The 144,179-nt window shown below is 44.3% G+C and overlaps 1 protein-coding gene, 1 long non-coding RNA gene and 2 pseudogenes across 2 annotated transcripts; 1 reads left to right on the top strand and 3 right to left on the bottom strand.

Annotated features, from left to right (window-relative positions):
• The first annotated feature begins 12,061 nt into the window (after positions 1 to 12,061).
• LOC140723481 (uncharacterized) lies at positions 12,062 to 39,277 on the top strand (annotated as a pseudogene).
• A 12,519-nt stretch (positions 39,278 to 51,796) lies between these two features.
• LOC140723480 (uncharacterized) lies at positions 51,797 to 66,906 on the bottom strand (annotated as a pseudogene).
• Positions 66,907 to 70,878: 3,972 nt separating this feature from the next.
• LOC140723498 (uncharacterized) lies at positions 70,879 to 96,410 on the bottom strand. The gene is made up of 2 exons (XM_073038064.1): positions 94,528 to 96,410; positions 70,879 to 73,431 (listed from the first exon to the last, which is right to left on the bottom strand). Exons 1-2 carry the CDS (start codon positions 96,408 to 96,410, stop codon positions 72,156 to 72,158), a joined length of 3,159 nt encoding a protein of 1,052 aa, XP_072894165.1. The 3' UTR covers positions 70,879 to 72,155.
• A 153-nt stretch (positions 96,411 to 96,563) lies between these two features.
• LOC140723462 (uncharacterized) lies at positions 96,564 to 111,187 on the bottom strand. The gene is made up of 4 exons (XR_012097903.1): positions 111,119 to 111,187; positions 106,576 to 106,602; positions 105,543 to 105,691; positions 96,564 to 96,804 (listed from the first exon to the last, which is right to left on the bottom strand). It is a non-coding gene; the product is annotated as an uncharacterized lncRNA (long non-coding RNA).
• Positions 111,188 to 144,179: the final 32,992 nt, after the last annotated feature.

The following is a 144,179-nucleotide window of genomic DNA, read 5'->3' as shown; positions in this document are numbered from 1 at the left end:
TTTAGCAGCTTAATACGCACGTTATCTTCTTCCCTCAGTTACTTTCTCAAGTCCAACTTTCCAAATGTTCTGCTAACTCAATAACATATTAAATATTGTTACTAGCATTGTTATGCATTAAAACCAACGTTGTAGAATGTTTTCTGTTTTTTTTCCCCTGTCTCTGGGAGTAAACGCGACAGCAGCGGTGGAGGATCGGGTCTGTAACGCAGGGTATTTGTTTTCTACCTCACGCTGCATACTTGCCGGCATCTGTGTTTTCGGCTGACTCCGGGAACAGCGCAGACAGTGACGGTTTGCGCCAATAACGTTAATGTTGATGTGTCATATCGTGAAAAATTTATCACCGGCACAAAGTAACAGTGAATCATCTTAAGGATGCTTGATCACAGAGAAACAACAAGGGAGTGCTGACTTTATTGTTCAATAAAAGTTTCTATCATTTGCACCGGAGCAGAGTCTCCACTCGCAGGGTTAGAGTGGAATCAGCGCTGAGGACTCACCCACAGGATTACACACTACTACCTGCTGAGATAACGTCCGGTAATTACACCGGAGCAGAGTCTCCACTCGCAGGGTCAGAGTGGAATCAGCGCTGTGGACTCACCCACAGGATTACACACTACTACCTGCTCAGATAACGTCCAGTCATTACACCGGAGCAGAGTCTCCACTCGCAGGGTTAGAGTGGAATCAGCGCTGAGGACTCACCCACAGGATTACACACTACTACCTGCTCAGATAACGTCCTGTCATTACACCGGAGCAGAGTCTCCACTCGCAAGGTTAGAGTGGAATCAGCGCTGAGGACTCTCCCACAGGATTACACACTACTACCTGCTCAGATAACGTCCTGTCATTACACCGGAGCAGAGTCTCCACTCGCAGGGTTAGAGTGGAATCAGCGCTGAGGACTCACCCACAGGATTACACACTACTACCTGCTCAGATAACGTCCTGTCATTACACCGGAGCAGAGTCTCCACTCGCAGGGTTAGAGTGGAATCAGAGCTGAGGACTCACCCACAGGATTACACACTACTACCTGCTCAGATAACGTCCTGTCATTACACCGGAGCAGAGTCTCCACTCGCAAGGTTAGAGTGGAATCAGCGCTGAGGACTCACCCACAGGATTACACACTACTACCTGCTAAGATAACGTCCTGTCATTACACCGGAGCAGAGTCTCCACTCGCAGGGTTAGAGTGGAATCAACGCTGAGGACTCACCCACAGGATTACACACTACTACCTGCTCAGATAACGTCCTGTCATTACACCGGAGCAGAGTCTCCACTCGCAGGGTTAGAGTGGAATCAGCGCTGAGGACTCACCCACAGGATTACACACTACTACCTGCTCAGATAACGTCCTGTCATTACACCGGAGCAGAGTCTCCACTCGCAGGGTTAGAGTGGAATCAGCGCTGAGGACTCACCCACAGGATTACACACTACTACCTGCTCAGATAACGACCTGTCATTTCACCGGGGCAGAGTCTCCACTCGCAGGGTTAGAGTGGAATCAGAGCTGAGGACTCACCCACAGGATTACACACTACTACCTGCTCAGATAACGTCCTGTCATTACACCGGAGCAGAGTCTCCACTCGTAGGGTTAGAGTGGAATCAGCGCTGAGGACTCACCCACAGGATTACACACTACTACCTGCTCAGATAACGTCCTGTCATTACACCGGAGCAGAGTCTCCACTCGCAAGGTTAGAGTGGAATCAGCGCTGAGGACTCACCCACAGGATTACACACTACTACCTGCTCAGATAACGTCCTGTCATTACACCGGAGCAGAGTCTCCACTCGCAAGGTTAGAGTGGAATCAGCGCTGAGGACTCACCCACAGGATTACACACTACTACCTGCTCAGATAACGTCCTGTCATTACACCGGAGCAGAGTCTCCACTCGCAGGGTTAGAGTGGAATCAGCGCTGAGGACTCACCCACAGGATTACACACTACTACCTGCTCAGATAACGTCCTGTCATTACACCGGAGCAGAGTCTCCACTCGCAGGGTTAGAGTGGAATCAGCGCTGAAGACTCACCCACAGGATTACACACTACTACCTGCTCAGATAACGTCCTGTCATTACACCGGAGCAGAGTCTCCACTGGCAGGGTTAGAGTGGAATCAGCGCTGAGGACTCACCCACAGGATTACACACTACTACCTGCTCAGATAACGTCCTGTCATTACACCGGAGCAGAGTCTCCACTCGCAGGGTTAGAGTGGAATCAGCGCTGAGGAACACCCGCAGGATTACACACTAATACCTGCTCAGATAACGTCCTGTCATTACACCGGAGCAGAGTCTCCACTCGCAGGGTTAGAGTGGAATCAGCGCTGAGGACTCACCCACAGGATTACACACTACTACCTGCTCAGGTAACGTCCTGTCATTACACCGGAGCAGAGTCTCCACTCGCAGGGTTAGAGTGGAATCAGCGCTGAGGAACACCCACAAGATTACACACTACTACCTGCTCAGATAACGTCCTTTCATTACACCGGAGCAGAGTCTCCACTCGCAGGGTTAGAGTGGAATCAGCGCTGAGGACTCACCCACAGGATTACACACTACTACCTGCTCAGATAACGTCCTGTCATTACACCGGAGCAGAGTCTCCACTCGCAAGGTTAGAGTGGAATCAGCGCTGAGGACTCACCCACAGGATTACACACTACTACCTGCTAAGATAACGTCCTGTCATTACACCGGAGCAGAGTCTCCACTCGCAGGGTTAGAGTGGAATCAACGCTGAGGACTCACCCACAGGATTACACACTACTACCTGCTCAGATAACGTCCTGTCATTACACCGGAGCAGAGTCTCCACTCGCAGGGTTAGAGTGGAATCAGCGCTGAGGACTCACCCACAGGATTACACACTACTACCTGCTCAGATAACGTCCTGTCATTACACCGGAGCAGAGTCTCCACTCGCAGGGTTAGAGTGGAATCAGCGCTGAGGACTCACCCACAGGATTACACACTACTACCTGCTCAGATAACGTCCTGTCATTTCACCGGGGCAGAGTCTCCACTCGCAGGGTTAGAGTGGAATCAGAGCTGAGGACTCACCCACAGGATTACACACTACTACCTGCTCAGATAACGTCCTGTCATTACACCGGAGCAGAGTCTCCACTCGTAGGGTTAGAGTGGAATCAGCGCTGAGGACTCAACCACAGGATTACACACTACTACCTGCTCAGATAACGTCCTGTCATTACACCGGAGCAGAGTCTCCACTCGCAAGGTTAGAGTGGAATCAGCGCTGAGGACTCACCCACAGGATTACACACTACTACCTGCTCAGATAACGTCCTGTCATTACACCGGAGCAGAGTCTCCACTCGCAAGGTTAGAGTGGAATCAGCGCTGAGGACTCACCCACAGGATTACACACTACTACCTGCTCAGATAACGTCCTGTCATTACACCGGAGCAGAGTCTCCACTCGCAGGGTTAGAGTGGAATCAGCGCTGAGGACTCACCCACAGGATTACACACTACTACCTGCTCAGATAACGTCCTGTCATTACACCGGAGCAGAGTCTCCACTCGCAGGGTTAGAGTGGAATCAGCGCTGAAGACTCACCCACAGGATTACACACTACTACCTGCTCAGATAACGTCCTGTCATTACACCGGAGCAGAGTCTCCACTGGCAGGGTTAGAGTGGAATCAGCGCTGAGGACTCACCCACAGGATTACACACTACTACCTGCTCAGATAACGTCCTGTCATTACACCGGAGCAGAGTCTCCACTCGCAGGGTTAGAGTGGAATCAGCGCTGAGGAACACCCGCAGGATTACACACTAATACCTGCTCAGATAACGTCCTGTCATTACACCGGAGCAGAGTCTCCACTCGCAGGGTTAGAGTGGAATCAGCGCTGAGGACTCACCCACAGGATTACACACTACTACCTGCTCAGGTAACGTCCTGTCATTACACCGGAGCAGAGTCTCCACTCGCAGGGTTAGAGTGGAATCAGCGCTGAGGAACACCCACAAGATTACACACTACTACCTGCTCAGATAACGTCCTTTCATTACACCGGAGCAGAGTCTCCACTCGCAGGGTTAGAGTGGAATCAGCGCTGAGGACTCACCCACAGGATTACACACTACTACCTGCTCAGATAACGTCCTGTCATTACACCGGAGCAGAGTCTCCACTCGCAGGGTTAGAGTGGAATCAGCGCTGAGGACTCACCCACAGGATTACACACTACTACCTGCTCAGATAACGTCCTGTCATTACACCGGAGCAGAGTCTCCACTCGCAGGGTTAGAGTGGAATCAGCGCTGAGGACTCACCCACAGGATTACACACTACTACCTGCTCAGATAACGTCCTGTCATTACACCGGAGCAGAGTCTCCACTCGCAGGGTTAGAGTGGAATCAGCGCTGAGGAACACCCACAAGATTACACACTACTACCTGCTCAGATAACGTCCTTTCATTACACCGGAGCAGAGTCTCCACTCGCAGGGTTAGAGTGGAATCAGCGCTGAGGACTCACCCACAGGATTACACACTACTACCTGCTCAGATAACGTCCTGTCATTACACCGGAGCAGAGTCTCCACTCGCAGGGTTAGAGTGGAATCAACGCTGAGGAGTCACCCACAGGATTACACACTACTACCTGCTCAGATAGCGTCCTGTCATTACACCGGAGCAGAGTCTCCACTCGCAGGGTTAGAGTGGAGTCAGCGCTGAGGACTCACCCACAGGATTACACACTACTACCTGCTCAGATAACGTCCTGTCATTACACCGGAGCAGAGTCTCCACTCGCAGGGTTAGAGTGGAATCAGCGCTGAGGAGTCACCCACAGTATTACACACTACTACCTGCTCAGATAACGTCCTGTCATTACACCGGAGCAGAGTCTCCACTCGCAGGGTCAGAGTGGAATCAGCGCTGTGGACTCACCCACAGGATTACACACTACTACCTGCTCAGATAACGTCCAGTCATTACACCGGAGCAGAGTCTCCACTCGCAGGGTTAGAGTGGAATCAGCGCTGAGGACTCACCCACAGGATTACACACTACTACCTGCTCAGATAACGTCCTGTCATTACACCGGAGCAGAGTCTCCACTCGCAAGGTTAGAGTGGAATCAGCGCTGAGGACTCTCCCACAGGATTACACATTACTACCTGCTCAGATAACGTCCTGTCATTACACCGGAGCAGAGTCTCCACTCGCAGGGTTAGAGTGGAATCAGCGCTGAGGACTCACCCACAGGATTACACACTACTACCTGCTCAGATAACGTCCTGTCATTACACCGGAGCAGAGTCTCCACTCGCAGGGTTAGAGTGGAATCAGAGCTGAGGACTCACCCACAGGATTACACACTACTACCTGCTCAGATAACGTCCTGTCATTACACCGGAGCAGAGTCTCCACTCGCAAGGTTAGAGTGGAATCAGCGCTGAGGACTCACCCACAGGATTACACACTACTACCTGCTCAGATAACGTCCTGTCATTACACCGGAGCAGAGTCTCCACTCGCAAGGTTAGAGTGGAATCAGCGCTGAGGACTCACCCACAGGATTACACACTACTACCTGCTAAGATAACGTCCTGTCATTACACCGGAGCAGAGTCTCCACTCGCAGGGTTAGAGTGGAATCAACGCTGAGGACTCACCCACAGGATTACACACTACTACCTGCTCAGATAACGTCCTGTCATTACACCGGAGCAGAGTCTCCACTCGCAGGGTTAGAGTGGAATCAGCGCTGAGGACTCACCCACAGGATTACACACTACTACCTGCTCAGATAACGTCCTGTCATTACACCGGAGCAGAGTCTCCACTCGCAGGGTTAGAGTGGAATCAGCGCTGAGGACTCACCCACAGGACTACACACTACTACCTGCTCAGATAACGTCCTGTCATTTCACCGGGGCAGTGTCTCCACTCGCAGGGTTAGAGTGGAATCAGAGCTGAGGACTCACCCACAGGATTACACACTACTACCTGCTCAGATAACGTCCTGTCATTACACCGGAGCAGAGTCTCCACTCGTAGGGTTAGAGTGGAATCAGCGCTGAGGAACACCCGCAGGATTACACACTAATACCTGCTCAGATAACGTCCTGTCATTACACCGGAGCAGAGTCTCCACTCGCAGGGTTAGAGTGGAATCAGCGCTGAGGACTCACCCACAGGATTACACACTACTACCTGCTCAGGTAACGTCCTGTCATTACACCGGAGCAGAGTCTCCACTCGCAGGGTTAGAGTGGAATCAGCGCTGAGGAACACCCACAAGATTACACACTACTACCTGCTCAGATAACGTCCTTTCATTACACCGGAGCAGAGTCTCCACTCGCAGGGTTAGAGTGGAATCAGCGCTGAGGACTCACCCACAGGATTACACACTACTACCTGCTCAGATAACGTCCTGTCATTACACCGGAGCAGAGTCTCCACTCGCAGGGTTAGAGTGGAATCAGCGCTGAGGACTCACCCACAGGATTACACACTACTACCTGCTCAGATAACGTCCTGTCATTACACCGGAGCAGAGTCTCCACTCGCAGGGTTAGTGTGGAATCAGCGCTGAGGACTCACCCACAGGATTACACACTACTACCTGCTCAGATAACGTCCTGTCATTACACCGGAGCAGAGTCTCCACTCGCAGGGTTAGAGTGGAATCAGCGCTGAGGAACACCCACAAGATTACACACTACTACCTGCTCAGATAACGTCCTTTCATTACACCGGAGCAGAGTCTCCACTCGCAGGGTTAGAGTGGAATCAGCGCTGAGGACTCACCCACAGGATTACACACTACTACCTGCTCAGATAACGTCCTGTCATTACACCGGAGCAGAGTCTCCACTCGCAGGGTTAGAGTGGAATCAACGCTGAGGAGTCACCCACAGGATTACACACTACTACCTGCTCAGATAGCGTCCTGTCATTACACCGGAGCAGAGTCTCCACTCGCAGGGTTAGAGTGGAGTCAGCGCTGAGGACTCACCCACAGGATTACACACTACTACCTGCTCAGATAACGTCCTGTCATTACACCGGAGCAGAGTCTCCACTCGCAGGGTTAGAGTGGAATCAGCGCTGAGGAGTCACCCACAGTATTACACACTACTACCTGCTCAGATAACGTCCTGTCATTACACCGGAGCAGAGTCTCCACTCGCAGGGTCAGAGTGGAATCAGCGCTGTGGACTCACCCACAGGATTACACACTACTACCTGCTCAGATAACGTCCAGTCATTACACCGGAGCAGAGTCTCCACTCGCAGGGTTAGAGTGGAATCAGCGCTGAGGACTCACCCACAGGATTACACACTACTACCTGCTCAGATAACGTCCTGTCATTACACCGGAGCAGAGTCTCCACTCGCAAGGTTAGAGTGGAATCAGCGCTGAGGACTCTCCCACAGGATTACACACTACTACCTGCTCAGATAACGTCCTGTCATTACACCGGAGCAGAGTCTCCACTCGCAGGGTTAGAGTGGAATCAGCGCTGAGGACTCACCCACAGGATTACACACTACTACCTGCTCAGATAACGTCCTGTCATTACACCGGAGCAGAGTCTCCACTCGCAGGGTTAGAGTGGAATCAGAGCTGAGGACTCACCCACAGGATTACACACTACTACCTGCTCAGATAACGTCCTGTCATTACACCGGAGCAGAGTCTCCACTCGCAAGGTTAGAGTGGAATCAACGCTGAGGACTCACCCACAGGATTACACACTACTACCTGCTCAGATAACGTCCTGTCATTACACCGGAGCAGAGTCTCCACTCGCAGGGTTAGAGTGGAATCAGCGCTGAGGACTCACCCACAGGATTACACACTACTACCTGCTCAGATAACGTCCTGTCATTACACCGGAGCAGAGTCTCCACTCGCAGGGTTAGAGTGGAATCAGCGCTGAGGACTCACCCACAGGATTACACACTACTACCTGCTCAGATAACGTCCTGTCATTACACCGGAGCAGAGTCTCCACTCGCAAGGTTAGAGTGGAATCAGCGCTGAGGACTCACCCACAGGATTACACACTACTACCTGCTAAGATAACGTCCTGTCATTACACCGGAGCAGAGTCTCCACTCGCAGGGTTAGAGTGGAATCAACGCTGAGGACTCACCCACAGGATTACACACTACTACCTGCTCAGATAACGTCCTGTCATTACACCGGAGCAGAGTCTCCACTCGCAGGGTTAGAGTGGAATCAGCGCTGAGGACTCACCCACAGGATTACACACTACTACCTGCTCAGATAACGTCCTGTCATTACACCGGAGCAGAGTCTCCACTCGCAGGGTTAGAGTGGAATCAGCGCTGAGGACTCACCCACAGGATTACACACTACTACCTGCTCAGATAACGTCCTGTCATTTCACCGGGGCAGTGTCTCCACTCGCAGGGTTAGAGTGGAATCAGAGCTGAGGACTCACCCACAGGATTACACACTACTACCTGCTCAGATAACGTCCTGTCATTACACCGGAGCAGAGTCTCCACTCGTAGGGTTAGAGTGGAATCAGCGCTGAGGACTCACCCACAGGATTACACACTACTACCTGCTCAGATAACGTCCTGTCATTACACCGGAGCAGAGTCTCCACTCGCAAGGTTAGAGTGGAATCAGCGCTGAGGACTCACCCACAGGATTACACACTACTACCTGCTCAGATAACGTCCTGTCATTACACCGGAGCAGAGTCTCCACTCGCAAGGTTAGAGTGGAATCAGCGCTGAGGACTCACCCACAGGATTACACACTACTACCTGCTCAGATAACGTCCTGTCATTACACCGGAGCAGAGTCTCCACTCGCAGGGTTAGAGTGGAATCAGCGCTGAGGACTCACCCACAGGATTACACACTACTACCTGCTCAGATAACGTCCTGTCATTACACCGGAGCAGAGTCTCCACTCGCAGGGTTAGAGTGGAATCAGCGCTGAAGACTCACCCACAGGATTACACACTACTACCTGCTCAGATAACGTCCTGTCATTACACCGGAGCAGAGTCTCCACTGGCAGGGTTAGAGTGGAATCAGCGCTGAGGACTCACCCACAGGATTACACACTACTACCTGCTCAGATAACGTCCTGTCATTACACCGGAGCAGAGTCTCCACTCGCAGGGTTAGAGTGGAATCAGCGCTGAGGAACACCCGCAGGATTACACACTAATACCTGCTCAGATAACGTCCTGTCATTACACCGGAGCAGAGTCTCCACTCGCAGGGTTAGAGTGGAATCAGCGCTGAGGACTCACCCACAGGATTACACACTACTACCTGCTCAGGTAACGTCCTGTCATTACACCGGAGCAGAGTCTCCACTCGCAGGGTTAGAGTGGAATCAGCGCTGAGGAACACCCACAAGATTACACACTACTACCTGCTCAGATAACGTCCTTTCATTACACCGGAGCAGAGTCTCCACTCGCAGGGTTAGAGTGGAATCAGCGCTGAGGACTCACCCACAGGATTACACACTACTACCTGCTCAGATAACGTCCTGTCATTACACCGGAGCAGAGTCTCCACTCGCAGGGTTAGAGTGGAATCAGCGCTGAGGACTCAACCACAGGATTACACACTACTACCTGCTCAGATAACGTCCTGTCATTACACCGGAGCAGAGTCTCCACTCGCAGGGTTAGAGTGGAATCAGCGCTGAGGACTCACCCACAGGATTACACACTACTACCTGCTCAGATAACGTCCTGTCATTACACCGGAGCAGAGTCTCCACTCGCAGGGTTAGAGTGGAATCAGCGCTGAGGAACACCCACAAGATTACACACTACAACCTGCTCAGATAACGTCCTTTCATTACACCGGAGCAGAGTCTCCACTCGCAGGGTTAGAGTGGAATCAGCGCTGAGGACTCACCCACAGGATTACACACTACTACCTGCTCAGATAACGTCCTGTCATTACACCGGAGCAGAGTCTCCACTCGCAGGGTTAGAGTGGAATCAGCGCTGAGGACTCACCCACAGGATTACACACTACTACCTGCTCAGATAACGTCCTGTCATTACACCGGAGCAGAGTCTCCACTCGCAGGGTTAGAGTGGAATCAGCGCTGAGGAACACCCACAAGATTACACACTACTACCTGCTCAGATAACGTCCTTTCATTATTCCGGAGCAGAGTCTCCACTCGCAGGGTTAGAGTGGAATCAGCGCTGAGGACTCACCCACAGGATTACACACTACTACCTGCTCAGATAACGTCCTGTCATTACACCGGAGCAGAGTCTCCACTCGCAGGGTTAGAGTGGAATCAACGCTGAGGAGTCACCCACAGGATTACACACTACTACCTGCTCAGATAGCGTCCTGTCATTACACCGGAGCAGAGTCTCCACTCGCAGGGTTAGAGTGGAGTCAGCGCTGAGGACTCACCCACAGGATTACACACTACTACCTGCTCAGATAACGTCCTGTCATTACACCGGAGCAGAGTCTCCACTCGCAGGGTTAGAGTGGAATCAGCGCTGAGGAGTCACCCACAGTATTACACACTACTACCTGCTCAGATAACGTCCTGTCATTACACCGGAGCAGAGTCTCCACTCGCAGGGTTAGAGTGGAATCAGCGCTGAGGACTCACCCACAGGATTACACACTACTACCTGCTCAGATAACGTCCTGTCATTACACCGGAGCAGAGTCTCCACTCGCAGGGTTAGAGTGGAATCAGCGCTGAGGACTCACCCACAGGATTACACACTACTACCTGCTCAGATAACGTCCTGTCATTACACCGGAGCAGAGTCTCCACTCGCAGGGTTAGAGTGGAATCAGCGCTGAGGACTCACCCACAGGATTACACACTACTACCTGCTCAGATAACGTCCTGTCATTACACCGGAGCAGAGTCTCCACTCGCAGGGTTAGAGTGGAATCAGCGCTGAGGACTCACCCACAGGATTACACACTACTACCTGCTCAGATAACGTCCTGTCATTACACCGGAGCAGAGTCTCCACTCGCAGGGTTAGAGTGGAATCAGCGCTGAGGACTCACCCACAGGATTACACACTACTACCTGCTCAGATAACGTCCTGTCATTACACCGGAGCAGAGTCTCCACTCGCAGGGTTAGAGTGGAATCAGCGCTGAGGACTCACCCACAGGATTACACACTACTACCTGCTCAGATAACGTCCTGTCATTACACCGGAGCAGAGTCTCCACTCGCAGGGTTAGAGTGGAATCAGCGCTGAGGACTCACCCACAGGATTACACACTACTACCTGCTCAGATAACGTCCTGTCATTACACCGGAGCAGAGTCTCCACTCGCAGGGTTAGAGTGGAATCAGCGCTGAGGACTCACCCACAGGATTACACACTACTACCTGCTCAGATAACGTCCTGTCATTACACCGGAGCAGAGTCTCCACTCGCAGGGTTAGAGTGGAATCAGCGCTGAGGACTCACCCACAGGATTACACACTACTACCTGCTCAGATAACGTCCTGTCATTACACCGGAGCAGAGTCTCCACTCGCAGGGTTAGAGTGGAATCAGCGCTGAGGACTCACCCACAGGAGTACACACTACTACCTGCTCAGATAACGTCCTGTCATTACACCGAGTAGTTTGACAACATCGTACTTGGTGTTGCGGTCCCAGCATCGGCCGTCCCTAGAGGCTTCATGACAGGTGCTGCGTTTGGATCTATGAACAGCAGAGAAATAATTGTCAATTAGTGGTAATTGATGTCAGTCACTGCTATTGGTAACATTATTGGTAACAGATTATTCTATAAAAGAATGTCATTCCGTGCTTCGACCGCATTTAGGAGAGAAACATCAAGACGCAGTGGAATTTCAACGTCAGATCTTTGAAGCATTTTACCCGGCAGACACAGGAGAAATTCGATCAATGGGTTTTGTTCTATCTGTTTGACTTCATTTAACCGCGCCGTCTTTTATGAAAATGAGAAGTTTGGAAAATTTAGAGCAGAATTTCGATTTCTAGAGAATGCAACAAGAGAGGACTATTTGTTACACAGTAATTGTGATTGTCGGCATCCCTGGTAAGTACATTTCGGTTACTTGTCGGAAGGCAGCGACCTCACGCCGCTCTCAGCTACTGCTGATGTTGCTTTAACCCCTGTTTATTAAAATGTCCACACTGTAGTCTTCTTTACGAGGTGACCTTTTGTTTCTCACTCACCTTCCATGTCAGAATCGTTGCGCAGTCGGCCCGCTTTCAAACAGAGTAGTTCATAAATGACCCGATTCCTTGAAACAATCAGCAGAGCTAGAGCTGCTCTCTGATCACCTGATATGTCAGCAGTTCCTTTCAGATCCTCAAAAGTCCCTAAACTGCCGTCTCGTTCCCCTCAGTCTCCTGCCCTGTTGATATTTTAACCTGGTTCATGCGGACTTGTCACTGGAACTGCCTGCAGTCTTCTCATTTGTGACGTGAGACTTCGAACTGTACTGAAACAACACAAACAATCCACGTCCATCAAAACCTCCTATCATTAGCAGAATTCATTTCTTATAAATCCTTCACGTGAGCAATTGATTAAGTTTTTAAGTTACAGCAAATGGCATCGGTATCAACTTGTGAAATTCTGTTCCCCTTTCTTGTTTGGGTTCACGGTTTGTGGGCATCGCCGTCAATTCTGATATTATAACCGACTCTAAAAATTCCCAGATCAGAGGATTAATTTGGCAATCCACATGATTCGTAAATCTACATCACATAAAGTCCAGGAAAGGCGATTATTCCCCATCCCGAAAGGACGTCTGTGAACAATTGAGGTTTTGCATTAATTTGGTGAGGTCGTGTGCTTCTCACTGAGGCCGGCGTTTGTTTAAGGAAGGGCGAAATGACTCGTCTGATGATCGAAATTCAAATATGTGGTCGGATTCTGTTTCGCATCCTGCGATAAATGATGCGCCGCTCCAGCTGTGGCTCAGAGACTCTCGTCTCTTCACAAACTCGCACTCACGAGCCTCCAACCGTCGAGCGCCCAATTGCAAAGTTACCAATTTTAATTCAAAAACTTTCCTCCCTCTTTCTGAAAAGCAAGCTCTGCTCCTCCCCTTCCATTTCTCCTGCCTCTGTTGAAATAAGTCAAACTGTATTCTCCGATCTTTGACAATTCCCAGTTTCTCCCCATTGACAGGTTCTTATCTGTGTTCCCTGCTGTCAGCATTGTTCCCTCCGAGGTGCGCGGTGCGCAGCCGGGCTGCAGCTGAAATGCTCCCGCGAACACCGTGCACTTGGAGATTTATTTTAGATAACGATAATATAATATTGAAGTTATGCCAATATATTTTGAAATCTTTGTTTATATAATCACGGAATGCCTTGAAATTAATTGTGTTAATAAATATAATCTACATAATTTCTAATCTATAACCGCATCAGAACCTTTACTTTGCAGCGTTTTGGAGCTTCACTTTATCAGTATTTCAAGCTAAAGCACTGTTACAAATGGCAACAATAAACACCGATCTGAATTCGGTAGCGCACGCGTAGAGTCAGAGTCACAGACAGGCACAGCACAGAACAGACCATTCGGGCTATCTAGTCCACGCCAAAATAATTTAAACTGCAGTGGGACCATAGCCCACCATATCCCCTGTCCCTATCCAAACATCGCTTAAAGAGTTTTTCCTCACGTTCCTTTAAACGTTCTATCTTTCACCCTCATGACGTCTGGTTGTAGTCCCACCTAGCCTCAGTGGAAAGAAAAAGCCTGCGTACACTTACCCTACCTATGCCCCTCATAACTGTGTATAGATCGATCAAATCTCCTCTCACTGCTCTGCGTTCTGAGGAATAAAGTCCAAACCCATTTGATCTTTTTTTTTCGAGGTCCTCCAGTACCACTAATATCTTTGTAAATTTTCTCTGTACTCTTTCAACGTTGCTGGCATCTTTCCTGTAGGTAGCTGACTAATACTGCGCACAATATTGTAAATTCGGCCTCTTATACATTTCATCGTAACATCCCATCTCTTATACTCAGTACATTGATTCATGGAAGCCAATGTGCCTGCAGCTATTTTTACGGCCATCTCTACCTGTGACAACACTGTCAACGAATCATTTACCTGTATCTCCAGATCACTTTGTTCTACCACACTCCTCACTGCCCTACCGTTCACTGTGTGAGACCGATCCTGATTGGTCCTACCGAAGTGCAACATCTCGCTCTTTTCCTCATTAACTTCCATCTGCTGTTTACCAGCACATTTTAAACTGATCCAGATCCCTCCGCAAGTAATGATAGCCTTCCTCGCTGTCAATTACACTCCAATCCTGGTACCGTTCGCAACTTTGCTGATCCAGTTAACCACATTATCATCCAGATTATTGATATACATGACAAACAGCAACGGACCCAACACCGATCCCTGTGGTTCCCCACTAGTCACAGTCCTCCAGCCGGAAAGCAACCAGCCTCTGAATTCTCCCTCAAAGCCAAGATTCAATATCTAAGATAATAGATACCTTAGATAGTAAGATACCTTACTATCTTATAAGGTAGTATAAGATACTATCTCATCTCAATGCCGAGACACTGACCCTTCTTGACCGAACTCCCATGCGGGATCTTGCCAAATGCATTTCTAAAGCCCATGTAGACAATACGCACTGCCTTGCCCTCATGAACTTTTCTGCCAGCTTCCTCAAGAAAAATAAGTAGATAAAATTATATAGACATGGTCTACCACGCAGGAGGCCACACTGACTATTCCTGTTCTGTCCATCTTTATCCAAATACTTATATATCTGGTCACTCAGAAAAGGTTTCAAAAACTTTCACACATCTGATATCAGACTCACCGGGCGATAGTACACTTACTTACAGCATGTCTTAAACAGCTGACCACCACTGGCAATCCTCCAATCCTCTGGTGCCTCTCCTGCGCTAAGGAATAACATTTTGTTTTTTCTATTGAGCCTCTCAGTTGTTCTGCCAGTCTGATGGCGTTTAGTGTTGTGAACTGTGGTTTGTTTAAAAAAAAGAACATAGAAAGCGGCACTCAAGGTCCTGGTTCAGAATCTGACCCTGCAATCCCTTAATAACTGGGCCTTTCGGATAGAGACACAGGTGAGCGTAGCTCGGGTTGATGAGGAATCTGTCCCGGCGCTTCCTCCAAAGAATCTCCGGCGGCTGCATTGCTGGTGCTGCCCTTATATAACTCTTCGTCCACACAGTAATAACACTACATTTCTCCTTGAAAATGCCACACGTGGAGTTTTAGAGGCTCTGCTATAGGAAAGGCAGACGTACGCTGAAAGGAGTGCAAACAGTATTTACAAAGATGCCGCAGGGGCTCTAAGGCCTGAGTCACAGGGAGAGGTTCAGCCGAGTCGCATTTCATTGCTTAAGGCAGATGATTGGTGGATGACTTTATAGATGCGCATACAACCATGATGATGAACGGATACAGTCAATGGTACAGTCAGTTTTCTCCATGGGGTTGGGGAATCATGAACTAAACAGGTAGGTATACTTCCAGACGGCAGCGATGTAGTTGGATCCCGAGGGTTATTTTTTTAAACAAAAGTTGGTCTGTGCATTGAACATTCTTGCAGAGGAAGTTGGTGATACAGGGTCGTTGACAATATTTAAGATACTTGGACAGTTGATGAATGTGGAAGATTTAGAGGGATATGATACAAACGCGGACAAACAGGACCAGCTCAGATGGCCATTAGATCCGCATGGTGATGGGACCGGGTTCTGTACTCTATCATTCCTGGACTTAACCATGAACGTGAAGAGATTAACGTGAACATGTGTTACTGTAAAGAGCTTTATGCTGCAGTCATGTGTTCAAACAAACCGCATAAACACGGGTACATTTGTATTTCCTCTGTAACAGTGCATTGGAGATGAATGATGGATGTTATTTCAAGCGAACAAAAGATGTTTATATTTTTTGCATAAAATGCGCATTTTTATTCTTTTTTTGGTCTTTTGTATGTCTCTGCAGTTAACCTTCTGGCGATCATCATTCTCAGCCGAGGAAACTGCGGTCTCTCCAAATGCATCACGCGGTACCTGATGGCGATGGCTGCGGCGGATCTAATGGTGGTGATTATCGAGGTCCTGTTCTACCAGATTGTTCAAGAATACGGACTTTACAGAATCCTGCGTAGTGCTCCGTTCTGCCTTGTCCACTATACACTGTGTCACGTGGTCGTTGACTGTTCCGTGTGGTTTACTGTCGCTTTCACTTTCGATCGCTTTGTGGCAATTTGCATGACTAAATTTAAAACAAAATACTGCATCACCAAAACTGCGAATTTGGTGATTATCGTGGTATCTATTGGGATCTGTTTAAAAAACATCCCATTTTATTTCCTCTACATGGAAAAAACAACGTTGTACGTGACGGGTAACTGGATCTGTTCCGATAGACCCGCACTTCCTTTCATCAAAGGGTTTGAGGGGTTTTATTGGGTGGACCGTCTGCTGAATCCGCTACTTCCTTTCTTCCTCATTTTGACCCTCAATGCTCTGACCGTCAGACAGATACTGGCGACTAGCAGAGTCCGCAGGGGGCTGAAGGGACGGGGAAATTGCGGGAAACAGCGAGATCCGGAGATGGAGAGTCGGAGACAATCCATCATTCTGCTCTTCAGCCTGTCGGCGAGTTTCCTTCTCTGTTGGGCGACAACCACTCTGGTCTTCATTCTCATGCGATGCCTCTACACCGACCTGGAAACGTCTATCCGGCTTTTCCAGGCACAGTTTTGGGGTTCTGTGATTCAGAATTTCAGCAGATGCACGAATACATTTATCTACGGAGTGACCCAGACAAAATTCAGAGAGCAGTTGAAAGTTTTTCTGTTCTCCCCGACAATTTTATTTTTGAAATGTTTCAGAAGTCTGCACCGCTCATTTGGAGGTGGCAAATAACTTTACAATTTCGAAAATAAATCCATGCCTGCTCTGTAAGCATATTAATGAACTCTTAAAAAGTTGCTGTTTCCAGCTGTTCTGCCTTTCCGTTATTTCAGAAAAAAATATCTGTTATAGATTAGAGTGGTTATTTCCCTTCTCTAAAATGTAGTTTACCTTGCACATTATATCACCCTCATATCCGGGATTGAATACACACAGATCCATTGTCGGTGTCTGTTATCTAAAACTTCGGAGTGATCTGGCCTAGTCTGCCGATCCCGACTTCAATTCTCTTTCTTGCTTTTTCGGAGTTTTCCCTTAAATTTCCTGTTTGCCGACTATACCAGCATATTGCTGGGAGATTTAGTACTTTGTCTCTATGCGGTTGAAGCTTTATAGTTTCAGCAATCGACAAAGCCCACAGCACGGAGGAGATCTGATTTCGCTTCGGCCCAACTTGTCTGCAATTTGACAACACATCGGAACACGTTTCTTATTGGCATGCGTTACTCCAACTATTCCTGAAGGGGGCAGTCACGGGTCATTTATTGTGATGAAGCTGCCTGGTTTTCATCTTAGATACTATCTTCAGTCGGACTAATGTGTGCCCGGCAATTTTGCTTCAGAAAGGTCAATCACAGTATTAATTTTTATTATTTTTGTTGTTTTCATATCTTGACAGTCAAACGATAAATTTGCAACATAATTGCTGAGAGCGTTTGCTATCAGTAATACGGGTGATTTGGAGAGAGGAGTTAGATTATCCTTGGAAGACGGGAGTTTGTGATGAAATCTGCCAGGATGATATAGAAGTTTTGAAGGGCAGTCAAACACTAAGAATGTTGGTTTTCAGTTATATGAAAGATTTGCAGAAGGTACTTAAATTATCCTTAGATGAGAGAAGGTGTGGGGAGTCTGCCAGGATGATTGAGAACTTGTAAGGCAGAGTCAGAGTAGGTTTAAGGACTCTGGATGGTCGGTACGGGAAGAATACAGTGAATGTGTCTCGAAGAATCCAACCGAGAATCAAAACACATTCCACACAGAGGATGGAGATGCGGGGAAGGGGCTCAATTTGCATTCACTGGGACAATTGCGATATATTAGAACAAGGTTGTTTTAAAAAAAATCGCTTCTTAGTATTCCGGGAGAACCCTTCAGTGAAGCAGAAGATGCGTAAGCTAATGCATCGGGGCAGTTACTGACTTCCAAAAGCTGTTGGATAATCGGGTTGCCATGGAGATTTGATATCGTGCAATAACGGGGAGCGCGACTCTGCAGAATCAAGCCCTGAAATGTTGCTGCTTCTCCGGACCGGTGAAGGATTCACACTGGACTTCCTCAGATGTCAGTAGCATTTCCAAATTTTTATAATCACTAATGGAGAGCAGGAAAACTTTGGGAGAACATAACCGTGATATAGAGGGAGGTTAATGGGAAATATAGCAGGTGAAATAAAATACTGAAGACCGTGACACCCGATAATAAAACACGCCTCTTGCGCGACACTCTCACACTGACTACGCGTGTCTCCAGGTAGCTACAGATACTGACCTTCGGAATCTCTCAGCCCCCACAGACACCACAACTCCTCCTCTAACCTCCTCCAATCACCCAGCGCCTTCCGGACGAGCTGTACCCACATCCCTCCACCAGAGACCGTTCCCCCTCACCTCGCCTGCTCATTAAACACACCTCCCAATAAACACACGTCTCCCCCAATAACCTGTCCGAATGAGCCCGGTCCTCCTACACAGAAACCCCCCGAGTCCATTCCATCAGCACAGGTCCTTCGCATTGATATTACCGACACCCACCCCACACGTTTTACACACATCCAAAGACCACACACCACCTCACTGAACCCTCCCTCTGAATCTTCTTCTTCGCCACCGACACCCGGCAATGTCTCTGATCCTCCCCATCAGCTTGTGCCAGTGGGTGTTCCACTCTCAGACTAATGGGCAGGCTGAGAGGCCGGACCCGGACCTGGAGCGAGCCCTTCTCTGCCTTCTGTCTGGGAATCTGCCCTCTTGGAGTGACCATTTAATCCGGGCCGAGTCCGCCCACAATACCCGTCAGCATTCACCGCTGGGTCTGAACCCATTCGAATGTCAAATTGAGATTCTGCCCGCTCAGTCTCCTGATCAGGAATTAGATGTCGGTATCCCCTCCGTCGACTAATTTGTTCAAAGGTGTCTCAAGGACAAAGACTCGGAAAGGAAGTTCAGCCGGGCTGCAGGCCAAGGCCAACAGACACAGGCGGCTTGGCCCCTCTTTCAATATTGACAAGCGGGTCTCTGTTCAAGTAAAGATCGCCCACTCAAACTGGAATGGCGGAAACTAGCCCCTCGCTTTATCCGTCTCTCTAAAGTCATGAGGGAAACTGCCCCGACAACATACACATCACATCTTCCCCGTTCTCTAAAAATTCATCCCGCCTTACATGTATCGGTATTTAAACTTGTACGTTGTCCCTACTTGGCCACGAATCGGAAGCCACACATGCCTCTCCCTCCGCCCCTCACCACTGGGGATCATTTCACTAGTATGGGAGGGATGTGGTCCGGAGGAACCATGGATATTTTGGATCCTGTCCTTTATTCAGAATTCCAAAGGACATTCCGGACACTACTGGGCCGTCAGATGCCATCCATGGTGGGACGGGATTTGTCGCACCCTCGGGTCGGCGGTAGAGTATTCTCACATCTCTGTTTTTCCCTTTGCTGTTTTTGTAATCCTCTGCTTAGTTGCTGCCTGAATGGCAGAGTTCCTCCACCATTTTGTGTGTGTGCGTCTCTGTATTTCCATCAACTGCAGAATCTTTTGTGTTTTATATCTGCCTTTGTAAGAGGATTGAACGTTGGCATTAGATACACTTTGATATTGAGTATATTGTGTATGGGAGCCGCTTTCTGCGTTAAAGCAGCTGCTGAGTTTTCCATATACACAAAAAAAAACTGAGGTTTGGACATGGAACTGGCGCTTGCAGAAACTTTTAATGGCACCGTGATTACCCGTAATGCTCAGCATTAAAAATTTCGCCTGCGCTGAAGCATCGATCATATGCGCAGGCGTGAAGGTTGTGACGGTGGAGAATTTTACGCATGCGCGCAGTTCACAAAAGGCCTGGGAGCACGGCTGCTGGATCGGACGCAGGTAAGCGTTTATCTGCGGACGACTATCCTAAACACCGACTGAGGGGCAACTGCTGTGAGCATCCCACACCGTACCCCGCAATCCCGGGACAGCCCTGCCCACCTCCCTTTCTCTCAGCCCTACGATCCGTACGCGGGCCCCTGGGAGCTTCCGACTGATGAGGGAATGGGAATCGATGGATCTCTCAGACAGAGCTGAACTCCAGCTATCTAAATGCAAGGATTAGGAACTCGGAGAAAGGGAACAAAATCTTTTACATCACCAGTTGAGAAAATCACCTTTGTTTCACTTTCACAAACTCTGCAGATGCTAGAAATCCAAGCAACACACACAAAATGCTGGAGGAATTCAGCATTAGTACTCTTTTCCATTGATGCTGCCTGGCCTGCTGAGTTCCTCCAGCATTTTGTGTGTGTTACTTGTTCTACCTCCTTTTGTTCTGGACCTTTCTACCCGTGACGACATGTTTTGACCCATTCTCTCCGGGAAGATAATGACATCAAAAACCTTGGTCCTGGGCAACAAGTAGCTTTCACATAACAAACGTACCAGAGCCTGTTGGTCCTTTCGCTGTGGTACCGTTTCCTGGATGGTAGCAGCAGGAACAGTTTGTGGTTGAGGTGAAATGGGTCCCCAATATCCTTTGGGCATATTTACACACCTGTCTCTGTAAGTTGATTGAATAGTGGGAAGTTCACATCTGCAGATGTGCTGGGCTGTCGGCACCACTCTCTACAGGTTCTTTAATTAAAGGTAGTACAGTTCCCATACCAGGCAGTGATGCAGCCAGTCAGGGTGCTCTCAATTGTGTTCCTGTAGAAAGTTCTTGGTATTTGGGGCCCCATCCCAAACTTCTTCAGCCGTCTGAGGTGAAAGAGGTGCTGTTGTGCTTTTTTCACAACACAGTTGGTACGTACACATGAGGAAATCTGCAGATGCTGGAAATTCAAGCAACACACACAAAATGCCGGTGGAACACAGCAGGCCAGGTAGCATCTATAGGAAGAAGCACTGTCGACGTTTCTGGCCGAGACCCTTCGTCAGGGCACCATTTGATGTCCTCGGTGGTGTTTATGCCAAGGAACTTAAAGCTCCTCACCTTCTTAACCACAGATTGATTAATAGATAGATAGATACTTTATTCATCCCCATGGGGAAATTCAACCTTTTTTCCAATGTCCCATACACTTGTTGTAGCAAAAACTAATTACATACAATACTTAACTCAGTAAAAATATGATATGCATATAAATCACTATCTCAAAAAGCGTTAATAATAGCTTTTAAAAAAAAGTTCTTAAGTCCTGGCGGTTGAATTGTAAAGCCTAATGGCATTGGGGAGTATTGACCTCTTCATCCTGTCTGAGGAGCATTGCATCGATAGTAACCTGTCGCTGAAGCTGCTTCTCTGTCTCTGGATGGTGCTATGTAGAGGATGTTCAGAGTTTTCCATAATTGACCGTAGCCTACTCAGCACCCTTCGCTCAGCTACCGATGTTAAACTCTCCAGTACTTTGCCCACGACAGAGCCCGCCTTCCTTACCAGCTTATTAAGACGTGAGCCGTCCCCCTTCTTAATGCTTCCTCCCCAACACGCCACCACAAAGAAGAGGGCGCTCTCCACAACTGACCTATAGAACATCTTCAGCATCTCACTACAGACATTGAATGACGCCAACCTTCTAAGGAAGTACAGTCGACTCTGTGCCTTCCTGCACAAGGCATCTGTGTTGGCAGTCCAGTCTAGCTTCTCGTCTAACTGTACTCCCAGATACTTGTAGGTCTTAACCTGCTCCACACATTCTCCGTTAATGATCACTGGCTCCATATGAGGCCTAGATCTCCTAAAGTCCACCACCATCTCCTTGGTCTTGGTGATATTGAGACGCAGGTAGTTTGAGTTGCACCATATCACAAAGTCCTGTATCAGTTTCCTATACTCCTCCTCCTGTCCATTCCTGACACACCCCACTATGGCCCTGTCATCAGCGAACTTCTGCACATGGCAGGACTCCGAGTTATATTGGAAGTCTGATGTGTACAGCGTGAACAGGACCGGAGAGAGTACGGTTCCCTGCGGCGCTCCTGTGCTGCTGACCACCGTGTCACTAGGGGTTAGCCTGTCTCCATTCCTCCTGTAGTCCACAATCAGCTCCTTTATGTCTGTGACAATGAGGGAGAGGTTGTTTTCTTGACACCAGTCAGATGTTCAGATCATAGATAGATTCAGCAGTTAGATGGTTGAGCATGGTGCGATGAATGTGTTGAGCTGTGTATATCACAATGCAAGAAGCATCGGAGGAAAGCCAGATGAGCTCAGGACAGGGAATTATGACATTGGAGCCATTATTGGGACTTGTTTACACCCAACAGTCTGAGGGATTTAGAGGAACAAAGTTTTAGGTAGATTGTAGACCATGTCAATAAACTAGGTTGATTCAGTAAATGATTTTAACTTTACATATATTGGCTGGGACTCCCATACTGTAAAAGGACTAGATGGGGTAAAGTTTGTCAAAAGTGCCCTTAATCAGTACGTAAAATTCCCAACGTAGAACTGTGCAATAAGCTGTTAGGAAATGATCCAAGGCTCGTGACAGACTTTAGTGATCATAATGCCATGAGTTTCAAAATAAAGATGGAAAAAGAGAGGTCTGGACCACAGGTTCAGATTCTAAATTGAAGAAAGGTTAATTTTGATGGTATGAGAAAGGATCTAACAAGTGTGGTTTGGGACAGGCTGTTCCCTGGCAATAGAGTACTTGTAAGTGGGAGGCCTTCAGAAGTGAAATTTTGAGGGTGTAGAGTTTGTATGTGCCTGCCAAAATAAAAGTTGAGTGATAATTGGTGCAGGGAACCTTGGTTTTCAAGAGATATCGAGGCCCCAGATATTTTGTTCCTCTAAATCCCTCAGACTGTTAGGTGCTACCAAGACCCATTAATGACTACAATATCAGGATTCCACGCACTGAGCTCATCTCAGTTTTTTTAGTTGTCTGCCGTTGGTTGCTAAAAGTTTTTGCTCTATTATGTGCCCTCTATGTTGGCTTTATGTTGGCTTTGGCTTCTCATTTTAGCCACGGTTGTGTCCTCCTGTCTTTTTAATATTTCCACTTCTGTGGAATCATTCAGCTCCCGAATTGCTCCCAGAAACTCCAGCCATTGTTGCTGCATTGTCACTCCTACCTTTCCCTTCCAAACAAGTTTGGCCAGCTTCTCTGTCATAGAAACATGGAGAGGTTCAGTATGGAAATGGGCTATTTGGCCCATTTAGTCAATGCTGAAAAAAACATTTAAGCTGTCTAATGCAACTACCTGCACTGGGACAATCGCCCTGCATACCCCTACCATCCAGGCTCCCATCCAAACTTCTTTTAAATGGTAAAACCGAGCTCATATTCACCACTTGTGCTGGCATCTCATTCCACACTCTCACAACCATTTCAGTGAAGAGCTTTTCCACATGTTCCCATTAAATTTTCACCTTCCCCACTTACCCATGACCTCTGGTTGTCATCCCACCGAACCTCAGTGGAAAAAGCTGCTTGCATTTAACCTATCTATACTCTCATAATTTTCTATACTTCTAACAAATCTCCAATCCAATGTATAATTTCCTTCTTTATGTTTAGAGCCTTTTTTAGGTGTATAAGATGATGAGAGGCATTGATCTTGTGGATAGCCAGAGGTTTTTTCTCAGGGTTGAAATGGCTAACACAAGGGGGCATAGTTTTAAGGTGCTTGGAAATAGATACTGAGGGATGTCAGGGGTAATATTTTTGCACAAAGTGGTGCGTGCGTGGAATGCACTGTCAGCAGCGGTGGTCCAGGCAGATACAATGGGGTCTTTTAACAGCCTCTTAGATAGGTACATGGAGCTTAGAAAAACAGAGGGCTGTGTGCTAGGGAAATTCTAGGCAGTTACTAGAGTAGGTTACATGGTTGGCACAACATTTTAGGCTGAATGGCCTGGAATATGCTGTAGATTTCTATCTTCTATTTTGAACAGTGAAGTAACTACTCTTCTTTAATCTGTACAGGTCCACGATTTTAATGCCACTTTTCCACACTCCCATAGACTCTATGTCCATCTCCTGAGTAAACAGAGATGGAAAAATATTTAAGAATTAAGATTCCCCCATCTGCTTTGGTTCCACACGTGGGTTGCCATTCCGGTCTTCCAGAGGACCAACTTTGTGCGTTGCAATCCCTTTGCTCTTAATCTATCACTAGAATCTCAGAGAATTATCCTTCATCTTTTCTGTGAGGGCAACCTTATTCCTTCTTTTAGCCATACTGGTTTATTTCTTATGTGTTCTCTTGCATTTCTTATACTCCATAAGATTCTGCCTGCCTCTCCCTTTGCCATAAAGCAGACTGTCCCAATCCACAGTTGCCAGAACCTAGTATATTAATTCCAGGTGTTGATCCATACCCTGAACAAATCCTCCTTTCCTACAATGCTCGTTGTATTGAAATATACAGGGCTCAGCATATTCACTGCATCATGCTCAAATTTTTCATTCCTGACTTTGAGGACTGAACAACAACTATCTCCACAAACACTCCACTCTCTGTTCAGTTATTCAGGCTGCCATTCCCCCTGCAACTTTCTTTTAACCCCCCCCCCCCTTACCCCCACCTCCCAGCATGCAGCTCTATCACCCCTTTGGCTTTCCTCTCCCAGATCAATAAAAAGGAGGTGCGTACCAGGTACAGGCAGATAGGAACAAATGGGGTCCTTATGAAATACAGGAAATTCAAGTGAACACTTATGAAAGAAATAAAAGAAGGCATGAGGTTGCCCCTGCAGACAAGGTGAAGGAGAATCCTTAGGGATTCTGCAGATATGTTAAGAGCAAAAAAGATTACAAGGGAAAAAATTAGTCCTCTGCAAGATCAGAATGGTAATCCATATGAGGAAACAAAATAGATGGGGAGGTCAAGGCAGTGGATGTTGTCTACATGGACGTTAGCAAGGCATTTGACAAAGTCTCATATGGGAGGTTGGTCAAGTAGGTTCAGTCACTCAGCATTCAAGATGAGATAGTAAATTGGATGATCAAACCTTGGCAACTCAAGTAATCTCATTTGAAATGTTGTCCTACACCCATTGATGTATTTTGTAAATCTTTTTACAGGTTAAAAATGAGATGGAATTTGTCTCCAGGGATCTCAAACACGGCATGCCAGTTTTGCTGTCTCTGTCTAGAAGTCTAAAAAGTGGAGCAAGGGATTCAATCGACCATCCTTCCTGCACAGACTGTGGGGAGGGAATCACTCGGGCATTTGACCAACTGGCATGCCCGTCATTTTACACAGGAAAAAGGCCATTCACCTGCTCAGTCAGTGGGAATGGATTCAATTGGTCATCTCATCGGAAGTTAAGTTCACACTGGGCAAGGCCATTCACCTGCTCTGTGTGTGAGAAATGATTCAGTCAGTCTTCCCACCTGTGGACACTCCAGTCAGTTCACACCGGGCAGAGGCTATCATCTGCTGAATTTCTGGGAAAGAATGCACTCAGTCATCTGACCTAATCGCACAGCAGTGAGTTCACACTGGGGAAAAGCCGTTCACTTGCTCAATCTGTGGGAAAGGATTCACTCGGTCATCCAATCTGCAGAGTCATCAGCGAATTCACACTTGAGAGAGGCCATTCAGCTGCTCAGTCTGCAGGAAGTTATTCACTCATTCATCTCACCCACAGAGTCACCAGCGAGTTCACACTGGGGAGAAGCCGTTCACATGCTCAGTCTGTGGGAAGGGACTCACACAGTCATCCACACTACAGAGTCATCAGTGAGTTCACACTGGAGAGAGGTCTTCACCTGCTCAGAGTGTGGGAAGGGATTCCCTCGGTCATCCCAATTACTGGCACACCAGTCAGTTCACACGGGGGAAAAGCATTTCACCTGCTCAGAATGTGGGAAAGGATTCATTGAGTCATCCACCCTACAGATACACCAGCGAGTTCACGCTGGGGAGAAGCCATTCACCTGTTCAGAATGTGGGAAGGGATTCTCACTGGCATCCCACCTACAGAGACACTAATCAGTTCACACTGGGGAGAGGCCATTCCTCTGCTCAGAGTGTGGGAAGGGATTCACTAAATCATCGCATCTGAAGGTACATCAGCAAGTTCATGCCTGAAACAGGCCGTTCACCTGCGCAGACTGTGGGAAGACATTCACTCAGTCATCCCATCTACAGAGACATCAGCAAGTACACACTGCAGAGAGCCCATTCACCTGCTCAGAATGTGGGAAAGGATTCACTCCGTCACCCCAATTACTGGCACACCAGTCAGTTCACATTGGGGTGTGGCCGTTGTTATGATTCCCTAGGTTTTTTTTTTGCCGTGAACTGTCATTTTAAGAGAGAGAGATTAAGAAGGTGAATCAGTCTGCCTTGCAGCTTGTTTACATCGCTCGCAGCTTGTTTAGTTTTAACCGAGGACACAGACACTCAGAGATAGACGGAGACGAAGAAGGAAAAATGGAAAGATCAGAACAAGAGAACTGGTGGCCAAGGGTCACTGATCGCAACTTTCCTATTCCCACAAGGGTGGGTTAATTATCGATTCAGCGTACTCAAATGTGTGGTTGTCACCTCGTTTGATCGGTAGGAGTGGATCTGATTTGGGGTATCCTATGAAGACCACTGATGTATTAACCCTTGGCTGGGTGTGGTGTGGTAATTTGCTTGAAGACAATACCCCTTGTGACAAGTCACTTTCCGTGATAATTCATATGTGGATTTGGAATGATGACGGATAAAATTTACAGCAACTGTTGTCTTGTTTCACCAGCATGAAACCTGTGGAATTCGACATAATTGCCTTCTCTCAACATTTACGCTGGATTACAAATATCTCTCTCATCACCTATTCCATGGTTGAACTGAACTTTCATACTTTGCCATCTCAAGACTCCAAGTCTTGTTTCCCCCGAGCTCAATAATTTTGGAGTTATATTTGCACATATATATACACACAACAATGTTAACTTTTGTTTATCTTGCTTGTTACTATATTATAAGTAGATTCAAATACTCATAGTTTTAACTTCAAAAACAGACTCCAGGTGTAGTCTATTGCTGCTGGTTCATTTCTAAAGCATTAAGATTCATAACAAAATTGGGCCTGCGTCCCAGATATTAACAGTTTTGGGGGCATTGTCATTAATCATCGATTTCATTGAGGAAGTCCCTTTGATTTATTTGTGTGTGGAAAATCAGTAGCAATGGATGTTGATAGATGTCAGGAAGTGCCAACCTCTGAGGCATTAGAGGATGCCAAATGGACTGAGTTGTTGAGTCTTGCTAGAAGGTTAAAACTTGCTAAGTTGAAATCGACAATAAGGAGGGCACAGATGCAGAGGATAATAGCTGAACATTATGTATCTGAGGGTGTGTTTAAAGTGGAGGAGTTGGAGGTGTTTCCTGAAAGTAAACCTCATGGGCTTGTGCTCCAGTACAAGTGAGAAAAATTAAAGATGGGGCTGCGGAAGGCAGAGGCAGTTTGAGGCTAGGGAGGCAGAAAAAAAGGGAGGAAGCAGAAAGTCAGAGGCTGTTTGAGCTTGAAAAGATAGAGAGATTGCAGCAAAGGGGTCTGGCCTTAGACTCTAGTGATAAGTTTAAGGCCAGTCAGGAAGTTAAATTGTCCCTCCATTTGACGAAGCAGAGGTAGATATATACTTTCAGCATTTTGAGAAGGTTGCTCAAAGTTTAAAGTGGCCAAAGGAGGGTTGGCCTTTTCGCTTACAAAGTGTAATTAAGGGGAAGGCTCAGCAAGCCTATCCTGCTTTGACAGTTGATGAAGCAGCTGATTATGACCTTGTGAAACAGTCTGTGCTCAAAGCTTACGAGTTGGTCCCAGAATCATACAGGCAAAAGTTTGGAAATTTGAGGGAATCTGTGAAACAGACTTATATGGAACTTGCTTATGAGAAGTTTGTTGTGTTTTGACTGCCGGTGCACATATAAAAATATAAATGATGATTGTAACAGCCTGAAAGTGTTGCTTTTAATTGAAGAATTCAAAAGGTGCATTCCTGATGACATAAAGAGATATTTAGATGAAAAGGATGCTGCCACTTTGCAGGGTTCTGCTAGATTAGCAGATGAGTTGTTTTTACTCATAAGGTTAAGATTATCCTGAATAAGAGCTTCCAAAAGAGTAGCAGGGATCACCAGGGTAAACCAGACATTAAAGCTGGGACTTGTGACAAGAGTAAGGATGAAGGGAAGCAGTTGAAGGAGAATTATTTTGGTCTCATTTGTTACTATTGTAAGAAAGCTGGTTATATGATGGATATTTGTTCCATCCTGAAGAGGAAAAAGGAAAAGGAGACAGTCCCAAATGCCTGTGTTCAGTATGTTGAAGCACCTGTCAACCCACAGGGTTCTGAACATTCTGTTTCAGGCTCAGTTAAGGTCTGAGAGGTCTGACCGTGTTAAGAAGGGATTCGATCATTTTATGTCAGATGTGTTTGTATTAGTAAAGGAAGCGTCAACCCCGGTACCAGTGAAAACTCTTTAAGTTCCTGGGGCTTCTCAGTCACTTATATCAGACAGCGTTCTAAAGTTTGATGATGAGACTAACACTGGTGAGGTAAATCTTATTAAAGGCATTGGGGGCGACATGATTTCCGTGCCATTGCACAAGGTAACTTTACTGTCGGGGTTGGTTTCGGGATCTGTTGAGATCGGATTGTGCTCCAGTTTACCAGAGGAAGATGTTATTTTGCTGTTAGTGAATGACCAGGCAGATGGTAAAGTTGTTCCTGCTGTGCAGTTAACAAGTAACCCAACTACTGACGACCAACTGATGGATTTTAACATTTATCCTTCCTGCGCAGGAACTCGAAGTATGGCTAAAATGTCTGCCGATGCTGACGAGTTTATAGCAGAACAGAACCGAGACCCTGAGATTGAAGCTTTAAAAGAAACAGCTCTCTCAGATGATGAGATTAAGAAAGTGCCAGATAGGTATTATCTCAAGGATGGAGTGTTAATGCAGAAGTAGAAGCCACCTACTATACCAGTGAGTAAGGAATGGGCAATTGTTCACCAAGTTGTAGTTCCTAAAGTTTCTAGGACTGAAATTTTAACTTTGGCCCACGGTATGCCTTTTGGTGGCCATTTTGGAGTAAATAAAACTGTAAACAGGATTATGAAATAATTCTACTGGCCTAATCTGAGGAAAGATGTGACCTTTTGCAGAACCTGTCATATTGGTCAAGTTGTGGGTAAACCTAATCAGGTCACCCCAGTGGCCCCACTGCAGTCTATATATAACTGCATTTGTTGAATCATTTTCAAAATTTATAGTGGATTGTGTTGGCCCATTGCCAAAGACTAAAGCTGTCCATCAGTATCTGCTAACTATTATGTGTACTGCATCCAGATTCCCAGAGGCAATACCTCTCAGAAATATTAAAGCTAAAACTGTGGCGAAGGCTCTTACCAAGTTTTTTTTACTTTATCTGGTTTGCCTAAAGAAATCCAGTCTGATCAAGGAAGCAATGTTACATCTGGATTATTCCAGCAGGTAGTTTATGAACTGGGAGCTAAACAAATTACATCGTCTGCGTACTATCCAGAATTGCAATGGGTTCTAGAAAGATTTCATTCTACCCTCAAAACAATGATTAAGACATAATGTGTTCCACACTGTCTCTCTCTCTCACTCCATGACTTATAAAGGCTTGAAAAATACATCATCGGACGCACGCACGCACATGCCAAAAAAAGACATACTGTGTTGAAAATGGAAAAGACTGAGATGAAGGAATATATTTGCTTTTGTTCGCAGTAAGAGAGTTGGTACAGGAATCACTGGGCTTTAGTCCATTTGAATTTGTATTTGGTCATAGAGTGAGGGGAGCTTTGACCTTGTTAAAGGAACAGTGAATTGATGGGGATGTGCATGTTAACTTGTTAGACTAAGTTTTGAAGTTCAACAATGAACTACTCCAGGCCTGTAGTCTAGCGAGACAAAACTTAAAGATTTCTCAAAACAAACTGAAGTGTTGGTTTGATAAGTGGGATTGCGAAAGAAAATACCAGGTGGTGGATAAGGTGCTTACCTTATCTCCAATGTTGACAAATCCACTTCAGGCAAAACTCAATCGACCGGAAGAAATAGTCTCTCAAATTAATAATGCGAATTATGTTATCAAAACACCCGACCGATGTAAACTAACACAGGTGGTACAGATAAATATAATAAAGCCTTATTTTGACAAGCAGGCACCATCTGTGTGTGTTGTTGTCAAAACATATGAATCTGGCAACCCTGAGAATGAAACAATTGACTTGTCCGAGACTTTTCACAAGCCAAACATTGTCCCAGTTAGGCTAATGAACTCGGTTGCTCCAGAAAACTTTGATAACAGGTTGGCTCACCTGCAGCCAAAACAGCAACAACAGCCGAAGGAATTAATTCTGCAGTTTAAAGATTTATTTCCCGATGTTCCCAAGCAAACCACGGTCGTAATACATGATGTAGATATTGGTTAAACCGATTAAACAACACCCATATCGCATGAACGTAGAAAAGTGTAAATTGGCTGAGCAAGAATTTGAAAATATGCTGAAAAATTGTATTATTAGTCCTTCAGCATCAGATTGGAGTCACCCCCCGTTATTGTGCCCAGACCTGATGGTAGTATTAGATTTTGCACTGGTTATAGGAAGGCAAATGCAGTAACAAAAACAGATGCCTATCCTATCCCTAGGATGGATGATTGCATCAATAACGTTGGAAAAGCTGAATTTCTTACAAAGTTTGATCTGTTTACAGGGTATTGGTGTGTTCCATTGACGGACAGAGGTAGCATAAATTCTGCATTTATGATACCATCTGGGTTGTATGAATATAATGTCTTGCTGTTTGGGAATGAAAACTGGTCCAGGAACATTCTGGAGAATGAATGATTCTGTAATTCGAGGGTTGGAACACACAGATGCCTATATTGATGACTTAGTCACGGGGAGTGACACTTGGGACGAGCATATCTCTGCAGTAGAAAAACTGTTTGACAGGTTTTCCCAGGCCAGCCTTACAGTTAACTTAGCTAAGAGTGAATTTGGCCATGCCACTGTGACCTGTCTTGGCTATGTTGTAGGTCAATGCAAGTTGGCTCCTTTTCGGGAAAAATTCCAGGCAATTTCTTGAATTCCTATTCTGACTGTTAAGAAGGCTCTTAGAAGGTTTCTGGGAATGGATGGATATTACCGTAAGTACTGTAAGAACTTTGCTGCTATCGCTCTTCCTCTGACTAATCTCCTGAAGAAGGGTGAAAAGTTTGTTTGGACCGAGCCTTGTCAGGAGGCATTTGAAAGATTTTAAGTTATTATGTGAGATTAGGCCAATCAATGGAGTGCTGTCAGCAAATTTAATTAGCAGATTGGAGCTGTGGGTGGCAACACAAATCATGTGTGCACAGAAAGTAAAGGAGAGGGCCAAATAGACAACTCTGTGGGTTATGTGTCCTGAGGGTCAGAGAGACAGAGGAGGTGGAGCCCACTCTTACCACCTGCCGGCGATCTGACAGGAAGTCCAGGATCCAGCTACACAAGACAGAATGAAGGCCGAGGTCTCTGAGCTCCTTGTCGATACTTCATGCCTTTGTATGGCTACTGCTCTGCCCATGACTGCAAGGAACATGCAGAGAACTTTGGAGAGCAGAGAACATCAGAGAAACAAGCCGCCACTCCATGGACTCTTCCTACACTTCCCCTCCCTCGGAAAAGCAGGCCATGTACACAAAGAACCTCATAACCTGGATATTCTTGCTGCAAACCCGCTCCCACATTGGCGGAGAGATACAAAAGCCTTAAAGTGCGTAACACCAGGCTGAAGGACGGGTTTCTGTCTGCAGTTATAAGCCAAATGAATGATAAAATGGACTCAAACTCACAATGTATATCGACATGACCCTGCACTATATGTCTATCTGCACTGCACTTTCCCTGCAGCCTAATGCTTTGTTACAGTTATTGTTTTCTTGTATATCAGCTCAATGTACTGTTGTAATGTATCGATCTCTGTGGATGGTATGCCAGGCAAGATTCTCACTGTAGCTCAGTACGTGATAAGAATAAACAAATTCCCCATTTTAATTGTGTGGAAATATTAGACAGACTGAGCTTCTGCTCTGGAACCACAGAAGGAAACTGAACTGTTGTCATTTCTGTGGAAAGCAAATATATGGAAAATGCTTCAATCTCTCATTACGATCTGCAGTAACTGGGATCAGGTGACCGGTGGTGGGTCTCCCATATCAGTATCAGAATCAGGTTTAATAGCACCGGCATATGCCATGAAATACGTCGTCTCTGCGGGAGCAGTAGAACCTAATTCTTAACAAAAGATTTTAACAATTGTGATTTAAAATAAGTGTATATATATAGTACAAAAATAGAAAAAATAAAAATGTAATAAACTATTTTAATTGTGTAAATGTAATAAAGTATTTTAATTGTGTGGATCTATTTGACTGACTGGGTTGTTGCTTTGGAAATTCTGAAGTGAAGCTGAATTAAACTTTACACATTTATGAGAAGCTCAGATAAATACAGAAGGCTAAATTCTCACATAAGTGGGCCAGCCACCCAAAAACATCGGCTGCACTTCAGCACGTCGAAACAGTGAATGAAACATGCAGAAAATATTGCACGAAAAAAAAACATCGTCCACCCACAACGAGAGGACGTGACTGATCCGGATCTCACTGCCTTGTCTGAAGGGGCAAAAGGTGAAGCTACACGTACACGTAGAGCAGTGACCCACAGATACTGCAGATCTGCAGAAAAACGTGAACAGGAAACGGGATCAGGTGACGGGTGGAAGGACTCCAACCTGAACCGGTGACTCTGCTCCTCTCCCCACACACACTGCCCGACCCATCCGCCGCATTCCCCAATTTATTCCATATTTATACCAGATACATGTCTACTTTTCCACACCATATCTGCACCGATCACTTTTCCTCCACCCCCAGGTCATAGAGTCACGGGCTCGATTCCCATCCCAGTCCGAAACATAATTCAAGCCCAAACAGGAAGTGTTCACGTTTCATTTAAATCGGTTCTGTGTTTATAAACACTAATTTGTATTCAAATTCCTCCGGCTTCAGTGGACAGGAACACTGAAACATCAAGTGAGAAACAGCAGGAGGTGGCCATTCTGCCCATCTAACAATCAACAAGATGGCGGCTGCTCTCCCATCTCAGCCACGTTTCTGTCCGATCCTCATTTCCTCGATCCTTTCGGTCTCAACACATCTGCCGGACTCTTTTCTACCTGAGAACGATCACTGAGTCTTCACCGCTCTCTGTGGAGGGGATTTACAGATATTCACCACCCTCGGAATGGAGACATCCAATCATCTCAGTCCCGGACCATCCACCCACTTTTTCAGAAACTGGGATCCCTGGATCAAACGGTAATGATGTGCATTTCAATGTGTTCTCCTCTCAGTCCTCGATTCTCTAAATGACATTTAGAGTTATCACATTTGATCTTTCTTCAAGTTATGACCCCACCACTCCAGGGATCAGTCAGGTGAATCTTCATTACACTCTCTATAACAAATACTCTCTAACCTCTTTGTTCATCCTCTATGGAATTAATTTCCATCTTCTGCAGCCCCGTGTTGCCCCAACCACTCACCTCCCACCCCTGTCACTATTTTCGCCTTCCACCTACCCCCTCACCTGGATCCACCTCTCAATCCCCAGCTCTTGCCCCATCCCCACCCCTCACCCTTTTTCTCTGACTATTTCCCGTCCACTCTCAGTCCAGAGGGAGGGTCTCGCCCCGAAATGTTGACCGTCTATTTCCCTCCACAGATGCTGCCCGACCCACTGCGTTCCTCCGGCAATTTGTTCTTTGGTCTGTATAACCCGTGTTAGTATGGGGAGCGGGAATTTACACCATATTGCAGGGATAGGGTTTGTGTTAATGGACTTTTCGGTGAGACAACAACATTAATCACGGGTTTCCTCACTGAATCCAGTGTTGTGAGATGTAAAGTCCCCTGCTATGTGTCCGGCTGTGCCGTGTTGATGGTGGAGTGGGCAGCGTGGTGTTTGGCTCGATTCGGGTCACAACAACAAAATTGCCAGCGGGGTCCACACACAGTGTATTAGTCAACAGAAAACCTCTTGTCACTGCAGGCTTTGTCTCCTGGTAAACTCAACACCCTGGCAGTGTGACCCATAGATGCCCCTTCCTCTCAGAGTCAGGGAATCATTCTGTCAGCTGATCGACGAGAGGATATTATATTTATTGGTCATTAAAGTTCACCCAGATTCGTTTGGACGGATTTGATGTGGAGTTCGGGGTGTCACAGTGAAAGGACCGGACGGCCGAACTCTCCCCGTTGTCCAATCGTCCTTCCCGGTGAGGCGACACTTCACCTGTCAAGCTTCTGCAGTCGCCCATTGTGTCCGCTGCTCCCGATGCGGCCGCCTCGACGCTGGTGACACGGGCTCCTCCTCAGTTTTGCCGGGTAGGAATGTTTTTTAACGGGAGTCGATATTTTTCTTCCCTTTTGTGCGGGAGGGGTGGGTTTTGGGGGTTGATGATCGGGAGGCCGTCATTTTTGATGCGGGGGGTGGGGAGGGAGTTTCATTTTTTTTCTCTCTGAACGACTTTCCTGTTTTCTTTGTTTCGTGGTTCTCTGGAGAAGAAAAAAAAACAGCGTTGTTTATGGATACCTGCTTTGATAATAAATTAACCTTTGAACTATCCGATCCGAGCAGGACTTACTTAGTTTGTCACTCAGACAGGAACAGTCTGTGAATGCTCCCACCCAGTTCACCGATTCCCCTCACACCACAGATATATCTGTCCAGATACTCCCCACACAAGACAGGCTGGAGCCAAAAATATTTACTACATGACAGACCCTAAAGACAAATTACAAAATAGTCATAATGGCTTACACACAGAGAACAGACTGACGCTGTCCTATCTCTACACATGAGTGCACAAGGAGATAAGCATCCTGAAACCCTAGCTAGCGACCCTGAAGAAGAAATATGGCTCAGCACGGCTTAGCACATTATTAGATCATCAGAAGTTTCTTTCAGAGAAACAGGCTGCTATTTTTAATGTAGTGTTAACCCTTTTGCATACTTTATCATTCCCTCCTTTAGATCATTCATGATTAACAAAGTAGTAACTTTTTACGGAGAAAGAAACCAAGTAGAGTATTAATTTCTCAATGGGTAAAAACGGCATATATCAGTAATTATAACAATGATATGTACAACCATTTGGACATAATGCAATATCATGCCCCACATATTACCGACAGGTCTTCGAAGATCACCATTTCGACCCTTCGGTGAACCCGTGTAAATCCTGCCCTACTCTGCTGATGCTGTCAGTCTCCTTGGCAGTGTGGTTGGAGAGGGATGTAACGTTAGTAACCTCATCAGGGATATAGGTGCAGCATTCTGTGTCAATAATAGCACAGGTTCCCCCTTACTCAGATGGGATGAAATCTAAAGCCGTACGATTCTGTACGACTGTTTGCCAGATTGCAATCATTTCAGTGGATATTTCTGTTACTTGGGCCTGTGTTTCTGTCAGGGCCCCTGCAGTATTGTGGCCAGCTCCTCAAGTGCTTGTAGCTAAATTGATTATCTCTCGTGAATTCCTGGCTACTCCATAGGAGAGAAAAGCGATCATCCAAAATCGCTCAGTCTCTGTTATTCCTCTCGGCTGCTGGGCACCTGCGGTTCTCGCCAGGATGCATGTTTCCCAGTACAGGAAATTCAGTTTGGTGGGGGCCTGCGATACCATCCCTCAAAACACCGACAGCCACAGTCATCTCTGACTGGACCACAGTTCCTCACTCTCTTCCCCAGGTGTTACTTGAGGAAGCCCAGGCTGAGAGCTCCTCACTCTGGTTGAGCAGGATTACAGACATTGGAATCATAGTTTTACCCAGCAGGTCCCTAGTTCTACCTGTTTGGCAAGGTGTGACAGAGAGACAGAAAGGTGTTAACATGGAGGCCCCCAGAAAGACATAAACACAAACACCTCTGTTACATTTCCGTAACGGTTTAAATGAACCAGCAGCAATAGACCACACCTGGAGTGTGCTTTTGATGTTAAAACCACAGTCTTTATTCGCATCTACTTATAATATTACAAATTAAGCAAAATAATCAAAAGCTAAAAGTGTTATGAGGACACATATGTGTAAATATAACTCCCAAACCACTGAGCTCAGGGAATACCAAGCTTAAAGTCTTGAGATGGGAAAGTATGAAATTCAGTTCATCCACGGAATCAATGACGAGAGAGAGATATTTGTAATCCAAGGTGAATGTCAAGAGAAGGCAATTACGTTGAATTCCACAAATTCCACAGTGGTAAAACAGGATAACAGTCGCTGTAGGTCTTATCCGTCGTTGTTCTAAATCCACATACGAATTATCTCCAAAAGTAGCTTATCACAGGAGTACTATCTTCAGAAGGAACTACCACCCAGGCAACGGTTAACACACAGGTTTATTCCGCAGGGTACTCCCAATCCAGACCCAACACACAAAGTATTACTGACAGTGATTTCCACAGAATATCCCTTCTCACAAGTGTTTACCACATAACACACCCGAATCCAGCTAAGGGTTAACAAAAGTGGTAGCCACGGGATACTCCAACAAAATCCCCAGATGGATTATACGAATCATCACCAACAGTGATTGGTCACAGGGGTACCTCTTCAAGTGAATTACCACACCCAGTCAAGGGTTAGCACAAGTGGTCCTCACAGGATACTCCCAAACCAACAGATCCACTCCAATGGATCAAACAAAGCGACAATCACACATTCGGTATACGCTGGATCAATAATCAACTCACCCTGTGGGCATAGGAGAGTCCAAACAGTGGCCTTTGGCCTCTAGGAACCTTTGTTTCGAACTTTCCATCTTCTTTCTTTCTCTCTGGCTGACTGTGTTTGTGACTGTCCTTGCTTAAATAAAACAAACTGTGATCTATGTAAACACAAGCTGCAAGCAAATGTAAACACGCTGCATCGTCAAATAGTTCCGACCCTCTCTCTCTCTCTCAGTAAGAATCAAACAGGGGCCGGGAAAGCCAGGCTTGTATACACAGGAATTTAGAAGGAGAATTTAGAATTTAGTATTTTCTCCGTGTGTCGCTTTTTTAGTTATCTTCTGTTGCTCTTTAAAAGTTTCCAAATCCTCTGGCTTCCCACTCATCTTTGCTATGTTACACATCTTCTCTTTTATTTTTATACTGTCCTTGACTTCCCTTGTCATCCACGGTCGCCCCCTACTCCCCTTAGCTGGCTTTTACCACAGAGATTGGGTGCGACTACAACCAGAGGCCATGGGGTAAGGGTGAAAGGTGAAATGTTAAGGTGAACATGGGAGGAAACTTCTTTACACAGACAGTCATCCGGGTGTGGAATGAGCAGCCAGCACAAGTGGTGCATGCGAGCATGTTTTCAATATTTAAGAGGTTCGTGTAGGTACCTGGACGGTATGGGTGTGGGAGTGGGCAGTTTAATTAGTTCAGCACAAACCAGATGGCCCAAATGGCCTGTTTCTATATTGTAATTTTCCACAAGAACCTGAAGTAATACTAATATTTAATCTGTCTTTTTAACAGCTGTGCAGACCAACCATTCACCTCGGCAGGGATTTTTTATATTGCGTTAAAATTGTGGAACTTTAAGTTAATAATACGTGACAGAAAATCCCAGAGCACGTCAAGAAAGACAATTTGCATGAGAGTGTTTCAGTTACTGTGGGGCCAGGTACCCATGCAGCTCAGCAGGAACTGGGAATAATAGCAATGGAGAGAGTCAAACTGAGCCAGGGTACAAATTGGTGATGGCAGAAATGCCCCATTGTTATAGAAACAGGAAGAGAATCGGAGAATTGATGGTCATTCCAGATACCAGCACTCTGCCCAGTCACGAGATGATTTTTCTGTCCAACTTGTGTTGAACCACATTGTAACAGTGAGGAACAGCCAGATCAAAACTTGGCGACTCAAGCAATCTCATCTGAAATGCTGTCCTACAGCCATTGATGGACTTTGTAAATCATTTCACAGGTTAAAACGAGAAGGAATTTGTCTCCAGGAATATCAAACACACCACGCCAGTTTTGCTGTCCCTGTCCAGATATTTAAGAAGTGGAGCAAAGCATTCAATCGACTATCCTTCCTACTCAGACTGTGGGGAGGGATTTATTCGATCATCTGACCAACTGGCAACCCGTCAGTTTACAAAGAAGAAAGGCCGTTCACCTGGTCAGACAGTGGGAATAGATACACTCGGTCATCTCAACTGAAGGTACATCAGCAAGTTCACACTGTGCAAGGCCATTCACCTGTTCTGCGTGTGAGAAAGGATTCAATTGGTCTTCCCACCTGCGGACACACCGGTCAGTTCACACCGGGCAGAGGTTCACTGGTGATCTGCTGAATTTGTGGGAAAGGATTCACTCAATCATCCGACGTAATGGCACACCAGCGAGTTCACACTGGGGAGAAGCCCTTCGTTTGTTCAGAATGTGGGAAGCGATTCACTCGATCTTCCACCCTACAGATACATCAGCGAGTTCACACTGGGGAGAAGCCATTCACTTGCTCAATCTGTGGGAAGGGATTCATTCAGTCATCCCACCTACAGAGTCATCAGCGAGTTCACACCGGGGAGAAGCCATTCACCTGCTTAATCTGTGGGAAGGGATTCAGTCAGTCATCCAACCTACAGAGTCATCAGCGAATACACACTGGGGAGAAGCCATTCACCTGCTCAGTCTGTGGGAAGGAATTCAGTCATTCATTCAGCCTACAGAGACATCAGCGAGTTCACACTGGGGAGAAGCCATTCACCTGCTCAGTCTGTGGGAAGGAATTCAGTCATCCATTCAACCTACAGAGACATCAGCGAGTTCACACTGGGGAGAAGCCATTCACCTGCTCAGTCTGTGGGAAGGGATTCACTCGGTCATCCAACCTCCAGAGTCACCAGCGAGTTCACACTGGGGAGAGGCCGTTCACCTGCTCAGAATGAGGGAAGCGATTCACTCGGTCATCCCAACTACTGACACATCAGTCAGTTCACAACGGGGCGTGGCCGTTGTTATGAATCCCTAGATTTCGTTTGCTGTGGACTGTCATTTTAAGAGAGAAAAATTAAAAAGTTAAATCAGTCTGACTTGCAGCTTCTTTACATCGCGTGCAGGTTGTTTAGTTTTAACCGAGGACACAGACACTCAGTCAGACGGAGACAAAGGAGGAAAAATGGAAAATTCAAAACAAGGGAACTAGTGGCCAAGGGTCACTGATTTCAACTTTGCTGTGCCCATTAGGGTGGGTTAATTATCGATTCAGCGTACTCAAATGTGTGGTTGTCACCTCGTTTGATCCGTAGGAGTGGATCTGATTTGGGGTATCCTGTGAAGACCACTCATGTGTTAACCCTTTCTGGGTGTGATGGGGTAATTCACTTGAAGACGATACCCCTTGTGACAAGTCACTTTCCGTGGTAATTCGTATGTGGATTTGGAATGATGACGGATAAAATCTACAGTAACTGTTGTCTCGTTTTACCACCATGAAACCTGTGCAATTCGACATAATTGCCTTCTCTCAACATTTACGCTGGATTACAAATATCTCTCTCATCACCTATTCCATGGTTGAACTGAACATTCATACTTTGCCATCTCAAGACGCCAAGCCTTGTTTCAACAGAAATCAATAGTCTGGGAGTTATATTTGCACACATATATACACATAACACATTTGTTTATCTTGTTTAAGTTACTATATTATAAGTAGATTCTAATAAAGATGGTTTTAACATTAAAAACAGACTCCAAGTGTAGCCTATTGCTGGTGTTCGTTTCTAAAGCGTTACAATTCATAACAAAATTTGGGCCAGCGTCTGGGATATGAACAGATTTGGGAGCGCAGTCGTTAATTATCGATTTCATTGGGGAAATTCCTTTTGATTTATTTGTGTGTGAAAAATCAGTAGCAATGGATATGGATAGATGTCTCGAAGTGCCTGGCATTGGACGTCGCCAGAAGGATTGAGTTGTTATGTATTGCTAAAGGGTTAAAACTTGCTAAGGGGAAATCGACAATGTGGTGGGCACAGATGCAGAGTGTAATAGCTGAACATTATATATCTGAGGGTGTATTTAAAGTGCAGGAGTTGGAGGTGTTCCTGAAAGTAAACCTCGTGAGCTTGAGGTCCAGTACAAGTGAGAAAAATTAAATGAGGAGGCTGCGGAAAGGCAGAGGCACTTTGAGGCTGGAGAGGCAGAAAAACAGTGAGGAAGCAGAAAGGCAGAGGCTGTTCGAGCTGGAAAAGAAGAGAGAGATTACAGCAAAGGGGTCTAGCGTTAGACTCTAGTGATAAGTTTAAGGCCAGTCGGGAAGTTAAACTGGTACCTCCATTTGACGAAGCAGAGGTTGATAAATTGTTTCAGCATTTTGAGAAAGTTGCTCAGAGTTTAAAGTGGCCAGCAGAGGGTTGGCTTATTCTCTTACAAAGTGTAATTAAGGGGAAGGCTCAGCAAGCGTATTCTGCTTTGACAGTTGATGAAGCAGCTGATTATGACAGTGAAACAGGCTGTGCTCAAAACTTACGAGTTTTTCCCAGAATCATACAGGCAAAAGATTAGAAATTTGAGGATGTCTGCGAACCAAACTTGTAGGATCTTGCTTATGATAAGTTTTTGTGTTTTGACCGCTGGTGCACATATAAAAATATAACTGATGATTTTAACAGCTTGTAAGAGTTGGTTTTAATTGAAGAATTCAGAGGGTGCGTGCCTGATGACATAAAGAGATATTTAGATGAAAAGGATGCTGCCACTTTGCAGGGGTCTGCTGGATTAACAGATGAGTTTGCGTTAACTCAGAAGGTTAAGTTTATCCCGAATAAGAGCTTCCAAAAGAGTAGCAGGGATCACCAGTGCAATCCAGAGATTAAAGCTGGGACTAGTAACAAGAGTAAGGATAAAGGGAAGCAGTTGAAGGAGAAATATTCTGGTCTTGCTGGTTACTATTGTAAGAAAGCTGGTTTATGATGGCTAATTGTTGCCTCCTGGGGAAGAAAAAGGAAAAGGTGGCAGTCCCGAATGCCTGTGATCAGTCTGTTGAAGCACCAGTAAACCCACAGGGTTCTGAACATTCTGTTGAGGCTCAGATAGGAAAAAAGAAAAGGAGGCAGTCCCGAATGCCTGTGATCAGTCTGTTGAAGCACCAGTAAACCCACAGGGTTCTGAACATTCTGTTGAGGCTCAGATAGGAAAAAAGAAAAGGAGGCAGTCCCGAATGCCTGTGATCAGTCTGTTGAAGCACCAGTAAACCCACAGGGTTCTGAACATTCTGTTGAGGCTCAGATAGGAAAAAAGAAAAGGAAGCAGTCCCGAATGCCTGTGATCAGTCTGTTGAAGCACCAGTAAACCCACAGGGTCCTGAACATTCTGTTGAGCCTCAGGTAAGGAAAAAGGAAAAGGAGGCAGTCCCGAATGCCTGTGATCAGGCTGTTGACGCACCTGTAAACCCACAGGGTACTGAACATTCTGTTGAGGCTCAGATAGGAGAAAGGAAAAGGAGGCAGTCCCGAATGCCTGTGTTCAGTCTGTTGAAGCACCAGTAAACCCACAGGGTTCTGAACATTCTGCTTGAGGCTCAGATAGGAAAAAGGAAAAGGAGGCAGTCCCGAATACCTGTGTTCAGTGTGTTGAAGCACCAGTAAACCCACAGGGTTCTGAACATTCTGTTGAGCCTCGGGTAAGGAAAAAGGAAAAGGAGGCAGTCCCGAATGCCTGTGTTCAGTATGTTGAAGCACCAGTAAATCCACAGGGTTCTGAACATTCTGTTTGAGGCTCAGATAGGAAAAAAGAAAAGGAGGCAGTCCCGAATGCCTGTGTTCAGTCTGTTGAAGCACCAGTAAACCCACAGGGTTCTGAACATTCTGTTGAGGCTCCGATAAGGAAAAAGGAAAAGGAGGCAGTCCCGAATGCCTGTGATCAGGCTGTTGACGCACCTGTAAACCCACAGGGTTCTGAACAATCTGTTTGAGGCTCAGATAGGAAAAAGGAAAAGGAGGCAGTCCCGAATGCCTGTGATCAGTCTGTTGAAGCTCCTGTAAACCCACAGGGTTCTGAACATTCTGTTGAGGCTCAGATAAGCATTTGAGGGGTCTGACCCAGTTAAGAAGAGATTCGATCATTTTACGTCAGATGGGATTGTATTATTAAAGGAAAGGTCAACCCCGGTACCACTGAAAACTGTTTGAGATACAGGGGCTTCTCAGTCACTTATATGAGACAGCATTCCAAAGTTTGGCGATGAGACTGAAAATCTTATTAAAGGCATTGGGGGCGGTGTGGTTTCTGTTCCATTGTACAAGGTAACTTTACAGTCAGGGTTGGTTTCGGGACCTGTTAATATCGGATTGTGCTCCAGTTTACCGGTGGAAAATGTTACTTTGCTGTTAGGGAATGACCTGGCAGATGGTAAAGTTGTTCCTGCAGTACAGTTGACAACTAACCCAACCACTGACGACCCACAGATGGATTTTGACATTTATCCTTCCTGCCAAGTAACTCGAAGTATGGTTAAAAAGTCTGCCGACACAGACGGTTCTGTGCAGCATGACTGACACCCATGATAGCCAAAATCGGGATTCAGGTTATGATGACTTGTCAGGAACTTTTCTGCCTTCATTGTTTCAACAGGATTCAGGTAGTAAGTGAAGAGAAAGATTTATCCCTGTCTAGGAAGGAGTTTATAGCAGAACAGAACCGAGACCGTGAGACTGAAGCTTTAAAAGAAACAGATCTCTCAGATGATGAGATTAAGAAAATGCCAGTAGGGTATTATCTCAAGGATGGAGTGATAATGAGGAAGTGGAGGCCACCTGCGATACCAGAGAGTGAGGAATGGACAATTGTTCACCAAGTTGTAGTTCCTAAAGTTTATAGGACTTAAATTTGAACTTTGGCCCACAGTATGCCCTTAGGTGGCCATTTTCGAGTGAATATAACTAAACAGATTTATGAAATAATTTTACTGGCTTAATTTCAGGAAAGATGTGACCTTTTGCAAACCTGTCACACTTGTCCATTTGTGGGTAAACCCCACCAGGTCACCCCAGTGGCCCCATTGTAGTCTATACCTGCATTCAGTGAACCCTTTTCTAAAGTTATAGTGGATTGTGTTGGCCCATCGCCAAAGCCTAACGCTAGCCATCAGTAACTACAAAGTATTATGTATACTGCATCCAGATTCCCAGAGGCAATACCTCTCAGAAATATTAAAGCTAAAACTGTAGCGAAAGTTCTTACCAAGTTGTTTTTTTTCCACTTTTTCTGGATTGCCTAAAGAAATCCAGTCTGATCAAGAAAGTAATTTTACACCTGGATTATTTCAGTAGGTATTTTATGAACTAGGAGCTTAACAAATAACATCATCTGCGTACCATCTGGAATCACAAGGGCTGTAGAAAGTCAAAACAATGATTAAGTCATACTGCGTTGAAAATGGAAAAGACTGGGATGAAGGAATATATATATTTATTTTTGTACTCAGTAAGAGAGTCAGTACAGGATCACTGGGCTTTAGTTCACTTGAACTATTTGGTTGTCGACTTAGGGAACCTTTGACCTTGTTAAAGGAACAGTAGATTGATGGGGATGTACATGTTAACTTGTTAGACTATGTTTTGAAGTTCAATAAAAACTACACCAAACGTGTAGTCTAGTGAGACAAAACTTAAAGATTTCTCAAAAAAAAATGAAGTGTTGGTTTGATAAGCGGGCTTGCGAAAGAAAATACCAGGTGGGGGATATCTTATCTTATCTCCAATGTTGACGAATCCACTCCAGGTGAAACTCAATGGACCGTATGAAATAGGCTCTCAAATTAACGTTGTAAATTATGTTATTAAAACACCCGACTGACGTAAACTAACACAGGTTGTACACAGAAATATGATAAAGCCTTATTTTGACAAACAGGCACCATCTGTGAGTGTTGCTGTCAAAACATATGAATCTGGTAACCCTGTGAATAAAACAATTGACTCGTCTGAGAATTTTCACAAGCCAAACGTGGCCCCAGTTAGGCTAATGAACTCGGTTGTTCTGGAAAAAAAATGATAACAAGCTGGGGCATTTGCAGCCAGAGCAACAACAGCTGAAGGAATTAATTCTGAAGTTTAAAGATGTATTTCCTGATGTTCCCAAGGAAACCACAGTCGTAGTACATGATGTAGATATTGGTCAAGCCAAACCGATTAAACAACACCAATATCGTATGAAAGTAGAAAAGAGTAAATTGGCTGAGCAAGAATTTGAAAATATGCTGGAAAATGGTATTATTAGTCCTGCAGCATCAGATTGGAGTCACCCCCCGTTATTGTGCCCAGACCTGATGGCAGTATTAGATTTTGCACTGGTTATAGGAAGGTAAATGCAGCAACAAAAAGAGATGCCTATCCTATCCCTAGGGTGGATGATTGTATCGATAAAGCTGGAAAAGCTAAATTTCCAACAAAGATTGATCTGTTGAAAGGGTTTTGGTGTGTTCCATTGATGGACAGAGGTAGAGAAATTTCTGCGTTTGTGATACCTTCTGGGTTGTATGAATACAATGTTTTGCCGTTTGGAATGGAAAAATTGTCCAGGATCATTCCAGAGAACGTTTGATTCTGTAATTCGAGGGTTAGAACACACAGGTGCCTATATTGATGACTTAGTCACAGGGAGTGACATTTGGGAAGAGCATATCTCTGCAGTAGAGAAGCTGTTTGACAGGCTTTCCCAGGCCAGCCTTACATTGAGCTAAGAGTGAATTTTGCCATGCCACTGTGACTTATCTTGGCTATGTTGTAGGTCAAAGCAAGTTGGCTCCTGTTCAGGCAAAAGTCCAGGCAATTTCTGAAGTTCCTATTCCGACTGGTAAGAAGGCTCTTAGAAGGTTTCTGGGAATGGTTGGATAAAGTTCAGCAAGAACTTTACTGATATCTCTCTTCCTCTGACTAATGTCCTGAAGAGGGGTCAAAAGTTTATTTGTACCGAGCCTTGTCAGGAGGCATTTGATCGATTGAAAGCCATTTTTATGTCATTAACCTGTGCTCAGGGCACCTGACTTTACAAAGCCATTTTCTGTAGCTGTGGATGCCAGTGATGAAGCTGCCGGGGCAGTGTTATTACAGAAAGATGATGATGATGTTGAACAGCCTGTAGCTTACTTGTCGAGAAAATTCAATGAGCATCAAAGAAATTATTCCACCTTAGCCAGCTCACTTTTGACATTTAAGAAAAACTTGGACAGATATATGGATGAGAGGGGCTTGGAAGGATATGGCCCAGGTGCAGGTGAGTGGGACTAGGCAGAAAACTAGTTCGGCACAGCCAAGAAGGGCCAAAAGGCCTGTTTCTGTGCTGTAATGTTCTATGGTTCTTAGAGAAAGAGTTGTTGTAACTCATCTTGGCCTTGCGGCATTTTGATGTTGATGTTTGTCCTGAGAAGAAACCTCTTGTAGTTTATACTGATCATAATCTGTTGGTGTTTTTGATTAAGGTAAAGGGCAAAACCAGATGATTGTTAAACTAGTGTCTGATTTTGCAAGAATATGGCATTGTGATAACGCATATGAAAAGCACGGACAATATCATTGCCGATTGTCTTTCCAGATGGAAGCTTACAGTTTTAATAGTGAAGCAGAATCTGGTATTTGCATACGATTCTGCAATGTGTTACATGATAACCATACATGCATTATTTTACATACTGTAGCTTGCAGTTAAAATTTTTCTCTTTTAGTTCAGAAATAAATTTCCTTTGTGGGGGGCGAAGTGTTATGTATCTCTCGGTATCGTTTGCTGTGGACTGTCACTTTAAGAGAGTGCCTGAGTGAGGTGGGGACTAACAATGACTCAGCCGCTGACTTTCTCAGCTCACTTTTGATTTTTACAGAGAGAGAGAGCTCAAGGAGGCGGGACTGACTGACTTGCAGCTTGTTTACATTACTCGCAGTTTGTTTCGTTTTAAGCGAGGACACAGACACTCACAGTCAGAAGGACGCAAAGAAAGAGAACAAAAGGATTTGGACAAGGAAGCTAGTGGCCAAGGGTCACTGTTTGGAACTCTCCTGTGCCCACAAGGGTGGTTTGATTATCGATCCAGTGCACATCGAATGTGCGCCTGTCACCACGAATAATCCACAGGAGTGGATTTTGTTTGGGGAATCCTGTGGTGACCACTTATGTGTTAAACCTTGCCTGGGTATGTGGTGTGGCGATTCACTTGAAGACGATATCCCTGTGAGAAACACGAGGAAATCTGAAATTCAAACAACAACACACACAAAATGCTGGTGGAACACAGCAGGCCAGGCAGCATGTATAGGGAGAAGCGCTGTCGACGTTTCGGGCCGCGACCCTTCTTCAGGACTAACCGAAAGTTAAGATAGTAAGAGATTTTAAAGTAGTGGGGGTAGGGGAATTGCGAAATGATAGGAGAAGACTGGAGGGGGTGGGATGAAGCTAAGAGCTGGAAAGGTGATTGCCGAAAGTGATACAGAGCTGGAGAAGGGAAAGGATCATGGGACGGGAGGATTCGGGAGAAAGAAAGTGGGGGGGGGGGGGGGGGGGTAGATGGAGAACAGGTAAACAACTAAACGTGTCACAGATGGGGTAATAAGAGGAGGAGGGACATTAACAGAAAGACATTTAATTACACGCCCCATTCCCATTCTGATATGTTTATCCATGGCCTCCTCTATTGTCAAAATGAATCCAAACTCAGGTTGGAGGAACAATACCTTATGATCGGTTGGGTAGCCTCCAACACGATGGCATGAACATTGACCTCTAACTTCCGTTAATGCCGCTCTTTCCCTTCTTACCCCATCCCTGACATATTTAGTTTTTTGCCTGTTCTCCATCTCCCTCTGGTGTCCCCCCCCCCCACCTTCTTTCTTACTCCTGAGGCCTCCTGTCCCATGATCCTTACCCTTCTCCAGCTCTGTATCACTTTCGCCAATCACCTTTCCAGCTCTTAGCTTCATCCCACCCCCTCCGGTCTTCTCCTATCATTTCGCATTTCCCACTCCCCCCACGACTTTCAAATCTCTTACTATTTTCCCTTTAGGTTAGTCCTGACGAAGGGTCTCGGCCCGAAACTTCGACAGCGCTTCTCCCTATAGATGCTGTCTGGCCTGCTGTGTTCCAACAGCATTTTCTGTGTGTTGTTGATCCCTGTGACAAGTCACTTTCGGTGATAATTTGTATGTGGATTTGGAACGCTGACGGATAAAATCTACGGCGACTGTTCTCTCATTTTACCACCGTGGAACCTATGGAATTCAACGTAATTGTCTTCTCTCTGTATTTGCCCTGGATTACAAATATCTCTCTCCCATCCCTTATTCCGTGAATGAACTACACTTTCATACTTTACCATCTCAAGACTCTAAGCCTTGCTCCCCCCCCCCCCACCCACCACCAAGCTCAATAGTTTGGGAGTTATATTTACACATGCATATACACACATATCTTGCTTAAGTTACTATATTGTAAGTAGATACTAATGAAGATAGTGGTTTTAACATCAAAAACGTGCTAGTCAGAGCAGAAATAGGAGGATATTTCAGATGAATACGTGGCTTGAAAAATGGTGCAAGGGGGAGGGATTCAAATTTTTGGGGCATTGGAACCTGTTCTGGGGGAGGTGGGACCAGTATGTCTGCGCCTGGGCTGGACTGGAACCAATGTCCTAGGGGAGCGTTTGCTACTGCTGTTCAGGAGGATTTAAACTAACGTTGCAGGGGGATGGGAACAGGTGCAGAGAGACAGAGGTGTGTAAAATGAGGGTAGAAGCAAAAAGTAGTAAGGTGAAAAGTAAAAATGGCAGGCAGGCAAATCCGGGGCAAAAAGCAACAAGAGCCACTTTTCAACATAATTGTATAAGGGCTAAGAGTGTTGTGAAAACAAGCCTGAAGGCTTTGTGTGTCAATGTGAGGAGCATTCGTAACAAGGTGGGTGAATTGAATGTGCAGATATTTATTAATGAATACTATATAGTTGAGATCATAGAGACATGGTTCCAGGGTGACCAAGGATGGGAGGTCAACATCCAGGGATATTCAATATTCAGGAGGGATAGACAGGAAAGAAAAGGAGGTGGGTTAGCATTGCTGGTTAGAGAGGAGATTAACGCAATAGAAAGGAAGGACATTGGCCTGGAGGATGTGGAATCGATATGGGTAGAGCTGCATAACACTAAGGGGCAGAAAACGCTGGTGAGAACTGTCTACAGGCCACCTAACAGTAGTGGTGAGGTTGGGGATGGCATTAAACAAGAAATTAGAAATGCGTGCAATAAACGAACAGTAGTTATAATGGGTGACTTCAATCAACATATAGATTGGGTGAACCAAATTGGTAAGGGTGCCGAGGAAGAAGATTTCTTGGAATTTATGCGGGATGGTTTTCTGAACTAACATATCGAGGAACCAACTAGAGAGCAGGCCATTCTAGATTGGGTATTGAGCAATGAGGAAGGGTTAGTTAGAATTTTGTCGTGCGAGGCCCCTTGGGTAAGAGTGACCATAATATGGTGGAATTCTTCATTAAGATGGAGAGTGACATAGTTAATTCAGAAACAAAGGATCTTAACTTAAAGAAGGGTAACTTTGAAGGTATCAGACGTGAATCAGCTAAGATAGACTGGCAAATGATACTTAAAGGGTTGACGGTGGATATGCAATGGCAAGCATTTAAAGATCGCATGGATGAAGTACAACAATTGTTCATCCCAGTTTGGCAAAAGAATAAATCAGGGAAGGTAGTGCACCCATGGCTGACAAGGGAAATTAGGGATATTATCAAGTTCAAAGAAGAAGCATAAGTTAGCCAGAAAAAGCGGCACACCTGAGGACTGGGAGAAATTCAGAGACCAGCAGAGGAGAACAGAGGGCTTAATTAGGAAAGGGACGAAAGATTATGAGAGAAAGCTGGCAGGGAACATAAAAACTGACTGTAAAAGCTTTTATAGATGTGTGAAAAGAAAAAAAAAGATTGGTCAAGACAAATGTAGGTCCTTTACAGTCAGAAACAGGCGATTTGATCATAGGGAACAAAGACATGGCAGACCAATTGAATAACTACTTTGGTTCTGTCTTCACTAAGGAGGACATAAATAATCTTCCGGAAATAGTAGGGGACCGAGGTTCTAGTGAGATGGATGAACTGAGGGAAATACATGTTAGTAGGGCAGTGGTGTTAGGTAAATTGAAGGGATTAAAGGCAGATAAATCCCCAGGGCCAGATGGCCTGCATCCCAGAGTGCTTAAGGAAATAGCCCAGGAAATAATGGATGCAGTAGTGATAATTTTTCAAAACTCCTTAGATTCTGGATTAGTTCCTGAGAATTGGAGGGTGGCTAATGTAACCCCACTTTTTAAAAAACGAGGGAGAGAAAAATCGAGGAATTATAGACCGGTGAGTCTGACGTCGATGGTGGGGAAAATGCTAGAGTCGGTTATCAAAGATGTGATAACAACACATTTGGAAAGAGGTGAAGTCATCGGACAAAGTCAGCATGGATTTGTGAAAGGAAAATCATGTCTGACGAATCTTATAGAATTTTTTAAAGATGTAACTAGTAGAGTGGATAGGAGAGAGACTGTGGATGCGTTATATTTAGATTTTCAAAAGGCTTTTGACAAGGTCCCACAAGGAGATTAGTTTTGGGGGTATGGTATTGATGTGGATAGAGAATTGGTTGGCAGACAGGAAGCAAAGAGTGGGAGTAAATGGGACTTTTTCAGAATGGCAGGCAGGGACTAGTGGGGTACCGCAATGCTCAGTGCTGGGACCCCATTTGTTTACAATATATATTAATGATTTAGACGAGGAAATTAAGTGCAGCAACTCCAAGTTTCAAGATGACACGAAGCCTGGCGGCGGTGTTAGCTGTGAGGAGGATGGTAAGAGGATGCAGGGTGACTTCGGTAGGTTAGGTGAGTGGGCAAATTCATGGCAGATGCAACTGAATGTGGATAAATGTGAGGTTATCCACTTTGGTTGCAAGAATAGGAAAACAGATTATTATCTGAACGGTGGCCGATTAAGAAAAGGGGAGGTGCAACGAGAGCTGGGTGTCATTGTACACCAGTCATTGAAGGTGGGCATGCAGGTACAGCAGGCAGTGAAAAAGGCAAATGGTATGTTGGCATTCATAGCAAAAGGATTTGAATGACAGGAGCAGGGAGGTTCTACTGCAGCTGTACAAGGCCTTGGTGAGACCGCACCTAGGATATTGTGTGCAGTTTTGGTCCCCTAATCTGAGGAAAGACATTCTTGCCATAGAGGGAGTACAGAGAAGGTTCACCAGATTGATTACTGGTATGGCAGGACTTTCATATAAAGAAAGACTGGATCGACTAGGCTTATACTCACTGGAATTTAGAAGATTGAGGGGGAATTTTATTGAAACATATAAAATTCTAAAGGGAATGGACAGGCTAAATGCAGGAAGATTGTTTCCGATGTTGGGGAAGTCCAGAATGAGGGGTCAGAATTTAAGGATAAAGGAGAAGCCTTTTAGGACCGAGATGAGGAAAAACTTCTTCACACAGAGAGTGGTGAATCTGTGGAATTCTCTGCCACAGGAAACAGTTGAGGCCAGTTCATTGGCTACATTTGAGGAAGTTTGATATGGCCCTTGTGTCTAAAGGGATCAGGGGGTATGGAGAGAAAGGAGCTACAGGATTCTGAGTTGGATAATCAGCCAAGGTCATACTGAATGGTGGTGCAGGCTCGAAGGGCCGAATGGTCTACTCCTACACCTATTTTCTCTGTTTCTGAAACCAGATTCCAGGTGCAGTCTGTTCCTGCTGGTTTGTTTCTAAAGTGTTACTGTTCGTAACAAAATGCTGGAATCTATCCTGCCATACCCTATGATCATAGCTTACAACTCTTACCCCACCAGGTGCTGCATTCACTTACAGCTCTTGTCGTTCTAGCTAAAATAAAACGATTCCTGGAAAAATCAGTGAGATAGAAGGTGCAAGCTAATACTTCACAATGAAGTCAAATGTTACAGGAAACTTTACTGATACACTGTACATCATTGCCTCTGTCAAAGTAAGAATTATAAAGCTCAATTGTTTAATCACATATTGTGTACCATTTGTTATTTTGGGGTACAGTACTGATTTGTAACAGGGGACACAACACGCAGCATCCACCCAATTGAGATTTCTTCAGTTTGGCAGGGTGGGGAGGGGACTATCACCTCCTATATTAAGCTGCCAGCCGAAGCGAGAGTTACATAAGGTTAAATGAATAAGCGAATCGCTCCCCACATTCACAGTAGGTGAACAGCCTCTCCCCAGTGTAAAGTCAGTGATGCACATTTGGTTGATTTGGCTGAGAGAATCTCTTCCCAAAGTCCGAGCAGGTGATCAGACTCTACCCAGTGTGAATTCGCTGGTGTCCCCGTAGTTGAGATGACCTCATGTTTCCTTTTAGGGATATCGTCTTCAAGTGAATCGCCACACCACATACCCAAGCAAGGGTTAACACAGAAGTGATCTCCACAGGATTCCCCAAACAAAATCCACTCCTGCGGATTATTCGAATCCCTTCCCACAGTCGGAGCAGGTGAACGGCCGCTCCCCGGTGTGAACTCGTTGGTGTGCCAGTAGGCCGGATGACCGTGAATCCCTTCCCACAGTCTGAGCAGGTGAACGGCTTTTCCCCAGTGTGAACTCTCTGATGTACCTTCAGCTGAGATGACCAAGTGAATACCTTCCCACAGTCGGAGCAGGTGAACGGCCTCTCCCTCGTGTGAACTGACTTGTGTACCAGAGGGAGATGGAGAACATGCAAACAACTAAATATTTCAGGGATGGGGTAAGAAGGGGTGGAGTTGCATTAACGGAAGTTAGAGAAGTCAATGTGCATGGCAACAGCTTGCAGGCTACCCAGCCGGTAGATAAGGTGTTGTTCCTTCAACCTGAGTTTGGATTCATTTTGACAATAGAGGGGGCCATGGCTAGACATATCAGAATGGGAATGGGACGTGTAATTAAAATGTCTAACTTCCGTTAATGCTGCTCCTCCCCTTCTTACCCTATCCCTGACATATTTAGTTGATTACCAGTTCTCCATCTGCCCCCCCCCCTTTCTTTCTCCAGAGGCCTCCCGTCCCATGATCCTTTCCCTTCTCCAGCTCTGTATCACTTTCACCAATCTCCTTTCCAGCTCTCAGCTTCACCCCACAACCTCCGGTCTTCTCCTATCATTTCGCATTTCCCCTCCCCCCACTACTTTCAAATCTCTTACTATCTTTCCTTTCGGTTTGTCCTGACGAAGGGTCTCGGCCCGAAACGTCGGCAGCGCTTCTCCCTATTGATGCAGCCTGGCCTGCTGTGTTCCACCAGCATTTTGTTTGTGCTACTGTTTGAATTTCGGATTTCCTCGGGGATATCGTCTTCAAGTGAATCGCCACACCACATACCCAGGCAAGGGTTAACACGTAAGTGGTCTCCACAGGATTCCCCAAACAAAATGCACTCCTGTGGATTATTCGTGGTGACAGGCGCACATTCGATGTGCACTGGATCGATAATCAAACCACCCTTGTGGGCACAGGAGAGTTTCAAACAGTGACCCTTGGCCATTAGCTTCCTTGTCTAAATCCTTTTGTTCTCTTTTTTTGCGTCCTTCTGACTGTGAGTGTCTGTCTCCTCGCTTAAAACGAAACAAACTGCAAGTAATGTAAACAAGCTGCAAGTCAGACAGTCCCGCCTCCTTGAGCTCTCTCTCTGTAAAAATCGAAAGTGAGCTAAGAAAGTCATCGGCTGACGTCATTGTTAGTCCGCACCTCACTCAGGCACTCTCTTAAAATGACAGTCCACAGCAAACGAAACTTAGGGATTCATAACACTTCCCCTCACACAAAACATTTATCTGGAAAGACAATCGGCAATGATATTGTCCGTGCTTTTCATATGCATTATCACAATACCATATTCTTGCAAAATCAGACTCTAGTTTAACAATCATCTGGTTTTGCCCATTACCTGAATGAAAAACACCAACAGATTATGATCAGTATAAACTACAAGAGGTTTCTTCTCAGGACAAACACAGACATCGAAATGCCGCAAGGCCAAGATGAGTGACAACAACTCTTTCTCTAAGAACCATAGAACATTACAGCACAGAAACAGGCCTTTTGGCCCTTCTTGGCTGTGCCGAACCATTTTTCTGCCTAGTCCCACTCACCTGCACCTGGACCATATCAACCCAAACCCCTCTCATCCATATACCTGTCCAGGTTTTTCCTTAAATGTCAAAAATGACCCCCTAAGGTGGAATAATTTCTTTGATGCTCATTGAATTTTCTCGAAAAGTAAGCTACAGGATATTCAACATCATCATCATCTTTTTGTAATAACATTGCCCCGGCAGCTTCATCACTGGCAACCACAGCTATAGAAAATGGCTTTGTAAAGTCAGAGCAGAGGTGAATAACATAGAAACGGCTTTCAATCGATCAAATGCCTACTGACGAGTTTCGCTCCGAAGAAACTTTTCACCCTTCTACAGGAGATTAGTCAGAGGAAGAGCGATATCAGCAAAGTTCTTACAGAACTTACGATAATATCCATCCATTCCCAGAAACCTTCTAAGAGCCTTCTTACCAGTCAGAATAGGAACTTGAGAAATTGCCTGGACTTTTGCCTGAACAGGAGCCCATTTGCCTTGAGCTATAACATAGCCAAGATAGGTCACAGTGGCATGGCAAAATTCACTCTTAGCCAAGTTACCTGTAAGGCTGGCCTGGAAAAGCCTGTCAAACAGCTTTTCTACTGCAGAGATATGCTCTTCCCAAGTGTCACTCCCTGTGACGAAGTCATCAATATAGGCATCTGTGTGTTCTAATCTTCGAATAACAAAATCAATCATTCTCTGGAATGTTCATGGAGCATTTTGCCTTCCAAAAGGTAAAACATTGTATTCATACAACTCAGAAGGTGTCACAAACGCAGAAATTTCTCTACCTCTCTGCATCAATGGAACACACCAATACCCTTTCAACAGATCAATCTTTGTTGGAAATTTAGCTTTTCCAGCTTTATCGATGCATTCATCCACCCTAGGGATAGGATAGGCATCTCTTTTTGTTGCTGCATTTACCTTCCTATAATCAGTGCAAAATCTAACACTACCATCAGGTTTGGGCACAATAATACAGGGTGACTCCAATCTGATGATGAATGACTAATAATACCATTTACCAGCATATTTTCAAATTCTTGCTCTGCTAATTTACACTTTTCTACGTTCATGCGATATGTGTGTTGTTTAATCGGTTTGGCTTGACCAATATCTACATCATGAACTGCGACCGTGGTTTGCTTGGGAACATCGGGAAATAAATCTTTAAACATCAGAATTAATTCCTTCAGCTGTTGTTGTTTGCTTTGGCTGCAGATGAGCCAACTTGTTATCAATATTTTCTAGAACAACCGAGTTCAGTAGCCTAACTGGGACCATGTTTGGCTTGTGAAAAGTCTCAGACGAGTCAATTGTTTCATTCTCAGGGTTACCAGATGCATATGTTTTGACAACAACACACACAGATGGTGCCTATTTGTCAAAATAAGGCTTTATCATATTTATGTGTACAACTTGTGTTAGTTACGTCAGTCGGGTGTTTTAATAACATAATTCACATCATTAATTTGAGAGCCTATTTCATACAGTCCATTGAATTTCACCTGGAGTGGATTCATCAACATTGGAGATAAGATAAGATATCCCCCACCTGTTATTTTCTTTCACAAGCCCGCTTATCAAACCAACACTTCATTTTGTTTTGAGAAATCTTTAAGTTTTGTCTCATGAGACTACACGCTTGGTGTAGTTTATTATTGAACTTCAAAACATAGTCTAACCAGTTAACATGTACATCCCCATCAATCCACTGTCCCTTTAACAAGTCAAAGGTGTCCTCAGTCTACAACCAAATAGTTCAAGTGAACTAAAGCCCAGTGATCCTGTACCGACTCTCTTACAGAGAACAAAAGCAAATATATTCCTTCATCGCAGTCTTTCCATTTTCAATACAGAATGTCTTAATCATTGTTTTGAGTGTAGAATGAAAACTTTCTACAGCCCTTGTGATTCCAGATGGTGCACAGATGATGTATTTGTTCAGCGCCTAATTCATAAACTACCTACTGAAATAATCCAGGTGTAAAATTACTTTCTTGATCAGACTGGATTTCTTTAGGCAAATCAGAAAATGTATTAAAAAAAACAGCTTGGTAAGAACTTTCGCTACAGTTTTAGCTTTAATATTCCTGAGTGGTATTGCCTCTGGGAATCTGGATGCAGTACACATAATAGTTAGCAGATAATGATGGCCAGCTTTAGGCTTTGCCAATGGGCCAACGCAGTCCACTATAAATTTAGAAAAGGGCTCACCGAATGCACGTATAAACCACAGTGGGGCCACTGGGGTGACCTAGTGGGGTTTACCCACAAATGGGCAAGTGTGACATGTTTGAAAAAGGTCACATCTTTCCTCAAATTAGGCCAGTACAATTATTTCATAAACCTGTTTACAGTTATATTCATTCCAATATGGCCACCTAAGGGTATACTGTGGGCCAAAGTGAAAATTTCAGCCCTATAAACTTTAGGAACTACAACTTGGGGAACAATTGTCCATTCCCTACTCGCTGGTATAGCAGGTGGCCTCCACTTCATCATTAACACTCCATCCTTGAGATAATACCCTACTGGCACTTTCTGAATCACATCATCTGAGAGAGCTGTTTCTTTTAAAGCTTCAATCTCAGGGTCTCGGTTCTGTTCTGCTATAAACTCCTTCCTAGACAGGGATAAATCTTTCTCATCAGACTTACTACCTGAATCCTGTTGAAACAATGAAGGCAGAAAACTCCCTGACATTCATCATAACCTGAATCCCGATTTTGGCTATCATGGGTATAAGAATCATGCTGCACAGAACCGTCTGCGTCGGCAGACTTTTTAACCATACTTCGAGTTACTTGGCAGGAAGGATAAATGTTAAAATCCATCTGTGGGTCGTCAGTGGTTGGGTTAGTTGTCAACAGCAATGCAGGAACAACTTTACCATCTGCCAGGTCATTCCCTAACAGCAAAGTAAACATCTCCCACCGGTAAACTGGAGCACAATCCGATTTTAACAAGTCCCGAAACCAACCCTGACTGTAAAGTTAATTTGTACAATGGAACAGAACCCACACCGCCTCCAATGCCTTTAATAAGATTTACCTCACCTGTTTCAGTCTCATCACCAAACTTTGGAATGCTGTCTCATATAAGTGACTGAGAAGCCCCTGTATCTCAAACAGTTTCGGTGGTACCGGGGTTGACCCTTCCTTTAATAATACAATCCCATCTGACGTAAAATGATCGAATCTCTTCTTAACTGGGTCAGACCTCTCAAATGCTTATTTGAGCCTCAGCAGAATGTTCAGAACCCTGTGGGTTTACTGGTGCTTCAACAGACTGATCACAGGCATTCGGGACTTGCCTCCTTTTCCTTTTCCTAAAGAGCCTCCACAGAGCCATTATATAAACAGTTTTCTTACAATAGTAACCAGGAAGACCAGAATATTTCTCCTTCAACTGCTTCCCTTCATCCTTACTCTTGTAACTAGTTCCAGCTTTAATTTCTGGATTACCCTGGTGATCCCTGCTACTCTTTTGGAAGCTCTTATTCGGGATAAACTTAACCTTCTGAGTTAAAGCAAGCTCATCTGCTAATCCAGCAGACTCCTGAAAAGTGGCAGCATCCTTTTCATCTAAATATCTCTTTATGTTATCAGGCACGCACCCTCTGAAATCTTCAATTAAAACCAACTCTTACAAGCTGTTAAAATCATCAGTTATATTTTTATATGTGCACCAGCGGTCAAAACTCATAACCTTATCATAAGCAAGATCCATATAAGTTTGGTTCACAGACTTCCTCAAATTTCTAAACTTTTGCCTGTATGATTCTGGGAAAAACTTGTAAGCTTTGAGCACAGCCTCTTTCACAATGTCATCATCAGCTGCTTCATCAACTGTCAAAGCAGAATAGGCTTGCTGAGCCTTCCCCTAAATTAGACTTTGTAAGAGAATAAGCCAACCCTCTGTTCGCCACTTTAAACTCTGAGCAACTTTCTCAAAATGCTGAAAGTATTTATCAACCTCTGCTTCGTCAAATGGAGGTACCAATTTAACTTCCCGACTAGCCTTAAACTTATCACCAGAGTCTAACACTCGAACACTTTGCTGCAATCTCTCTATCTTTTCCAGCTCGAACTGCCTCTTGCCTTTCCGCAGCCTCCGCACTTAATTTTTTTCACTTGAACTGGAGCTCAAGCTCACGAGGTTTACTTTCAGGAAACACATCCAACTCTTCCACTTTAAACACACCCTCCGGTACATAATGTTCAGCTATTACACTCTGCATCTGTGCACTCCTCATTGTCGATATCCCCTTAGCAGTTTTAACCTTTTAGCAATACATAACAACTCAACCCTTCTGGCGTCCTCCAATGCCTGGCACTTCGAGACATCTATAAACATCCGTTGCTACTGATTTTCCACACACATAAAAATCAAAAGGTATTTCCCCAATGAAATCGATAATTAATGACTACGCCCCCAAATCTGTTCATATCCCAGACGCAGGCCCAAATTTTGCTATGAATTGTAACGCTTTAGAAACGAACACCAGCAATAGGCTACACCTGGAATCTGTTTTTAATGTTAAAACTATCTTTATTAGATAATATAGTAACTTAAACAAGATAAACAAATGTGTTATGTGTATATATGTGTGTAAATATAACTCCCAGACTATGGAGTTCGGGAGAAACATGGCTTGGAGTCTTGAGATGGCAAAGTATGAAAGTTCAGTTCAACAATGGAATTGGTGATGAGAGAGATATTTGTAATACAGCGTAAATGTTGAGAAGGCAATTATGTCGAATTCCACAGGTTCCATAGTGGTAAAACGAGACAACAGTTGCTGTAGATTTTATCCGTCATCATTCCAAATCCACATACGAATTATCACGGAAAGTTACTCGTCACAAGGGGTATCGTCTTCAAGTGAATTACCCCACCACACCCAGGCAAGGGTTAACACATCAGTGGTCTTCACAGGATACCCCAAATAAGATCCACTCCTACGGATCAAACGAGGTGACAACCACACATTTGAGTACGCTGAATCGATAATTAACCCACCCTTGTGGGCATAGGAAAGTTGCGATCAGTGACCCTTGGCCACCAGTTCCCTGGTTTCGATACTTCCATTTTACCTCCTTCGTCTCCGTCTGACTCTGAGTGTCTGTGTCCTCGGTTAAAACTAAATAAGCTGCGAGCGATGTAAACAAGCTGCAAGTCAAACTGATTTAACTTTTTAATTTCTCTCTCTTAAAATGACAGTCCACTTCAAACAAAACCTAGGGATTCATAACAACGGCAACTCCCCATTGTGAACTGACTGATGTGCCAGTACGTGGGATGACTGAGTGAATCCTTTCCCACATTCTGTCTGAGCAGGTGAACGGCCTTTCTCCAGTGTGGACTCGCTGGTGTCTCTGTAGGGTGGATGACTGAGTGAATCCCTTCCCACAGACTGAGCAGGTGAATGGCTTCTCCCCAGTGTGAACTCGCTGATGTCTCTGTAGGTTGGCTGACCGAGTGAATCGCTTCCCTCATTCTGAGCAGGTGAACGGCTTCTCCCCGGTGTGAATTCGCTGATGACTCTGAAGGTGGGATGACCGAGTGAATCGCTTCCCTCATTCTGAGCAGGTGAATGGCTTCTCCCCAGTGTGAACTCGCTGGTGTGTCTGAAGGTGGGATGACCGAGTGAATCCCTTCCCACAGACTGAGCAGGTGAATGGCTTCTCCCCGGTGTGAACTCGCTGATGACACTGTAGGTTGGATGACTGACTGAATCCCTTCCCACAGAATGAGCAGGTGAATGGCTTCTCCCCAGTGTGAACTCGCTGATGTCTCTGTAGGTTGGCTGACTGACTGAATCCCTTCCCGCAGAATGAGCAGGTGAATGGCTTCTCCCCAGTGTGAACTCGCTGATGTATCTGTAGGGTGGAAGATTGAGTGAATCGCTTCCCACATTCTGAGCAGGTGAATGTCCTCTCCCCAGTGTGAACCCGCTGGTGTGCCATTACGTCAGATGATTGAGTGAATCCTTTCCCACAAATTCAGCAGATCACCAGCCTCTGCCCGGTGTGAACTGACTGGTGTGTCCACAGGTTGGAAGACCAACTGAATCCCTTCTCACACAGAGAACAGGTGAATGGCCTTGCCCAGTGTGAACTTGCTGATGTACCTTCAGTTGAGATGACCGAGTGAATCTATTCCCACTGTCTTAGCAGGTGAACGGACTTTCTCCCGTGTAAAGTGACGGGCGTGCCAGTTGGTCAGATGACCGAATAAATCCCTCCCCACAGTCTGAGTAGGAAGGATAGTCGATTGAATCCCTCGCTCCACTTCTTAAATATCCGGACAGAGACAACAAAACTGGCGTGCTGTGTTTGAGATTCCTGGAGACTAATTCCTTCTCGTTTTAACCTCTGAAATGCTTTACAAACTCCATCAATGGCTGTCGGACAACATTTCAGATGAGACTGCTTGAGTCGTCAAGTTTTGACCTGGCTGTTCCTCACTGTTACAATGAGGTTGAACCCAAGTTGGACAGAGAAATCATTTCCTGACTGGGCAGAGTGCTGGTATCTGGAATGACCATCAATTCCGATGCTCTTCCTGTTTCTATAAGAATGGGGCATTTCTGCCATCTGCAATTTGTACCTTGGCTCAGTTTGACTCTCTCCATTGGTATTATTCCCTGTTCCTGCTGAGCTGCATGGGTGCCTGGCCCCACAGTAACTGAAACACTCTCATGCAAATTGTCTTTCTTGACGTGCATCTGGGATTTTCTTTCACGTATTATTAACTTAAAGTTCCACAATTTTAACACCAGATAAAAAATCCCTGCTGAGCTGAATGGTTGGTCTGCACATCTGTTAAAAGGACAGAGTGAATATTAGTGTTACTTCAGGTTCCTGTGGAAAATTACAATACAGAAACAGGCCATTTGGGCCATCTGGTTTGTGCTGAACTAATTAAACTGCCCACTCCATACCCCTACCATCCATATACCTACACGAACCTCTTAAATGTTGAAATCGAGCTCGCATGCACCACTTGTGCTGGCTGCTCATTCCACACCCGGATGACTGTCTGTGCGAAGGAGTTTCCCCTCATGTTCCCCTTAACGTTTCGCCTCTCGCCCTTAACCCATGGCCTCTGATTGTAGTCCCACCCAATCTCAGTGTTAAAAGCCAGCTATGGGGGAGTAGAGGTCGACCGGGGATGACAAGGGAAGTCAAGGACAGTATAAAAATAGAAGAGAAGATGTATAACATAGCAAAGATGAGAGGAAAGCCAGAGGATTGGAAAACTTTTAAAGAGCAACATAAGATAACTAAAAAGGAATACGTTGAGAAAATACTAAATTCTAAATTTTCCTTCTAATTCCTGTGTATACAAGCCTGGCTTTCCCGGCTCCTGTTTGATTCTTACTGAGAGGGGGGGGGGGAGGAGGAGAGAGAGAGAGAGAGAGAGAGAGAGAGAGAGAGAGAGAGAGAGAGAGAGGAGAGAGAGAGAGAGAGAGAGAGAGAGAGAGAGAGAGAGAGAGAGAGAGTGAGAGAGAGAGAGAGAGAGAGAGAGAGAGAGAGAGAGAGAGAGAGAGATGAGAGAGAGAGGAGAGAGAGAGAGAGAGAGAGGGGCGGAACTATTTGACGATGCAGCGTGTTTACACTTGCTCGCAGCTTGTGTTTACATAACTTACAGTTTGTTTTATTTAAGCAAGGACAGTCACAAACACAGTCAGCCGGAGAGAAAGAAATAAGATGGAAGGTTCGAAACAAAGGACCTAGTGGCCAAAGGTCACTGTTTGGACTCTCCTGTGCCCACACGGTGGGTTGATTATTGATCCAGCGTATACCGAATGTGTGATTGTCACTTTGTTTGATCCATTGGAGTGGATCTGTTGGTTTGGGAGTATCCTGTGAGGACCACTTCTGCTAACCCTTGCCTGGGGGTGGTAATTCACTTGAAGAGGTACCCCTGTGACCAATCACTGTTGGTGATAATTCGTATAATCCATCTGGGGATTTTGTTGGAGTATCCCGTGGCTACCACTTTTGTTAACCCTTAGCTGGATTCGGGTGTGTTATGCGGTATCCACTTGTGAGAAGGGATATTCTGTGGAAATCACTCTCAGTAATACTTTGTGTGTTGGATCTGGATTGGGAGTACCTTCCCGAATCTACCTGTGTGTTAACCCTTGCTTGGATGGTAGTTCCTTCTGAAGACAGTACTCCTGTGATAAGCTACTTTTGGAGATATGAATTTGAGTACATATGAGTATGTGAATTTAGAACAACGACGGATAAGACCTACAGCGACTGTTATCTTGTTTTACCACTGTGGAATTTGTGGAATTCAACGTAATTGCCTTCTCTTGACATTCACCTTGGATTACAAATATCTCTCTCTCGTCATTGATTCCGTGGATGAACTGAACTTTCATTCTTTACCTTCTAAAGACTTTAACCTTGGTAGTCTCTGAGCTCAGTGGTTTGGGAGTTATATTTACACATATGTGTACTCATAACACTTTTATCTTTTGATTATTTTGGTTAATTTGTTATATTATAAGTAGATACGAATAAAGACAGTGGTTTTAACATCAAAACCACTCTCCAGGTGTGGTCTGTTGCTGCTGGTTCATTTAAACCGTTACAGGAATGTAACAGAGGTGTTGGTGTTTATGTCTTTCTGGGGGACCCCATGTTAACACCTTTCTCTCTCTCGGTCACACCTTGCCAAACAGGTAGAACTAGGGGCCTGCTGGGTAAAACTATGATTCCAATGTCTGTAATCCTGCTCAACCAGAGTGAGGAACTCTCAGCATGGGCTTCCTCAAATAACACCTGGGGAAGAGAGTGAGGAACTGTGGTCCAGTCAGAGGTGACTGTGGCTGTCGGTGTTTTGAGGGATGTTTCTCAGGACCCCACCAAACTGAACTTCCTATACTGGGAAACATGCATCCTGGCCAGAACTGCAGGTGCCCAGCAGCCGAGAGGAATAACTGAGACTGAGCGATTTTGGACGATCGCTTTTCTCTCCTATGGAGTAGCCGGGAATTCACGAGAGATAATCAATTTGGCTACAAGCACTTGAGGATCTGGCCACAACACTGCAGGGGCCCTGGCAGAAACACAGGCCCAAGTAACAGAAATATCCACTGAAATGATTGCAATCCGGCAAAAAGTTGTACAGAATCGTACGGCTTTAGATCTTATCCCAGCTGAGAAAGGGGGAACCTGTGCTATTACTGACACAGAATGCTGCACCTATATCCCTGATGAGGCTACTAACGTTACATCCCTCTCCAAGCACACTGCCAAGGAGACTGACAGCATCAAGAGAGTAGGGCAGGATTTACACGGGTTCACCGAAGGGTCGAAATGGTGATCTTCGAAGACCTGTCGGTAATATGTGGGGCATGATATTGCATTATGTCCAAATGGTTGTACATATCATTGTTATAATTACTGATGTATGCCGTTTTTACCCAATGAGAAGTCAATGCTGTACTTGGTTGCTTTCTCTGTAAAAAGTTACTGCTTTGTTGATCATGTAATGATCTAAAGGAAGGAATGATAAAGTATGTAAAAGGGTTAACACTACATTACAAAATAGCAGCCTGTTTTTCTGAAAGAAACTTCTGATGATGAGCCAATGTACTAAGCCGTGCTGAGCCATATTTCTTCTTCAGGGTAGCTAGCTCGGGTTTCAGGATGCTTATCTCCTTGTGCACTCATGTGTACAGATAGGACAGCTTCAGTCTGTTCTGTGTGTGTAAGCCATTATGACTATTTTGTAATTTGTCTTTAGGGTCTGTAATGTAGTAAATATTTTTGGCTCCAGCCTGTCTTGTGTGGGGAGTATCTGGACAGATATATCTGTGGTGTAAGGGGAATTGGTGAATTGGGTGGGAGCATTCACTGACTGTTCCTATCTGAGTGACTAACTAAGTAAGTCCCGCTCGGAGTGAATAGTTCAAAGGTTAATTTATTATCAAAGCAGGTATTCATAAATAACGCTGTTTTTTTTTCTTCTCCAGAGAACCAAGAAACAAAGAAAACATGAAAGTCGTTCAGAGAGAAAAAAAAATGAAACTCCCTCCACACCCCCCGCATCAAAAAGGACGGTATCCCGATCATCAACCTCCAAAACCCACCCCTCTCGCACAAAAGGGAAGAAAAATATCGACACCCGTTAAAAAACATTCCTACCCCGCACAACTGCGGAGGATCCGGTGTCACCAGTGTAGAGGCGGCCGCATCGGGAGCAGCGGACACAATAGGCGACCCCGGAAGATTCACAGGTGAAGTGTCGCCTCACCTGGAAGGATGATTGGACAACGGAGAGAGTTCGGCCGTCCCGCCCTTTCACTGTGACACCCCGAACTCCACATCAAATCCGTCCAAACGAATCTGGGCGAACTTTAATGACCAATAAATATTATTCCTCTCAGCGATCAGCTGTCTGAGTGATTCCCTGACTCTGAGAGGTAGTGGTATTTATGGTCCACACTGTCAGCGTGTTGAGTTTACCAGGAGACAAAGACTGCAGGGACGAGAGATTTTCTGTTGACTAATACACTGTGTGTGGACCCCGCTGGCAATTCTGGTGTTGTGACCCGAATCGAGACAAACACCACGCTGCCCACTCCACCAACAACACGGCACAGCCGGACACATAACAGGGGACTTTACATCCCACAACACTGGATTTTGTGATGAAACCCGTGATAAATGTTGTTGTCTCACCGAAAGGTCCATTAACCCTAACCCTAACCCTGCAATATGGTGTAAAATCCCGCTCCCCATACCAACACGGGTTATACAGACCAAAGAACAAACTGCCGGAGGAACTCAGTGGGTCGGACAGCATCTGTGGAGGGAAATGGACCGTCAACATTTCGGGCCGAGACCCTCCCTCTGGACAGAGTGTGGACGGGAAATAGTCAGAGAAAAGAGGTGAGGGGTGGGGATGGGGCAAGAGCTGAGGAGTGAGAGGTGGATCCAGGTGAGGGGGAGGTGGAATGTGAAAATAGTCACAAGGGTGGGAGGTGAGTAGTTGGGGCAACACGGGGCTGCAGAAGATGGAAATTAATTCCATAGAGGATGAACAAAGAGGTTAGAGAGTATTTGTTATAGAGAGTGCAATGAAGATTCACCTGACTGATCCCTGGGGTGGTGGGGTCATAACTTGAAGAAAGATCAAATGTGATAACTCTGAACATCATTACCGGTTGAACCAGGGATTCCAGTCTCTGAAAAAGGGGGTGGACTGTCCGGGACTGTAATGAGGGGAAAAGTCTCCATTCCGAGGGTGGTGAATATCTGTAAATCCCCTCCACAGAGGGCGGTGAAGACTCAATGGTCGTCCTCACGTCGAAAAGAGGCCGGCAGATGTGTGGTGACCGAAGGGATCGAGGAAATGAAGATCGGACAGAAACGTGGCTGAGATGGGAGAGCAGCCGCCATCTTGTTGATGGTTAGATGGGCCGAATGGCCACCTCCTGCTGTTTCTCACTTTATGTTTCAGTGTTCCTGTCCACTGAAGCCGGAGGAATGTGAATAGAAATTAGTGTTTATAAACACAGAACTGATTGAAATGAAACGTGAACACTTCCTGTTTAGGATTGAATTATGTTTCGGACCTGGATGGGAATCGAGCCTGTGACACTGTGACCTGGGGGTAGAGGGAAAGGGATCGGGGTAGATATGGTGTGGAAAAGTAGACATGTATCTGGTGTAAATATGGAATAATTTTTGGAATGCGGCGGATGGTTCGGGCAGCGTGTGAGTGGCGAGGAGCAGAGTCACCGGTTCAGGAGGGAGACCCTCCACCCGTCACCTGATCCCGTTTCCCATTCATGTTTTTCTGCAGATCTGCAGCATCTGCGGGTCACTGCTCTACGTGTACGTGTAGCTTCATCTTTCCCCGTTCAGACAAGGCAGTGAGATCCGGATCTGTCACGTCCTCTCATTGTGGGTGGACAATGTTTTTTTTTCCTGCAATATTTTCTGCATGTTTCATTCACTGTTTCAACATGCTGAAGTGCTGCCGGTGTTTCTGGGTGTTTGACCCATTTATGTGAGAATTTAGCTATTTGCATTTATCTGAGCTTCTCATAAATGTGTAAAGTTTAATTCAGCTTCACTTCAGAATTTCCAAAGCAACAACCCAGTCAGTCAAATAGTTCCACACAATTAAAATAGTTTATTACATTTTTATTTTTTCTATTTTTGCACTACATATATTCTTACTTTAAATCACAATTGTTAAAATCTTTTGTTAAGAATTAGGTTCTACTGCTACCGCAGAGATAACGGATTTCATGGCACATGCCGGTGCTATTAAACCTGATTCTGATATTGATATAGGAGACCCACCACCGGTCACCTGATCCCAGTTACTGCAGATCGTAATGTGAGATTGAAGCATTTTCCAGATATTTGCTTTCCACAGAAATGACAACAGTTCAGTTTCCTTCTGTGGTTCCAGAGCAAAAGCTTAGTCTGTCTAATATTTCCACACAATTAAAATGGGGAAATTTGTTTATTATCATCACGTACTGAGCTACAGTGAAAATCTTGCCTGACGTACCATCCACACAGATTGATACATTACAACAGTGCATTGAGCTGATATACGACAAAACAATAACTGTAACAAAGCATTATGGCTGCAGAGAAAGTGCAGTGCAGATAGACATATGGTGCAGGGTCACGTCGAGTTACATTGTGAGGTCGAGTCCATTTTATGATTCATTTGGCTTATAACTGCAGACTGGAAGCCGTCCTTCAGCCTGGTTGTACGCACTTAAAGGGTTTTGTATCTCTCCGCCAATGTGGGAGTGGGTTTGCAGCAAGAATATCCAGGTTGTGAGGATCTTTGAGTACATGGCCTGCTTTTCCGAGGGAGGGGAAGTGTCGGGAGAGTCCATGGAGTTGAGGCTTGTTTCTCTGATGTTCTCTGCTCTCCAAAGTTCTCTGCAGTTCCTTACAGTCATGGGCAGAGCAGTGGCCATACAAAGGCGTGAAGTATCGACAAGGAGCTCAGAGACCTTGGCCTTCACCCTGCCTTGTGTAGCTGGATCCTGGACTTCCTGTCAGATTGCCGGCAGGTGGTAAGAGTGGGCTCCATCTCCTCTCTCTCTCTGACCCTCTGGACACAAAACCCACAGGGTTGTCTCTTTGGCCCCCTCCTTTACTTTCTGTGCACCCATGACTTGTGTTGCCCACAGCTCCAATCTGCTATTTAAATTTGCTGACAGCACTACATTGATTGGCCTAATCTCAAATACTGGTAACAATCGACCAAATGCCTTCTGACAAGGCTCTGCCCAAACAAACTTTTCACCCTTCTTCAGTAAATTAGTCAGAGGAAGAGCAATACCAGCAAAGTTGTTACAGAACTTACGGTAACATCCATCCATTCCCAAAAAACCTTCTAAGATTTTTCTCAGCATTTCTAGAACAACCAAGTTCATTAGTCTAACTGGGACCATGTTTGGCTTGTGAAAAGTCTCAGACGAGTCAATTGTTTCATTCTCAGGGTTACCAGATTCATAAGTTTTGACAACAACACTCACAGATGGTGCCTGCTTGTCAAAATAAGGCTTTATCATATTTATCTGTACCACCTGTGTTAGTTTATATCGGTCGGGTGTTTTGATAACATAATTCACATTATTAATTTGAGAGATTATTTTATAGGGTCCATTGAGTTTCGCCTGAAGTGGATTTGTCAACATTGGAGATAAGGTAAACACCTTATCCCCCACCTGGTATTTTCTTTCGCAAGCTCGCTTATCAAACTGTTACGAACCCCGTAACTGGGTGTCTTACCAGCAAAGATAGAAGTGTCCGTTGGAGTCTGGTGATACTATTTTCAACAATATTTATTAGCAAAAATATACAAAATAATATCAATGCGAATATACAGAGAATATATGTTAGCAATACTGAAACTAAAAGTGCGGGAATAATAATAATCACTAATGAAACAAGCTCTATCGTTGTCTAGGGGATAATGAAATGACAGATAGAAATATAAAGTTCAGTTGAGTTCATGCAGGCTGTAGTTGCTTGGAGAGAAGGAGAGGGAGAGGGAGAGGGAGGAGAGGGAGAGGGAGAGGGAGAGGGAGAAGGAGAGGGAGAGGGAGAGGGAGAGGGAGAGGGAGAGGGAGAGGGAGAGGGAGAGGGAGAGGGAGAGGGAGAGGGAGAGGGAGAGGGAGAGGGAGAGAGAGAGGGAGAGAGAGAGAGAGAGAGAGAACGTGTGAACAGTAACAGTTATTATCTTGCCAACCGTCCTTTACGATTTTGATCCGTCGATGCGTTGTTGTTGTGACCATTCAGGTATGACCCCTCCGTCCTTTAGCCAGACCGTTCTTCCGTGGTGGACACGTCACCCAGGCAAGGGTGGACACACACACAAGCCCCCACCGGCCTCGCTGTAAAACACTGTGAGTTAAAATTTACCGACCCTTCGTTCGGTCTTCGATGTCCCACCCTGTCTCGTGGGTTTCTGATGCTCACTAGCGTTTCTCCCGGTGCGTCTGAGGGGTGTTACCCCAGACCTCACTTTTATCCCCACTCATGGGGTCTCAGGTGTCAATCAGGTTTGACTGACGTAACCCATCAAACCAACCCACTCTGGCTGTCCCCTGAGGGATTTCAATGAATAGAACAGTACCAAGTAAGCAATCCTTCTCCAAAAGACAATAGCATTAAATCTCCTCTTTTGTCAGTAGGAGACGTTCCTCCTTAGCTGTGTCTCTTAGCTGTCTCTCTCTCTCTCTCGTTCCCTTTCATGAGCTGTTATCAATAACAACTGCCCTGGCAGATTTCCTTTTGTCTCTCTTACTTCCTTGGTAGCAACATCGAAATAGTAGTGATTTGCGATTCTCCAAAAGGGGGGGGGGGGCAGGGGCCACTCTGCACCCTTCTGCCCATCAGAGTTATTCATCCTTCGTAACAAAACCAACACTTCATTTTGTTTTGAGAAATCTTTAAGTTTTGTCTCGCCAGACTACAGGTTTGGAGTAGTTCATTGTTGAACCTCAAAACATAGTCTATCAAGTTAACATGTACATCCCCATCAATCCACTGTTCCTTTAACAAGGTCAAACTTCCCCTCACTCTATGACCAAATACAAATTCAAATGGACTAAAGCCCAGTGATTTCTGTACCGACTCTCTTACTGCGAACAAAAGCAAATATATTCCTTCATCCCAGTCTTTTCCATTTTCAATACAGTATGTCTTTTTTTGGCGTGTGGGTGCATTCGTCCGATGATGTATTTTTCAAGCCCTTACAAGGCACGGACTGAGAGAGAGAGACAGTGTGGAACACATTGTGTCTTAATCATTGTTTTGAGGGGAGAATGAAATCTTTCTAGAACCCATTGTAATTCTGGATAGTACGCAGATGATGTAATTTGTTTAGCTCCCAGTTCATAAACTACCTGCTGGAATAATCCAGAAGTAAAATTGCTTCCTTGATCAGACTGGATTTCTTTAGGCAAACCAGATAAAGTAAAAAAAAACTTGGTAAGAGCCTTCGCCACAGTTTTAGCTTTAATATTTCTGAGAGGTATTGCCTCTGGGAATCTGGATACAGTACACATAATAGTTAGCAGATACTGATGGGCAGCTTTAGTCTTTGGCAATGGGCCAACACAATCCACTATAAATTTTGAAAAGGGTTCACCGCAGTGGGGCACTGTCGTGACCTGATTAGGTTTACCCACAGCTGGAAAAGTGTGACAGGTTCTGCAAAAGGTCAAATCTTTCCTCAGATTAGGCCAGTAGAATTATTTCATAATCCTGTTGACAGTTTTATTCACTCCAAAATGGCCACCTAAAGGCATACTGTGGGCCAAAGTTAAAATTTCAGTCCTATAAACTTTAGGAACTACAACTTGGTGAACAATTGCCCATTCCTTACTCACTGGTATAGTAGGTGGCTTCCACTTTTGCATTAACACTCCATCCTTGAGATAATACCTATCTGGCACTTTCTTAATCTCATCATCTGAGAGAGCTGTTTCTTTTAAAGCTTCAATCTCAGGGTCTCGGTTCTGTTCTGCTATAAACTCGTCAGCGTCGGCAGACATTTTAGCCATACTTCGAGTTCCTGCGCAGGAAGGATAAATGTTAAAATCCATCTGTGGTCGTCAGTGGTTGGGTCAGTTGTTTACTGCACTGCAGGAACAACTTTACCATCTGCCAGGTCATTCCCTAACAGCAAAGTAACATCTTCCACCGGTAAACTGGAGCATAATCCAATATTAACAGGTCCCAAAACCATCCCTGAATGTAAAGTTACCTTGTGCAATGGCACAGAAACCATGCCGCCCCCAATGCCTTTAATAAGATTTACCTCACCAGTGTGAGTCTCATCACCAAACTTTAGAACGCTCTCTAATATAAGTGACTGAGAAGCCCCAGTAACTCAAAGAATTTTCACTGGTACCGGGGTTGACCCTTCCTTTACTAATACAAACCCAACTGACATAAAATGATCGAATCCCTTCTTAACTCGGTCAGACCTCTCAGACCCTAACTGAACCGCAAACAGAATGTTCAGAACCCTGTGGCTTTACAGGTGCTTCAACATACTGAACACAGGCAATTGGGACTACCTCCATTTCCTTTTTCTTCTTCAGGATGGAACAATTAGCAATCATATGACCAGCTTTCTTACAATAGTAACAAGTAAGACCAGAATATTTCTCCTTCAACTGCTTCCCTTCATCCTTACTCTTGTCACTAGTCCCAGCTTTAATTACTGGTTTAACCTGGTTATCCCTGGTACTGTTTTGGAAGTTCTTACTCTGGGTAAATTTAACCTTCTGAGTTAAAGCAAACATCTGCTAATCTAGCAGATGCCTGCAAAGTGGAGGCATCCTTTTCATTTAAATACGTCTTTATGTTATCATGGGCGCACCTTTTGAATTCTTCAATTAAAAGCAACACTTTCAAGCTGTTAAAATCATCACTTATATTTTTATATATGAACCAGCCATTAAAACACACAAACTTCTCATAAGCAAATTCCATATAAGTATGGTTCACAGATTTCCACAAATTTCTAAACTTCTGCCTGTAGGATTCTGGGACCAACTCGTAAGCTTTGAACACAGCCTGTTTCACTGTGTCATAATCAGCTGCTTCATCGATTGTCAAAGCATAATAGGCTTGCTGAGCCTTGCCCTTAATTACAATTTGTAAGAGAACAAACCCTCTATTGGGCACTTTAAACTCTGAGCAACCCACTCAGAATGCTGGAAGTATTTATCAACCACCGCCATGTCAAATGGAGGTACCAATTTAACTTCACAACTGGCCTCAAAATTATCACCAGCGTCTAAGGCTAGACCCCTTTGCTGAAATCTATCTTTTCCAGCTCGAACAGCCTCTGTCTTTCTGCTTCCTCCTTCTGTTTTTCTGCCTCTTCTCTCTGTTTTTCTGCCTCTCCAGCCTCAAACTGCCTCTGCCTTTCCGCAGCCTCCTTCTTTAATTTTTCTCATTTGTACGGGAGTTCAAGCACACTAGGTTTACTTTCAGGAAACACCTCCAACTCCTCCACTTTAAGCACACCCTCAGATACATAATGTTCAGCTATTATCCTCTGCATCTGTGCCCTCCTCATTGTCGATTTCCCCTTAGCAAGTTTTAACCTTTTAGCTCAACAACTCAATCCTTTTGGCGTCCTCCGATGCCTCAGAGGCTGGCACTTCCCGACATCTATAAGCATCCATTGCTGCTGATTTTCCACACAGAAATAAATCAAAAGGGATTTCTCCAATGAAATCGATAATTAATCAATACGCCACTAATCTGTTCATATCCTGGACGCCGGCCCCAATTTTGTTACAAACCGTAACGATTTAGAAACGAACTAGCAGCAATAGATATACGTGGAGTCTGTTTTTGATGCTAAAACTATCTTTATTAGAATCTACTTATAATATAGTAACTTAACAATGTTAACTTTTATTAATCTTGCTTATGTGTATATATGTGTGTAAATATAACTCCAAAACTATTGAGCTCGGGGGAAACAAGGCTTGGAGTCTTGAGATGGTAAAGTACGAAAGTTCAATTCAACAACAGAATAGGTGATGAGAGGGAGATATTTGTAATCCAGGGTCAATGTTGACAGAAGGCAAATATGTCGAATTCCACAGGTTCCATGGTGGTAAAACCAGAGAACAGTCACTGTAGATTTTATCGGTCTTTGTTCCAAATCCACATACAAATTACCACCTAAAGTGACTTGTCAAAAGTGGTATTGTCTTCAAGTGAATTACCACACCACACCCAGGCAAGGGTTAACACATAAGTGGTCTTCACAGGATACCCCAAATCAGATACACTCCCATGGATCAAAAGAGGTGACAACCACACATTCGATGTATGCTGAATCGATAATTAACCCACACCTGTGGGCATAGGGAAGTTCTAAACCATGAGCTTTGGCCATATTTCCCTTGTTTTGAACCTTCCATTTTTCCTCCTTTGTCTCCGTCTCACTCTGAGTGTCTGTGTCCTCGGTTAAAACTAAACAAGCTGCGAGCGATGTAAATAAGCTGCAAGTCTGACTGATTCACCTTCTTAATCTCTCTCTCTCTCTCAAAATGACAGTCCACAGTAAACGAAACCTAGGGAATCCTAACAACGGCCACTCCCCATTGTGAGCTGACAGGTGTGCCAGCAGTTGGGATGACTGAGCGAATCCTTTCCCACATTCTCAGCAGGTGAACGGCTTCTCCCTGGTGTGAACTCGCCGATGACTCTGTAGGTGGGATGACTGAGTGAATCCCTTCCCACAGACTGAGCAGGTGAATGGCCTCTCCCCAGTGTGAACTCGCTGGTGTCTCTGTAGGGCGGAAGAGTCAGTGAATCTCTTCTCACAGACTGAGCAGGTGAATGGTTTCTCCCCAGTGTGAACTCGCTGGTGTTTCAGTAGTTTAGATGACAAAGTGAATCCCTTCCCACAGTCTGAGCAGGTGAACGGCCGCTCCCCGGTGTGAACTCGCTGGTGTGCCATTAAGCTAGCTGAAACAGTGAATCCCTTCCCACAGTCTGAGCAGGTGAATGGCTTCTCTCCAGTGTGAACTCGCTGATGACACTGCAGGTTGGATAACAGAGTGAATCCTTTCCCACAGACGGAGCAGATGAACGGCTTCTCCCCAGTGTGAACTCGCTGATGACTCTGTAGGTAGGATGAATCAGTGAATCTCATCCCACAGACTGAGCAGGTAAACGGCTTCTCCCTAGTGTGAACTCGATGGTGTCTCCGTAGGGTGGAAGAATGAGTGAAACCCTTCTCACAGACTGAGCAGGTGAATGGCTTCTCCCCAGTGTGAACTCGCTGATGACTCTGTAGGGTGGAAGAGTTAGTGAACCTCTTCTCACAGAATGAGCAGTTGAATGGCTTCTCCCCAGTGTGAACTCGCTGGTGTCTCTGTAGGTGTGATGACTCAGTGAATCCCTTCCCACATTCTGAGCAGGTGAATGGCTTCTCCCCAGTGTGAACTCGCTGATGATTCTGCAGACTGGATGACTGAGTGAATCCCTTCCTACAGACTGAGCAGGTGAACGGCTTCTCCCCAGTGTGAACAAGCTTGTGTCTCTGTAGAGTGGAAAAGTGAGTGAATCTCTTCTCACAGACTGAGCAGGTGAACGGCTTCACCCCAGTGTGAACTCGCTGATGTGTCAGTAAGCGAGAAGATAAAGAGAATCCCTTCCCACAGTCCGAGCAGGTGAACGGCCGCTGCCCGGTGTGTACTCGCTGGTGAGCCATTAGGTCAGATGACCGAGTGAATCTCTTCCCACAGTCTGAGCAGGTGAACGGCTTCTCCCCAGTGTGAACTCGCTGGTGACTCTGCAGGTTGGATGACTGAGTGAATCCCTTCCCACAGTCTGAGCAGGTGAACGGCCTCTCCCCAGTGTGAACTCGCTGGTGACTTTGTAGTTCAGACGACCAAGTGAATCCCTTCCCACAGTCCGAGCAGGTGAACTGCCTCTCTCTGGTGTGAACCCGCTGATGTGCCATGAGGTCAGATGATGGAGTGAATCCTTTCCCAGAACTTCAGCAGATGACTAGCCTCTGCCCGGTGTTAATTGACTGATATGTCCAGAGGTGGGAAGACCAATTGAATCCCTTCCCACACACAGAACAGATGAATGGCCTTGCCCAGTGTGAACTCGCTGATGTACCTTCAGTTGAGATGACCGAGTGAATCCATTCCCACTGTCTGAGCAGGAAGGATATTTGATTGAATCCCTTGCTCTGCTTCTTAAATATCCAGACAGAGACAGCAAAACTCGCATGCCATGAGTGAGCTTTCTGGAGACAAATTCCTTCTCGTTTTGAACCTGTAAAAACATTTTCAAAATCCATCAATGGGTTTAGGACAACATTTCAGATGAGATTACATGAGTTGACAAGGTCTGATCTGGTATCACACTGTTACAGTGAGGTTCAACCCAAGTTGGACAGAGAAATCATCTCCTGACTGTGCAGAGTGCTGGTATCTGGAATGACCATCAATTCCCTGATGCTCTTCCTGTCTCTATAAGAATGGGGCATTTCTGCCATCTCCAATCTGTGCCTTGGCTCAGTTTTACTCTCTCCATTGGTATTATTCCCTGTTCCTGCTGAGCTGCATGGGTGCCTGGCCCCACAGTAACTGAAACAGTCTCACACAAATAGTCTCTTGACGTGCAGCTGGGATTTTCTTTTATGTATTATTAACTTAAAGTGCCACAGTTTTAATGCCATATAAAAAATTCCTGCTGAGATGAATGGTTGGTTCGCACAGCTGTTAAAAGGACTTATAGAGTGAATTTTTGTATTATTTTAGGTTCTTATCACAGTCCAACACTGAAACAGGCTCTTTGGGCCATCTGTTTTGTGCTGAACTATTTAAACTGCCCACTCCCATACCCCTACCATCCAGGCACCTACACGAACCTCTTAAATGTTGAAATTGAGTTTGCATGCACCACTCGTGATGGCTGTTCATTCCACATCCGGATGACCGTCTGTGTGAAGAAGTTTCCCCTCATGTTCCCCTTAACGTTTCACCTTTCACCCGTAACCCATGGCTTCTGGTTGTAGTCACACACCATCTCAGTGGAGAAAGCCAGCTTGCAGTTACCTCCATCAAAATCAAGTCTCCCCCAAATCTCTAATTTTCCAAGGAATAAAGTCCTGACCTGTTCAATCTCTGCTTATAACCCAAGTCCTCCAGACCTGGCAACATCTTTGTGAATTTTCTCTGAACTCTTTCAACCTCTTTTACATCATTCCTGTAGGTTGGTGACTAAAACTGCACACAATACTCCAAATTAGGCCTCACCAATGTCTGCTACAAGTCAACATAACATCCACTTATTGTTGCCAGTACTTTCGTTCATGAAGCCCATTGGGCTGAAATCTTGCTTTCAATCACTATCTAACTGTGACACCACTTTCAGTGAATTAAGGACTTGTATTCCCAGGTCTCTTTCTTCTACAACACTCCTCCATGCCCGACCAGTCACTCTGAAAGACCTCCCTTGGTAGGTCATACCAAAGTGCAACACCTCACACTTATCTGCATTAAATTCCATTTTCCATTTCTCAAACCATTTTCCCAGCTGGTCCAGATCGCACTGCAAGCCATGATAGTCTTCCTCACTGTCCACTACACCACCAATCTTGGTGTCATCCACAAATTTGCTGATCCAGTTAACCACACTATCATCCAGATTACTGATATAGATGACAAACAACAACAGATAAAGCACTGATCCCTGTGGCAACCACTGGACACAGGCCTCCAGTCAGAGAGGCAACCATCTGCTACCACACTCTGGCTTCTCCCAAAGACCGTGTCTCATCCACTTTACTATCTCATCTTGAATGCTGAGTGACTGAACCTTCTTGACCAAACTCCCAATGAGACTTTGTCAAGTGCCTTCCTCAAGTCGATGTAAACAACATCCATTGCCTTGTCTTCATCCACTTTCTTGATAACTTCCTCAAGTAGCTCCATGAGATTAGTTAGACATGACCTACCATGCACAAAGCCATGCTGTCTATCCTTAATCAGTCCACATCGATCCAAATACTTATATATCCGGTTCCTGCACATATGTTCTAATAACTTTCCCACTACTGATGTCAAGCTCACTAACGTAACATTTTCTCATTTATCCTTAGAGCCCTTCTTGAACAGTGGAACAACATCGGCTGTCCTCCAATCCTCCAGTACCTCACCTGTCACTAAGGATTATTTAAATATCTCTGCTTGGACCCCGACAATTTCTGCACTTGTCTTCCACAGGGTCCTAGGGAACAACTTGTCAGGCCCTGGGGATTTATCCACACTAATTTGCCTTAAGACAGCAAACACCTCCACCTCTGTAATCTGTACAGGGTCCATGAAGTTGATGCTGCTTTGCCTCACTTCTGTGTCCATCTCCTGAGTCAATACGGATGCTAAACTACTATTTAAAACCTCCCCCATCTATTTTGTCTCCTGTATAGATTACCATTCTGATCGTCCAGAGTGGGCATGTTTCTGTTCTGACCTTCTCCATGTTTCTGTGACAGAGAAGCTGGCCAAACCTGACTGGAAGGGGAATCTGGTAGGAGTGACGATGGAGCAGCAATGGCTGGAGTTTCTGGGAGCAACTCAGGAGGTGAGTGATAGACACATCCCAAAGAAGTGGAAGCATTGGAAAGGCAGGAGGACACAACTGTGGCTGAAATGAGAAGCCAAAGCCAACATAAAAGCCAAAGAGAGGGCAAACAAAAGAGCAGAAACTATTGGGAAGCTTTTAAAAACCAAGAGAAGACAACTGAAAAAATTGTCCGATGAGCTCACAGTGTGGAATTATGATATTGTAGTCATTAATGAGTCTTGGTAGCACCCAACAGTCTGAGGCATTTAGAGGAACAAAATATCCAGGGCCTCAATATCTCTTGAAAACCAAGGTTCCCTGCACCAGTTACCTTTTAACTTTTAGTTTTGCAGGCACGTACAAACTCTACACCTGCAAAATTTCACTTCTGAAGAACTCCCACTCACCAAGTACACATTTGCCAGAAAACAGCCTGTCCCAATCCACATTTGTCAGATCCTTTCTGACGCCATCAAAATTGACCTCTGTCCAATTTAGAATCTCAACCTGTGGTCCAGACCTCTCTTTTTCCATATTTACTTGGAATCTCATGGCATTATGATCACTATTTTGTGTCACCAGCCCTGGATCATTTCTTAACAGTTATTGCACACTTCTACATTGGGAATTCTACATCCCGATTAAGGGCACATTTGACAAACTCTACCCCAACGAGTCCTTTTACAGTATGGGACTCTCAGTCAATATATGGAAAATTAAAATCACTTAATATATCAACCTTTGTTTCTTGGCATAGTCTGCGATCACTAGAGAAAAAATTGTCCCTCTAAATTCCTCAGACTGTCGGCTGGAACTAAGTTCCGGTCATGGCTACAATGTCACAATATATGGTCCATACATACCGGTTGTGTGGTGAAAAAAACACAACAGTGCCTCTTTCACGTCAGAGCATTGAAAAGTTTGAAATGAGGATCTAAATCCTAAGAACTTTCAACAGGGTTACAATTGAGAGTATTGTGACTGGCTGTGTCACTGCCTGGTATGGGGACTGTACTTCCCTCAGTCGCAGGACTCTGCAGAGAGTGGTGCGGACATCCCAAAGCCAGGACCAGCAGGCTCCGGGACAGCTTCTTCCACTAAGTCATCAGACTGATTAATTCATGCTGATACAACTGTATTTCTATGTTATGTTGACTGTCCTGTTGTACATACTGTTTATTATAAATTACCATAAATTGCACATTGCACATTTAGTCAGAGACATAATGTAAATATTTCTACTGCTCATGTATATGAAGGATATAAGTAATAAAGTCAATTCAATTCAATTCAATTCCATTCACCCCCTCCATTATTTGTTCTGTCATTCTGGCTCCCTCCCTGCCTGCAACTTTAGTTTAACTCCCCCACTAGCACTTGCAAGCCTTACCACTAGGATATTAATCCTCTTTTAGTTATGTTCCCCTAACTATCGAATCCCCTATCACACCTTTGACTTACCTCTGCCAGATAATTCCTCCCCCAACAGTTTCTAAAGTGGCCCACCTGTTGTTGTGTGGGTGGCCACTAGAGTACTCTGCGATGGATATTTAACCTCATTCCCCTTCCTGACTCTCTCCCAGTTTCCTGTGTCCTGCACCTTGGGTGTAACTCACCTCTCTTCATGTCATATCTATCACCCCTTCCGACTCCCAGCTGAACTGGAATTCATCCATTTCATGTTCCAGCTCCTCAAAGTGCAGGGTTGCAAGCTGCAGCTGGATGCGCATCTTGTAGGTGAGGGTATCAGGGACACTGAAGGTCTCCCCACCTTCCCACCAATGTTCCCTCCAATTTGTAATCACCAGTGTGCACAAAATCCTTGTGCTGTGCAAATTTTTGCCTAGTGACAACAATATGTACACTCTGAATTTTATATAGAGAGGTATTTATTTCTACAGCTAGCAAATCACTGTTAATAAGCACTTTGATCTCCTCTGGGTTTCACCGACTTCATCCGCACTCTAACACAGCCTATGTAACAGGCCTGCAGCAGTACTGAGGGATTTTCTCGCCAATGCTTTTGCACACCATATATACATTGGTAGGCAAAAGTTTGGGCACCCCGGTCAAAATTTCTGTTATTCTGAATAGTTAACTGAGTGGAAGATGAACTGATCTCCAAAAGTCATAAAGTTAAAGATGAAACATTCTTTTCAACATTTTAAGCAAGATTAGTATATTATTTTTGTTTTTACAATTTTAGAGTGAGAAAAAAGGAAAGGAGCACCATGCAAAAGTATGGGAACCCCAAGAGATTTGAGCTGTCAGATAACTTTTACCAATTACCTTTTTCATTACCTTGTTAGGGCTATGGCTTGTTCACAAACTTCATTAGGAAAAGCCAGGTGTTGCAAATTTCAAAGCTTTATAAATACCCTGACTTCACAAACCTTGTCTCAACAATCAGCAGCCATGGGCTCCTCTAAGCCCCTGCCTAACTCTCTGAAAGTTAAAATACATGATGCCCACAAAGCAGGAGAAGGCTATAAGAACACAGCAAAGTGTTTTCAGGCAGCCGTTTCCTCAGTTCGTAATGTAATTAAGAAATGGCAGTTAACAGGAATGGTGGAGGTCAAGTTGAGGTCGGGAAGACCAAGAAATCCTTCCGAGAGAACTGCTTGTAGGATTGCTAGAAAGGGAAATCAAAACCCCCATTTGACTGCAAAAGGCCTTCAGGAATATTTAGCAGACTCTGAAGTGGTGGTGACACCTGCACAAATATGACCTTCATGGAAGAGTCATCAGAAGAAAACCTTTCCTGCATCCTCACCACAAAACTCAGCATCAGAAGTTTGCAAAGGAACATCCAAGCAAGCCTTATGCATTTTCGAAACAAGTCCTGTGGACTGATGAAGTTAAAAAAAGTACTTCTTGGCCACAATGAGCAAAGGTATGTTTGGAGGAAAAAAGGTTCAGAATTTCATGAAAAGAACACCTCTCCAACTGTTAAGCACGGGGATGGATCGATCATGCTTTGGGCTTGTGTTGCAGCCAGTGGCACGGGGAACGTTTCACAGTTAGAGGGAAAAATGAATTAAATTCAATACCAGCAAGTTCTGGAAGCAAACGTCACAGCATCTGTAAAAAAGCTGAAGATGAAAAGAGGATGGCTTCTACAACAGGATAATGATTGTAAACAGACCTCAAAATCCACCATGGACTCCCTCAGGAAGCGGAAGCTGAAGGTCTTGCCATGGCCCTCACAGTCCCCCGACCTAAACATCAACGAAAATCTGTGGATAGACCTCAAAAGAGCAGTGCATGCAAGACGGCCCAAGAATCTCACAGAACTAGAAGCCTTTTGCACGGAAGAATGGGCAAAAATCCCCAAACAAGAATTGAAAGACTCTTAGCTGGCTACAGAAAGCATTTAGAAGCTAGGATACTTGCCAAACGGGTTGCTACTAAGTACTGACCATGCAGGGTGCCCAAACTTTTGCTTTGGGCCCTTTTCCTATTTTGTTATTTTGAAACTGTAAAAGATGGAAATAAAAGAGTAATCTTGCTTAAAATATTAAAGAATGCATCATCTTTAACTTTTGCCTTTTGGAAATCAGGTCATTGTTTTACTCGCTTAGCTAGTCACAGGAACAGAAATTTTGATTGGGGTGCCCAAACTTTTGCATATCACTGTATGCAATTTTCTTGCTAAATGGTGCTTTAAAAAGTTGGACTTCCAAATATCACTCCTCTTCTTCCCACTTGCAAATTATCCAGCAACTTTTGCATCACCACAATGCATACAGGTAACACCAGTTTCTGTATTTTACATAAATATTTCCCCTGAACCCTCCCTCAGGTGACTGACAATGATGAACTCGGTGATGACAATCCCAATGAATATGAAGGGAAGGGCAGTAGACGGTCTCAAAATCCACAATGGACTACCTCATGGGGCACATGCTGAAGGTTTTGCCATGGTCCTCACAGTCCCCCTGACCTAAACATCATCGAAAATCTGTGGATAGACCTCAAAAGAGCAGTGCATGCAAGACGGCCCAAGAATCTCACAGAACTAGAAGCCTTTTGCAAGGAAGAATGGGCAAAAATCCCCAAACAAGAATTGAAAGACTTTTAGCTGGCTACAGAAAGCACTTAGAAGCTGTGATACTTGCCAAAGGGGTTGTTATTAAGTAATGACCATGCAGGGTGCCCAAACTTTCGCTTTGTTTGCTTTCCCTTTTTTGTTATTTTGAAACTGTAAAAGATGGATATAAAAGAGTAATCTTGCTTAAAATATTAAAGAGTGTGACATCTTTAACATTTGCCTTTTGGAAATCAGGTCATTGTTTCACTCGCTTAGCTATTCACAGGAACAGAAATGTTGACCAGGGGTGCCCAAACTTTTGCATGTCACTGTATGCAATTTTCTTGTTGAATGATGCTTTAAAAAATCGGACTTCTAAATATCACTCCCCTTCTTCCCACTTGCAAATTACCCAGCAAATTTTGCATCACCATAATACACACAGGTACCAGTTTCTCTATTGTACATAAATATTTCCTCTGAACCTTCCCCCAGGTGACTGACGGTGGTGAACTCAGTGATGGCAATGAATATGAAGGGAAGGGCAGTAGTCTGTCTCACTGGAGTCTGGCACATTTGTGATCTGAAAGCTACTTGCTGCCCAGGGCAAAGTTGTTTGATATCATTATGTACCTAGAGAGAATGGGCCAAAACATGTCCTCACGTGTAGAAAACTCCAGAACAAGAGCAGGCAGAACAAGCAACACACACAAAATGCCGGAGGAACTCAGCAGGCCGGGCAGCATCTATGGGAAAGTGTACTAATGCAGAGTTCCTCCGGCATTTTGTGTGTGTTGCTTGGATTTCCAGCAGCTGCAGATTTTCTTTTGCGGCGGTTGGATGCAGAACAAAGGTGATTTTCTCAACAGCTGATAGAAAGATTTTGTTCTCTTTTTCCGAGCACCTAATCCTTGCATTCAGATAGCTGGAGCTCAGCTCTGTCTGTGAGATCTATCTGCTCCGGTTCCCTGATTAGCCGGAAGCTCCCCGGGGCCCGTATACGGATCTTGGGGCTGAGAGATAGGATAAAGACCTGGTCTGTACCGAGTTTGCGGGCCACAGTCTCCGGTTCTCACAGCAATGGTCACTCAATTCGAGTCGAAAAAGTCCTTACCTTTCCGCTCCTCCCGACATTTTGTATACTGCGCGCATGCGTAGTTATCGGAGACGGCAGCAACACTGCGCCTGCGCATTTGATCGGTGCTTATAACGACAGCGAAATTTTTCACGCACGGCTTTATGGGTAATCATGGTGCCATTAAAATTTTCTGCAAGCACCTGTTCCATTTCCAGATCTCAGTTTTTTTGTGTGTGTAGAAAACTCAGCAGCTTTTTTAACGCAGAAAGCGGCTCCCATAATCGATACGCTCAATATCAACAGGCATTTCGTGTATCTAATGCCAAAGTACAATCCTCTTACAAATGCAGATGTGAAACAAAAGAGATTCTGCTTTTGCTGGAAATACAAAGACGCATACACACACAATACTGAAGGAGCTCTGCAGTTCAGGCTGCAACTAAGCAGAGGAGTACACAGTCTAGACATGCTGAAGGGGCTCGGATTAAATGCTGCCCATTTATTCCTCTCCACATTTGCTGACTGATCTGCTGATTACCTGCAATGTTTTGTAGAAATTAACCATTTTGTTTTTCAATTAACCAGTTTCCAAATGTTTCTCATCTTTCATTCATAGCCACATCCTGCTGGTCTGGTTCCTCTTCCTCCTCCTGCTCGTAACCTCCAGACCCCATCTCTTTCCGGAGCCCCAAAGCCCTGACTCAGGCTGGCAACACTTTGATTTCTGACTCTGCTCCATCGAAGATTCACTCGCTAGTCTGCTGTCAGACTTTAGAGGTGCATTGCAACAGCCTAGGTGTCTGAGGCACAGTCCTTTGAAATTGGTGAAAATGACCCAAAATTTGAAAAGAGCAGGGAAAAAGGAGTTTAACCACCTTCGTCCAGAGCCATGGGGAAGATCAAATACTCAGCGAGCTCATCGTGTTAATTAGCCTGGGGAAAATCATGCAGGAAATTCATGCAGGTGTATAAGATGATGAGAGGCATTGGTCGTGTGGATAGTCAGAGGCTTTTTTTCCCCCCAGGGCTGAGCTGGCTAACACGTGGAGGGCATAGTTACATACACAACGCTGGAAGAACTCAGCAGGTCAGGCAGCATCCGTGAGAAAGGAGTAGCCAAAGTTTCAGGCCGAGACCCTTCATCAGGAATGGGGGGGAAGAGAGGGCCGAAGGCCAGTAAAGAGGTGCCTGGTGGAAAACCAATCAGAGAAAAGATAAAGGGGGAGGGGATAAGCATGAAAAGGGGTGAGGGCATCGTTAAGGTGCTTGGAAGCAGTTCAAGGGAGGGGTCACAGATAGTGATGGGTGTGTGGACTGCCCTGCCAGCGACGGTGGTACAGACGGGTACAATAGAGTCTTTTAAGATAATCTTAGAAGGTACATGGAGCTTAGGAAAATAGAGGTTTCTGTGGTAGGGTAATTCCAGGCATTTTCTAGAGTAGCTTACATGGAATGAACAACATTGTGGGCCGAAGGGCCTGTAATTTCTGCAGATTTCTCTGATTCTAAGAAATTCAAGGGATATCTCTTCTCCCACGGAGCCGTGACAAGTTGTAACAGGGAGAGTGAGAGATAAATTTTAAAATACTGATATGGAACACAAACATGAGCAGGGAGCAGATGGACCGAGTGGCCTCTCTAGTGTACATTGTGAGTTTGGCAGTGACAGTAAGTAGCTGCGACATGGGATTTGATACAAACTGATTTATCGTTCACAGATCCACAATATTAAACACCAGTCCAGTTTAAGGCTAACATCAGCAGAACAGACTCCTCCAATGCTCAGTGACCAGGGTTCAGTCCTGGGTGCGATGAGCAGCCGCAAGAACTGCAGAATCTGTCAGTAACAGTCCCTCATGAACCTGCAGCTGCCTTCAGTCACCGTGATGGTTAAACATTTAACTCGGAGCTGATTTGAACTTCCTCCCTGATGTGAAGTTGCTGGTGTTGCAGCAGCTGGGGTGATTGAGTAAAACTCTTTGCTCACTCCGGACAGAAATGTGGCCTCTATTTATTGTGAACTCACCGGAGCACCACAAGGTGGGTTAACTGAATGAGTCTCTTCGCACACACGGAGCAAGTGAACGGCCGTTTCCCAGTGCAAAGCTGTAGGTCACGGTCTTCGGTCTCGGCCCGAAATGTTCACTGTTCGTTTTCACCGATGCTGCCCAGCCTGCTGAGTTCCTCCAGCATTTTGTACGTGTTGCTTTGCCCACAGCATCTGCAGTGTACTTTGTGTTCAAGCTCTGGTGAACTGAGAGATACAGCGGATCAAACGTGCTGTTGTGTTTGTGATTCCCATACACAAATCCTTTGAATTTTGTACAGTGTTAAAGGTTTATAAAGCACGTCAGTGGGTGAAGGACAACATTTCAACTGAAATTATTTTAGTCGCCATGGTGCCTACTGATAAAAACAGGGTCACAGCTCAAAACAATTTGGAGGAACAAAACTTCATCTTCTAACTGGCTACAGTTCCGGTATCAGGCAGAGTATCAAACCCTCTGCTTCCCTCTCTGAATCAAAATGGATAATTTCTCCCCTTCATCAGTCTGTGACTTGGCTCAGTTTGTCTGTCTCCTTCGCATTCTGAGCATGCGCCACACACACACACACACACACTGAGATCACATTTTATTTACACGGCTGTGACTAGAGACTTTCTGATTATTATGTCCCTCCCGGCATTTGACGGTGGTAAACTCAGAGTCAGCAATGGTATTGATCCTCAGGAGTAGATGATTAGGCTTTTTCGTTGGAGATCGATAAACTGCCGGTAGTGTGTGTCTGGATGAGTGGGTCGTTTTCAGACTGGAAGGAGGTAGCGTTTGGAGTACCCAGAGATCAGTCCCTGACCACAGTTGTTCACAGTTTAATGTCCTGGCGGAGGCAGCGAGCTGTGAGATGTCCCAGTCTGCTGGTGACGCAGAAAGAGTGGAGTTGGGGGTGGGAAGGCTATTCACAGGCAATTTCGTAGCTTTGCAATCAGTACATAGTGCACTGTGGGGCTGCAGTGGCGGGTTCCAATCTGCTAATTACATTTGCTGACGGCACTACATTGATCCGCCGGATCCCAAATAATAACGAGGCAGCTTACAGAGAAGAAGTCATCACCCCGACGCAGTGGTGTCAAGAAAACAACCTCTCCCTCATTGTGACAAAAACAAAGGAGCTGGTTGTGGATTACAGGAGGAATGGAGACAGGGACCAAATTCAACATTTACAAGTCTGTTATTGATACAAAATGCACATTTCAATATTGATCATGACACAATGTTCTTTAAATATTGTTAATGACATAAAACATATTTATGGATTGTTACTGACAGAGAATCGTATAACTTGTGTTCCGTGTGTTATCTGAATGTACTTGCCTGTGATGCTGCCACAAGTCAGTGTTTCTCTGTACCTGTACCTTCCCGTACTTGGCAATAAATTCAACAGTACCTGAGAAATATCAGCGAGATTTGATTAGCGATGATCACCTTGGCAGCTCGGTAGGTCGAATGTCTGAGACAGTACACTGTTAAATGCAAAACCCTGAACAGTGTCGATGATCAGAGGGATCTTAGACTCCGATTTCATCGCTCCTTGAGAGAGACTGCACAGATTGATCGGGTAGTTAAGAAGGCAAATGGCATGGTTGTCTTTATTAGTTGAAGCATTGAGTTCAAAAGTCGGGAAGTTGTGTTGAGGCTGTTACGATCCGGCGGTCGTACTGTGACTGTTTCTTTAAGAGCGCCGGCGTGAGGAGGCGGGACTATGACGTCAGTCACAGGCTGACAGCGGTAACTGTGGACTGAACCATAAGAGAGAGAGCGATCTGCAGACAGGCAGTCGGCCAGTCTAAAGAGAGAGAGAGAGAGAGACTGGAAAAGCTGATCGCTTCAGTTAGTCGCAGCTGAGGCTTGGAATTCTCCTATGCCCACAAGAGTTGGTTGATCATCGGGACACGGAACCACAACGAATGTGTGTGGCTGTCACTTCGTATAATCCATATAATTGTGGAATATTTTGTGTTAACCCTTGCCTGGGTATGTTGTGTGGTAACCCCTGGAAGACGGTATTCCTGTGACAGGTCACTTGCGCTGATAACTCGTATCTGGACGGATTCAACGGAAAAGACCTTCGTCGACGGTTATTTTGAAGTAACGGCCGTTTCTGTACGTTTCACCCTGGATTACAAATATCTCTCCTGCTATTTATTCCGTGGATTACTGAACTTCCTACTTTACCATCTCAAGACTCGAAGCTTTGTTCCCTCAGGCTCGATAGTCTGTGAATTATATTGACACATATATACACATAACACTGTTAACTTTCTTTTATTTCGTTGTTACTATATTATAAAGTATGATGAAGACCATGGAGCGGCTGATAATACAGAATCTGAGGCCACAAACCAGGCACGCCCAGGATCCTCTTCAGTTTGCGTATAAGGAGAAGTTGGGAGTGGAGGATGCTATCACGTATTTGCTGCACAAATCACTCTCTCACCTAGAGGGGGTCAGTTGTGCTGTGAAGATTACATTCCTTGACTTCTCTAGTGCCTTTAACACCATCCAGCCCAAGATCTTAAGGCACAAACTAACGGAGATGGGAGTAGACTCTCACATGGTGGATTGGATAGTGGACTACTTGACAGATAGACCTCAGTATGTGCGGTTGGGAGACTGTAGGTCTGACACGGTGGTCAGCAGCACAGGGGCGCCGCAGGGAACCGTACTCTCTCCGGTCCTGTTCACCCTGTACACATCAGACTTCCAATATAACTCGGAGTCCTGCCATGTGCAGAAGTTCGCTGATGACACGGCCATAGTGGGGTGTGTCAGGAATGGACAGGAGGAGGAGTATAGGAAACTGATACAGGACTTTGTGATATGGTGCAACTCAAACTACCTGCGTCTCAATATCACCAAGACCAAGGAGATTGTGGTGGACTTTAGGAGATCTAGGCCTCATATGGAGCCAGTGATCATTAATGGAGAATGTGTGGAGCAGGTTAAGACCTACAAGTATCTGGGAGTACAGTTAGACGAGAAGCTAGACTGGACTGCCAACACAGATGCCTTGTGTAGGAAGGCACAGAGTCGACTGTACTTCCTAAGAAGGTTGGCGTCATTCAATGTCTGTAGTGAGATGCTGAAGATGTTCTATAGGTCAGTTGTGGAGAGCGCCCTCTTCTTTGTGGTGGCGTGTTGGGGAGGAAGCATTAAGAAGAGGGACGCCTCACATCTTAATAAGCTGGTAAGGAAGGCGGGCTCTGTCGTAGGCAAAGTACTGGAGAGTTTAACATCGGTAGCTGAGCGAAGGGCGCTGAGTAGGCTACGGTCAATTATGGATAACTCTGAACATCCTCTACATAGCACCATCCAGAGACAGAGAAGCAGTTTCAGCGACAGGTTACTATCGATGCAATGCTCCTCAGACAGGATGAAGAGGTCAGTACTCCCCAATGCCATTAGGCTTTACAATTCTACCGCCAGGACTTAAGAACTTTTTAAAAGCTATTATTAATGCTTTTTGAGATAGTGATTTAGATGCATATCATATTTTTTACTGAGTTATTGTATGTAATTAGTTTTGCTACAACAAGTGTATGGGACATTGGAAAAAAAGTTGAATTTCCCCATGGGGATGAATAAAGTATCTATCTATCTATCTATCTATCTATCTATCTATCTATCTATCTATTTATCTATCTATCTATCTATCTATCTATCTATCTATCTATCTATCTATCTATCTATCTATCTATCTATCTATCTATCTATCTATCTATCTATCTATCTATCTATCTATAAATAGATACTAATAAAGAGAGTGGTTTTAAGATCAAAACCAGACATCCAGTGTGAACTCTATTGCTGCTGGTTCGTTTCTAAAACGTTACAGTTCGTAACACAGTTATATAAGACTAGTTCGACCACATCTGGAGTGTTTCATACAGTTCTGGTCGCCCCCATTCTCGGAAGGATGTCGGGGCTTTGGAGAGGGCACAGAAGAGGTTTACCTGGACACTGCCTGGTTTAGAGGGCATGAGCTAAAACGAGAGGCTGGACAAACTTGTGTTGTTTTCTCCAGAGCGGCGCAGGCTGGGTTGAGACTGGATGGACGTTTATCAGTTTACGAGAGGAATAGATAGAGTGGACAGACGATATATTTTTCATGGAATAAAAATACATTTTAATGAAATGTCTAATACATTTAAGGTGAGAGGAGATGTGAGCGGCAATTTTGCTTCTTTCCACAGAGTAGTGGGTAGCTGGACATCTGTCTGGGGTGGGAGACCAAAGCGGCCACGTGATCCCGTTTCCTGTTCACGTTTCTCTGCAGATCTGCAGCATCTGCGGGTCACTGCTCTACGTGTACCTGTAGCTTCATCTTTCCCCGTTCAGACAAGGCAGTGAGATCCGGATCTGTCACGTCCTCTCGTTGTGGTGGACAATATGGATTTTTTTTTCGGCAATACTTTCAGCATGTTTCATTTCACTGTTTTTATCTGCTGATGTGCTGTCAATGTTTCTGGGTGTCTGACCCATTTATGTGAGAATTTAGACTTTTGTATTTATCTGCGCTTCTCATAAATCTCTATAGTTCATTTAAGCTTCACTCCACTACTTCCAAAGCAACAACCCAGTCAGTCAAATAGTCGACACAATTAAAATAGTTTATTACTTCTTTTTTAATGTTGTACTATTTATATAATTTAACTATGTGATATTTATATTCTTATATTAAATCACAATTGTTAAAATCTATGGTTATGAATTAGGTTCTGATGCTGCCGCGTGGACAACGAATTTCATGACACATGCCGGTGCTATTAAACCTGATTCTGATATTGATATTGGAGACCCACCACCGGTCACCTGATCCCAGTTACCGCAGATCGTAATGAGAGATTTGAAGCGTTTTCTATTCCTTTGCATTCCTCAGAAATGACAACAGTTCAGTTTCCTTCTGAGGTTCCAGCAGAAGCTCAGTCTGTCTAATATTTCCACACAATTAAAATGGGGAATTTGTTTATTCTTATCACGTACTGAGACACAGTGAAAATCTTGCCTGATGTACCATCCACACAGATCGATACATTGCAACAGTACATTGAGCTGATATACGACAGAACAATAACTGTAACAAAGTATTGTGGCTGCAGAGAAAGTGCAGTGCAGATAGACATATGGTGCAGGGTCACGTCGAGTTACATTGTGAGAACGAGTCTATTTTATCATTCATTTGGCCTATAACTGCAGACAGGAAGCCGTCCTTCAGCCCGGTGTTACGCACCTTAAGGCTTTTGTATCTCTTCCCCGATGGGGGAGCGGGTTTGCAGCAAGAATGTCCAGGTAATGAGGTTTGTTGTGTACATGGCCTGCTTTTCCGAGGCAGGGGAAGTGCAGGAAGAGTCCATGGAGGAGAGGCTTGTTTCTCTGATGTTCTCTGCTCTCCAAAGTTCTCTGCAGTTCCTTACAGTCATGGGCAGAGCAGTAACCATACGAAGGCGTGAAGTATCGACAAGGAGCTCAGAGACCTCGGCCTTCACCCTGCCTTGTGTAGCTGGATCCTGGACTTGCTGTCAGATCGCCGGCAGGTGGTAAGAGTGGGCTCCATCTCCTCTGTCTCTCTGACCCTCAGCACACATATCCCACAGGGTTGTCTCTTTTGCCCCCTCCTTTACTCTCTGTGCACCCATGACTTGTGTTGCCACCCACAGCTCCAATCTGCTAATTAAATTTGCTGACAGCACTACATTGATTGGCCTATTCTCAAATAATAACTTTCAATCAAATATCTCCTGACAAGGCTCGGTCCAAACAAACTTTTCACTCTTCTTCAGGAGATTACTCAGAGGAAGAGCGATACCAGCAAAGTTCTTACAGAACTTACGATAATATCCATCCATTCCCAGAAACCTTCTAAGAGCCTTCTCAGCAGTCAGAATAGGAACTTGAGAAATTGTCTGAACTTTTGCCCGAACAGGAATCAACTTGCTTTGACCTACAACATAGCCAGGACAGGTCACAGTGGCATGGCCGTATTCACTCTTAGCTAAGTTAACTGTAGGGCTGGCCTGGGAAAGCCTATCAAACAGCTTTTCTGCTGCAGAGATATGCTCTTTCCTAGTGTGACTCCCTGTGATTAAGTCATCAATATAGGCATCTGTGTTCTAACCCTCGAATTACAGAATCAATCATTCTCCGGAATGTTCCTAGAGCATTTTTCATTCCAAATAGCAAAACATCGTATTCATACAACCCAGAAGGTGTCACAAATGCAGAATTTTTTTTTTCACCTCTGTCTGTCAATGGAACACACCAATACCCTTTCAACGGATCAATCTTTTTAAGAAATTCGTGTTTCCAACCTTATTGATGCAATCATCCACTGTAGGGATAGGATAGGCATCTGTTTTTGTTACTGCATTTGCCTTCCTATAATCAGTGCAAAATCTAATACTCCATTACGTTTGGGCACAATAACGCAGGGTGAGCTCCAATCTGATGCCAAAGGAGTAATAATATCACTTTCTAGCATATATTCAATTTCTTGCTCAGCCAATTGACACTTTTCTACGTTCATGCGATATTGGTGTTGTTTAATTGGTTTGGCTTGACCGATATCTACGTCATGTACTACGACCATGGTTTGCTTGGGAACATCGAGAAATAAATCTTTAAACTTCAGAATTAATTCCTTCAGCTGTTGTTGTTGCTTTGGCTGCAGGTGACCCAACTTGTTATCAATGTTTCCTAGAACAACTGAGTTCATTAGCCTAACTGGGACCACGTTTGGCTTTTGAAAATTCTCAGACAAGTCAATTGCTTCATTCTCAGGGTTGCCAGATTCATATGTTTTGACAACAACACTCACAGATGGAGCCTGCTTGTCAAAATAAGGCTTTATCATATTTTTGTGTACGACCTGTGTTAGTTTACATCGGTCGGGTGTTTTCATAACATAATTCAGATCATTAATTTGAGAGACTATTTCATACCGTCTATTGAATTTCACCTGAGCTGGATTCATAAGCATTGGAGATAAGGCAAGCAGCTTATCCCGCACCTGATATTCTTTTTCGCGGGCTCACTTATCAAACCAACACTTCCTTTTGTTTTGAGAAATCTTTAAGTTTTGTTTTGCTAGACTACAGACGGTGTAGTTTATTCTTGAACTTCTAAACATAGTCTAACAAGTTAACATGTACATCCCCATCTATCCACTGTTCCTTTAACAAGGTCAAAAGTCCCCTTGCTCTATGACCAAACACAAGTTTAAATGGACTAAAGCCCAGTGATTCCTGTACTGAATCACTTACTGCGAAAAAAAGCAAATGTATTCCTTCATCCCAATCTTTTCCTTTTTCAACACAGTATGTCTTAATCATTGTTCTGAGGGCAGAATAGAATTTATCTAAAGCCCCTTGTGATTCCGGATGGTATGCAGACGATGCAATTTGTTTAGCTCCCAGTTCATAAACTACCAGCTGGAATAATCCAGATGTAAAATTACTTCCTTGACCGGACTGGATTTCTTTAGGCAAACCAAATAAAGTAAAAAAAAACTTGGTAAGAGTCTTCACCAGAGTTTAATATTTCTTTAATATTTCTAAGAGTTATTACCGCTGGGAATCTGGATGCAGTACACATAATAGTTAGCAGATACTGATGGCCAGCTTTAGTCTTTGGCAATGGGCTAACACAATCCACTACGAATTTTGAAAAGGGTTCACCGAATGCAGGTACAGGCCGGAGTGCGGCCACTGGGGTGACCTGCTGGGGTTTACCCACAACTTGGCAAATGTGTCAGGGCTCTTCAAAAGGTCACAACATCTTCCCTCAAATTAGGCCAATAAAATTATTTCATCATTCTGTTTACAGCTTTATTCACTCCAAAATGTCGACGTAAGGGTATACTGTGGGCCAAAGTTAAAATTTCAGCCCTATAAACTTTAGGAACTACAACTTGGTGAACAATTGCCCATTCCTCACTCGCTGGTATAGCAGGTGGCCTCCACTTCCTCATTAACACTCCATCCTCGAGATAATACCCTACTGGCACTTTCTTAATCTCATCATCTGAGAGAGCTGTTTCTTTTAAAGCTTGGGGTCTTGGTTCTGTTCTGCTATAAACTCCTTCCTGGACAGGGGGAAGTCTATCTCATCAGTCTCACTACCTGAATCCTGATGAAACAATGAAGGCAGAAAGTCCCTGACAGGTAATCATAACCGGAATCCCGATTTTGGCTATCATAGGTATCAGAATCATGCTGCACAGAACCGTCTGCGTCGGCAGACTTTCTAGCCATACATTGAGTTACTGCGCAGGAAGGATAAATGTTAAAATCCATCTGTGGGTCGTCAGTGGTTGGCTTAGTTGTCAACAGCACTGCAGGAACAACTTTACCATCTGCCAGGCCATTCCCTAACAGCAAAGTAACATCTCCCACCGGTAAACTGGAGCATAATCCGATTTTAACAGGTCCCAAAACCAGCGCTGACTGTAAAGTTACCTTGCACAACGGCATGGAAACCACACCGCCCCCAATGCCTTTAGTAAGACTTACCTCACCAGTGTTAGTCTCATCACCAAACTTTAGAACGCTCTCTAATATAAGTGACTGAGAAGCCTCAGTATCTCGAAGAATCTTCACTGGTACCAGGGATGACCCTTCCTTTACTAATACAAACCCATCTGACATAAAATGATCGAATCCCTTCTTAACTCGGTCAGACCTCTCAGTCCTGAACTGAGACTCAACAGAATGTTCAGCATCCTGTGGGTTTATAGGTGCTTCAACATACTGATCACATGCATTTGGGACTGCCTCCTCTTCCTTTTTCTTATTCAGGTCAAAACAATTAGCCATCACATGACCAGCTTTCTTACAATAGTAACAGGTAAGACCAGAATATTTCTCCTTCAACTGTTTCCCTTCATCCTTACTCTTGTCACTAGTCCCAGCTTTAATTTCTGGTTTACCCTGGTTATCCTTGCTACTCTTTTGGAAACTTTTATTTGGGATAAACTTAACCTTATGAGTTAATGCAAACTCATCTGCTAATCTAGCAAACTCCTGCAAAGTGGCAGCATCGTTTTCATCTAAATACATCTTTATGTCATCAGGGACACACCTTTTGAATTCTTCAATTAAAACCAACTTTTTCAAGCTGTTAAAATCATCATTTACATTTTTACATGTGCACCAGTGGGTAATACACACAAACTTCGCTTAAGCAAATTCCATATAAGTCTGGTTCACAGATTTCCTCAAACTTCTAAACTTTTGCCTGTATGATTCTGGGACCAACTCGTAAGCTTTGAGCACAGCCTGTTTCACAATGTCATAATCAGCTGTTTCATCAACTGTCAAAGCAGAATAGGCTTGCTAAGCCTTCCCCTTAATTACACTTTGTAAGAGAATAGGCCGATCTTTTTTTTTGATTTGTTAAGAGGAGTTGAGGTTTCTTGATTATATTTATAACAGCGTAACATTCTACTTCAAGTCAAGTCACTGTTATTGTCATTTCGATCACAACTGCTGGCACAGTACATAGTGAAAATGAGACGTTTTTCAGGACCATGGGGTTACATGACACAGTAAAAAAAAAACTTATCTGATTTTCACAATATATATTTGTTTTGCTGTTTATACATCTTTCGTATTATCTGTTTGCTAAAACCTCATCTGATTTGTATTTTTTATTGGAAAATCAATAAAAAGATTGAAAAATGAATGAAATGAGAATAGGCCCACCTTCTTTTGGCCACTTTAAACTGTGAGCAACCTTCTCAAAACGCTAAAAGTATCTAACAACCTCTGCCTAGTCAAACGCAGGTACCAATTTAACTTCCCGACTGGCCTCAAACTTATCACCAGAATACCTTTCCTGCAATCTTTCTATCCTTTTCAGCTCGAGCAGCCTTTGTCTTTCTGCTTCCTCGCTTTGTTTTTCTGCCTCTCTACCCTCAAATTGCCTGTGTCTTACTGTAGCTTCCATCTTCAATTTTTCAAATTTCTACGGGAGCTCAAGATCACGAGGTTTACTTTCAGGAAACACCTCCAAATCCTCCACTTTAAACACACGCTCAGATACATAATGTGCAGCTGTTATCCTCTGCAACTGTGCCCTCCTCTTTGTCAATTTCACCTTAGCAAGTTTTAACCTTCTAGCAAGGCTCAACAACTCAATCCTTCTGGCGTCCTCTAATACCTCAGAGGTTGGCGCTTCCACATTCCTATCAGCATCTGCTGCTGATTTTCCACACACAAATGAATCAAATGGGATTTCCCCAATGGAATTGATAATAAATCAATCAATACGCCCCAAATGTGTTCATATTTCGGATGCAGGCCCCAATTTTATTACGAACCATAACGCTTTAGAAACAAACCAGCAGAAATAGAGTTCACACTGGAGTCTGGTTTTTATGTAAAAACCACTCTCTTTATTAGTATCTACTTATTATATAGAAACCTGAGCAAGATAAACAAAAGTTAACAGAGTAATGTGTATATATGTGTGTAAATGTAACTCCCAAACTATTGAGATTAGGGGAATCGAGGCTGGGAGTCTTGAGATGGTAAAGTATGAAAGTTCAGTTCATTCACGGAATAGGTGATGAGAGAGATGTTTGTAATCCAGGCTAAATGTCGAGAGAAGACAATTATGCCGAATTCCACAGGTTCCACGGTGGTAAAACGAGAGAACAGTCGCTGTAGATTTTATCCGTCGTTCCAAATCCACATACAAATTATCACCGAAAGTGACTTGTCACAAGAGGTATTGTCTTCGTGAATTACCACACCACACCCAGGCAAGGGTTAACACATCAGTGGTCTTCACAGGATACCCCAAATCAGATCCACTCCTATGGATCAAACGAGGTGACCACCATACATTCGATGTACTTTATGATGAATCGATAATTAACCCACCCTTGTGGGCATAGGAAAGTCACAAATAGTGACCCTTGGCGACTAGTTCCTTTGTTTCAGCTGTTCCATTTCTCCTCCTTCGTTTCTGGCTGACTCTGAGTGTCTGTGTCCTCGGTTAAAACTAAACAAACTGCGAGTGACTTAAACAAGTTGCGAGTCAGACTGATTCGCCTTCTTAATCTCTCTCTCTCTCTCTCTCTCTCTCTCTCTCTCTCTCTCTCTCTCTCTCTCTCTCTCTCTCTCTCTCTCTCTCTCTCTCTCTCTCTCATAAAATAACAGTCCACCGCAAACGAAACCTAGGGATACTTAACAAAGACTACTCCCCATTGTGAACTGACTGATGAGCCAGCAGTTGGGATGACTGAATGAATCCGTTCCCATATTCTTAGCAGCTGAACGGCCTCTCCCCAGTGTGAACTCGCTGATGACTCTGAAGGCTGGATGACTGAATGAATCCCTTCCCACAGACTGAGCAGGTGAATGGCCTCTCCCCAGTGTGAACTCGCTGATGTCTCTGTAGGTGGGATGTCTGAGTGAATCTCTTCCCACATTCTGAGCAGGTGAACGGCTTCTCCCCAGTGTGAACTCGCTGATGACTCTGTAGGTGGGATGACTCACTGAAACTCTTCCCACATTCTGAGCAGGTGAATGGCCTCAACCCAGTGTGAACTCGCTGATGTCTCTGTAGGCTGGATGACTGAGTGAATCCCTTCCCACAGTCCGAGCAAGTGAATGGCCTCTCCCCAGTGTGAACTCGCTGATGTCTCTGTAGGTGGGATGACTGAGTGAATCCCTTCCCACATTCTGAGCAGGTGAATGGCTTCTTCCCAGTGTGAACTCGATGATGTACCAGTAAGTTGAATGACTTAGTGAATCTCTTACCACAGACGGAGCAGGTGAACGGCTTCTCCCCAGTGTGAACTCGCTGATGACTCTGTAGGCGGGATGACTGAGTGAATCTCTTCCCACAGACTGAGCACGTGAATGGCTTCTCCCCAGTGTGAACTCGCTGATGACTCTGTAGGCGGGATGACTCAGTGAATCTCTTCCCACAGACTAAGCGGGTGAACGGCTTCTCCCCAGTGTGAACTCGCTGATGACGCTGTAGGTTGGATGACTCAGTGAATCTCTTCCCACAGACTGAGCAGGTGAATGGCTTCTCCCCAGTGTGAACTCGCTGATGACTCTGTAGGTTGGATGACTCAGTGAATCTCTTCCCACAGACTAAGCAGGTGAACGGCTTCTCCCCAGTGTGGGCTCGATGATGTACCAGTAAGTTGGATGACTTAGTGAATCTCTTCCCACAGATGCAGCATGTGAACGGCTTCTCGCCAGTGTGAACTCGTTGGTGTGTCTGTAGGTTGCATGACAGAGTGAATCTCTTCCCACATTCTGAGCAGGTGAACGGCCTCTCTCCAGTGTGAACTCGCTGATGAATCTTTAGGGTGGATGACCGATTGAATCCCTTCCCACAGACGGAGCAGGTGAACGGCTTCTCCCCAGTGTGAACTCGCTGGTGTCTCTGTAGATGGGATGAGTGAGTGAATCCCTTCCCACATTCTGAGCATGTGAACGGCTTCTCCCCATTGTGAACTCGCTGATGACTCAGTAGGTGGGATAGTTGTGTGAATCCCTTCCCACATTCTGAGCAGGTGAACGGCTTCTCCCTAGTGTGAACTCGGTGATGACGCTGTAGGTTGGATGACTGAGTGAATCTCTTCGCACAGACTAAGCAGGTGAACGGCTTCTCCCCAGTGTGAACTCGCTGATGTCTCTGCAGTTTGTATGAAAGAGTGAATCTCTTCCCACAGTCTGAGCAGATGAACGGTCTTGCACCAGTGTGAACTCGCTGATGACGCTGTAGGTTGGATGACTGAGTGAATCCCTTCCCACAAGCCGAGCAGGTGAATGGCCTCTCCCCAGTGTGAACTCGCTGATGACTCACTAGGGTGGATGAGTGAGTGAATCTCTTCCCACAGTCCGAGCAGGTGAACGGCTTCTCCCCAGTGTGAACTCGCTGATGACTCTCTAGTTTTGATGACTGAGTGAATCCCTTCCCACAGACTGAGCAGATGAACGGCTTCTCCCCAGTGTGAACTGACTGGTGTGTCAGTAGGTGTGATGACAAAGTCAATCCCTTCCCACAGTCTAAGCAGGTGAATGGCCGCTCGCCAGCGTCAGTTGACTGATGTCTCAGTAGGGGAGTTGATTTAGTGAATACCTTCCCACAGACCGAGCAGGTGAACGGCTGCTCTCCAGAGTGAACTCGCTGGAGAGCCATTAGGTGAGATGACCGAGTAAATCGTTCCCCAAAAATTCAGCAGATGACCAGCCTCTGCCCAATTGAAACTGACTGGTGTGTGCACAGGTGGGATGACCGACTGAATCCCCTCTCACACACAGAGCAGGTGAATGTCCTTGCCCAGTGTGAATTTGCTGATGTAGCTTCAATTGAGGTGACCGAGTGAATCCATTCCCACTGAGTGAGCAGGTGAACGGTCTTTCTCCTGTGGAAAATGACGGGCGTGCCAGTTGGTCAGATGACCGAATGAATCCCTCCCCACAGTCTGAGCAGGAAGGACGGTCGACTCCACTTTATAAATATCTAGATAGAGACAGCAAAATTGGCGTGCCGTGTTTGAGATTCCTGGAGACAAATTCTTCTCGTTTTTAACCTGTAAAAAGATTTACAAAATCCATCAATGGGTGTAGAACAACATTTCAGATGAGATCACTTTAGTTGCCAAGGTGGGATCTGACATCACACTGTTACAGTGAGGATCAGCCCAAGTTGGACAGAGAAATCATCTCCTGACTGGGCACAGTGCTGGTATCTGGAATGACCATCAGACTGTCTGATGTCCTTCCTGTCTCTATAAGAATGGGGCATTTCTGCCATCTCCAATTCATGACGTGGCTAAGTTTGACTCTCTCATTTGGTATCCCCATTTCCCACTGAGCTGCATGGGTTCCTGGCGCCACAGTAACTGAAACACTTTCCCGTAATTAGACTTTTTTGACATGCAGCTGGGATTTTCTTTTACGTGCTGTCAATTTAAAGTTCCAACAGTTTTAAAGCCATCTGAAGATTTCCTGCCTGGATGAATCGTTGGTCTGCACAGCTGATAAAATGAATTAAATGAATAATAGTATTATTTCATGTTCTTGTCACAGAGTCATAGAAAGGTACAACACAGAAACAGGCCCTTTGTTCCATCTAGTTTGTATGCATCTATTTAAGCTCTCTACTCCCATACCCCTACCATCCAGATACCTATACAGTCCTCTTATATGTTGAAATTGAGCACGCATGCATCAGTTAGGTTGTCTGCTCATTCCACACCTGGATGATCGTCTGTTTGAAGAAGTATCCCCTCATGTTCACCTTAATGTTTCACCTTTCACCCTTAATCCATGGCCTCTGGTTCTCGTTCCACCCAATCTCAGTGGGAAAAGCCATTTTTGAAAAATGAAAAATCTTCCATTTACCCCATGTATAACCCTCATAATTTTGGTACACATACATCAAATCTTCTCTCAGTTCTTCTACACTCCAAGGAATAAAGTCCTGACCTGTTCAATCTTTCCTAATAACCCAAGTCTTCTAGACCTGGCAACATCCTTGTGAATTTTCTCTGAACTTTTTCAACCTCTTTTACATCTTTCATGTAGGTACGTGAACAAAACTGCACACAATACTCCAAATTAGGCCTCACCAATGTCTTCTACAAGTCAACATAACATCCATTTATTGTTTTCAGTACTTTGGTTCATGAAGGCCAATGGGCTGAATTTTTTTCCATTACTATCTAACTATGATACCAGTTTCAGTGAATTAAGATCTTGTATTCCCAGGTCTCCTTCTTCTACAAAGCTCTTCCGTGCCTGACAAGTCACTGTGAGAGAGCTCCCTTGGTAGGTCATACAAAAGTGCAACAACTCACACTGGTCTGCATTAAATTCCATTTTCCATTTCTCAAACCATTTGCCCAGCTGGTCCAGTTCGCACTGCAAGCCATGATAGTCTTCTTCACTGTCCACTACACCACCAATCTTGGTGTCATCTACAAATCTGCTGATCCAGTCAAACACACCATTATCAAGATTCTTGATATAGATGACAAACAACATCAGATTCAGCACTGATCCCTATGGCTCACCACTAGTCCCTGGCCTCTGGTCAGAAAGGCAACCATCTGCTACCACACTCTGGCTTCTCCCAAAGCCAGAGTCTCATCCAATTTACTATCTCATCTTGAATGCTGAGTAACTGAACCTTCTTGACCAACCTCCTATATGGGACTTTGTCAAGTGCCTTGCTAACGTCCATGTAGACAACATCTACTGCCTTGCCTTCATCTACTTTCCTGATAACTTCCTCGAGAGACTCTATAAGATTGGTTAGACATGACCTACCATGCACAAACCCATGCTGTCTATCTTTAATCAGTCCACATCTATCCAAAAACTTTTATCCGGTTCCTGCATATACTTTCCTATAACTTTCCCACTACTGATGTCAAGCTCACCAATGTACAATTTCATAGATTACTTTTAGAGTCTTTCTTGAACAGCAGAACAACATCGGCTGTCCTCCAATCCTCCAGTACCTCACCTGTCACTAAGGATGATTTAAATATCTGTGCTTGGGCCGCCACAATTTCTGCACTTGTCTTCCGCAGGGTCACAGGGAACACCCTGTCAGGCCCTGGGGATTGATCCACACTAATTTGCCTTAAGACAGCAAACGCCTCCACATCTGTAATCTGTACAGGGTCCATGAAGTTCATGCAGCTTTGCCTCACTTCTACAGTCTCTTTGTCCATCTCCTGTGTCAATACAGATGCGGAAAAACTCTCCCACATCTATTTTATCTCCTCATATGGATTACCATTCTGATTTTTCAGAGGAATAATTCTTCCCTTGCAATCTTTTTGCTCTTAACATATCTGCAGAATCCCTGAGGATTCTCCTTCACCTTGTCTGCTGGGACAACCTCATGCCTTCTTTTATTTCTTTCATAGGTGTTCACTTGAATTTCATGTAGTTCATAAGTGCCCCATTTATTCCTATCTGCCTGTACATGGTCTGAACGTCCTTTTTATTGATCTGGGAGAGGAAAGCCAAAGGGGTGATAGAGCTGTATGCTGGGAGGTGGGGTAAGTGGGGGTAAACTAAATTGCTGGGGGAATGGGAGTCTGAATAACAGAACAGAGAGTGGAGAGGTTGTGGAGACAGTTGTTGTTCAGTCCTCAGACAAAGTCAGGAATGAAAACGATGAGCATGGTGCAGTGAATATGCTGAACCCTGAATATTACAGTACAAGGTGCAGCGTAGGAAAGGTGGATGTGTTCAGGGCATGGATCAACACCTAGAATAATGACACTAGGATCTGGCAACTGTGGACTGGGACAGGCTGCTTTATGACAAAGGTGTGCTTGGTAAATGGGAGACCTTCAAATTAAAATCTTGAAAGTCCAAAGCGGGTATGTGCTTGTCAGAATAAAAGGTAAAGATAGAAACTGTAGGGAAACTTGGATTTCAAGAGATATTGAGACCCTGGCGAAGCACAAAATGAATAGATTTGCATAACAGGGTTAGGCAGGCAGTTTCTTATGGAGCATAAGAAATGCAAGAGAACAAATAAGAAGTAGAGAGTCCCACACATTGATTGGGACTCCCAAGCTGTTAAAGGTCTAGATGGGTTAGAGTTTGTGAAATGTGTTCAGCAAAGTTTTCTAAAACAATATATAGATATACCAACCAGGGTGGATGTAATATTAGATCTCCTATTAGGAAATGAGTTAGGGCAGGTGACGGAGGTGTGTGTAGGGGAACACTTTGGTTCCAGTGATCATAACATCATTAGTTTCAACTTGATCATTGATAAAGATAGATCTGGTCCTCGGGATGAAGTTATAAACTGAAAAATAAAGCCAAATTTGAAGAGATGAGAAAGGATCTAAAATGCGTAGATTGGGACAAGTTGTTCTCTGGCACAGATCTGATTGGTAAGTGGGACGCCTTCAAAGCAGAAATTTTGAGAGTGCAGATTCTTTTTGCTCCTGTTTGGGTTAAAGGCAAAACGAATAACAAAAAGGCACCTTGGTTCTCGAGGGATATTGGAACTCTGATAAAGAAGAAGAGAGAAATGTATAACATGTATAGGCAACAGGGAGGAAATAAGATGCTTGAGGAGTATAAAAAGAGTAAGAAAATACTTAAGAAAGAAATCAGGAGGGCTAAAAGAAGACATGAGGTTGCTTTGGCAATCAGGGTGAAGTATAATCCTAAGAGCTTCTACAGGTATGTTAAGAGCAAAGGGATAGTAAGGGATAAAATTGGTCCCCGGAATATCAGAGTCGTCGGCTATGTATGGAACAAAAAGAAATGGGAGAGATATTAAATGTTTTTTTTTTTTTGCATCTGTATTTATTGAGGAAACTGGAATGGAGTCTATGGAAACAAGGCAAACAAGTAGGGAGGTCATGGAACATACAGATTGAAGAGCAGGAGGTGCTTGCTTTCTTGAGGCAAATCAGAGTAGATAAATCCCCTGGACCAGACAGGATATTCACTCGGACTTTGAAGGAAACTAGTGTTGAAATTGCAGGGGCCCTGGCAGAACTATTTATAATGATATCTATGGGCCAGGTGCCAGAGGATAGCTCTTGTAGTTCCGTTGTTTAAAAGTGGGTCAAAATGTAAGACGGGAAATTATAGGCCGGTAAGTTTGACATCAGTAGTAGGTACATTATTGGAAGGAGTACTAAGAGATAGGGTCTACAAGTATTTGGATAGACAGGGACTTATTAGGAAAAGTCAATATGGCTAGGTGCATGGTAGATCATGTTTAACCAATCTATTAGAGTTCATCGAGGAAGTTACCAGGAAAGTGGATGAAGGGAAGGCAGTGGATGTTGTCTACATGGACTTCAGTAAGGCCTTTGACAAAGTCCCACATGGGAGATTAGTTAGGAAGATTCAGTCGCTAAGTATACATGGAGAGGTAGTAAATTGGTTTAGATATTGGCTCAATGGAAGAAGCCAGAGAGTGGTAGTGGAGGATTGCTTCTCTGAGTGGAGGCCTGAGACTAGTGGTGTGCCACAGGGATCAGTGCTGGGTCCATTGTTCTTTGCCATCTATATCAATGATCTGGATGATAATGTGGCAAATTGGATCAGTAAATTTGCTGATGATACAAAGATTGGAGGTGCAGTGGACAGTGAGGAAGGTTTTGAAAGCTTGCAGAGGGTTGCAGGAATGGGCTGCAAAAATGGCAGATGGAGTTTAATGCGGACAAGTGTGAGGTATTGCACTTCGGAAGGTCAAACCAAGGTAGAACATACAAGGTAAATGGTAGGACACTGAGGAGTGCAGTAGAACAGAGGGATCTGGAAGTACAGATTCATAATTCCCTAAAAGTTGCATCACAAGTAGATAGGGTTGTAAAGAGAGCTTCTGGTACATTGGCCTTTATGAATCAAAGTATTGAGTATAAGAGTTGGAATGTAATGGTGAGGTTGTATACGAAATTGGTGAGACCAAAATTGGAGTATTGTGTGCAGTTTTGGTCACCTAGTTACAGGAAGGATATTAATAAGGTTGAAAGAATGCAGAGAACTTTTACAAGCATGTTGCTGGGACTTGAGAAACTGAGTTACCGAGAAAAGTTGAATAGGTTAGGACTTTATTCCCTGCAGCGTAGGAGAATGAGGGGTGATTTGATAGAGGTGTATAAAATTATGGTGGGTATAGATTGAGTGAATGCAAGCAGGCTTTTTCCACTGAGGCCAGGGGAGAAAGAAAAACAGAGGTCATGTTTAAAGGGTGAACGGGGAAAAGTTTAAAGCGAACATGGGGGGGGGGGTCTTCTTCAGAAAGAGAGTGCTGGGTGTGTGGAATGAGCTGCTAGATGAAGTGGTGAATGCAGGTTCACTTATAACATTTAAGAAAAACTTGAACAGGGACATGGATGAGAAGGGTATGGAGGGATATGGTCAAGTTGCAGGTCAGTGGGACTAGGCAGAAAAATGATTCGGCACAGCCAAGAAAGGACAAAAGGCCTGTTACTGTGTTGTAGTGTTCTTTGGTTCTACGGATCTAGCCATTTAGGAGTATCTTAAAAAGACCCTATCGTTTCCAACTCCATCAGCGCCATCGACAGCCCATTCCACGCACACCACTTGCGTAAAAAAAAACTACCCCGACATCTCCTCTGTACCCACTTACAAGCTCCTTAAAACTATGCCCTCTCGTGCTAGCCATTTCAGCCCTGCGAAAAAGCCTCTAACTATCCACTCGATCAATGCCTCTCATTATCTTGTATCCCTCCATCAGGTCACCTCTCCTCCTCGGTCGCTCCAAGGAGAAAAGGCGGAGTTCACTCAACCAATTCTCATAAGGCCTGCTCTCCAATCCAGGCGACATCCTTGTAAATCTCCTCTGCACCATTTCTAGGGTTTCCACATCCTTCCTGTAGTGAGGCGACCAGAATTGAAAACAGTACTCCAAGTGGGGTCTGACCAGGGTCCTATATGGCTGCAACATTGCCTCTCGGCTCTTAAACTGAATCCCATGACTGATGAAAGCTAATTCGTTGTATGTCTTCTTAACCACAGAGTCAACCTGCGTAACTGCTCTGAGTGCCTTATGGACTCGGACCCCAGGATCCTGCTGATCCTCATATACAAAGACCATTAACGAGGATCTGGAACCCAGAAATATCTCAGTTACAAACGGCACTTGCCATTTCAGTATTGTTGATGTATGTATAGTATGGGATGAGGTGGAGAGCGCGGGGTGTGACGGGAGGGAAGGAGAGAGAGAGAGAGGGGGAGGAAGGGAGAGGGGAACAGGGGTGTGTTGAGAGAGAGTGAGAGAGAGCGAAGAGGGGGAACGCTTAGGACGAGCGGTGCATTTAGAGGGTGAGAGAGAGGAGAAGACCGTGTGGGATACGGATGCCAACAGGGAGATTGCTTGGGAGAGCGAGGGGGAGAGGGTAGGACATTGGGAAAGAGATAGCGAGGGAGAGGGTTAAAAATGGAGGAGGTTACAGACAGGCAGAGGTGAGTGAGTGAGAAAGACGAGTTTGAGTGAGGTGAGAGGGTGCATGAGAGAGAAGGAGATGGAGAGGGGAAGACAGAGGATGACTGAGATTGGGAGTGGGATGACAAGTGATAGGGGTAGAGACAGGGATTGTGGGATAGGAGAGAGAATGGAAGAGTAAGAGAAACAGATGGACAGAGGGGAGAGAGTGTGAGAGAAATTAAAACAGGCATGAGAGAATGAAGAGATGAAGAGAGACGAGAGAAGAGTACGATTTGTTAATAGAGGAGTAGAGACAGTGGTGAGAGTAGAAAGCGAGGAAAGGGTGATAGAGAGTGGGAGACTGGTCGAATAGGGGTGTAACAGAGGGGTAGAGAAGGGGGAGAGGGAGAACGGCGATGAGGAACCAAGGATGATTGAGAGGGGCGATGATAAGGAAGGGGTGAGGGAGAGGCGAGACGGTGAGGGCGAGAGGGAGAAAGAAGTAAGCGCTGGGGTAGAAGGCTGGATGATGAAGAGGGACTGGGAGGAGGGAGTGGTGAGGGAGAGGTGGTAAGTAGCCAGGGGAGAGAGAGAAAGGCGAGGAGATAGTGTGTCTGATTAGAATTGTTAGACTAAATATTTATTCAGTCCGCAGTTGCAGGGTCGTTAATCACATATGTTCACAAGTCACCGAACAAATCCACCATGCAATTACGTTTCCAAGCCGGGAGTTTTACCGCGTACGGTTCGGGTCTCCATTTCAGACAGCGGCGAGTTTGACCGCGTACGGTTCCGGTCTCCATTTCCGACAGCGGGGAGTTTCACCGGGTACGGATCAGGTCTCCATTTCCGACAGCGGGGAGTTTGACCGCGAACGGTTCAGGTCTCCATTTCCGACAGCGGGGAGTTTGACCGCGTACGGTTCCGGTCTCCATTTCCGACAGCGGGGAGTTTGACCGGGTACGGATCAGGTCTCCATTTCCGACAGCGGGGAGTTTCACCGCGAACGGTTCGGGTCTCCATTTCGGACTGCGGGGAGTTTGACCACGTACGGTTCCGGTCACCATTTCCGACAGCGGGGAGTTTGACCGAGTACGGTTCCGGTCTCCATTTCCGACAGCGGGGAGTTTGACCCCGTACGGTTCCGGTCTCCATTTCCGACAGTGGGGAGTTTGACCACGTACGGTTCTGGTCTCCATTTCGGACAGCGGGGAGTTTTACCGCGTACGGTTCTGGTCTCCATTTCAGACAGCGGGGAGTTTGACCATGTCGTGTTCGGGTCTCCATTTCGGACAGCGGGGAGTTCGACCACGTACGGTTCCGGTCCCCATTTCGGACATCGGGGAGTTTGACCGCATAAGGAGACCTACTGAAATTCGCAGGACGATGTCAACCGCAGCTAATGCCGGGGTGTTTCCTGTTCAGATGACGTGAGGAAGGTGTTGATCTCAGGTTTGTGTAAATCAAGGGCTGGTTGCAGTGAGAAAGGGCCGGGCCCGAGTCGGACAGCTGGAGGCTCCGGGCTCTCCAGTCTTGCATCCCTGGTTTTAGTTTTGCACTGAGTCGAGATTGTGGGATCAGTTTGCTCTGATTCCCCAAGCTGGGAGGGTGGACGTGGGTGAAGGGGGCCTGTCTATGTGTCGGTGTGGGGTGAATGGTCAGAAGGGTGTGGGGCCACTGGGGGGGATGGAGGGTGGTTGGGGATCTGTGGGTGATCGGAAGTAAAATGACCTGGGTGGGTGGGTAAGGGGTAAATTACGTTGTCAACGAGGGTGGATCTGGTCCATTGAATCAGACAGCTCAGCTCACGTGTCCTTTCAGGAGGCTACAATTCTCTCTTCATTTTAATTACTGACTAATCTTCCTGTTAACATTGAGTTTGTTACAGAGCCCCAGGGTCTGCAAACAGATGATTGGTAGGAAGCAGAGGGTGAGAGGCTGTTTCTTGAACTCGAGTCCCGAACTTAGTGACGTTCCCTGGGGTTACGCCCATTGCTACTCGTCATCTACGTCAATAATTTAATTGAGAAGGTATAGGGTATGGGTAGAGAGTTTGCAGCAAGTTCAAATAATTACTCTTTTTGAAAGACAGTCAGTATAAACACTCTCCTCTCTTTCCCTCTCCCCACTCAGAACTGACCAAAAGTTACTTCAGGAGATGCAAGATCTAGAACTGAGTAAACACTGTGAGTGAGAGGGACTGGTTTTAAACGGCTGTGCTGCTCGAAGCATATTACCAGACCTGGAGTGATTGGAACTGGGTCTGACAGAGGCATATCTGTTACTTATGGGCACATTCAGTCTCACTCCAACTATTTCCCACCTTCCTTTGTACAGGTATGTAATGTCTAAAGGACCAGTGTTTGAGTAAATGAGACTCACCAAACTTTGTCCTGACTGAATCATGGTATCTCCGAGTCAGATGGGTCCTCTCCAGTTCATGCTCTCAATCCCCAGGCTGGTACACTTGTTGCTGTTCCCTCGTCTTCAGCTGTGGTTTGCTTCCAATAAATCTCTCACTGCAGGTCTAACTTTAACATGCAAGATAATGAAGTACATTATCAATAAAAAGGAGTACCAAACTTTTCTACTAAATGTTACTAAAAACAAAACTGACTGATATTTAAACTTTGAAGGCAGATGTAATGATCTCAGTGAACAACCTTTTATTGACCCTCACACATCACAGAACGATATGGGATAAGAAGGAGCCATCATACAGTCCAGGTAAGACAGAAGACACAGGAACAGAATTAGGTGATTCGATCCATCTGGTCTGCCCCACCACTCAAACATGTCTGAGATTGATTCCAACACCATATTCCTGCCTTCCTCCTGCACCCTGAAGTGACTTAGCAGTCATGAATATGTAATCTATGTCATAAATACACTCAATGGCACCATCAACCTACCTCTGCGGCAACAGATTCTACAGATCAGACAGCTTTTGGCCATTTTTGTTCTCATCTCAATTTTAAACGGAAGCATTTTTATTCTGAGATTGTGCTGTAAGATTACAGACACTCCGTCTGATGGAAACATCCTCTCCATGACCACTGTATCCAGGCTTTTCAGCATTCAGTAGGTTTACTTACCACACTTCCCCCCCTCCACCACCCCCATCGACCCTCTGAACTCCATTGAGCACAGGCCCAGAACCAACAAATGCTCCTCATACATAAAGCCGATTATTCCTGTGATTATTCTTGTAAACCTTCTTAGCAATAACTGCACTGAACACATTTCCTGGAATAACAGACAAATTGGTACCAGGATAATTCGCAGGGAAAAGTTGTGCTTTCTTTAATGTTCTAATATCACAGATGAGTCATTTCCATTCCCAGGTTAAAACAGGTCCATTTCAGGAAATATAAACCAGTCCAGGGTGAATGTAATAAAAAGAAACTGGAATTACCAGAAACTCTCAGCAGGTAAGGAACACCTGTGGGGAGAGGAACAAACTTTACAACTCAGTTTAATAATGTTTTGTCAGAATGACTTCAAACGTTTACAGTTTTTAGTGCAGATCTCCAGCAACGTGAGATTCTGCCTGATTCCCACCGAGTGACAGACAGGTGACAGTGGGTTGGGTGGGGGGGGGGGGGGATTTCCAAACACAGTTTGAACACCAAAACTCACGAGTCTATTTCTATTGTTGTAAACACAGATCAACACATTTACTCATAGCCTCTCCCTGTGAGGATGGACTGGTAACCCATCTTCTCCTCAGTAGCAGTCTTTGCTTCCAAAGGAACTCCAGAAAAAAACCCATCTGATCCCAGACCAGGAATACTCTCTCAACACCTCTTATGTCCAAGCAGCTCGATTCCTGCGTCCTTTTTACCTCGATCAAAAACTGTGATATCCACTTCCCAACCTCACAGGGTCAAACAGCTGAACCTGTCATTTAACAACCCTGAGAGTCTCACACATCGTCCTCTACCCATCTCACAATCCCGGATTTCCCCACAACCAATGTCCAGCTGCTCGAAATTTCTGCTTTATTGCAGAAGGACGACTATCCAGCCCCATCTGTAGAAGCACAATCCAATGTCAAAGCTAAATCATCCACAGTTCCATATGGCTGGAACGCTGATCACAGGATTAGAGCCCAAGCACCAACTCTCCCAGTACTCTTTGATGCCAGTAAAATGCTGCAGTGTGTCAGCCCGTCACTGTTCATAAACTAGCACCTCCACACCAATACACAACAGAACTGGGACCTGATGACCCTCCGGCATTCCAGCTAACAATAACCGATTCTGAAAAGGACTCAGCGAGGCCAAAGGTACAAAAGAACACTTCACAATGAAGACAAAGGTTGGAGGAAAGATTGCTGATGTATAACATTGAGGTGTGGGATAAAGGGTGGACAGAAGTTCACCCAGATGGTAGTTCTATATCACTGAAGCGGGCGGGAGTGGGGGTTAGGAGACTGGGCAGAGGTTGAACAAGATGGGCAGGGATGAGCAGATGGAACCAGGTGGGAGAAGGGATCAAGGACAATCACTGATGGTCCTCAAGCAACACACAGATACTGAATTAATAGTACATACTACTGCATAAAAGATTCTAAAATGACGAAGTTAGAGCAAACAATAAGAACGTTGCCATATATACTTTGACGCTCACCAATTTTTATATCAACACACCATAGAAAATTTCCCATCCAGATACATCACGACTTTGCATGGTAACTCCTCTGCCCGTGACTGTGAGGAACTGCAGAAACTTTTGGATACAGATCAGCATATCACAGAATCCATTCTCCCCCCTGGACTTCCCAGTCCCTCGGTAAAGCAGTCAGTGAAATCAAAGATCCCCACAACCTGGGACGTTCTCCTTTCTCACCCACCCCAGTCCGGAAGAAGACACAACAGCCATAGAGGTCCAGGACAAATGCAAGGAGCGCTTCAGGGCCAACATCAGATCTCCCCAGCACAACATTGCGGAGGCATCACCACCCTTCCGGGAACTATCAACACACCACGTGATCTTGCGTCACAAGGCGGAGGGCGGGATAGATCTGCAGCACACAGCCTCACGTGACCTGTTGGCGGGAGTACCATTTCAATTCTGCGGAAATAGACAGCCTGGGCTCCTGGTTTGTATCATTCAATGCAGATTAAGTGAAGTCGACATATTTTTGACGAGGCCATATAACTGGGTACTAAAGGAGTAATTGGCCCTCAGTTCGGGGCTCACGACCAACATCGGATCTCCCCGCTCGGGATCGGTCTCAATACTCACCGATGGGAAAGTGATATTTGCGGCCCGCAGAGAGTGATCCCGACCCCGGCTCCTCCCAGTGGCCACACATGTTAATTCCATGTCCCATTCCCATTCTGATATGTCTGTCAATGGCCTCCTCTACTGTAAAGATGAATCCACACTCAGGTTGGAGGAACAACACCTTATATACCGGCTGGGTAGCCTCCAACCTGATGGCATGAACATTGATTTCTCTAACTTCCGTTAATGCCCCTCCTCCCCTTCTTACCCCATCCCTGACATACTTAGATGTTTGTTCTTTTTTTCTCTCTCTGCACATCACCCTGCCTGTTCCCCATCTCCTTCTGGTGCTCCCCTCCCCCTTTCTTTCTCCTGAGCCCTCCCATCCCATGATCCTTTCCCTTCTCCAGCTCTGTATCACTTTCGCCAATCACCTTTCCAGCTCTTGGCTTCATCCCATCCACTCCGGCCTTCTACCATTTCGCATTCCCCCCTCCTCTCACTACTTTCAAATCTCTTAGTATCTCTCCTTTCAATTAGTCCTGAAGAAGGGTCTCGGCCCGAATCGTCGACAGTGCTTCTCGTTATAGATGCTGCCTGGCCAGCTGTGTTCCACCAGCATTTTGTGTGTATTGTTTGAATTTCCAACATCTGCAGATTACCTCGTGTTTGCTCTTGGAAATGTTGAATTTGGTTCCTCGGTCAAATAGTTGACTCACTTTGGGGACAACAGGGCTCCAACCACCGGTCCCTACAACACCCACTGGGACATCCCTCAGTGAACAATTCTGTAATTGTCCCTCACACGTAATGAAACCTGATATGGAAAGAGTCATCGTCCAGTCATGGAAAGACACAAGACAGAGGAACAGAATTAGGAAATTCGGTTCATCGAGTCGGCTCCACCACTCAACCAAGGCTGATATTTATTTCAACACCATATTCCCTCCTTTTCCATTTCGTAACGTTTAAGCTAAGATTGTAATCGCTGCCTTTACACTTCCTTGTGCTGCATTCAACAAATTCTCTGGTATTTTCTGGTAACAAAAAAAAAACGATTTCAGAAATAACTCAGTAAGGCAAAATACTTCACAATGAAGACAACGGCAGGAGAAAGATTGTTGATGAATAAACATTGGTGAAATACAGACTGGACAGAGGTTGAACAGGATGGTTGATATATATCATTGAGGTGGTGGGATACAGGCCGGACCGAGGTTGAACAAGATGGCTGATATATATCATTGAGGTGATGGCATACAGGCCGGACAGAGGTTGAACAAGATGGGCAGGGGATGAGCAAATGGACCTAGATGGGAGAATGGGATCAAGGGCGATCTCTGATGTTCCTCCTGCAATACACAGACCCTGAAATAATAGTACGCACGAGTAGATAACAGATTCCAATATAACAAAGCCAGAACAAACAATAAGAAATTCGGTATATGCCCTTTTCTACTCTACACACTTTATCAATGCACCGCAGAAAGTATCCCATCCCGATTCTTCACATATTCGTATGGCTACTGCTCTTCCTTTAACTGAATGAAATAGCGGAGAACTTTGGACACAGCTGAGTACATCATAGAAACCAACCTCCCCTCCATGGAGTCTGTCTACACTTCTCACTACCACAGTAAATCAAACAACATAATGAAAGATCCCTATAACCCTGAACATTCTCATATCTAATGCCCCATAGGGGCGAAAATAAAAATAAAACAGAAACATGCCACCGGGCTCAAGGACGGTGTCCATTCTGCTGTTAGAAGCGAACAGTGTGACGAGTGGACTCCTGACCTCACAGTCTGAATCGATGTGACCTTGCAGCACATATCTACCTGCACTGCACTTTCTCTGTAACCAGAATGATTTGTTTCACCTCAATGTACTGCTGCAATGTATTGATCTGTGTGGAGAATACCGGAGACACGATCTTCACTCAACCTCTGTACATGGAAAACAAAATGAAGATTCCCCATTTCAATCGTGTGGAAATATTAAACAGCCTGGGTTGCTACTTTGGAAATTCCGGAGGGAATGAGCACAATTCAGAGAAACTCAGGTAAATGAAAAAAATAGTTAATTCTCGCATTAATAGGGCCAGATATCGGGAAACGCTGTCAGTATTTTTATAAGTCGTAGCAATGGAAAGAAGGTGGAATTAAACTTCCCAGTCCCCCGAGAGGACGTGAGAGATCTGGATCTCACTGTCCTGTCTGAACGGGGAAAGATGGAACTACTCATACACGTGGAGGAGTCTCCCGAGGGTGCGATTACTCTGTTTAACCCTCGTGTCTGCAAGAACACAGCAGGCCGAACGCCCGCTTCCAGTGTGCTGGAAATATGTAAAACAATTATCGACCCCAGGCGTCGATCCAGGTGAAGTTTGGATCCGATACCGGGCCGGGTGATGGAGGTAAAGTTCCCCAGGTACATCTTAATGGATGGGTTCAGTCTCGGCATCACCACCTCATCCCGCTCCTGGGACCAGAACACCAGGGGCTGAGCGGCGGCTCACCTCAGGCGGTTCGGTGTAAAGGTCCCATAACCCGGACCGACCACGACAGGTTGTGTCCAGGAAGCCGGACGAGGCCGCCAGTTCAAGGAAGTTGACGGGACTCTCTGCCCAGCATCAGGTTCCCTTCCCCCGGGATCGGCTTCAGTACTCACCGATGTGAAATTGTCGGTCGCGTTCACCCCTAGTGACCGGCCTCAATACTCACCGATGAGAACGTGATCAATTTGCCCCGGAGACAGCGATCGGACCATCCGCTCTCAGCAGACGATCCGCTTCAACAGAGAACGGAAAGAAAACCCCGCCCATCCGGAGACTGTGAGAGCGGGGGCGGGGCCTCGGAAGCGAAAACCTGAGATACTGCAGATCTGCGTTTGAAATGGGAGTGAGAATCTGGATCACGTGACAGGTGGAGGGACTCCCACCTGAACCGGTGATTCAGCTCCTCGCCCCTCACACGCTGTCCGACCTACCTGCCGCATTTTACACTAGCTACATCTTTTATTTTTCCTGCTGTATCTTCCCGTCCCCATCTCTCCACCTCCCGGTTCTCAGAGTTACGGGTTCGATTCATACCCCGTATGAAGAAGGCAGGGGCCCTATAAAGAAGGCGGGGGAAGGGTGGGAAGGAGATGGCTGGTAGGTGCCAGGTGAAAAAGTAGTAAAGGGAAAGATCAAGGGGTGGGGATTGGGGAAGCAGAGAGGTGATAGGCAGGAAAGGTAAAGAAGGTAAAGCACTATGTGTAGTAGAAGAAGGCAGAATGATGAGAGAGGTGATAGGCAGCTGGAGGAGGAGGCAGAGTGAAACTGGGATGGAGCCACATGCAAAAATGTTTTTCCCTGTTCCCAGTTCCTCGGTCTCCGCTGCATCTGCTCCCAGGATGAGGCTTTCCATTCCAGGACATCTCTAATTTCCTCTTTATTTAAGAATCGTGGTTTCCCTTCTGCCGTCATCAATGATGCTCTCACCCGCACCTCCTCCATTTCCCGCACTTCGGCACTCACCCCATCCTCCCTTCACCACAACAGGGACCGAGTTCCCCTTGTCCTGACATACCACCCCACCAGCTTCCGGATCCAGTATATTATACTCCGCAACTTCCACCACTTTCAACAGGACCCCACAACTAAGCACATCTTTCCCTCTCTACCCCTCCCTGATTTTCGCAGGGATCGTTCCCTCCGCGACTGCCTGGTCCCAACTTGCCTCCCCACAGATCTCCCACCTGGTACTTATCCTTGTAAGCGTAAGTGCTACACCTGTCCCTACACCTCCTCTCTTACCACCATTCAGGGCCCCAAACAGTCCTTCCAGGTGAGGCAACACTTCACTGCTGAGTCTGTTGGGGTCATCTATTGCACCCGGTGCTCCCGGTGCGGCTCCTCCACATCGGCGAGACCCGACGCAGATTGGGGGACCACTTCTTCGAGACAGGATCTCGCGGTTCCCACTCACTTCAACTCTGCTTCACATTCCCATTCGGACATGTCCATACATGGCCTCTTCTACCGCCATGATGAGGCCAAACTCAGGCTGGAGGAGCAACACTTCATATACCGACTGGGTAGTCTCCAGCCCCTTGGCATGAACGTTGAATCCAAAGCAACACACACAAAGTGCTGGAGGACCTCAACACAACATGCAGTATGTATGGAAAAGAGTAAACAGTCGACATTTTAGACAACCAGCCTTTTTCATTCCTGAGGATGAGGGGAAGTGATCTGAATGAAAAGGTCGGGACGGAGAAAGAGGGGAGGTGCAAGGTGATTGGTGAAGTCAAGTGATGGGCAGGTTAAGGGCTGGAGAATAACGAATATGAGAGTTGTCAATAGGAGAAAGGGAAAGGAGGGGACCCGGGGGGAATTAATAGGCTGGTCAGCAGAAATGGAAGTTCAGAGTGGGGAATAGAGAAATGGGTGGGGGTTGAAATTTGTTTACTGGAAGGAGAATTCAATGTTCATACAACCAGGTTGGAGGGTACCCAGATGGAATATAAAGTGTTGTTCCTCCACACTGAGGCCGGTCTCATCTTGGCACAAGAGGAGGCCATGGATCAAGCGTCGGAATGGGAATCAGAAATAACATGTTTGGCCACTGCAAAGTCCCCCTTGTGGCAGATGATACAGAGATGCTCGACAAAACGACCTCCCAATTTATTGGGAGTCTCAGCAGTGTGAAGGAGGCCGCATCGGGAGCACCGGACACAATAGATGTCCCCAGCCGATTCCCAGGTGAAGTGTTGCCTCACCTGGAAGGACTGTTTTGTGTCTGAATGGAGGTGAGGGAGGGGGTGTACGGGTAGGTGTAGCACTTAGGCCGTATGCAGGGATAAGTATCTGGTGGAAGATTAGTGAGGAGGGATGAATGAACAAGGGGATTGTGGTTTGTGACGTCCTAAACAGATTTGCATAAATGCATTCCCTACAATCATTAGTTATCTCTTTATTGCAACATAAACATCATATATTCCATACAGTGATTGCTCAAGGCATCCGGGCCTCCACACCGGCTCCTGAGGCCACTGAGGGGCGGTGACCAGAGAGCGATAAATATGTTCAACACTCTGTAGCTCTGCTGGGCTGTTACCCTGGTGATGGAGGAAGTGGCTGAGCAGAACTAACTGAAAATAGGAAATAAGGAACAACCTCACACGCTTTGAGTTTAATTGTGACAAAGATGAATACTGAGCTCTCAGCCATTTTGTAATGTGGAGCTGAAATTCTAATGGCTGTTTTAACCCTGTCATGAGATGCCTCCAGTAAATCTGTTGGTAGTTTCATCTCGACAGAACTTCCAGCAGTGCAGAAGCTGTTCCAAAATCAAAACACATTGTTGGATGCGGCCTGTCTGTTTCAAATGTCAGCTATAGGATATTTACAAAGGACATCACACAATACATTGTGGTGATTATCGTTAAGTGTCCTTCTTTGTTCAATTAAATGGTTAAACATTCCATTAAATTCTTGTGTCTCCGAATAACCAAAGCAACAACCCCCCCCCCCCCACCAAACAAAAAACATCTGGAACCCCCACCGAACACTTTGGCGTGAAGCAATGCATCAATAAAATTACAGATTTGCAGTACCATGTGAATACAGCCCTGTTCAAATGGGTGTTGGACTACTGAAACAACCGGCTTCAGAAAGTCAGGATGTACAACCGCTCCTCACTCCCAATCATCCTCAACACAGGCGGTGTGCTGAGCCCATTGCTGTACACTCTGTTCACACATGACCGCACGGCCAAACACCCGGGGAATCACATTGTCAAGATCGCCAAAGACACGACAGTTGTGGGGTCCATCACATATTAATGAGATGACATAGAGAGAGAAGGGCTCAAGGCCGGGTACACCCCAACCCACAAACTCACCCCACCACACCCTCATTACCCCGAGTTTAACATTTCCTGGCACTCACCATATGTACAGATACTCCTGTGCCTAACGTCACTTTATGGACATACTACCAATGTTTTAAGCTATGACATGTTTTTATATAATCCTCATACTTATCTCTGCGATTTTTGTTCCTGCATGTGATCCTCAGCAACAATGATTTATGTTCCCCTTTATTTGTCGATTTGTGGAGTTTGTTGCAACAGAAGGTGATTGAGGCTGTCACTGGGTGTATTCACGGCAGTGGTTAATATATTATTGATCGCTAAGTATTGATCATTTTTGTTAGCCAGAGCTACTAGACGATTAATTGAAAGTTGCACGTCAAAAGCAGACTTCACAATTTTAGATTTTTCATTACAAAATGGCTGCAGTGTTAAACTTTATCATAATTAAACTCTCAGCATACGATGTTGCGTTTGTTATTTCCCTTTTCGGTTATTTTTGGTGAGCCACTTCCTCTGTTTCCAGGGTAACAACCCACTAGAGCTGCAAGAAGAGTTGCACATTTTTTATCGCTCTGTGTTCACTGCCTCTCAGGGTAGGGAGAGTGGCCTCGGGAGTAAATACAGCAGCATGATAGTGTGAGGAAAGGATGCTGTGAGCATTGGCCTTATGGAATGAACTGAGAACACAGAAGCATAGAAACATAGAGAACCTACAGCACAATGCACAGACCCTTCGGCCAACAGTGCTGTCCCAAACATGAACATACTTTAGAGATTTCCTAGGGTTACCAGCCCTCTATTCTTCTAAGCTTCACATACCTATCCAAAAGTCTCTTAAAAGACCGTACTGTATCCGCCTCCACCACCGCCGCCGGCAGCCCATTCCTCGCACTCACCACTGTCTGCGTAAAAGAAACTTAGCCCTGACATCGCCTCTGTACCTACTTACAAGCATTTTAAAACTGTGCCCTGGGAAAAAGCCTCTGACAATCCACAGGATCAATGCCTCTCATCATCTAATACACCTCTATCAGGTCACCTCTCATCCTCCATTTCAAGAAGAAAAGAACAAGTTCACACAACCTATTCCCATAAGGGTTGCTCCCAATCCAGAAAAATCCTTGTAAATCTCTTTTGCACCCTTTCTATGTTTTCCACATCCTTTCTGTAGTGAGGTGACCAGAACTCAGCAAAGTACTCCAAGTGGGGTCTGACCTGGATGCTGTATAGCTGTAACATTACCTCTTGGGTCTTGAACTCAATCCCACGATTGATGAAGTTCAACACACCACATGCCTTCTGAACCACAGAGTCAACCTGCGCAGCAGTTTTGAGTGTCCTATGGACTCGGATCCCAAGATCCCTCTGATCCTCCACACTGCCATGAGTCGCAATTAATTCTATATTCTGCCGTCATATTTGATCTACCAAATGAACCACTTCACACTTAACTGGGTTGAACTCCGTCTGCCACTTCTCAGCCCAGTTTTGAATCCTATCAATGTCCCGCTGTAACCATGGACAGCCCTCCACACTATCCACAACACCCCCGACCTTTGTGTCATCATCAAATTTACTAACCCATCCCTTCACTTCGTCATCCAGGTCATCTATAAACATTACGAAGAGAAATGGTGCCAGAACAGATCCTTGAGGCACAGCACTGGTCACCGACCTCCATGCAGAATATGACCCGTCTACAACAACACTTTGCCTTCTATTGGCAAGCCAGTTCTGGATCCAGAAAGCAATGACCCCTCGGACCTCGTGCCTCCTTACTTTATTAATAAGCCTTGCATGGTGTACCTTATCAAATGCCTTGCTGAAATGCATATACATTACATCTGCTACTCTTCCTTCATCAATGTGCTTAGTCACATCCTCAAAAAATTCAATCAGGCTCGTAAGGCACGACCTGCCTTTGACTAACCCATGCGGACTATTCCTTATCATATTATGCCTCTCCAAATGTCCATAAATCCTGCCTCTCAGGATCTTCCCGATCAATTTACCAAACTCTGAAGCAAGGCTCGTTGGTGTATAATTTCCTGGGCGATCTCTACTGCCTTTATTGAATAAAGGAACAACATCCGCAACCTTACAATCAGTTAATATCTTTGCATTAAAAATAAGAGAAACTGCTGTTGCAGGAGATTTAAAGTAAAATGGTTGAATGCTGCAAACATTCAGCAGATCGGCAGCATCTCGGGCAGTCCCAGTTCTGAAACTGGGTCTTCCACCATTTCTCCTTCACGGATGTACTCTGATGTACTGAGTTCCCAAATTTTCTGTTTTATAATTTTACATTGTGTTTCTGCTACCCTGAGGGAAACATCGCAGCCAACTGTGCTGGGCAAGATCCCACAGTGCAAGAAGACAGTGATCAAAGATAGTTTAGCTGCTGGAGACAAGCTGAAGTGTATCCGTATCCTCTCACAATCTACAGCCTGGTAACCAGCCTGAACAACAACGCAGGCAGAAGATCCTGAGGGTCCCCTCTGACCTTAGTTTGTGAACCGAAAATGGCAGGAACACAACGTCAAATGGCCAGCAACAAAGCATCTGTGACTGGGTTATAATGTAGGGGTGGAGTCTCTAAGAACATGCAACTCACAGTATATGGACTTCGATCCAGGCTGGTAATTCTACAGCTCGGGTTGGAATTTCCTCAATCTGCAGTGAAGCTGAGGTCTCGGGTGGTTAGACATTGGTTATGGGGGAATCACCGACCACAATTCCCAGTGGGACATTATACCTCTCAAATATTTTGGGACATCATACCTCTCAGATATTTTGGGACATCATACCTCACAAATATTCTGGAGATGTCCGAAAAGGTAACGATGGAGATAGATGACGTAGGGCAGAGATTTTGTCTAAGCGGACTTTGGTGAAGCCTCTAACAAGATCCTGCGTGGCAGCTCATCTGGAAGGTTCGGTCACGTGAGATTCGCGGGGAGCTTGCGAGGTGGATTCACACGGGGTTCAATGACAGGAAGCAGAGGGAGATGACTGAAATTGGATTTAGCGAATGGATGCCTGTGACGAGTGGGATGTGCGTGTCAGTATTGGGACCTCTGTATTTCATTATTCATGCCATTGATTTGACATGAATACCTGGCGCCGTTAGCAAGTTTGTTTTTCATATTGCCACAGGTTACAAATAATTTCAAGGGGCCCTTGGGTCAGTTATAGAGATAGGCTGAGAAATGGCAAATGGTTTCAACTTGGACAAGTGAGAGATGGTGACTTTTGGCAGTCAAACCAGGGTGGGACTGGTATAGTGAATGGGAGGGCATGGAGTGTTGTGGGTCAGAGAGATCTTGGAGTACAGGTGTACAGTTCACTGAAAGTGGACGGGCAAGTATAGAGGGTGGAAAAGAAGGCTTTAATCATGCTGGCCTTCATCAGTTAGGCATTGAGTTCTCGATTATGGACATTATATTGTAGTTATATAAATTGTTGGTAAGACTACACCGAAAATTAAATATCTGTTTTCTTTTCATACTATCGTAGGAAAGCCATTATCAGGGCGTAGAAGAGTTTGTTTAACATGCTGCCTGGATTAGAGGGCCGAGTTATAGGGAGTGGTTGGCCGAGCTGGATCTTTATTCCACAGGAGAATGGCGGTAACATTATCGGAGTTTATAAAATCAGGAGGGTGTACAGATAATGTGGGTGGTCGTGGTATTCTCCCCAGGGTTCAATACACAGGATTGTTTAATGTCAATCCAGTGAACTGTTGTAAAGGGGAACATAAATCATTGTTGCTGTGGATCTCATGCAGGAACAAAAATCGCAGAGATAAATATCAGAATTATATAAAAACATGTCATAGCTTAAAACATTGGTGATATGTCCATAAAGTGACGTTAGGCACAGGAGTATCTGTACATATGGTGGGTGCCAGGAAATGTTAAACTCGGGGTAATAAGGGTGTGGTGGGGTGAGTTTGTGGGTTGAGGTGTGCCAGGCCTTTAGCCCTTCTCTCTCTATGTCATCTCTTTGATATGTGATGGACCCCACACTGTCGTGTCGTTGGCGAACTTGACAATGTGATTCCCCGGGTGTTTGGCCGTGCGGTCATGTGTGAACAGAGTGTACAGCAATGGGCTCAGCACACAGTCCGTGTTGAGGATGATTGGGAGAGAGGAGTGTTCTATATCCTGACTTCCTGAAGCCGGTTGTTTCAGTAGTCCAACACCCAGTTGCACAGGGCTGTATTTAGATGGTAGAGTTGGAATTTGTTACAGAGCGGTTCTGTCAGTAAGAATATTGGTGAGTAACCAGTGCGGCAGGATTGGAGTTATTGATTTGTGTCATTACCGGCCGTTTCACGCTCTTTGTGATGATTGGTGTCAGTTCCACCCGGCGGTAGTCGTTTCATTCTGAAGGTATATAGTTCTTTGGTGCAGGGACGATGCTGGCCGATGTGAAGCCTGCTTAAGTGAAGTGTTGACGATGGCCGTGAAGTCATCAGTGAACTGGTGCCCACACTGCCGGAGCACTCGGCCTGGGATGTTTCTGCCCTGGCAGCCTCACAGGGGTTGGAACTCGGCAGAGTCTGTTCATTGTTGTTACAGAGAGTGGCTGCTCACCTGTGAAATTATGACACCTTTTATCCCTTATTTGGAGGGGGGAGAGGTGGGAGAGAGAGGGGGAGAAAGAGAGTGGGAGGGAGAGAGGGGAAGGGAGAGCGAGAGAGGGAGGGAGAGAGAGAGTGTGTCAGTGAGACAGAGGTGAGAGAGAGGGAGAGAGAGAGGGTGAGAGAGAGACACACACACTGTGGTATTTCGAATTATCAGGTGAACGAGTAGTCTTTAGGGTTCTGCAAGTCTGTGTCTTTATTGATGCTTTGCTGCGCGCTTGATTGTTCCATGGGGGTTGCCGATGCTTTTTTTTTGCTCGGGGGGGGGAGTGGTTGTTGCTTTGCTGCTGCTTATGCATGGGAGGGGAAGCTTGAGGGGTGGGATTTGGGATTCTAACATTTAACTGTCATTCATTCTTCAGGGCACTCCTCTGTTTTCATGGATGTTTGCGAAGAAAGATAATTTCAGGATGTATATTTTATACACTTCTTTGATATTAAGTGTACCTATTGCAATCTATTCAAACGTAGGAGCGAGTAGCTTTCGTGGCTGGTTTGTGTTGGGTGCCTCGAAGCACGGGGGGCCGGGGAGGTGGTATCACTGGTACAGTCAAAGCTTTTATTTCTAACGTAGTCTGTATTGCCTTTGATGTCCAGTCAATATATATCAAGGATTGTTTCTCGGGGTTGGGGAGTCCAAACCCAAAGGGCACAGATACAATGGAGCGGAGAGGCCAGAGAGGCCTGAGGGGTAATCTCAAGACACAGAACGAGTGAGTGTCTGGAACGAACTGTTCAGTGTTTGCATTCTTGTTTATCTACCCTGGGTTCAGTATTCTCTCCGTGTTTGGAAATCCCCACTCACTGTCGTCTGTCTGTGAGCAGCTGGAAATTAAAGAAACATTCAAGTTGATTTGATTTGAAATCAAATCAGAAATTGTTTGAAACCATTCCGACATAGGGGGTTGGAGCATTAACTTTGTTCCTCTCCACTGATATTCTTTATCTGTAGAGTGTTCCTTGAGCTTGCAGGATTCTCGAACATTAAGTTGGAATGATTTAGTCTCCTGGTAAATAGACTTGTGTAGGACATTCAATTTAAATTCGCCATTTCACAGCACCGAAACAGGGCTTTCGGCCCATCTCGACTGTGCCTTCCTCTGCCTGAACCCATCCACATGCACCCAGACCATATCCCTGAACACCTCCCTCATCCATGCGCCCATACAGACTTCTCCTATTTGCATTTGAAACCTGCATCCGCATTCATGTCACCCTCTGAGTGAGATTGTTCCTACTCCGATTCCCGTTTAATATTTCACTTTTTGCCCCAAACCCATGACCACACTGAACATGAGGGGCAAAACCCTTCCAGCATTCACCCTATTTCTACCATCATAGTTGTCTTTACCTCTAGCCGGGGTTCCCAACCTGGGGCCCACAAACCCTCCAGTTAATGGTAGGGATCCATGACAAACAAAAAATTTGGGAACCCCTGCTAGTATCTCCCCTCATTCTCCTGTGTTTCAGGGAATCAATTTCTAACCTGTTCAACCGACCCCTGTAACTCTACTCCTTAAATACCAGCAACATCCGTGTCCGGCAGGGCTCCTGCAGCCTCTACCCTATTCATGGGGATTTATCCATCCTAATTTACTTCAAGACAGCAAGCACCTGTTGTGTAATCCGTACACAATCCATGATCTGGCCGGCTTTCGTCATTTCCACAGTCTCTTCCTGTCTCCCAAGGAAACACAGGCACACAGAATTTGTTGAAAATCTCTCCCATCTCTTTCGGCTCCATGCATAGATTGGCACACTGAACATCGGGAGATATCTTGTGACCGTTAACAGGGCAGTAAGGAAAGCACAGTTTCTCTCAATAAATTATCCTGCCACCAATTCGTGGAAATGTGCTCATTACAGTTGTTGTTTACAAATTTCACAAGGGTGATTATGGAATGAAAAGTTTTATGTATGACGGGCATTTTGTGTCTCTGGGCCTGTTCTCAATGGAGGGGTGGTGACTCTGGGAACAGAAATGTCAATGAAATCCTGAGTGCTGGATATAGTGTTAGGACAAGATGTTTTAAACAGGAGAGGAGTCTAGGATCTAAGATCACACTCTCAATGTATTCAGTTGTATATAGGGACTTTATCTTCCATACTTCTGGCCAGTAACAGGATCTGAATATCACCTGTATGAATACCTAGTGTTGAACGTAGTTATAGGTTAATTGCAGGCACAAGAATATAATGGCATTTTAACTACTTAATTGAATAAATAAGGACCCTTAATGGTTATCACCACAATGCATTGTGTGATGCCCTTTGTAAATATCCTATATTTCACATTTGAAACAGACATTTCGAATCCAACAATGTGTTTTGAGTTTGTAACAGCTTCGGCACTGCTGTAAGTTCTGTAGAGATTAAACTACTAACAGATTTAATGGAGGCACCTCGAGACAGGGTTAAAACAGCCATTAGAATTGTAGTTTCCCAATTACAAAATGGCTGAGAGCTCAGCTTTCATCTTTGTCACAATGAAACTCAAAGTATGTGAGGTTGTTCCTTATTTCCTATTTTCAGTTAATTCTGCTGAGAAACTTCCCCCATCACCAGGGTAACAGCCCAGCAGAGCTACAGAGTGTTGAACATTTTTATCGCTCTCTGGTCACCGCCCCTCAGTGGCCTCAGGAGCCGGAGTGGAGGCCCGGATGCCTTGAGCATTTACTGTATGGAAATATATGATATTGAAGTTGCAATAGAGAGATAACTAATGAATGTAGGGATTGCATTGATACACATCTGTTCAGGATGTCACAAACAGGGGTCAACAGGGTTCACTCCCTCCACAATCCCCTTGTTCATTCACCCATCCTCACTAATTTTCCTCCAGATACTTATCCCTGCATACGGCCTAAGTGCTACACCTACCCGTACCCCTCCTCCCTCAGCTCCATTCAGACACAAAACAGTCCTTCCAGGTGAGGCAACACTTCACTGCGAATCTACTGAGGTCATCTATTGTGTCCGGTGCTCCCGATGCGGCCTCCTTTACATTGGTGAGATCCGCCATCAATTGGGAGACCGTTATGTCGAGCATCTCTATATCATCTGCCACAAGGGGGACTTCGCAGTGGCCAAACATTTCAATTCTGATTCCCATTCCGACGTCTCGATCAATGGCCTCCTCGTGTGCCAAGATGAGACCACCCAGAGGGTGGAGGAGCAACACCTTATATTCCATCCGGGTACCCTCCAACTTGATTGAATGGATATTGAATTCTCCTTCCACTAATCAAATCCCCCCCACCCACTTCTCTATTCCCCACTCTGAACTTTCATTTCTGCTCACCAGTCTATTACTTCCCCCCGGGTCTCCTCTTTCCCTTATTCCTATTGACGACGCTCCAATTCTTTCATCTCCTGCCCTTGACCCGCTCATGGCTTGACTTCACCTATCACCTATCAACTTCCAGTTCGCCATTTTCGCTTCCCCGACCTTTATATTCAGATCACTTCTCCACCCCCCATCCCTCAGTAATGAAAAAGGCTCGTGGTCCAAAATGTGGACTATTTACTCTTCTCCATAGATACTGCCTGTTGTGCTGAGTTCCTCCAGCATTCTCTGTGTGTTGCTTTGGACTTCCAGCCTTTGCAAGCTTTCTACTGTTTAAGTATGATAATTACCGTAACAATTATTTGGGTTTTGTTAAGATTGTACCTGGAATATGGTGTAAAATCCCGCTCGCCATACTAACACGGGTTATACAGACTAAAGGACAAACTGCCGGAGGAAATCAGTGGGTCGGGCAGCATCTGTGGAGGGAAATGGACCGTCAACACTTCAGGCCGAGACCCTCCCTCTGGACTGAGTGTGGACGGGAAATAGTCAGGGAAAAAAGGTGAGGGTGGGGATGGGGCAAGAACTGGGGAGTGAGAGGTGGATCCAGGTGAGAGGGGAGGTGGGAAGGTGGAAACAGTGACAGGGGTGGGAGGTGAGTGGTTGGGGCAACAAGGGGCTGCAGAAATGGAATTTAATTCAATGAAGGATTAACAAAAAGGTTATAGAGTATATGGTTTAGAGATTTACCACACTGATTCCTGGAGGACGACGAAGTCTCACTGATCGTCTTCACATAAAACAGGCCGGCAGATGTGTGGGGACCGAGGGGATCGAGGAAATGAGGACCGGGCAGAAACATGTGGCTGAGATGGGAGAGCAGCCGCCATCTTGTTGATGGTTAGAGGGGCTGAATGGCCTTCTCCTGCTGTTTCTCACTTGATGTTTCAGTGATCCTGTCCAGTGAGGCTGGAGGAATGTGAATAATATTATTACTTATAAAGATAGAAGTGATTTGAATGAAACCTTTTCGCGTCTGACTTGTGTATCGGATCGGGATGGGAATCGAATCCGTAACTCCGAGATCGGAGAGGTGGAGCAATGGGGACGCCAAAGGTACCGAGGGCAAAATAAAAAATGTAGCTGGTGTAAATATGAAATAACGTGTAAAATGCGTTATCGGTATAGTTAAAATGCGGTGGGTCGGGCAGTGTGTGAGGGGCGAAGAGCAGAGTCATCGGTTCAGACGGGAGACCCTCCACCCGACAAGTTTCTCGCTCCCATTTCAAACGCAGATCAGCAGCATCCGCTGTTTACGCTTCCGAGGCCCCGCCCCCGCTCTCACAGTGTCCGGATGGGCGGGGTTTTATTTCCGTTCTCTGTTGAAGCGGATCGTCGGCGTGGAGCCGGTGGACCGATCGCTGTCTGCGGGGCAAATTGATCAAGTTCCCATCGGTCAATATTGTGGCGGGTCACTAGGGGTGAACGCGACCGAGGATTTCCCATCGGTGAGTACTGAAGCCGATCCCAGGGGAGGGAAACCTGATGTTGTGCAGAGAGTCCCGTTAACTTCCTCGAAATGGCGGCCTCGTCCCGCTTCCTGAACACAACCTGCCGGGGTCGGTCCGGGTTATGGGACCTTCACACCGAACCGCCTGAGATGAGCCGCCGCTCAACCCCTGGTGTTCTGGTCCCAGGAGCGGGATGAGGTGGTGATGCCGAGACTGAACCCATCCATTAAGATGTACCTGGTGAACTTTACCTCCATCACCCGGCCCGGTATCGGATCCAAACTTCACCTGGATCGACGCCTGGGGTCGATAATTGTTTTACATATTTCCAGCACACTGGAAGCGGCCGTTCAGCCCGTTGTGTTCTTGCAGACTCGAGGGTTAAGCAGAGTAATCGCACCCTCGGGAGACTCCTCCACGTGTATGAGTAGTTTCATCTTTCCCCGTTCAGACAGGACAGTGAGATCCAGATCGCACGTCCTCTCGGGGGATTGGGAAGTTTATTTCCATCTTCTTTCCATTGCTACGACTTGCCGAAATGCTGACAGTGTTTCCCGATGTCTGGCCCTATTAATGCGAGAGTTAAGTCTTGTTCATGTTTGCCCAGTCTGTATCCCAATGCCGCAATGATATATTTCAGCAATCTCTCTTCTAAACTTTGTCTTCCTTGTGAAGTTTTGTATTGCACCTTTCTCTTTATTTATTTGTTTGTTTGTTTGTTTGTTTATTTAGTTAGTTAGCTAGTTAGTTAATTAGTTAGTTATTGTTCGCTAGGAATACCAAAGGTTTAGATGGACACAACACGTGGCAGGGACAAAGCAACCATTTCAATTGTAGATTCACCGTTACAAAATGTCTGCAGTGTTAATCTTTGTCATAATGGAACTCATAGCATCTGATGTTGAGTTTGTTATTTCCTTTCTCGGTTATTTTCGGTGAGCCACTTCCTCTGTTTCCAGGGTAACGGCCCGTCAGAGCTGCAGCAAGTGTTGCAGTTTTTATCGCTCTGTGGTCACCGCCTCTCAGGGTAGAGACAGTGGCCTCGGGAGCAAATGTAGCAGAGAGATAGTGGGAGGAAAGGATGCTGTGAGCATTGACTGTGTGGGATGTATTACACCAGGGTCAGAATGAACTCAGAACTAACAAATTGTTTGGGGTGGGGTGGCATTTACAGTCTAGGGTGGCAATCAGTTACTATCTGTACGTTAAAATAAAGATGGCGAAAATACTACAGTTGCAGGAAATTTAAAGTAAGGAGGTGAAAATACTGGAGACGCTCAGCAGATCGGCAGCATCTTGGACATTCTCAGTTCTGGAACTGGGTATTCCACCATTTCTCCTTTCAGAGATGTAGTCTGATGTACTGAGCTCCCAGCATTTTCTACTTTATAATTTTACATTTTGTTCCTGCTACACTGCAGGAAACATGGCAGCCCGCTCTGCTGGGCAAGATCCCACACAGCAAGAAGATTGTGATCAAATGTGCTCGGTTTAGCTGCTGGGATCAGGCTGAAGTGTATCCGCATCCTCTTTTCAGACCGGGGAAACGGCCTGAGCACCGGCCCCGGCAGAGGGTCATTAGCTTCCAATTCCACTTTAGTTTGTGAATCGGATCTGGCAGGAACTCCACGGCAAATTGCCGGCACCAAGGCGTCTTTGTATGGGTGATAATATTGGGCTGGTGACTCTGATGATATGGAACTGGCAATATACGGGCTTCAGTCCAGGTTGGTAATTCGACAGATGTGATCGGAATTTTCTCAGTCTGCAGTGAAGCTGAAATCCCGGGCGGTCGGGCATTGGTTGTGGGGAAATCACCGTCTACACTGTCCAATAGGATATCATATCTGTCAAGTATTTTGGAGATTAGTTAAGAATGAACTAGGGCGTATTGCATCTTTTTTTGAGAAAGATAGACCGGCATGGATTAGAATAGAACTAGATAAAATAGGAGAAAATACACCAGAAGATTTTATATATAAATGGGAATCTAAATGGATACGGGAAAAGAAAGAATCTCCTATATTAAAACATTTGATTGACTTATGGAATAAGATAAATGTTGATGATGAGACAAAGAAATCTTTATTAGCAAAGAGATCTTTAATTCAAAATAGACTTATTCCTTTTACAATGGATAATCAACTTTTATATAATTGGTTTCAAAAAGGGATTAGATATATAGGAGATTGTTTTGAAGGAGGTATATTAATGTCATTTGATCAATTAAAGAATAAATATAAAGTATCAAACAACACTCTTTTTTGTTACTTCCAATTAAAGACTTATTTAAGAGAAAAATTAGGTCAAACAATGTTATTGCCGAAAGCTAATGAAATAGAAACTTTAATTCAAAAAGGAAAAACTAAAAATAATATTTCTTGAATGTATAGCTTGATTCAAAAACAGGCAGTTAAACAAGGTGTCCATAAGTCAAGACAAAAATGGGAAAGTGACTTGAATATTAAAATTGAAGAAACAAATTGGTCAAGACTATGTCTTGATAGTATGACAAATACAATAAATGTCCGGTTAAGATTAGTGCAATATAATTTTTTACTTCAATTATATATTACACCACAAAAAATAAATAAATTAAACCCAAATTTATCTGATCAGTGTTTCCGATGTAACCAAGAAATCGGTACTTTTTTACATTCTACTTGGTTTTGTTTTAAAATTCAACCTTTTTGGACAAATTTAAGAGTTTTATTGGAACAAATTATTGGAACACAGCTTCCACATAATCCAATATTATTTTTATTAGGCGATATTGAAGGGATAAAATCGAAACCCAAATTGAATAAATATCAGAAAGAATTCACAAAAATTGCACTGGCAGTAGCCAAAAAGGCTATTGCAGTTACTTGGAAATCGGATTCATACTTAAGTATAGATCGTTGGAAGAATGAAATTTCCAGCTGTATTCCACTTGAAAAAAATACTTATAATTTAAGAGATAAATATGAAACATTTCTAAAAATTTGGCGGCCTTATTTACAAAAGACAGGATTAAATATATAGGTGCTCCGAAGATAAAATAATTGGTTATTTGGGGAAATAAATAAATATATATACTAAAGTTATTACCAACTCCATGGAGCATGTGGAGATCTTCCGATATCCAGGCACTCTTTCTTTCTTTCTTTCTTTTTTCTTTTTTTTTCTATAGGGATGTTGGGGGGGCTAAGGGGAGGGGGGAAGGGAATATATTTTTTTTCTTTCTGTAATCATTTGAAAACTCAATAAAAAAGTTTTTTTAAAAAAGAATGAACTAAGGCGTTAGGTGAAGTTGGGCAGTGATGTTGTTCATCTGAACTTTGGTAAAGTCTGTAACAAGTTCCCGCATGGCAGCTGATCGGGGAGGTTCGGTCACGTGGGATTCACAGGGAGCTGGCGAGGTGGATTCACACTGGGCTCGAGAACAAGAAGGAGAGGGGGATGAATGTAGATGGTTCTAGCGAATGGAGGCCTGTGACGAGTGGGATGTGAGTGTCAGTGTTGAGACCTCTGTAATTTATTATTCATGCCATTGATTTGTATATGAATGTAAATGGCTACACAGAGTATTATGTCCCGTTGTGTTCACCCTACTGTAGTAAATATATTATCAAGCTGGAGAGGGTGCAGAAGAGATTGCTGAAGATGTTGCCTGGACTAGAGGGCCGAGTCATAGGAAGCTTTTGGCCGAGCTGGGTCTTCATTGCAGAGGAGAATGAGGGTGACATTATAGGAGTTCATGAAATCAAGAGGGAACATAGATAATGTGGTTGGTCGTGGTATTTTACCCAGGTTTCAAGATTCAAAATTGTTTAATGTCATTCCAGTAACAAGTGTAAAGGAGAACAAAATAATTGTTACTCAGGACAGAAGAAAAAACCAAAATGATGGAGACCACAATAATAAACAAAACACAATACATGAAGTATGATAGTTTAAAAAGATTGATTGTATGTCCATAAAGTGACAGTAATCAAAGGGGTGTCTGGACATGAGAGACTGACATTGATACTTCTTCTGCATGTGACTTGCGCGTTACACGCTTGGGCGATCATGGCTCTCCACATCCAATGATCCCTCACAGCGCCAATGATATCCCGCACACTTAGATCTGTTAGTTCTTTCACGCTGTCCATATATTTCCTTCTTTGCCTTCCTCTTCCGCGTTTCCCAGGCATACGGCCTTGCAATGTAAGACATCCTATTTCTCCCTTTCTGATGACATGCCCCGGGAATTGAAGTTCCCTCTCATTTAATGTTCTCATTAAAGATCTTTTGGTGTGGGTACGTTGGAGTACTGTCTCGTTAGCTACCCTGTCTCTATGTGATATTTTCAGCGTTCTTCTAAAAAACACATTTCTGTTGCTTCTATGTTTCTTTGGAGTTCTGATGTTATAGTCCACGTTTCGGAAGCACACAGCAAGATTGACCAGATGTAACATTTTAGTAGCCTAAGCCTTGTTATCATAGAAATGTGTCTGTTGGTAAAAATGGGTTTCATTTTTTGGAAGTTGATTTTGGCAATGGCAACTCTTTTTATTTCTACTTTACTTCTAGCATCTTGTGATATAAAGCTACCAAGGTAATTAACGCTGGTCTTTTGTTCAATCTCTTTTGTTACTGACGGGCAACTTGCAGTTGGGAGTATCCTGCTCTTTTGATATTACCACATACTTATTTTTTTACAGTTAATGGTTAGACCAAAATCTGCACTTCTTTGTACTACTTTGTCCAGGAGAATTTGTAGGTCTTCTGCAGCACTTGCTATTAGAGTGGTATCGTCTGCATATCTTATATTGTTGCTGGAAACACCTCCAATTTTTATCCTATCTAGGTCTTCTGTTTCTCTGAGAATCATTTCAGTATAGATATTAAATACTTTTTGTGAGGCAACGCATCTCTGTCTAACTTCCCTTTGAATTTTAGTCCAACTGCTTATATTATCATCATCTTTTACTGCCACCGATTGATTACAATATGAATTTTGAAGCGGTTATTTGTCCCTTCCGTCAATGTTTAGTCAAATGAGAATTTGAAATAATTTTTCATGTTGCACTTTGTCGAATGCTTTAGTGAAATCAATAAAACATAAAAAGACATTATTTTGATATTCAATTGCCCTTTCTGAAAGAATTCGTAGTATGAAAATTGCATTCCTAGTTCCTCTATTAAATTGTTTTTAATTTGACTCAGAACAATTCTCAACAAAATCTTTGTTATGTGACTCATAAGACTGATTGTTCTATAATTTTCGCAGTCAATAGTTCCAGGAATTTTAGGCAGAGTTATAAATACTGATTTCAAGAGATCGTCAGACAATACACCAGACTCATAAATGCCATTATACTCTTCAAAAAGAATATCTACTCCCAGATCTTCTAGGGCTTGTATCATTTCCACTGAAATTCCATCAGGTCCAGTGGCTTTACCTTGTTTCATGCTTTTCATTGCTTTAGTTATTTCTTCTTCGGTAATGAGGGCCAGAATTAGAGTGTTTTATATATGGGGGTTCCCTCTATTATCTCAAAGAGCTGCTCTACATACTAAATCCACCTCTCACATACTTTATCTGGATCTGTTAGGATGGATCCGTCTGCTGATTCTAGGCATCTTGTAGAGGAGGTTTTCTTAATGCCAGTAATTTCCTTAAATTTTCCGGTGCATTTCTTTGCTGTTGTTAATACGGCCTTCTACTTGATTGCATTTTTTGATTCAGCCATTCTCCTTTTGAAATATTGCATAATTCTCTGGTTTGTGAGATTGATCGTATGTCCATAAAGTGACGTCAGGCACAGGAGTGTCTGGACATGTGAGACTGACATTGATTCTGTGTCCATGAAGTGATGATAGACACAGGAGTGTCTGGCCATGTGAGACTGACATTGATTCTGTGTCCATGAAGTGACGATAGACACAGGAGTGTCTGGCCATGTGAGACTGACATTGATTTGTGTCCATGAAGTGACGTTAGACACAGGAGTGTCTGGACATATGAGACTGACATTGATTCTGTGTCCATGAAGTGACGATAGACACAGGATTGTCTGGCCATGTGAGACTGACATTGATTCTGTGTCCATGAAGTGACGATAGACACAGGAGTGTCTGGCCATGTGAGACTGACATTGATTCTGTGTCCATGAAGTGACGATAGACACAGGATTGTCTGGCCATGTGAGATTGACATTGATTCTGTGTCCATGAAGTGACGATAGACACAGGAGTGTCTGGACATATGAGACTGACATTGATTCTGTGTCCATGAAGTGACGATAGACACAGGATTGTCTGGCCATGTGAGATTGACATTGATTCTGTGTCCATGAAGTGACGATAGACACAGGAGTGTCTGGCCATGTGAGACTGACATTGATTCTGTGTCCATGAAGTGACGTTAGACACAGGAGTGTCTGGCCATGTGAGACTGACATTGATTCTGTGTCCATGAAGTGACGATAGACACAGGATTGTCTGGACATGTGAGACTGACATTGATTCTGTGTCCATGAAGTGACGTTAGGCACAGGATTGTCTGGCCATGTGAGACTGACATTGATTCTGTGTCCATGAAGTGACGTTAGACACAGGAGTGTCTGGCCATATGAGACTGACAACGATTCTATGTCCGTAAAGTGACATTAGGCACAGGAAAGCCTGGACCTACGGAGAATGATATTGATTGTCTGTCCATAAAGTCACTTTAGGCACAGGAGTGCCTAGAACTGTCAGGAAATGTTAAACCAGTAGTGGGTGGGGTGCGGAGGGTGGGTTAGTGAGTTGAGGTGTTGATCAGGCTTACTGCTTGGGGTAAATAACTGTTTTGAGCCCGATTGCCCTGCCGTGGGTGTTACAGATCCACAATTCCTTTAAAGTAACACCAGAGTTGTAAAGAGAGTTTAGGACATATTGACCATTATAACGCAGGGTATTACGAAGAGGGGCCTGGATATTAATGCTAAAGTTGCAAAAGACACCGGGAATCCAAAACAAAAAAAAACCCAGAATTGTGTGTTGTTCTGGCCAGCTACTTGGAGGAAAGATGTCGATAAGCGTGAAAGAGTGTAGGGAAAATTACACGGACATTGTTAGTATTTCAGGAAATAATTATAGTGATAGGTTGAACAGGTTAGAACTCGATTACCTGGAATACAGGGGAATGATGGGGTATCCTAGCAGGATTCCAACTTTTCTATGCCATTTGCCCCTACAATTAGAGGAAGGGTCCAGGACCCTAGGTTGGGAAGCCCTGCTAGAGATATAGAAATCTATGATGGTATAAATAGGGTGAATGCAGTTAGTCATTTCCCCCTCAGGTTGGGTAAAATCATGGATTTAGGGCAGAAAGTGACACATTTAAGGGTAATCTGTGGGAGAACTACTTCACTCAGAGGGTGGAGCGAATGCGGAACAAGTTCCCAGCAGATGTAAGAGATGAAGGTCCGATTGTGGTATTCCAGAGATGTGTGGGTAGGTACATGGATGAGGGAGGTATAGAGGGCTGTGGTCTGGGTGCAGGGGGATGGAACCACACTGAACATGGCACGGACTGGATGGACTTTAACTACCCCGTGTCTGTGCTGTAAGGGCTCTGTGAATCTCAATTGAAACTTCTACACATACTCGACATTTATTGCAGACAGGTCATAGAAAACATAGAAAATAGGTGCAGGAGTATGTCATTCGGCCCTTCGAGCCTGCACCACCATTCAGTATGATCATGGCTGATCATCCAACTCAGAACCCTGTACTTGCTTTCTCTCCATACCTTCAGCCACTCGGGCCATATCTAATTTATATTATATCTAACTTATAGGTCGTATCCAATACTGCGATTTATTTTGGACCAGCGGCTGCACTGCTGAGAGCTCTGTAGAGCTGGAACCACATTGAGATTTACTGAATGCACCTAGGGGTAAAAACAACCACTGGAATTTCAGTATCACCGTTACAAAATGGCTGAATGTTCAGTTCATCTTTGTCACAATGAAACCGAGAACGTGTCACACTGAGTTTGTTATTTCCCCACTCGGTTATCTTTGCGAGCCACTTCCTCCGTCACCAGGGCAACAGCTCACCAGAGCTGCAGAGAGTGTTGAACACGTTTATCGCTCTCTGGTTGCTGACTCTCAGCGGAGAGAGAGAGTGGCCTCAGATACGAGGATGCTTTGAGCATTTCCTGTCCGGGATGGAATGAAGAAAATTGTAGGGATTGTATTTATGCGATTCTGTTCTGGGGGTCAAACATCTTGCAGTTAGTCATCGTTTCTGCATCAAAAGAAACAAAATGAAATCTCCTGCACTGAGTTTCCAGTGCTATATTTTCAATGTTATATTTAAAACATTTTGTTCCTGTTACACGACGGGGAAAGTGGCTGCTAATTGACCTGGGCTACACCGCACTCAGCAATAAAATAATGAACAACTGTGTTCAATCTAACTGTGGGAACAAGCTAAAATGTATCAGCACCCTCTTTGTGATCGAAGGCCCATGTTTTACAGCTAATCCCTGTCTAGAAAGAGGATCATCAGGCTCCAGTTCTGTCATGGGTTGGTGTGGGAGTGTAAGTTTTTGAACTGGGATTAGCTGAGACACTGCCGCATATTACCGGAAGCAAAGAGCCCTGAGAGAGTTGGTACTTGAGATACAATCTTGGGATGGAGGCTCCAGGAATATGGAGCTGGTAGTGTTTGGGTTTCGGTCTACGTTGGTGCTTTTACAGATGCGGCTGGATGTTCCGCAATGAAGCAGACGTCTCCGGGGGCTGGATATTGGTAGCGTGAATCTCTCAGTGTGAGATGCGGTAACACCAGTGTGAGATGTGGAAAAGATGTGCGAGGCTCTCGGTGTAGGTTGTGACCCTCTGAGGTTGGATCCTGGGTTACCACACATGTCTTGACCCAGATAAAATGAATCAGGGAATCAAGTTGTCTGGGTTTATGAGCTGTTGAGCGAGTATTTCTGTTCTGTGCTCGCATGTTTGGTTCTGAAGTCTCTTTGGAAGCAAAGCAGGGAATGAGTTCCTATTCCATCACTCACAGGGAGAGGCTGTGATTAAATACGCTGTTTTGTGTTTGCACCAGTAGACATAGACCGGGGTTTCAGAATTCAATTCACATTTGGAAATTCCCCCTCACTGTCACCTGTCTATGTGCCAGCGGGCAGATACTCAAACAGAAACTCAAGATGAAGATAGAACAGAACATGGAAGAGTACATCACAGGAACAGGCCCTTCGGCCACAATGGTGTGCCAAACTAGCAGAAAAGTAAATCAACCCCCTGCCACAAAATCTAGGGTTGGGGGGGGGGTTGAAGTTAGGGCGGGGGTGATTATTTACCAACTGAATAACAACAAGTCTGGATGCAGTGGGAGTGGAGAAGGTGTCTGGTTTAGACGGAGAGTCTGGGATCTGAGAGTGCCGCCTCAGAATAAAGAAGCGTCACTTTAAAAGTGAGATGAGAGACATTACTTCAGCCAAAGGTTGTTTGATCTGAGGAATCTGTCACCACAAACTGTGGTGGAGGCTATCGTTGGGTATATTCATGTTCTGGATTGCTAAATAGGTTGAGAATTATAGCAGGAAGCAAGAATATAAAAACAGAGAACCACAACTCTTGACAATTCATACAAAAAAAGACTGGAAATGTTCTATTTATAGAAGAGAAAAAAAAACACTAAACTAACCTAAAACAAACAAAAAAGACTGGGCAGTCCATTTGAGGACAAGATTACAAAAAAAGAAGAAACGTCCTTCTGGTCAAATCTGAAACTTCACGGAGGGAGAAAGAAAAGAAAAGAAATTAGATCGTATGAAAATATTGAATAAAAGGTGGCCAGGTTTGTTCAAATTTGAAAGGTGTATCAAACGTCCGACTTCTAATTTTCTCCAAGTTTAAACAAAACACAATGGAGGAGAGCCAGAAAAAAAGCAGTAGGAGGATTAGGATCCTTCCAATGCAACAAAATAGCTCTCCTACCCAATAAATTTGAAAAGGCCATCACATTTACCATCTATAGAAAGCTTTGAACCAGGGAAGAAAAAATCCGTCTCTGCTTCCATTTCCTTTCCATTTATTACCACAGAGTTAATAGGACTGGCTGGTTTTCTTAATATTGAGCAAGAAGCCAGCTTTCCACTTTCTTCTTTCACTTTCATTAGAAGCTTCTTCAGATCATTCTCACTTTCAGCCATTAGAATAGTATCACATGCATATCTGAATTTATTAATATTCTGTCTGGTAATTTTCACTGCAACATTTTGAGTCCTCTGGACCAGCATTCCTCATATGTTCAGCATATAGATTAAATAAGATGGGTGAGGGGGCGTCACGTGATGACGTAGGGTCGAGACGTTGGGAATCCAGCTCCCTCGTAAAAAGTAATGAAATAGGGTTTAAATGAAGAGGAGTTAATAAATACCTACTAGAAACTGTTTATAAGCAACTCAGGATTATTTTTGGATATGGCTCCTAAACCGAAACAGAAGAAAGTTACTACTTCGAAGACTGCGCAAATCGGCGGGGGAAAAGGCCTAACCGTCTCGGCGAAGCCTCGGACTCAAGTTGGATCTCCTCCCGGCGAAGTGCATGGCACTTCTGATGATGCGGGACAGGAAGTTGCAGCAATGTCGGCGGTCTCCGAGAAGAAACGGCAAGAACAACGCATGCGCGAAGAAACAAGCATGCATGAACAGATATTCTCAAAACTACAAATCCCAACTATGGCTGGAAGTGAAAAATTGGAAGTCAATCGGAAGTGGAATCAGACTCTTTGGGAAATACAGAGGATGAAGAAGAGGAAAAGAAGGAGGAGATTAAAGGAGACATAAGAGATATCCTGATATATATGATGAATGAATTAAAAGCTATAAGAACAGATATAAGAAGGATGCAGACTACACTCGATAATGTGGTGGAAAAACAAAAGAGGATGGATAATAAAGTTAAAGAGATGGAAGTAAAAATGGAACAAAACACTGAAAGAATAGATAAGATAGAAGACAATAAACTTGCCTGGACAATAGAAAGAAAACGGATGTTGGAAAAAATAGATGCGCTTGAAAACTCTAGTAGACGAAATAATATTAAAATTGTTGGTCTTATGGAAGGTACAGAGGGAGAAAATCCAATAAAATTCTCTCAAGAATGGATTCCGAAAATTTTGGAAATGAAAGAAGGAAGCCAAGTAATTGAAATTGAAAGAGCACACAGAGCTTTAAGACCAAGACCTCAACAAGATCAAAATCCAAGATCAATTTTGATAAAACGCTTCAGGTACCAAGATAAAGAAATGATCTTGAAGGCAGCTACTCAAGGTGCGAAAAAGAGAAATGGGCCATTGATAATAGAAGGGAAAAGAGTTTTTTTAAATCCAGACATAAGTTACGATCTTCTGAAGAGGCGGAAGGAATTTAATCCAGTGAAAAAATCTTTATGGGAAAAGGGCTATAAATTTTTATTGAACTACCCAGCAAAACTGATAATTTTCCTGGATAACGAAGAAAGATTTTTCGTTGACTACCGGAAAGCGGAGAAATTTGTACAAGAATTACCTGATGTCCAGGAAGAGGACTAAAGAATTATAGAAATGAAGTGGACTAATGAGGACGACTGAAATAAGGTTGGATTTGACGGACATTTATAAGGAAAACAAAAATAGTTGAGGAGTATTAATTGGGAGTAGAGACATTAATTATTTTCTTTTTTTTCTTCACTAATATATTTTCTTTTTGTTTGCGGGGGAGCTGGAGGAGCTCCTGATCGATGGCTGCGAGTTTCACGTGTACAATCATGGCGATTGCCATGACCCGTAAAATGGGGGGGAGGGGGGTTAATGTTGTGTTCTTTTTATTCGCAACATTAATGGGGGGGGTATTTTGTTTTTTTTTTCCTTATATATTAGTTACCTTTTTTCTATTTTTCTTTTTTGTCTGGATTGTTGGGGAGAGACTCATAGCAACAAAGAGAATTTCAAAGAGTTCCCAAGGTATTATGAATGATTAATTTACTTAATTTTTTAAGTTTTAATGTTAATGGTCTTAATGGACCTGTGAAAAGAAAAAGAGTTTTAACATATATTAAGAAAATGAAAGGAGATACAGCTTTTTTACAAGAAACACATTTAACAGAAACAGAACATAAGAAATTAAAGAGAGATTGGGTTGGAAATGTCATTGCAGCTTCATTTAATTCAAAATCGAGAGGAGTTGCAATTTTGGTTAATAAAACTTTACCAATTAAAATACAAAATGTAGTAATTGATTCTGTCAGGAGATATGTGATTATACATTGTCAATTTTTTCAGAATTATTGGCTTTTATGAACATTTATGCACCAAATGAAAATGATGCAAAATTCATACAAGAAGGTTTTTTGAACTTGGCTGATGCACATGATAAAATATTAATAGGTGGAGAGTTTAATTTTTGTTTAGATCCAGTTTTGGATAGGTCAACTAAAGTTGCTACAAAATCAAAAGTAATAAAACTAACTTTATCATTAATGAAAGATTTAAACCTGATTGATATATGGAGAAAAATTAATCCAAGAGAAAGAGATTATTCATTTTATCAAAAAATATTCAGGATAGAGTGAAAAATGTGGAATATAAAGTAAGAATACTGTCAGATCATTCCCCCTTGATAATGACAATGATAATGATGGATAAGGAGGAATCGATCTATAGATGGAGATTTAATTCAATTTTATTAAAACAAAGATTTTTGTGATTTTATGAAAAAACAGATTCAATTTTTTTTGGATACAAATTTACATTCAGTTGAGGATAAAATTATTATGGGAAGCGATGAAAGCATATTTAAGGGGTCAGATTGTAAGTTATACATCTAAAATTAAGACAGAATATATGGCAGAAATAGATCAATTGGAAAAAGATATAAAGTTAGAAAAAGAATCTCAAAGATATATGACAGAAGAAAAATGAAGACAACTTGTTAATAAAAAACTACAATATAATACACTCCAGACATATCATACAGAAAAAGTAATTATGAGAACTAAACAGAAATATTACAAATTAGGTGAAGGATCACATAAGATTCTTGCTTGGCAGTTGAAAACAGAACAGGCTTCTAAAACAATAAATGCAATTAGAACAAGTGTAAATAAGGTTACTTATAAACCTTTAGAAATTAATGAAACTTTAAAAATTTTTTATAATGAACTATATCAATCAGAATCACAAAATAAGATTGCTGAGATAGATAAATTTTTATCACAAATAACCCTTCCAAAATTAAATTTGGAAGAACAGAAAGGATTAGATATGCCCTTTACATTAAAAGACGTTGAAGAAGCTTTAGGATCACTTCAGAGTAATAAATCCCCAGGAGAAGATGGTTTTCCTCCTGAATTTTATAAAAAAAAAAATTTATTAATTCCTCATTTTATGGAATTAATATATCAAGTGGAAAGAATGCATAAACTCCCACAATCTTTTTTAACAGCGATCATAAGTGTATTGCCAAAAAAAGATAGAGATCCTTTAAAACCAACATCATACAGGCCTATTTCTTTGTTGAATACAGATTATAACATAATAGCAAACATTTTATCTAATAAAATATCTAAATATTTACCAAAATTAATACATATGGATCAAACAGGTTTTATTCAAAACAGACAATCAATGGATAATATAACCCGGTTACTTCGTATAATTCATTTGGCACAAAAAAAGAGAGGAAATGAGTGTGGCAGTTGCTTTGGATGCAGAAAAAGCATTTGATAGATTGGAATGGGATTTTTTATTTAAGGTATTGGAAAAATATGAGTTAGGAAAATCTTCTATCCAATGGAAAAAACCTTAAATACTAATCCTCAAGCTAAAGTAGTTACAAATGGTCAGATTTCAACACCATTTTGCTTAACGAGGTCAATTAGACAAGGCTGCCCATTATCACCTTCTTTATTTGTATTTGCAACAGAACCATTAGCTGAATTAATCAGAACAGATTCAGACATTGGGGGTTTTAGCATTAATCAAGAAGAATATAAGATTAATTTATTTGCTGATGATGTTTTGATTTATTTAACAAACCCATTGCAATCTTTGCAAAGATTATCTTTTAGATTGGAAGAATATGGGAAAGTATCAGGGTATAAAGTAAATTGGGATAAAAGTGAAATTTTACCCCTTACCAAAGGAAATTATAATCAATGTCGATTAGTAACTCAATTTCGATGGTCAATAAATAGGATAAAATATTTAGGTATTAGAGTTGATAATGATGTAAAAAATTTATATAAACAAAATTATTTGCCATTATTAAAAAAATAAAAGAGGATCTTGATAAATGGATGATGTTACCAATAACATTAATAGGTAGAGTTAATGCTGTAAAAATGAATATATTTCTTAGATTGCAATCTTTATTCCAAGCTTTACCAATACAATTACCTCAGAAGTTTTTTTAAAGAACTGAATAAATATGTAAGGAAATTTCTTCAGAAAGGAAAGATGTCAAGAATATCATTGGAAAAATTGACATGTAAATTTGATTTAGGAGGGTTACAACTTCCAAATTTTAAGAATTATTATAAAGCAAGTCAACTTAGATTTACTGCGTCATTTTTTGATTTAAAAAAACCGGCATGGATTAGAATAGAATTAGATAAGATAGGAGAAAACATACCAGAAGATTTTATATATAAATGGGAATCCAAATGGATACGGGAAAAAACAGAATCTCCTATATTAAGACACTTGATTGATTTATGGAATAAGGTAAATATGGACGATGAGATAAAGAAATCTTTATTAGCAAAAAGAACTTTAATTCAAAATAGGCTTATTCCTTTTACAATGGATAATAAACATTTATATAATTGGTTCCAAAAGGGGATTAAACATATAGCTGATCATTTTGAAGGAGGGATATTGATGTCGTTTGATCAATTAAAAAAATAAATATAAAATATCAAACAACACTCTTTTCTGTTATTTTCAATTATACTCTTATTTACGAGAAAAACTGGGTCAAACAATGTTGATGCCAAAACTTAGTGAAATATAAATAATAATTCAAAAAGGAAAAATTAATAAAATTACATCTTGTATGTACAATTTGATTTAAAAACTGACAATTAAATCAGGAATTCATAAATCAAGACATAAATGGGAATCTGATTTGAATGTTAAAATTGATGGAAAAAGTTGGTCAAGATTATGTTCTGATAGTATGATAAATACAATAAATGTTCGACTTAGATAAATACAATATAATTTTTTACATCAATTATATATAACACCACAGAAAATAAATAGATTAAATTCAAATATGTCTGACCAATATTTTCGATGTAATCAAGAAATTGGTACTTTTTTACATTCTACTTTGTCTTGTTATAAAATTCAACAATTTTGGATAAATCTGAGACTTTTATTGGAACAAATTACTGGAGTACAACTCCCACATAGTCCAATATTATTTTTATTAGGAGATATTGAAAGGACAATACCGAAACTTAAATTGAATAAGTATCAGAAAAAAATTATAAAAATTGCATTGGCAGTAGCCAAAAAGGTTATCGCAGTTACTTGGAAATCTGATTTATATTTAACTATGGATCATTGGCATAATGAAATATATAGTTGTATTCCACTTGAAAAAATTACATATAATCTAAGAAATGAATATGATATATTTTTGAAAATTTGGCTCCCATACCTACGAAAGATAGGATTAAATACATAGGTCCTTTGAAGATAAAATTATAAAGTAATTGGGGAAAGTAAAAATAAATATTAAAATTATTTTGAACTCCATGGAGCATGTGGGGATCCTCCGATATCCAGGCAATCTTTCTCTTTTTTTTTCTTTCTTTAGATAAGGGTTAAGGGGGGGGGGAGGGTTAATATTATTTTTTCTTTTTCTTACTATTTTATCATCACATTTATTCTTTGTAATTTTCTAAAAAATTAATAAATAAATAAATTGAAAAAAATAAACAAACAGGGTGACAGTATGCAGCCTGGTCATACTCCTTTCCAAATCTTGAACCAGTTTGTTGTTCTGTGTCGTTCTAACTGTTGCTTCTTGATCTTTGTACAAGTTTCTCATAAGGCAGAACAGATGTCCAGGTATTCCCATTTCTTTAAGGATTTGCCATAGTTTATTATGGACCACACTGCTGAAGGCTTTAGAGTAGTCAATAAAACATAGATAAATACTTTTCTGAAATTCTCGCGATTTCTCCATTATCCAGCGTAGTTTAGCAATTTGGTCTCTGGTGCTTCTGCATCTTCTAAAAGCAGCTTCTATCTGGCAGTTCGTGTTCCATATATTGCTCGGGTCTTGCTTGCAAGATCTTTAGCATTACCTTTCTAGCACGTGAAAACTTCCGGTAATTTGAAAAATACTTTACATTTCCGTTCTTGGGTATTGGGACAAAAACGGATCTTAATCCAGCCTGAAAGTCATTGTTGTTTATATTTTCCCAGATCTGCTGGAAAATTGCATGCAACACTTTTACAGCATCACCTTTTAGAATTTTTAACAATTTTACTGAAATCCTGTCACATCCTGCAGCCTTATTATTGGCAATGTTTTCTATCACCCATTCGACTTCACTTTCCAGAATGTCTGGCTCTAGATCGATGAGGGAGTGATTGCAGGTGTCTTCGCTGTTGGATCTTTCTGCAATTCTTCTGTGTGTTCCTGCCATTTCCCTTTGATGTCCCTTGCTTCTGTAAGGTCCTTCCCTTCTTTGTCTTTTCCTATGCTCATTTTACATGAAATGTTCCTTTGATTTCCCTAACATTTAGCAAAAGATCTCTTGTGTTTTTTCTTCCAATTCTGTTGGCTTCTTCAGCTTCATTGCATTGCTCCTTTAAGTAAGTTTCCTTATATTTCCTTGCTATCTTCTTGAAATTTGTGTTCAGTTGGAGGTCTTTGTTCCAAACTCCATTTACTCCCTGGAATGTCGGAGAGTGAGCAGTGACCTTACAAAAGTGTTTTAAATTTGAAGGACAGAGTAACTGAATCATACTTTTTTATTTGTGTAATTCAGGTCATTGCCAGCAGGAGGGGCTTTCTTCCACCCGGACGTCAGACAAGCAGACGGCAATCAACCAACGACAGAGTCAGAATGGACACAGGTATGCTCACTGGCCTCTTTCTCATTAAAACTCTGGCATCATGGTACACGTGTAGTCAAATCGTCAATAATTCAGAGGGATAAACTTGGGCGATAAAGGGGCAGAGAGAAAGTACCATCAAACGGGGTCATTGTTCCAACTGGTAAAGCGTCCATGAGCATTGGAACAATTCACCAGCTCCAGCGCAGGGACCTAACAAGGGGAATGGTCGAATCACTCCCCTCACCACACAAATCTTCACCTGAGTGAAAGGAGAAGGAGCCCCTGAATAAGGTGGGAGTGGGTAACACTCAGACAGGAATACAACAGCGGGCAATGTAACAGTCAAGGGAACAGACTGAATTTCCGTCAGCATTTGGTACGCCCTGATGTGGGAAATGCCTCCGACAGCCATTGAGAGAAACAGATGTTGTTTTCTGTTTGGAAGGGCAATGGTGAATTCTCCCCAGATTAACGGGTTGTTGCACAATGGAGGTGAGGGGAGTTCCCGGTGTCTGTTTCCCGTGGCCGAGTTAAAGAACGTTATATTGAGGGAGGACGGGCTGGGTGCAGGAGACAGTTAACAACAGAGATTGTACACAGGGAATCGGAGGGGTGGGGGGGCTACTGAAGCAATGAAATGTTCTTGGCGAATATGATTAAAGTAAAACAAAATGATAAGTGGAGAGGGCACCGTACAAAATGCTGGAGGAACTCAGCAGGTCAGGAAGCACCTATAGAGAAAAAATAACCTTCAACGTTTCGGGCTGAGAATCTGCAAATTGATTTCAAAGTCGTCTTGGGTAAATAAAATGGAGTCAGCACTAGAGGAGCGTTGTTCTGGCTGAAGGTCTGTGACCAGTAGTGTTCGCAAGGATCACTGTTTCGCCATGCGTCGTGTGTGTGAATCAAATAGGTTAATCGTATGATATACTGGGTGGACTTATTCGTTGATTTACAGAGTTGGAGGAGTTGAATAAATTTGGGACTGTTGTCAACGTGTTCAGCATCCAGTTAGAAATAGGAACAGAGAGTCACCAAGTACAGATAATTCAGGTAAATGTGAGAAGCTGCATTTTGAGAAATCAAATTCGCGAGCAATGTGCACAGTGAATGTTGGGAGCCCTGGATCACTAGTCACATGAAAGGCCTCCTAAACCAGAAGAAGAGGGCCTTTAAAGATGGTGATCGGTTGGAGCTTAAAAGAGTTCAGAAGGAACTCAGAGTACAGATAAGGGGGGCAAAGGAGCAGTATAGGAGGAAGCTAGAACAAAAGCTGCAGAAAAAAAGCATGAAGGAGGTGTGGGATGGGATGAAGATCATCACCGGATGCGGTGCAAAGCGGGGGGCAAACATAAGTGGAGATGTGGAGAAAGCAAACCAGCTGAACAACTTCTTCAATAGGTTCGACAGCACAATCTCATCCTTACCGCCGAACTCCACACCAGGCTTACTTCCCTCACAGGAAAATAGCCACTCACAGGAGACCTTGCCCACGCCCAGGATTACGGCTGCACAGGTGGAAGGTCAACTGAGGAAGATCTGTACCAGCAAGGCGGCTGGACCGGATGGAATTTCCCCACGATTACTGAGGGTCTGTGCGACTGAGCTGGGAGAACCACTACAGCGCATCTTCAACAGGAGCCTGGAGCAGAGAAGAGTACCCAGACAGTGGAAAACATCCTGTATTGTCCCAGTACCGAAGAAACCACAACCAAAGGAGTTGAATGACTTCAGACCTGTTGCCTTGACGTCGCACGTGATGAAGACCATGGAGCGGCTGATAATACAGAATCTGAGGCGACAAACCAGGCACGCCCGGGATCCTCTTCAGTTTGCGTATAAGGAGAAGGTGGGAGTGGAGGATGCTATCACGTATTTGCTGCACGAATCCCTCTCTCACCTAGATGGGGTCAGTGGTGCTGTGTGGATTACATTCCTGGACTTCTCTAGTGCCTTTAACACCATCCAGCCCAAGATCTTAAGGCACAAACTAGCGGAGATGGGAGTAGACTCTCACATGGTGGATTGGATAGTGGACTACTTGACAGATAGACCTCAGTATGTGCGGTTGGGAGACTGTAGGTCTGACACGGTGGTCAGCAGCACAGGAGCGCCGCAGGGGACCGTGCTCTCTCCGGTCCTGTTCACCCTATACACATCAGACTTCCAATATAACTCGGAGTCCTGCCATGTGCAGAAGTTCGCTGATGACACGGCCATAGTGGGGTGTGTCAGGAATGGACAGGAGGAGGAGTATAGGAAACTGATACAGGACTTTGTGATATGGTGCAACTCAAACTACCTGCGTCTCAATATCACCAAGACCAAGGAGATGGTGGTGGACTTTAGGAGATCTAGGCCTCATATGGAGCCAGTGATCATTAATGGAGAATGTGTGGAGCAGGTTAAGACCTACAGGTATCTGGGAGTACAGTTAGACGAGAAGCTAGACTGGACTGCCAACACAGATGCCTTGTGCAGGAAGGCACAGAGTCGACTGTACTTCCTTAGAAGGTTGGCGTCATTCAATGTCTGTAGTGAGATGCTGATGTTCTATAGGTCAGTTGTGGAGAGCGCCCTCTTCTTTGTGGTGGCGTGTTGGGGAGGCAGCATTAAGAAGAGGGACGCCTCACGTCTTAATAAGCTGGTAAGGAAGGCGGGCTCTGTCGTGGGCAAAGTACTGGAGAGTATAACATCGGTAGCTGAGCGAAGGGCGCTGAGTAGGCTACGGTCAATTATGGAAAACCCTGAACATCCTCTACATAGCACCATCCAGAGACAGAGAAGCAGTTTCAGCGACAAGTTGCTATCGATGCAATGCTCCTCAGACAGGATGAAGAGGTCAATACTCCCCAATGCCATTAGGCTTTACAATTCAACCGCCAGGAGTAAGATATGTTAAAGTGCCGGGGGTTGATTGTATTTAATGTATTTAAGTAAACTACTTAAGAACTTTTCAAAAGCTATTATTAATGCTTTTTGAGAGAGTGATTTAGATGCATATCATATTTTTACTGAGTTAAGTATTGTATGTAATTAGTTTTGCTACAACAAGTGTATGGGGCATTGGAAAAAAATGTTGAATTTCCCTATGGGGATGAATAAAGTATCTATCTATCTATCTATCTATCTATCTATCTATCTATCTATCTATCTGATAATAAGATTGATGTACTGTCGGGTCTTGTGATGGGTATGCATAGCTCCCTGAAGGTGGCAACACAATCGGTAGTGTGCTAACGATGAGTTGAGTTATTTTTTAACGTTAGACTGTAACTGGATACACGTTGGTTAAGAGACAATTTCAGTATTGTGCACAAATCGAGAATGATGTGGAGGGTCTGTAGAGGGTGCAGACGAGTTTCACCACAAAAA

Source organism: Hemitrygon akajei, unplaced genomic scaffold (genome assembly GCF_048418815.1).
Source record: "Hemitrygon akajei unplaced genomic scaffold, sHemAka1.3 Scf000115, whole genome shotgun sequence".
Lineage (NCBI taxonomy): Eukaryota > Metazoa > Chordata > Chondrichthyes > Myliobatiformes > Dasyatidae > Hemitrygon > Hemitrygon akajei.
Note: the sequence above shows the minus strand (reverse complement) of the source record. Positions and strands in the feature narration are given on the sequence as shown.

What these genes read in the sequence shown, in the direction of transcription:
- LOC140723498 (XM_073038064.1), bottom strand. Translation starts at nt 96,410, where the DNA reads ATGGCTCTCCAGCGAGTTCACTCTGGAGAGCAGCCGTTCACCTGCTCG. An exon ending in GTTCACACTGGGGAGAGGCC is followed by an intron (nt 73,432 to 94,527) that starts GTTCAGCTGCTA and finishes CACCAGAGAGAG; the next exon opens with GCAGTTCACCTGCTCGGACT.